This window comes from Zerene cesonia, chromosome Z (assembly GCF_012273895.1).
Source record: "Zerene cesonia ecotype Mississippi chromosome Z, Zerene_cesonia_1.1, whole genome shotgun sequence".
Classification (NCBI taxonomy): Eukaryota; Metazoa; Arthropoda; class Insecta; order Lepidoptera; family Pieridae; genus Zerene; species Zerene cesonia.
The window spans coordinates 1,159,908-1,304,086 of NC_052122.1; the positions used below are offsets into that span (position 1 = coordinate 1,159,908).

General features: G+C 32.6%; 4 protein-coding genes across 8 annotated transcripts; 3 read left to right on the forward strand and 1 right to left on the reverse strand.

Annotated features, from left to right (window-relative positions):
- Nucleotides 1–7,235: 7,235 nt before the first annotated feature.
- LOC119835447 (activated Cdc42 kinase-like) lies at nucleotides 7,236–28,848 on the reverse strand. Its single transcript, XM_038360266.1, has 26 exons — nucleotides 28,582–28,848; nucleotides 28,413–28,491; nucleotides 27,952–28,129; nucleotides 27,694–27,867; nucleotides 25,231–25,380; nucleotides 24,360–24,508; nucleotides 24,056–24,196; nucleotides 23,756–23,915; nucleotides 22,767–22,898; nucleotides 22,368–22,465; nucleotides 22,015–22,111; nucleotides 21,519–21,749; nucleotides 20,718–20,886; nucleotides 20,107–20,198; nucleotides 19,715–19,813; nucleotides 18,970–19,032; nucleotides 18,477–18,560; nucleotides 17,179–17,216; nucleotides 16,962–17,102; nucleotides 16,557–16,684; nucleotides 16,036–16,082; nucleotides 15,275–15,459; nucleotides 14,460–14,508; nucleotides 13,464–14,370; nucleotides 12,751–12,863; nucleotides 7,236–11,654 (listed from the first exon to the last, which is right to left on the reverse strand). Exons 1-26 carry the CDS (start codon nucleotides 28,583–28,585, stop codon nucleotides 11,448–11,450), a joined length of 3,915 nt encoding a protein of 1,304 aa, XP_038216194.1. The 5' UTR covers nucleotides 28,586–28,848; the 3' UTR covers nucleotides 7,236–11,447.
- An 806-nt stretch (nucleotides 28,849–29,654) lies between these two features.
- Nucleotides 29,655–98,623, forward strand: LOC119835856 (neurocalcin homolog). 3 transcript variants are annotated; one of them, XM_038360895.1, is made up of 5 exons: nucleotides 29,655–29,818; nucleotides 90,146–90,301; nucleotides 90,555–90,673; nucleotides 90,863–91,051; nucleotides 91,775–98,623. In XM_038360895.1, exons 2-5 carry the CDS (start codon nucleotides 90,232–90,234, stop codon nucleotides 91,967–91,969), a joined length of 573 nt encoding a protein of 190 aa, XP_038216823.1. In that variant the 5' UTR covers nucleotides 29,655–29,818; nucleotides 90,146–90,231; the 3' UTR covers nucleotides 91,970–98,623. The 3 variants fall into 3 exon arrangements, with proteins under 3 accessions (XP_038216823.1, XP_038216822.1, XP_038216824.1); XM_038360894.1 differs by having other exon boundaries at nucleotides 29,655–29,814; XM_038360896.1 differs by lacking the exon at nucleotides 29,655–29,818 and adding an exon at nucleotides 89,562–90,029.
- On the forward strand, nucleotides 29,933–89,427 carry LOC119835857 (neuronal calcium sensor 2). 3 transcript variants are annotated; one of them, XM_038360898.1, is made up of 5 exons: nucleotides 29,933–30,247; nucleotides 84,165–84,283; nucleotides 84,450–84,593; nucleotides 84,798–84,926; nucleotides 85,622–89,427. In XM_038360898.1, the coding sequence occupies exons 2-5, from the start codon at nucleotides 84,173–84,175 to the stop codon at nucleotides 85,796–85,798; spliced, it is 561 nt and encodes a 186-aa protein (XP_038216826.1). In that variant the 5' UTR covers nucleotides 29,933–30,247; nucleotides 84,165–84,172; the 3' UTR covers nucleotides 85,799–89,427. The 3 variants fall into 3 exon arrangements, with proteins under 3 accessions (XP_038216826.1, XP_038216825.1, XP_038216827.1); XM_038360897.1 differs by lacking the exon at nucleotides 29,933–30,247 and adding an exon at nucleotides 58,712–59,269; XM_038360899.1 differs by lacking the exons at nucleotides 29,933–30,247; nucleotides 84,165–84,283; nucleotides 84,450–84,593 and adding an exon at nucleotides 58,721–59,269.
- Nucleotides 98,624–114,000: 15,377 nt separating the features above from the next.
- LOC119835814 lies at nucleotides 114,001–120,484 on the forward strand. The gene has a single exon (XM_038360826.1). The coding sequence runs from the start codon at nucleotides 114,533–114,535 to the stop codon at nucleotides 117,689–117,691; it is 3,159 nt and encodes a 1,052-aa protein (XP_038216754.1). The 5' UTR covers nucleotides 114,001–114,532; the 3' UTR covers nucleotides 117,692–120,484.
- The last annotated feature ends 23,695 nt before the right edge of the window (nucleotides 120,485–144,179 follow it).

The window sequence follows — 144,179 nt, forward strand, 5'->3', positions numbered from 1 at the left end:
CTAGAAAATCTTTCCCGTGTTTTGAGTAAACTTATTAAAAGACAATTATTTGCAATGAGACTTTCCGTATAATCTGTTAACAGTAAATAGTTTACTATCATTTGCGTGTTGCGTTTGAACATCAAGTAATTTTATTTATTTTTAAGGGTTTTATACCTATACTTACTGAAATTCATTTAAGTATTAAAATTATAAAACGGAAACTAAATTATTATCACAAATATTTAACCTACTTAGGTACCTTCACAGCTAATAACGACATTTATCCGACGACAGAAATCAATAAAGCCTACAATATGTTGCTCAACCCGGCTCCGCCCGGGTACAACTTTTTTTTTTAAATATTTACAAACTTCATAACAAAATTCCCTAATCCAAACGGAGACAAAACAAAAAATCATTCAATCAGCGGTTCTTGAGTTATTCCCCAAACCGACTATGTTTATGTACATAAATATATATAACACGTATGCACTTAACCGCATCAGCATATCAACTTGAACGATCTATCGATTTTTGGCGGGAATATTGAGATGTCTTCACAAACCACAGAACTCAAGTATTTTACTAGAATATTGCCAATACATAAGTGTATTATAATTATCCATTAATCTTTTATATTTATTTCGTACAAAATGTAATCTATATTACAGTATAACTCAATACGATTGGATAACGAATGCGTGACGCGTTCAGAAGTGCACACGAGGATTGATAAGAGCGTGATAACCCGTACCGTAAAATTGTCGCAAGCACGTAATGAAAGAAAATCGCAAAGAAACTAAAACATAATAATGTTCGCGCTGCGTCACTTACCTCCCGAAACGCCCAGTGCCTTGGCCATAGGCTCTTGGTGCTTTGTCACGAATGGTTAGCGTGGTGGGTATATTTATTACTGTTGTGGTAGCTAGTACGCTGGCGCAGGGATCCACGTCGACGCAGAGCCGTGCCGCATTGTATTCTATACGAGTATACGTATGGGCGTTGGAACTTCTTACCCCGCTGCCCCTCTACCAAAAATTCATAACCTACATCCAAAATGACACAAGTCCGCTTTGGGTACACCAAGTCAAACTAGACTGCTTTATCGCTCTAGTTTTCGAAATGGAATCTTATCTTCACAGTAGAACCGCCTAAGCGGCATCCTAAGCGCTTGCGATAAGGCACTGGCGTTATTGACGTAAATGTTGAACGCGAAACGGGCTCACTGTCCTATATAAGTAACCCAATTTCATGTTGAAATACGGAGCACGCTGAAGCTATGGACGGATGGTTGTAAAACCTAGCTTTCAACTACAAACAATTACAATTGCTATAAAATCTCTGTCATTACTTCAACGTAGTCTCAATGAGTGAAGGCGGCACGACAATTTATGTGCATTAAAGGATAAAACATATTTTGTACATCGAACAATTTTAAAGGAAAATTATTTCATATTTCATTTTATTGTTATAAGGTATATAGTTGCGACCTAGTCGTGCAGTTATGCACGTTAAATACATACAAACGTTCCTCTAGAGTGATTCTATCTATAAAAAACCCGCATCAAAATTCTTTGCGTATGTCTTTTTTAAGATTCTAATCATAAGGACACAGGGAACAGCGGGAAGCGACTTTGTTTCCTAAGTATGTATTGACTAATAATAGGTAAATTCTTAAACGTGTTTTTGTTATAGGTATTTGCTTTAAATTATCTTTATTGTTATAAAATGTGAAGATTCATATTTTCGGCTATTGATTGCATTTGTTTGTCAAATATTACATTTATTTAAGACATAAAGTACATTGCATATTATTTCTATTATAATACTAGCTGACCGGTGAACTTCGCAACGCATGGACATTTTTTTGAAACAGTTATCCGTATTTTTTCACATTTTAGCCCTTCCCTGGACTATTGTGAATGCATCAAAAACAACATTATCAAAATCGGCCAAGCCACTCTCGATTATTAGCGAGACTAACAAACAGCAATTTTATCCGATACCAGAGAAGAAAATTGAATTACTTTTCATATTGTGTGAGGTGTGACATTACAAAATACTTAAAGTAATGATTGAAATCTAGTTATAAAAGAAACAATGGAATACTACTATTATATTGTAACACTAATACCTGTCTAATTCCTTCTTTTCATGTTTGATAGATGTCTAATAAGTAATTGCAGCGTATATTTTCACTTGTACCACTTAACAGGCCCTCGACGCAACTTAACTAAAAATGAAATTTTATTACACATCATATCTAATCTAAATTATATAATAACGAGTGATAAAAATGTCTTTTATAAATATGGTATGTATATTGTATATTCTAAATAAATTTAAAAAATTGTGGTAGTTAGGTCACAAAATGTAACATACCTACATGATAAAATAGCTTTCACTAAGTACTCGCTATGTAGAATATCATGTATTCTGTTCTTAATCCGTCCCAGTTCATAGGCTACTGGCCACCGATATTCAAATCACCGATTTAAGTGCTCCGACCACGCTCCGATAAACAACGACCGCATCCGAAATTAATTGTGTTTGTCACTTGAAATATTTTGCATAATTATGAATAAGCGCTTTCATCCGAGTGCTAAATTTAAATCTTATAGTACCCTCACTTTATGTATGATAAAACTGCGAGCGTTACCTACAGATAATATTCGCATAGCAACCGACACTAAACTTCGTATCCCCTACTTATTTAGCCTATATTATATTATTGAAATGTATTTTCCGTTACTTGTTATATTTCTCATTGTATAAACCTGCCATAAGTAGTTTAAAAGAAAAATGTTTTATATTAGATACAATAATTTTACATAGTAATAATCCATTTTGGAAAAGATTGATACACCTAATAGAAAAGAATGATATACCAAGTACATATATACTACTTGCACACGTACATACCTTGCCTTTTATATTGAACTTTCCGCCTGCAGCTTCGCTCGCATACAAAAATTTACACTTCATGGATTTTCGAAGAAGACATACCTAGTCTGAAATTTTTATAATTTAATATGTATATATTATCTCCACAATTACAACAATACTTGAGGTATCGTCGGATAGGTCTTTTTAAATTAAATAAAATATTCTAGGCCGGGTGTTGAACATCAATAATATCTACTTTGGATATAAAAAAAAATATGTACCTACCGAAACGGTGTGGTTACTGTCATCAAAACATACGTTAATATTTACCACACGATTATATTTAAAATGAATTCAAAGGTAGTATTATTACAACACAATCATTCGCCTTGACGAAAAATTATTACGAGGACCGTAGATTTTCCAATTAAGGGCATATCAGAGAAAAGCTAACGGAAACGTTCAAGAAATCAAAAATCTCACATCCAACTGAGCGCACATATGAAATCGGGTCAAACCATTTAGTTTTCAGTCGCAAATTTTTTAAATAATTTTTTTTCTTATTTCTTTATTTTTCAAAGTAATATTTTAACATTCCCAAACAACGTTGAAATAAATTTGACCAAATTATCTTATCATTATTGCGCTCACAGCATTTTAGGGGATATAGACCCACTTGAAAATCGTTTGTAATAAAATCTGTATTGAATGTGTGAATACACAATACTCTGGAACTGAAGGTATTACAAAGATAATGCTTTTTAAATCTGTTAGATGGGTAGCACTTTGATTCCATAACATTTAAAGTATTTATCCGAATAGAAATGTAAAACAAAAGATTTATAAAGTGTCACTAACAAATGCATCGTATAATTCAGAGTTTGCGTGCTAGCTCCAGATAATTGAAATCCCGTTAGCGTAGGTGGAGGAGCCGCTGAACTGAAGATACGGGCTCACATAATCCTTTGTCACTCGTACAGTTAAGCTCATCTGAGGTCATGCTGACACTCGCCCGCAATCACCTTTATACGGAATGCCGAATGGCAGAAGCCATATTTAGCTACGTATACACATAATATGTAAAATATATAAAATTCTCGTGTCACAGTTTTCGTTGCCATACTCCTCCGAAACGGCTTGACCGATTTTGATGAAATTTTTTGTGCTTATCCGGTATCTATGAGAATCGGCCAACATCTATTTTTCATCCCCCTAAATGATCAGAGTAAGGCAGAACAGCGTTTGCCGGGTGCAGCTAGTATGTAATAATATTATCCTAGTATTTTAGAATTAAATCGCACTGTTTACCGTCACTTTATTCAGTTTTAATTCTGTCACCTATCTTTCCACTTATATAAGTTCATTTAGTAAATTTTTTAAACTTCAGTAATATATTATAATGTAGATGCTATTCATGATATTTTTATTTCCTACTCACTAAAAAAATAAAAAAGAATTGTTATGTCTACATGGATATGTCCATTTTAATACGTTCCCCAAAAAACAGAGGTAATTAGTTCGTAAGCAATTATTTTATGGTTGTAGTTGGACATAGATAACTTTGTGGATTTTCAACCGATTCTCCTAGTGTTTGATGTGCAATAGTTGAAGTTACGTGGTGATATTATATTATGGACAAGGTGATCAGTCTTCTATGTCCTGCCAGACCGAGAAATACTTTTTTTTGTGTCCCCACCGGATATCGAGCCCAAGAAACATCGGTGCTATAATAACGTGTTAACCACTATTTCAAGAAGGTGTTCTAGAGAGAAGTAGGGAGAACAAATAGCTTTATAGGATAATAATGTTTTAAAGTGCGGGGTATAGTATCGTTGGATAGCTATGAAAAGCGGTAGACACGCCGGTAGTTATATATGAACGAGCGGTAGTTTACAACCTTAAAAAACCTAACTTTAAAACCTTGGAACCTCGTAGTTTCTCTTCGTAAGCCAATATTTAAAAGTTAGATAATATCGTCACCTTTATCTAACCTTAATACTCACTCTGTGTGTGAGATGGAAAGTTTCTATGTTAAAGTAGCATTTTTACCTCGCACAAAGTTTGGCGCTTTCTCTTGTGCCCAATTCGATGAAGCAGTTTGATAAGGCGTTTACTCTCACTTAGATAATTGTTCAAAATATATACCTACAAATAAATGATTCGATGAAGAATACTTAGCGTTGTCTTCTATTTTTGGATGTTTGCAAAAGCGTAGCTAAATACCTACGTACTACCTACCTACATTTATTGATTTCTAAATGAGTGAAACTAATAGTCTCATAAAATTGATTAGACTAATTTCTGAACGGCAGGATTTATAGGTCAGACGGGGGCAATAACGAACGTTTACTTACAATTTTTATAATTTACATCGCTTTAATGCTCTTGACACAGTTCACATAATAATAATATACCTAAGCAGGTAGGTTTTCGTTTTAAATTAGGAGTCACACTTACTTTATGGTCATAAAATATTATAGAAAAAGGAAAATAAAGATGGAATAATAAGCTATGTTCTACAACGTGGTGAATAATATAATGTCTAACTATCAAAAAGTACTTATTGAGCTTTGCCATATATCCACATCTTTTCATGTCTTGTACCTAAACACATTTCTCATGCTTTGGAAGTTTAAAAACTCTCACTTTTCTCTTTAGTGTTTCTAACAAACCAATTCGAGTCATTTTGCAATAGAATACCGCTGTTAATCGGTGATTCAAAGTTATTACTTACACGGCAATAACCAGTACCTATTGCGGTGTAAGGACTTAATAGACGTAATCACGACAATTATTACCTACAATCTTCTTACACAATAATGATTGGACAAAAAGTATAAGTAATTATTGTAGTTCATTTCCTGTTGTAAATATGCGAAACTGAATGAGTTGCAGTTAGATATCGGGCAAACACAAAGACGGCTCGGAGCTTACATAAAGCAGTAAATAAATAGGTCATGGGGCCTCGCGTTCCCGTCGGGGGTGGGGTGGGAGGTCGTGAAACTAGGTGGCCTACAAGCACAACCGCTGCACAACTCCTCGCCACTGTAATGAAATATTATTCGGCAATTCTGATCAGCTCTACGTCGCTTTTCTTTCCTTTCGCTCAAATTTCAAACAGTCAAGTAGCTAGTTTAATGTAGGTATATATACTGATGAAAAATGTGTGTTCGACGACACGCCGTCGTTTTTTTGTATCTATTTATTATATGAAAATTTCAAACGATCTCATTTTCTTAAAACGTCTCATTAGCTTACAATAAAGGTAACTATTGCTTACGTGCATAAAATAGCTAGGTATCTATTCTGTGTCCAGCTAAATCGTTTATTTGATTGATATTTCATCAATTTTAAGGAGAATGATTGAAATCACAATGTTCAAAAGGATTTGAACTTTGTGATTGCTACATTATGCTAACCAATTTCGTGCTCTTTCTACTCGATTGTAATTCTTTATGTTCATGGATTTAACGTTTAAAGAATTCTCTATTGTGAAAGCTTGAGCTCACATTGTACATTTAGCTTTTTTTGTAAGCTTATTTCTAGACCCTTCATCGCGTTTTTACTAATGATTCTGCCATCTGAAAACGTAGCTTCCTCTTATTCGATAGGTGTCCAGAATTACTGGATACATTCATGATCAATTGAATCAAGTTAACTCGCAAACCTGTCTAACTGGAAAGTCGGCTTCTTTCTTTTTAAATTACTTTATGTATTGTGCTTATGGAATTGTATTGCACATAATGGCTACGATAATGTCTGTTTTGTCAGTGATGTAGAATTATTTTCAAACAATCTAGGTTTACGTATCCAATTATTCTTATAATGTAACCGTTACCTTTATAAAGATAATAGGAAGGAAGTTTCTATTAACAATTACCTATAGCATCATTAGTTATATACTAATTAATATTACCTAATAGGATCTATTTATGCGAAAGTGTTCTTGTTTAATTGACTTTCTTTCACGTCACAATTTTGTGATATGATTGTTATGTCTGGAGATATTTTATAGGTTAGAGAGTGACAGAGGGTAATTATTACGATGAAAAATTTCTTAAAATAATAAAAATTTCCTTTAAAGATCAAGCGAAGCCGCCTGCGAAATGCTAGTAGGTTATATAAATTTCGCATTCACTGCCAGAAGTTTATAAATCTGTGCTTAAAGTATTATTTTTAGTAAGTATAATACAATCCAGCATGTTCTTGTTCATCTCAGAAACAACGGTCTTTGTGTATCTATGTACAGTACGTCTGTACTGTGTAACTTTATAGCTTCAAATATATTAGCTGGGAATTCTGATACAAATACAAATTTAAATCATAATATTTATTTCGAAAAGTATAGGTACAATAAGTGTTATATATATATTTATATAATAGTATGTTTATTTAAATAATAAAAATAATTATTCCATCAGTGTTTACAATACTGACAAAAAAAGACAGAAACGTTAACAATGGTTTTGGTACTAAGAGCTGCAATAGCACAGTTTCCCAACTAGTAATAGGTCAAAACTAACATTCAGAAAACTCAGATATTATGACCTAGATCAAGAAATAACAATGATATTAATTACGTATACATATACAGTATAATAATTATTAATTTATAGAATACATAGAATATTTCTTGGGCTCCATTTATACATATCGGAAGTGTTAAAACGAAACGTTGTTAGGAACTAAATAAAACATAATATAGCTGCAATACATCAGGTATTACAGGGGTTACAGGGCTTTACTACAATAATAATATTAGACACATACAATATTCTATCTTCTATAATAGATATAGAATATAATTAATAGGTTACCATATATAATCTATTAACTTTATTACAACAAATATAACTATATAAGCAAGGAATGCGTTTTGAGGCGGTTTTGTCACTGCGATACTTTCGTGGACTCTTATAAGCACTTGGCCCATTGTACCACCTCTTAAAAATGTTCCTCATGCAACGTGGGGTTGAAAAATAGCAACGATGATAAAATTAGCAAAGAATTCACAAGTTCCGAATATCAGGAATGGACGGGAAGCGATTTTGCATTGACCTAAATATATATTACGTGCGTCAGTCTAGGTCTTCTTTGTCTGTGAATGAGTTGTAAAATAGGTCACACACTTTCACCGTCGAAATGCGGCTCATTTCAACCTGGTTGGAAATATTTTATTGTATTGTTTTTTATATAGATCTTTGGTCGGCGACAGATTACGTCACGAGGAAGTAGGTAGGTAGATACGTATATCGCGAGCAAAAATTTTCTATTTCTGAAATACCCTGAATTATTGAAATCAATATAAACTATTGCATTATGCAAATATAAAAAAAAAAATTGAGCAAAACTAGACAACTTCCTAAGTCTAGACGCAATACATCGACTAAAATTTTACTCTATATACCTACTTAATGCATAATATGATAAAAGCCACACATAAGATTATTCTTAGACATTGAACTTCTAGAAAGTTATACACAATTAATACATCAAACACTATTTATTGATTTGTAAAGCGTCCCATTCATATTAAAACCTGAATACAGTAGTTATTATATGATAGTTAGCTACTCTTTTTTTAAATACATTTTTTTTTAGTTTTTTTATAAAAAACACCAATTGTTAACAGCTACCACGTAATCTATATTCCGTTTGTCATTTATGTTATTAACATTGGAAATGCCTAGTTATGTAAAGATGTAGTACTTAGTATCTAGTATAATAATGTTGCAATAGTAGGTAGATGTTGCAAATATGTAGGTAGGTTATATGGGTCACTTTATTTACCCTACATTAAGTTATGCCATTCAAGGGCTAAGTCATTAAAACGAAATTAGTTCCGTTAACGTGGAGATAACAGCTTCCTTATATACCTACGTACAGTGGAAGCGCATCCTCATAATTCAAGGCGAGTTGGAATGAATTACGGCGTAATCACGCCAACTCTGTCACAACAGGAAAAGTAGGTTCGTAATTTCTTCAAAACATGAAATAGTTTATCGAATTAGCACTATGTCTATGTATTCCGCCATCTATTACCTACGTATTTTACGTAATAGTCGCGACTCCCCTTAACATGTATTTGCCTTTGTTATGTTTTGCATTGTAGTTTGGTTTGAAGTCTATTATCATTATAATTTAAATTTATATCATATACGACTATATTTCAAAGCGTATAATAAGAAGTAAATAGTTTTCTTAGACATAATAAACATGTACCTACATATGAATATTACACGTGTGTTGTAATGAGACACATCACGATACACAAATTTATAACTACTTTTATGAGAAAGTGTAGTCGATTTATTGTTTGTTCGTCTATTACGTACGTATATAAGACAAAAATTTGAGAAACATTCTTGATTTTTTTTATGATCGTATATGCATATAAATCTGTTTTATTTTTTGTAATTACACCCACTTAAGGTTAAATAAATGCATGTCATATGTATAGCTATGGCATATTTCTATATCTATATATAATTGACTAAGAAAATTGTTCTTTATTTTATAATAAGTACTTATTAGTATATATTCAAATAGTAATGTCTAATGTCGAAGATAAAATCCAGGATATTAGATCAACATAGTCTTATAAATATTCGTCGTCTAGGACGTCGATTTAAACGGGGTTCTGTCGAATGTAGGTCGAGAGGCGCGTCCTACGTGCCAAACGCACACAAGCAATTAGACCTACTATCCTACACAAGCTACACACACACGGACATCGGCCCCGTCCGACATCTAGGCCGAAAAAGTCGCGCATGCGCTGACGACTGCTTCTATTTATTATTAAAAACCCATTTTGATACATCGTTAACTATAAAATATGTCCGCATGATTTTGCACTTACTTTTATATCATATTAATATGACTATGACCAGATATATAAAATTCATTATTCACTCGAATTGATGTTGTAAACGACTACTAAACACATGTAGATTTCTTAAATGTCTATAAGATAAATAGATACAATTCACTTATTTATAAATGGTACCAGTATTAGTCGAGTATAAAATACTACGTTGAAGAAATAACCTTTTTGTTATAATATTCATAATCATGAAAAACTATGTTCACAATTGGTCTCACAAAATTACTTATTTCCTTAATCATACATGTACTAATGAAAAAATATGGACAAAGACATACCTACACTATTGTGAGTACGTATCTGCCATGAAAGAGAGCTCGCTGTTGTACATTATAGAGGTAGTTGTATGTAAGTTTTACCAACATTCTATTGAATGACCATCGTAACTTGAACTTTGGAAGTCCTTCTTGCGTTGCGGCAAATGGAGATGCCAGTAAGGTTACGTAAGGTTCTGGGGTCAACTTATAGTAGATAGTTTGAACGGGAAATATTGTCAAAAGTTAATATGTATGTGTGCAAAGCCTAAGCTTGTGTATGTAGAAGTAGGCAAGAGGCTCATTATGGGTGCTAATTAAGATTGTCTTTACCTTTTCCTCAAAAGTGAAAGGAAAAGTGATTAACTAAGTTGAATTTTCAGTAGAATTATGTGAAAATAGCTATATCATAGCATCTGTAACTTATACCAATTAATTGTTTGTAGTGAGATTATTGTTACACATTCAGTAAACTTAATTCCATATTTTTATGATAAGGGTACAACAGTTTTTAACCTAACATTGATTTAATTTAGTAATAATAATTAGTACCTACTAAGAAAAATACAGTATTTAAAATTGATTTAGAACATGGCTACTAATTCAGAAAATACGATATTTTCTTATGCTAGTAAACATTGTATACATGTTTTATAAAATATACTATTTAATATGAAATGTTTTCATAAAATACTGGAAACTCGCTCCATTTCAAATATATTCTTATAGACACATACTTATACGTATTTGTAATACTTATATTACAATATAAAATATTTATTGGTTGACACAAATGCGTCTCACCTAGGTTTTACAAGATCAGTATCTTACTAATGTAAATTTAATAGTAAAAGTTTAATATTCTGCCAAAAACACCTGCTTGTCAAAATTCCTACGAGTTTCTATTTTTTATACTTTTTGAATAAACAGGTTGCAAATAACGACAATCCCAATGGAAGCTATTTGTAGTGAATAATTTTGCGTTAATTTAGGCATTTCTAACACATATCTTGTTGAGTAAAATTTACTGTAAGAATACGAGGCCAATCCAAATATTCTGTATACACAAACAATATTAATATATAATAAATATTCTACTATCTATAACATTTAATAAAATTTCTTTATAAAATATAATTAGAGCATAACCATCATCGTCATAATCATCGTTTCATAAAAGTTTTATATATTGTCAAAAAGTTTTTACTATTTAATAATAACACGTATGAAGATTAACATCAACATAATACCCCTATACATTTGGGTCACCTTAATTACACATATATATAAATATACATATAAATAAGTTACATAAACATAATACTATACTTATACTATTAATTAATAACTCCTTTAGTATTATATAATTGAAGAAGTACAATAGAAAACGAATTAATCGTATACATGCAATCACATATAAGTTACAAATAAAACACTTATGTTCATACATCATCGTCCGTTTTATTAAAAACAATGGCTGATGATGCCTTTGCAACATCACCATCGACTATTTCCAGTTCCCGCAGACACTCATCGAGAGTGATATTCGTTGCGCCCGCCACCGAAGTCTTTATCTTCAATAATTTAATAGCGATATGTACATTCCAGTCTGTAAACTCTAACGCTTCCAAACACTCTTCCGGAGATGCCTGAAACAAAACCATATACATTTTCATATATCCTAATGGAATTATAAATTGTTAAAAAAAAATAAGGCCTGTCCATTGATGTTATAGATAAACATCGAGCATGTAAAATAGTGGACATCTTTAAAGACCTATTGTTTAAAGAAAATCCCGTCAAAATACCGCAATCGTCCTTTTAGCGTTATGAATACCCGGATCAATAGTTAAGTGGAATACCACAAAGCCACCACACATCGGAGCCATGATATGGCATTATAATATTTTCACTTAAATCAATAAAAATAAAACAAGAAAACTACTTTTTTTTTTGAAAAAAGAATAATAAATTCTTGCCAGGACTTGGTTTGTAAGGGCTTCTTATGGTAAGTCAGTACAAAAAATTATCGAATTGCCGAATTACACAACAATAGAAATAAAGTCTAGTATCCCACAAATCAAAAACATATGTATTTTATGATCCTTTCGATTTCATCTTTATTTCAAAGTAATTAATTTCACTGGTAATCGGTTGTATTATCTCATTGTAAATAGCTTTAAATTTTTATTATCATGTTATTAACCAATTTATTAGTAACTTTTAAAATTTCGGTAATTTAAAAAATATTATAAAAAGAGATAATATAATTACGTCAGTCTAGAGCGAAAGTAATACGGTGAACGGACGGTGATGGACGGACCGATTGAGATACTAGACAAAAGGGAAAAATTGTACATAGGACACACCTATATGTGATTCGGTTTTTTTTTTAATATTTATCCCACATCATCGAATAGAGCAATATGCAAGAGCAATGTGCAATTATTTTTGAGAACCTAATTATTTTTTCGCAAATATCCGCGATATGACACGGGTACGTCGATATTTCACCACGTGCTGATTTCATTCATTTGTGACAAAACAGCGTTTTGAAAGCAAGTTGCCGATATTACAAATCCATTGGTTATATGCTGTTATATGCTCGATGTAGATTAGACATAGTAATACTTATCACGCCATTAGAAGCTTTGATAATATTTTTGATTTATTGCGAGTAAAGAAAGTCTCACGTTTACAGACATTCGTAATGAATTTAATATTATTAACATTCCGTGTACATACCTGCTGTTTAAGAACTTTATTCATAATCCTGACCTCGTCGGACTCGACACCGCGTTGTTTTGAGGAAGGCTTTCTATCTGCGAATTGAAGTAAATCCTCCACTGAGACGTGATCTAGAAAATAAACCTATTTTTTAACGTAGCTTATTATTTTTAATAAGCTTGGCAAAAGCTTAAAAAAACGTATATCTGTTTTTCCCCCACTATTTTTTGTATCATTTAATACTTGTGATACATTAAAATTTATAATAGACACTCGAAGCTGCAGTCAATTTGAAATATTGGAAAGCCCACGTGCATTCTAATGTCTTTACCCATAAAGCACTAAGTAAATAGTGTTAGTTAAGGTTAATTTATAAAGCAGATACTTTATAAATGCGTAAGATAAAATTTATAATTTACGATGCGTATTTGTGAAAAAAGTATTTTTGAATAAAATTAAACACTACTTATACAGGGGTGGTATATACCACAAATAACAACTACATAACAATTAACAACAGTAACATAGAAAAGATTTACCTTTAAAGTATCAATAAAAATAAGCCAGTGTATTTTCACTGACTATAAATGTTTATATTTCATTCAATTGCTTGATGGTTGTATACTGAACAATAATATCGTAGTCTAAGTGGACGAGTCTTAAATGAATCTTTTCTATGCACACCGGTCTACAATGTTAGTGTATTAGAAATGTAAACTCACCTTACTTACCACTCTTGTAGTCATCATCGCGAGCCTCACCTTTAAGGTAGACCTCTTCGAATATCTGGTCCTCCCCTTCCTCAAGGCTAGCGTCCAAGTTGCTTATGTAGCAATTGAATGGGTTCGTAGACAGGTCAGGGAGGTCTATTTCCTCTGGATAAGTGGCAACGAATGGATTCGTAGGATCCGGGCCCGAAGCGTTTTCTTCTTCTGTCCCTGTTTGCACTTGGGCCGATGCTTGCGCCTTTTCTTCCGGTTTTGTCTGTGTCTTTGTCTTTGTCTTTGTCTGAGTCTGAGTCTGAGTCTGAGTCTGAGTCTGAGTCTGAGCCTGAGTCTGAGTCTGAGTGTGAGTGTGAGTCTGAGTCTGAGTCTGTGTCTTTGTCTGTGTTTTTGCCTGTGCCTTTGTCTGTGCCTTTGCCTGTGCCTTTGTCTGTGCCTTTGTCTGTGCCTTTGTCTGCGTGTTTGTCTTTGTTTGCGCCTGCACCCGTGCCTGCGCCTTTGGCGGTGCCGCTGCATGTGCCTGTGGCTTAGGCGGTGGCGGTGGCGGTGGCAGGGCCTCTGCCTGTGCCAGTGCATCTGCTTCTGCCTGTGCCTCTTCCTGTGTCTCTGCCTGTGCCTGTGCCTGTGTCTGTGCCTGTGCCTGTGCCTGTGTCTGTGCCTGTGCCTGTGCCTGTGCCTGTGCCTGTGCCTGTGCCTGTGCCTGTGCCTGTGCCTGTGCCTGTGCCTCGATTTCTTCGTTGTGCATCAGAGCTCTAGTGTTTTGATATATCGAGCACGCTTGGACGTTAGCTGGGGTATTCACAATGGGACCCGGCGGTTCACGCCCAGGTAGTCGCAGAGGGTATTTCCGGACGTGGCGTGGCTTGTCAACCAGTTTCGGTTTTGTTGTACGCGGAGGTATAGGCACCTCGTTCCCCTGTGAATTGACAAATATTCGAGTTTCAAACCGTTTAATCACATTATCTTATGTAATATAATGAAATGTTCAACGTTGTTCATACTCACATCGTTGTCGTTTGATGATGTTGATGCCGATGGTCCCGCCGAAGCATTCCTATAATTATTAAGGGATCAATAAATGGATAAGTTATTAATTGATATAAAAAACCATGAGTGAAATAATGAATTTGTCAGTAATGTAAGGTAAGCCCTCTTGTAATATATTTAATATAAATAGAATTAATAAACAAGTAATTCAATGTCAAAGAGACAGCATATTACAAACTAGAACAGGAAATAAAGAGAAATGTAATATATGTTACATACATACATACATATTATGGAGTTTAATTTTGTTTTGTTTATTTAAGATGACATTTTTAGTCTAGAATATGGATATTGTAGCGAGGCTTTGACATACAATATTATACGTTTGTTAATATTGTATGTCTATATATTTTCTTTAGAATGAACTGTTAGAATTTATTTTTCTTTTTGTCGGGCATTGAATATAAAACAAATCGCGTTCCTATGAACCGATTTTTTAGAAATTACTTAACGGTTTGTAATTTAAACTTTCAGATCATTGATTTTAAAATATGTATAAATTCGAAGCAAGTAAAACTATAATACCATTAACTAAAATAAGCGACTGTCAGCCAGTAAATGATTCAGAATAATATTTGTAATACAAGTATAATGTCAGTAATTTTCATATTCGATAAGATGGGATTTTATAAGAAACGTAAATTTTCCACTTTAAAATTTAAAGGATTATTACAAGTGTAGTAGTAAGTAGTTGTTAGTAGCTTATGCGCGGCTGATTTCATCGTCATCCCTGCATTGTCTCTTTCAGTGTTCAGATTGAATAGATAACATACCCTCCGGAGGCCGACTTCTGTAACGAATTGAAGCGCGATCGAGTTTTCTGATTCTTAGAAGATTCCTTCGGTATTGTGGATGGTTTGGCCAACACATCGTGCGACCTAGTTATCACCGACAGTGCAGGAGTTGGCTCCTCGATCAAACTGGCGTATACCATTTTGGATTCCTCTGTTAATGACTCCTGAAAATATTAAAATACAAATTGTAGCGCGGGAGTATCCGATTTTAATACATTATTGGCTAATTTTCGCGCTTCGAGATGATGCGCTTAAGTGATGTTTTCCTTTTGTACTCAAATTCTCTCATATCCGTAGATATATATATTAACTCAATCTATTTACTATGAAAGTGGTATATATATATATATATATATATATATAGTCTCATATAGTAAATACATTGGGTGTGATGTTTGTGATTTAATAAAAGCATCAATTGTTATTATATATATTATTTTTGGAACCTTCAATTAATTGGGAGTCGGGCACCCTTAGGCACTCCCACAGAAGATCAGTAACAAATAGTATGTATAGATATATATATATATATATATATATATATATATATATATATATATATATATATAGAGTGAATGTTAATGTGTTTTGTAGGTTTAATGGGGAGTCGGAGGCCAGTCACTTTTCCTCACCCTACTCAGTCTTTTTTCTATCATCCTTTCTATTTCAGTTGGCAATACATTTGCAGAGACGTAAAATACTACAAACGTTAATGGGGACATGAAAGTTATGAATCTTACCTGGATATCAGGTACGCTGTTTGCTTCTTCGCTGAAATTCCGTTTAGCTGCAAGAATAAAATTGTACTGGTTATATATTGCAAAAAGCATTATTCTTACGAATTTTATAAATTTCTCATTTAGTGTATTTGTTTCACGTCTCAACGCATCGTTATTTTATGATTTTTGTTTTAGGAGAGTTAGTAAGGAGTTGGGATTAGTTAGGAGGTAGCGACGACGTAACCGCCTCTAAGGAGAATACTCAATGAGATGTTAGACTGGTACGTCTTATTTTAGACCACAGGTGTATGACTTTTTTTGTTTTTGAATCTCCAATCTCCTGTCATTAGAAAAATATACGTCTAGATTCAAATAGCATGTCCACTGCCTGTCCAATTAGATTCTAAAAAAAGCTGCAATTTGTAGTATTCTAATTGATTGAATAAAAAGAAAGGAATAAGACAGGCGATATTTTTGCCTCCTTTTTTTAATAATTGAAAATTCAGTATTTATATTATAATGAACCCAAATTTAAATATTACCGTTAGAATCCCTGTCAGTTTCATTGTTGTTGCTATGATGAAGTGACACCAGCGGAAATTTGAAATGGAATTTTGACTTCTCACTGGGAGACGCTGGATTTTTATTTTCTCCCAAATTATTCATTGATCTGTAAATAACAAAAAATTTGAGACGCTTTTAATACAGTAAAAAATTACTCTTTCCAACCACATCAAACAACCTTCAAATAACCAAAAAACCACACAAGAGGCACCAAGTTTAAAATAAAAAAAAAAATCAACAAAATCGGGTCATCCAGTCATAAGTTTCTGAGTTAACAAAGCCAAAAAAAAAGCAGTCGAATTGATAATCACCACCTTTTTATAAACCGTTTCATATAGAGAGATTTTTTCTTTCTATCAAGGATGTAATGTTAATCAACTTACTTGGCTGTCAATTCGTTCGCCAAAGCGCACGCTGTCTCAAGAGTTTTCTCATCTTGCGCCGACATCAGCTTCATAGTACCGGTGTTGGATGTCTTCTTTTTATCCGACTTACTCAGTGTATGAGTCCTGCCCAAAGCATTTCTAAATTAAATGGTTAATATCACACTAATCTTAATTGTCATGCATATTAATATTTAAAAAATAATTTTAGACACACCTGATAGCTGCTTCAACGTCTGCCTGGTGGAACCGTACCTGAAAATAAATCATGAATTTAATATTATCAAATAAATGCTAAGAAACGAGCAATGAAACATCTAATAACGCTACCAAACATTACAGGAAGCTGATATTTTTTTACACACAATAGTGCCAGGAATGGGACAACATTTGAGTGAGCTATTTTAGCAAAGTAACTTTTCACATAGGTCTAAGATATACGTATGTTACAATTACTCGTATAACTAATAAAAAACTTGTCCATTGTTGGTTTCCGAATCCATCCGCCAGAGTTATACAATATTTCGACACAACGTTGTCTAGGTTCAGATCGATAAAATTTTGATGCATCTTATAACCGGCGATAGGTTCACACGGAAAACTTGGAGACATTCTGCGCTCATCTTTTGTACATACGTACTCGGTGCTAGAGGTACATTGCAAGGGTGACAATTAGGTACAATTATTACGCAATTTCTATAAAGTCTAGATTAATAATGTAATATTTACTTAACCTTGTTATTTCATTATATATTCTATGCGATTTAATCCATACAATAACATATTTTATTAAATGTACTTTTTATAAGTAAGTATCCAATTTTAAACAAAGTATAATTATTTATACTAAGAATTAGTATAGTGATGGTTAGACATATTTTATATGATATTACAATTTTAGATGATTTAATGACATGAATTTAATAAAGTGACTATGAATTTTAATGCCAGACGAAAATGGTAATGTGAAAAACTTCTATATAATTTCAAATTGGGGCGATGGAACTCATGATATAACATGAATAATGATGAAAATGGAGTATTTCCATCTCGTATATCTTAAAATATGTTAATCAAATAATAAAGGGTACGAACTAAAATGAAATAAATAACGCTTCAATATCTCAGTGTGTTTATTACTATAAGTACAAATATCATAAACTACAAGCTATTTAACCCATAACCTTATACTACACTCAATGATTATATTTCTAGAGGTTTATTTTGAACAATCTTAATTTGTGCGTTCTAATAAGAATCTCAAAAGGTGATCTACATAACACTTATCAACCTTACTTACATCCCATTCGGTATTAGCTGCTTTGAAAATGAATAAACACACTTTATAAAGATAATGTTTTTTTTTTTTATTAGAAACTCAATTATATATAGTATGATCGATAGGTTAAAGACTTGGATCCATAGATGGACGATTCTTCATCGTAGCTCTGAAAGCAATAGAAATATTTCTTTCTGCTATTGTGTATGTGATATGATGTGATGATTTGTACTTACTTCGTCCTTTCGCCTGTCGTCCAAGTTTCGAAACATCGATTCCATTTCATCGAGAAGGCTTTGACTGAAGTCGGTGTAGGTTTTCTGGAAAATGAGGACATTAATATTTCGTTTTATATATCGCACATTGCATCCAGTCAGCATAATCTACAAAAATTGCCATAGCTTGTACTGTATTCTTGAACGATAAACTGAATAGTTTTAAAATCGGTGGTAGACAACGTTGTTAATTGGATTTTAATCATTTTAGAATCCTAACTAAACCCTTTTCAAATGTTTGAATCCTTCGCTATGGTGATTTTTGTTATATCGCTTAATCTAATAATTTTTAACTATTTCTAAATATAAAATGACTAATAAGAAAGAGAGGAATCTCCCAACATAAGCATTAAGCTTAGCTAAGATTGTCCCAATTTTTTTTGTCAGAGTAAATATTATTATGCTCCAAACCCGGTTTAGTTGTCATTATATTGAATAAAAAATGGATACCCACTGGTATACCGGGGCTATCAGGCACTGGTACTTCAGCTCTAGCATTATCTGTTGCTGTACTTTCCTGTTAATATACAAATAACCATAAGACTTAACTAAAAATTGTTCAAAGATACCACAATTTAACTAACTTAAGCCCGCGGCTTCAGCCGAATAAAAACCTGAGCTGATCAAGGCCTATATGAAAGTTGGTACAAATATACATCCAACACACCCATCCTCCCCTATGAAGCTGTGTACCCAGTGCATTTATAACCTCAGGAATATAACATACACGTTGTTAAAAAACAAAATAAAAGACGTCAATAGGATCAGGTTTCTATGTGTGTATTTGGCCATTCGAAAACGATTGCGATTCTCTTATTTTATTCTTTGAAAGGGTATACTTTTGAGAGATTACATATGAAAAGGTCAGTGAGACGGTACTGTAATGTATTTTAAAAACAAAATAACCAGATAACGTTATTTAAAAGTTCTATTGATATTAGGAGGGTACGAGAAAATATACTATACCTTTATTATATATTTTTTTTAGCATTTCAAATTAACAAATTTACATATTTAGCTACAAAAAAAAATACGATAACCTTGTCGTCATGATACAAGTTATTGTTAGTTACCCAATCCTTTATTTATTAATTAAGAATTGTTAAAAACGTATAAAATAAATAAATAGAGGATCGTTTTCGTTTCTATTAAAAAAAAACACGGGAATAATAAACTTGATAGATAGAAATAATCCTTACAGTGTCTGTATCCGAGATCTCATGGTATTCATGGGTTTCTGAATTCTTAGCACTGGCATCATCAGCTTTATGGGAACGCCCGAGAGTAGCAGATTTTACCTTTGAACATAAAAAAAATACCCTTTTAATATTTATAGTTCTATGAGTTAACTGTGTGATACTTTTGTATTAAAAATATTTAAAATAAGCATTTAAATGTCTCCCAGTTATGGGACCAAGGTTTAGGTATCTATTCGCTAATTAATTTGACAAATTTGAATTTCTAATTAAATATTACTACAAATTTATTCTGATCACTTGAACATACTATGTTTTAGTTTTTATTGAAATCTGTTATCATATACGACAAAAATATACTTATTTTTAAACTTCGGGTTGATCTATAGTTTTACCTTGCTTAAGAGGCTCTGGCTCTTGCTGGTAGAAGGTTCCAGCATGGACTTCAAATGCCCCTTCTTGGATGGTTTTGTCTTCGTATCATTACCTTGAATAAGAAATTTACAGTTTATAGATTTCCCGTTTTTCAAGATGTTCAGAACCTTATATAAACTTATACAAATAACCCGCGAATATGCACACTTGTCACTGTATGCATTCCGAATGATAATGAAATCGTGCTTTCTCCATGTCCTTTCCCAGTACGTATATATATTATAATATAATAAAGCTGAAGAATTTGCTTGATTGTTTGAACGCACTAATCTCAGGAAGTACTGGTCAGATTTGAAAAATTATTTCAGTGTTAAATAGCCCATTTATTGAGGAGGCTATATGTGTACCATGCGCGATGCCGGAGCGGACCGCTAGTAATGTTATAAAGCTGAAGAGTTTGTTTGGTTGAACTCGCTAATCTGAAGAACTATTCGCCCGATTTGAAAAATTCTTTCAACATTAGATAGCCCATTTATTGAGGAAGGCTATAGGCTACATATGTACCACGGGCGAAGCCGGGACGGACCGCTAGTGTATTATAATATGTTATGTATCATGTTTATTTACTTACTTGCAATATCAAGTTTATCATCTTCGTTTTTGCTGTCATTGTTAGAGCTCAAAAGAGGATAGGCTGAGCACGTAGCGCCGATCAGGTGAGATGGCGAGTTAGGATTGATCAAAGGAACCTGCTCCAAATCCTCAGAAGGCCTGTATGGTGTTACTACATTGCGTGGCGGCTGTTGAAACACATACATTGACCGATTAAAAACTAGCACATAAAATATCTAGGAAGCTCTCGTGTGATTATAAAAAAACTGCTTTTATTGCTCTAATGCTAATAATAGAAAAAATAAAAACAAACCATATCTAGTGTATGTTCTATTAATTAATTATGATAACTAAACGTAACTAAACAAGACAAAAAAGGCATAAATCTTTTGCGTTTGTACTGCGAAATCAAACCGATAAAATTATACATCTAATAATAATTTTAAAATAAAAGATGAATTACAAATTATATGCACAAATACGCTTTGACAACCACTCATGATAGGTGCATTACCTGGGTGAAAATGGAACCATTTAATGTTATTATTTCTACGAACATAATATATTCATGCTGAAAATAATGAATGAACGAAATGAAACAGAACTGAATCAGATGAGACGTGACATAATCCTAGACTAAGACTACTTTACCAGCATTAACTAGCTATTGCGTAAAGCTGTGATAGACTAAACGCATTTAGATTCTATTTCTCTCTTACAACGTTAAATGCGTAAATAACGAAATAGCAAAACGTACTATACAACAGCGGAAAAGAAAAACCAAATCGCAATCGCGTCTCATCCGAGCCAGCGAACTTACGCAACCGGCCGGATCCAGGAAGGAGATGTCACCAAAGTAGGCCCCATCAAGACCCACGTGGCCCGTGTGCTTCACGTCCCCCTGCGGGCCCGATATCATGCTCCTCTGTATCGTGCGTTTGCCGGTGAACGTGTGCCTCTTAGCGTCCGAGCGCAATAATGATGAACGAAACGAGCGGTTCGCGCGCGACGCTTGCGGTGAGAGCGAACCGGACGGGAATGATTGTGACTTCTGGGCAACAAAAGCGAACTCCCGTTTACGACCAGCCGGTTATAATTGTGTCCGAATAGAATTCGAATTATGAAATTTAAAACAATAACGCAAATGGGAATTTCGTTGAATGTCCGTTAATGGTCATAGTCTGGTCGTCAACAAGAGTGCGATGACAGAGTGAAATATTAGTCAATAGAATGTTTGGTACAGGGGAAGTAGCACATTAATGAGCGAAACTTGGATGGACATGCTTGGTGTTCAATATTATATAATTCAGTTTTACCTCATCATTTACGCAGGGTACTGTATTGTTCGGCTCAAACAATCCACAAGCGCCGCCTGGTAACGTTCCGTACCACATGGCCGATTTAGTGAAAGCTCTGAATTAACAAAAACATTTTCAAAATAAATCAATGAAGTTAAACAAAACGATCGCCAAACGACATATGTGAGAAAACTTCTCTGCAATTCCAAATTGCTAGATTAAGTTAACACAACGCAGGTTATATATAGATAGTTTAGGGAATAAACTTTAAATGTTATCTTTTCAAACAACCAAATCTTGCTTGAAATACAAGGACCAGAAAAAAATCATACATCAATTTAATATTTATTACACACATTAGTAATACTCACTCTTTGGCCAGCACAGCTATTTTTTGGCCAGTTTTGTATTCCAGGAAATTAGAACGGCGCCCATCCTCTGGTTTCACATAGTTGCAAGTAGCCATTACCTACAAAGCGATACATTGGTATATTGAGCCACCCTCATAAATGAAAATAAATAAGTAGATGTAACTCTAATTACAATTGATTTTATTAATTCTCATATCTGTAAATAGTTCCACAAGTCTTTAGCTAAAAAGTTGTTCGACTTTCAAATCACCATCACTTGAGACTAAAGTAGTCTAAAGTAGTAAAAAAAAAATAAATGCTAGGCGAAATTCCGTGAAAATCATAAACTCGTAAAAAAATCATATCATATAAAATACGTTTAACCATCTAGTAAAGCATCTGCTTTAAACTGGAACTTACCACTTCAGGTGTTATTTGTTTTAATCGTGGCTTCAGTTCTTTAAATTTTGGTCGTTCATTGGGTTCATGAGACCAGCAGTCCAACATCAAGGAATAGTACGCATCAGGGCAACATTCTGGACGTTCCAACCTCTGAAAACCGATTAATTTTAAATCTTGGATCGCTAAACTAGTTTCATTCAATAAGATGTTTGTGTCAATAAGCTTAGAAGACAGTGTGTTAAAATCACTCTTTATCAACCCGCTATCTACTATCTTAAACGGCATTCGCTACTCGATGCAGCTTAGGTCATACTAGCGATCCGTCCCGGCTTCGCTCGTGGTACATATATAGCCTATAGCTATCCTCAATAAATGGGCTGTCTAACACGAAATTAATGCGGGCAAACAAACAAACAAACAAACTCTTCAGCTTTATAAAATTAGTATAGGTTGAAGTTAATTTTATGATAGTTAAGATTTCTCACAAGATTTTAAAGAACAACATTTCCGCTTCTTTGATAAGACGAAAACAAATTAGGTATAAGTAGACTCCCACTATATAATTTTATGTTCTTATCCGATCACGATAATAACAAAATCACAGAATACCACAATACCGATAATCAAATAAAGTAATAATTTAAATTGCAGTTCATATAATGTACCACGCCATTCTAAGGGTTGCTATAAAATATACATATAGCATTTGTATGCAATGAAAGTATTGATCAATGTAACAAGGTGAGGCGTGGGTGGCTAAAGGTCGCTTGACATTTGCAGTTCATAACAATCATAGTCCTGTTCCATGAATAGTAGATGTTGTTTTTAAAATATTTATACATAGTACACAATAATACTTTAGCCACTGAAATAATAAAGGTTAGAGCTTTTCTCGTTGGTCTGGTCCCTCAAAAACGAAATTTAAACAAGACGTTTTTATACCTTGGGCGGCGTCGCGTATATACATAATTTTACGCACTGTTAGCTTAAACAAAAAGAAAAAATACCTGGAAGTTTGGTGCATCAATAGCTTCAAGAATCTGTTGTCCAGAAAAGGCCGCCCACGGTTGAAACCCATAAGTGAACATCTCCCACAAACAGACACCGTAAGCCCATACATCACTCGATGAAGTAAAACGCAGATACAAAATGCATTCCGGAGCACACCTTTTGTTAAAATTACATTTAGACATACACTCCTTTGCAATGAAAAGCACATTTGTATGGTATAGTCGCGAAAAAGTGGCACATTGTCAGTTAATTGCAAAATATTATAAATTTTAAAGACAAAAGTACGATTTACTTACCATGCAACGGGTAGCTTAAGATTGACATTATAATTGGTTTGGTAGTAATCCTTCCCCACTCCCAAAGCCCGCGATAATCCAAAATCAGAGATCTTAACTCTATCCTTGTTAAACACTAAAATATTTCTTGCAGCAAGATCCCTATAAAATTGTACATGCTGTATTGTAATGCAGATGGAAGGCCTCAAGAATAAAAACTGAATTTTTGATTATTATTGAATAACATTTTATTAAAAGAAGTGCAATTTAACCTAAATAATTGCAGAATATTAGTGTAACTAGTGTTATCAGAAAGACCCCTCACCTATGAATCAGTCTTTTATTTTCTAGATAAGTCATTCCATCACAGATCTGTTCTGCAAACTCACAAAGATTTGGCACTGGAAAATTTGCGCGGAATGTAACCTCTCGGAGGCATTCCAATAGAGACCTTAGTGGTGCCAACTCTGTGACCTAAAATATATGTAATTCGTGACACACAAAATTTCATATTTTTTAGCGGGCAAGCGAAAAGGGGACCAAGTCTGCTATTTTAGCAAAACGTTGCAGCATTGTTAAGTTAGCAGACTTGGGGCCATAGTTGATCGCATGATGGGAACTTGAAAGAGACCACCATCACCTTTGAACATTTGCAGAGCGACTGAAAATGTATGAGCCCAAGTATAATGGGTAAGGCATTAAAAGAGAAAAAGAGAAATTGAGTAATAGACCGGAAAGGGTGCGACAAAGGATCCGGGTCTACGATTCCCCTATTCGTTATACAAAACACAGTAGCATTCGCATGCTAATATAAGCATCCAATCTTTGGCGGTGTGGTATTTTCCCTTGTACAAGCTGATGATTTGAGTAACCAAATAGTATTGAAGCGTGCTCGACTCCCATATTTAAACCTCAACAATTCAATTAATTTCAACATTTGCACAATAAGCATCGCTCAATCTTTAAAATATCATGACAGTAAGACTACATTTTGCTTGCAGAGCAATGACCATATGTTTGGATGAATACCCAATTACGCATTGTCTAAAGATATATAAGTTTATTAACCGATCCAAAAAAAATAACAAAAACTTTACTTTCATTATATTCTACTATAAAATCAAAGCTGCATTGCGTTTTCACATACACAAAATAAAAAATATGAATCATAATATTATATTAGAATATTTACTTACCAACATCAAGGATTCTAGATGCAATACAACACCATAAAGCCTTACAATATTAGGATGGTCAATACTATGCATCACCGCGGCTTCTTTCAAAAATTCTGTAGAGTTTGAAGTCATACGCTCATTTCCGAGACATTTAATAGCAACTTGGATCTGTAAATATTTTGAAAATCGCAACAATTTGGTTTTGGTGTTTAGCAGTGGTATAAAGTATTTATGCGTTTATAACAGGGGTGTAGTGTGTTCGCAACAAGGAGTAAAAAGTATTAGATATCAGACCGAGCTATCAGAATCTGGAGACACGAAGTAACGCCGTTAATGATAATAATAATTAATTAAAGACTCTTTTTAGTTGAACAAGACCCCTTTTCATTTAAATCGCCACGAATTGAGTTCTTCCATATTTATGGGAAGGCAGGTAAATTCTTTACACAACTTTGGATCTTATCAAAATGTTGCATAGCAGTGCTTCGTGTCGTATAGTGTTTCAAATATAATAATCCTTTCGAGTATAAAGATATTTGATGGCATACAGACACAAACCAATGTAGTTGGAACATGAACAAATTATTTTTTGAATATTATAATTAATAATTAATGTGTTATTTCATAATAACACAAAATTATTATAAAGCTGCTCAAATAATCAAAAACTAGATTTTCCCAAAAAATATATTTAGTTTGTAATTCCCACAATTCTTCTAACTTGTATTCTTCTTCATCATTTTATACATTTTTAAGGTAGGAGATATTCAAGCATCTCTTAAGCCTTTAATCATCTTCTTATTGTGAATATTTACTGTATGTTCAATATGACTTGTTCTGATACCAATGGAAGATTTATCTGAGTAATGATTAATAGCCGAGTAAACAAATATTCAACTATTATTACAACAATACAATCCAGTTTTGAAATGAATTTGATTCTCTTCACCACTATTCCCATTCCATTTATTTATCATGATCATCATCAATCCACATCTCTACTAGACAAGTGTGCCAGATTAGACTTATTTTTTCGATTTATATGTATTTTATCACCACCCGCAATGTTCTAAGGTTTAATAAAATAGCTTATAGAAATTGTTGTCTTAAATATTCAACAACCGGCGAAATGTGCTAACCCACATAGAAAATTATGCACTAAACTTCCTTAAGTCCACTGGCTGCCTTCACTATTTGTTTCCACTGCACTTTGCTGCACACTGCACTGATGCAGCGGAAAATGGTACTGTACCTGCAGTGAAAACAAATGATCCCCTTTCAATGATTCCCATAACACATAGGCTTTGTTCTAGCGAGACTGGCAGGAATGGTCTTTGATTTCATCCTTTTTAATATTTATTGAATGGCCCATGTCTTGTGGTGTATGTTTATTAATCCAATACTATCCATAAGAAAATATTGGTCATGAGACATTCATATTGTGGCATTGTGTATACCACTCTCATTCAATGTTTTTCCTTAACCTGTAGTGAAAATTTTAATTAAGCTAGTTATTAGGGATGACCCCTGTATTTCTCTCCTTGGATACACTAAGTAACATATTGACCAGACAAGATAATTTATTAGATACCTAAGCAATGTTTGATGGTAAATATAATGCTTCTATTTTATTGGTTTCACTATACCATATAATATTTGTGTCACAATTCTCTCGGGGCTCTTAGGTTTTTACAATTTTGTTGTTGAAGTGTTTATTTTCATTAAGTTTGATGTAGAAAGATTTTATTTCTATATGTTTTTTGTATTATGATTGTTAGGGAATATATGTTACAATCCAACACATCCAACATTCCTCCCTAACATCATTGTCTGGGTGAGATTGTTTTTGCACACTAAGACCATCTTTTAGTACATATGCCTAAATGTTATTTTGTATCATCATCATCATCATCCCATATATGTTCCCCATGCTGGGACAGAGGCTTCCTATGAGGGTTCAGGCCATAATCAACCACACTGGCCAAGTGCAGGTTGGCAGAGGTCATGCTGGTTTCCTCACGATGTTTTTCTTTACCGTTTTAAGCAGTGGTGATGCTATCCACTTGCGCACATAAATTGAAAATCAATTTATTTCCTCCACGCTCAGCTGGTCTGGAACTCCAACTTATCGATGATGAAGTTCGAGCTTCTCATCACTGAGCCCCCACTGCTTTATCCTTCCTTACTATTATAATATTTTAGTTGAATCCATGCTCACCAGTGCTAAGCTATATGAATCAATGAAGAGAAAATGGATATGATTGGTGGATATGAAATGTAACCACAAAAACATAGCATAACACATCTCTGATGGAAAATGTTAGTATGTTTCCATTGGCTTTCAGTCTGGCATTAATGAGAATATATATATGTAACTATATTTTGTAGCTGAGAATGCTTATGTTTTCCAATATTACATTGTATAAAGAGGCATAAGTTATTAATGATTTCCCTGTTATGTTAAAGTATGCACAAACTTACACGTTGATTACCCGTAGCCCATGTTCCTTGTTGTACAACACCAAATTGTCCCATACCTAATTCCTTATTTGTTGAAATGTCATCTATAGAAATAATATGTTTCGGAGATGTTTTAATGTTACTCTCAGAAAATTGTGGAAAATCGATTGAATTAAAAGTAACACCAACACTTGCCTACAAAAGAAAAATTATGTGAATATAACCATAATATAACCTTATGGTGGACAAATGATTTTTTTTAAACCATGGACCACTTACAGAATCATTTTTCTTTGTACTAAGAAGTCTTCTGATCTTTGCTATGTAGTTGCTTGGAAAATATTTGCTATAAACCTTTTTATACCTCCTTTGTTCAGGTTTTGATAACCCAATTTGAGCCAAATCTTCTATTGCAACAAATTTTAACTGGGACAGCTTACTAACTTTTAATATATCTCTGTAAAAATTTGGTGACACAAATAAAACACTTTAATAAACAAGAATTGGATACATTCTGGAACATTTTCAAGAATGTGTAATTCGAAACTTTAAGTATCAAATGCATTGGATGCTCATACTGTAACTTACACCACATAAAAATATACTTATTATATTATAATTCGCATTGCTGTCATATCAATGTGAAATATGGCTGCGTCATATAAACAAATTCATAATAAAAAATGGAAATATAACATAAAAAAAGAATCTTCGCATCAGAAAACTATTGTTATCTTTACCTGAATAATTCATAATATTGTTCCAGATCAGATTCCTGTAAAAAATCTCTAAACGCTTCGTATTCCTCCATGATAGTGTCTGGAAAAATCAATAACTCAAACTGCGAACTCCCCAACAGAATTTACAAAACAATATAAAAACAAAATAATAACAACGGAAACTACATACCCATGTTTAGCACGTAAAATCTTCAGTTCCTATTAAGATTTATCATTTTAATGATACAGGTACAGAGCGTGACTTATAAAACACACCGGAACACACGCTAGGGCAAACAAGAACTAAACGTTGTCCAGTTTTTTTTATTTACAGAAATCTGAAAATTGAAAACTAGACAGAAACCACCGCTTGGGGAGACACCGGACAATACGTGTATTGATTTGTAGTTTGTAGGGATGCACTTTTATTGACGTAATATCAAGGTGTGTTATGCTGAAGGAGTCGAAGGATGCGCATTAATGCTTTTTCTAAAACCTAGATATCTGAAAACAAACTTGCATGTACCATCAAAACATTAATATTTACACTGTTTCGTGTATTTTAATAATGGATAAAGAATTTTTCAAACATGTTTACTAAAAATAATTTTTTTAAGCGACATAAAAATTAATCGATACATTACCTCAAATCGATTTACCGCAGACCTTTCTCGATAGTTTTGCTCGCTATCAAAGTCAAAGTAACATATTATGTCAACCGTCAATGTCATGTCTTTAATTCAAAAATATTTAGGATGGAGCCTTATTATGTTGAAATAGTAGTGCTGCAGGGTCATTTGTAGAAACATGATTATTCTTAATAGAAACCAGATTCACTGCATAAAATTTCGCCTAAGATCCAAAGGTATAATTTATTTAAAAATTATTGTATATACTATATTCTTTGGGTCGACAAATGTGAGATGAAAAATTTATTAAAATAAACAGAAACAAAATGAATTAAAGACTTAGAAGAGCCGCAGAGCTTAAATTAAAAATAATAAGTATATTTAAATTTTTATAATTTTCTTTGCAGCAGTGATGTACTAGAATCGATTCTTTGTTTGACTTTTTTAGCATTACGAATTCACTCGATTCATATTAAAGAGTTATTTTACCATAATGCTATTAACAAATAATATAGTAATAATACTTTAATCACGTCAAATTCTGGTGATGTTTTATTAGCAAATTGAGTATCGTAAATATGGGAAGGAATACCAGTCAATTTTTAAAATTTTTATATACAGTAACCCTCTGAGGTTTGCAAATATGGCGTAGATTTCTACAAAATGCAGTTGGAGACAATTTGTTTTAATTGTCAATTCTGATTCTACAAACTGAAATGCTTTTTCAATAAAACTCGTTGTTAAAATTATAGTGATATACAGAACTATTAATGTGAATTGTGAATTGTCGCTATGTAGGTACAAATCTTATATTCTTTTTCAAAGCATTTGATTATGTTTTCCTCGTTATGTTTAATTTTAGTAAACATTAAAATTAATATATAGAATTCTTAAAAAAAACGTTTTGTCAAGACTTCTAATTTTGTAAGAGCAGATTTTATCAAAGATATTTTATTTTTATTCACTGTAGGAATAATTGGTTGTAGAAGCCAACATCATTGTATATTTATTTCAAATTATAATAGTAATAAAATATGAAGTTAACTTAATATGTAGTTATGTATTACGGCTTTTACGCAGTCTTAATTTTTGTGTCAAATAAGTTTGTATAGAGTTGTAATCTGTATTTAAGCTAAGGACTTAAGACTTTACTTGTGTCAACTGGGAATGTTCAATGTTGTTTCTGTGCTCTCTACATCTCAAGACAACATCATGCTTTGTGCTCTGGTAAGTAATTTATTTTATTTTCTATGAATTCAAAATGTATCATTATCAAGGTAAGAATGTGATGTTTGTATGAGTGTTTTTAAACTTAACTTGAATAAATCATTTCAACTGGTAGATTATGCTGATATTAATTAGTCTACAGTCTACATCCATTAACCAATTATTGTAAAAACTGTGTTGTTGTCTTGAAATATTCAGTTTTTTGGAGCCTATATAATATAAAATTACAAACATAACAGGAAGATTTAGTTAAAGTTATTGCAAGCAATATAATTTTTTTTACCAAGACTTTCAAATATAAATGACTTCATAATGTAAATGTTATGATACTCTAAAATTACTGTATGTATGGAAAAAGTATGTGAATATAAAGGCACAATCAATTCTATGCCGCTAATTTTTGTGTTTATAACCTCACACTATTGGCAATAGGCATTTACTTTAAGCTATAATTTCTACATTGAAATTACGCGATTAAAAAATTACCACTAACACATTACAAGAAGTACTTAACAAATATATTAAAGATGTCTCATATACAACAAACACTTATGTTTTTGTAGATTAAATTCTTCACCTTTCTTTAAAACGCTGAAGCTATTTTCTAATTCCTTAAAAAATGAGATGTTTCTCTGTCCTCCTAGCTCTATCCATATACAAAAATTGTATAAAAAAATCATTCTGACTTAAGTTAGAGAAAAAAACACACTTTTGCATTATAATATAAATAAGGATAATATTGATCGTATAGAACCAGTTGTGCGAAGTCCAACTCATATTGGCCTGCTTTTTGCTTAGTGGATGTTTGGTTATATTAGTATAGTATAGTATTTTTTCAACTGAGTCACTTTAAGAATATGATCTGCAATATGAAAATAAATGTATTTGCGGCTTATTCAAAATAACTTAGAGACCTACTTGAAACTTCATAGACTTGGGCATAATATAAAGAGAACCATTTTACAGTATTACAGCTCCTTTTGATCTCATAGTAAAAACGGCACGACGACACATCTAGACTATATTGCAGTTGTTACAACTCAATAAAAGTGAATAAATAAAATATACTTATGATGAAAACGGAGATCCGTGTATTTACACGAGAAGACTTTTTTGCAATCTCTTGTATATCCATATGTCTAACAATAAAACATTCGCACGACAGCCCCTGTTAATAACGTGTCATATGCAGCTCGGACTGACTCCGCGTCTTTCTTTTACCTACCGCGCGATGGACCTGTCTAAATGCCTTCATTGAACGATTGTATGGTTTATGCTTAGTGCATGTTACACTGATATTTATGTAAATGGAGATTTCTATATTTATGAGAGACATTTCTTTACTTATGTAAAACCAACAAAGTAACTATGGAAGCCTATACTTTCTTATATCTTCTTTGAGTATTAGGAATGCCATAAGATTAATTTAAAGCAGGAAGGCAAAGAAAAACATGCAATTCCATCAGTAATAATTAATTAATCTTTGTCCTGTTATTATTATCGCGTTAGATGCAATATTTTATTAATCCTTGAATAATAGACATTTTTTGTGATAATGGTCAGTTTTTTTATTGCAGAAAACACATGAACCAAGGGAAAAATGTCTTAAAGTCAAAAAAACTACAAACACATTCCTGTAGTCCTTTCCTTTCTGTTCAGTTTCTTTTCCTTGACACATGTACGCGTCATTAGTCAAGATCTGCGGAACTTGCGACGACATGCTTTCCGTTTCCGATGGAATCCTGTGCAGTTGGTAGTTAACGGTTATTTTTGAACTGAACAGATCAGTTGTGCATGTCGTTACAATAATGTTCTTACAAGATACTTGCACTATTATGCTAAAATGTCCATGAATAATTTCTAGTTCAGCGATGTACGACATCGATGAACTAGAAATTAATCTAAACATGTAAGGTACATGTTTAGATTAATGTGTGTAGAAAGCTCAACTATACATCTAACGATATTTATATATTTATTAATCCTTGAGAACTACCGACCAGCACTGGTTTTACCCGTGGTACATGCCTACAGCATTCAGGAATCACACACATATCCAACGGACAAAGAATTTTTGAAATGGGTCCCTTTATGCCTCAGATTATGCGTTCAAACAAACTACTCAGCATCATGTTATACGTATAAAAAAAATATTTAGAAGCCTTTAGAATTGATGGAAGCTTGATATAATAAGAAATGAAAATGTCATCAACTGAATAAAAGCGTGTATTCATTAAATTTTGCACGTTAAAAACACTTCTTAATTAATAGTCAGATGAATTTAAAAGTTGAATACTTTCTATTTTTCGACGTTCATATTACATAATTTCAATAGTTCAATAGTTTGCATCGATTGTACACTCAGGTAGGACTCAAATTCCTGAACTATTTGTTATTCTCTCGTGTTGAAACTCAACCCACATGAATATATATCCACATTAATATTATACCCACAGGAATTTGTTATTTTAGGAGGGAATAAAGTGATAGGTGATCTAAAATACTAGCACTTTAGATCACGGTGATAAAAATGGTACCAACATATGAACAAATAGACGTATATAAACGTATATAATCGTAGTTTGCATTGCGAAGATTAATGTAAAATAAAAAAAAAAAAGTATTTTCTAGATATATAGCATAGAGCACGTCTTCAAAGTATATAACACAACTTCCCTTGGTAAAGCATTGAAAAATGGATTGGTCCTCGAGCCAGCTACATATTTTCATGACATTGTTTCCGACAGATAATTTGTCCCAAGTGGGAAGAAATAATTAAACAATTTTATTTTTCATATATTTCTATGACTAGCCGACGTAGTATCCACAATCCTACAAACAGCTTACCCCTATAATGAATTTATTTAAGCCATTATACAAGTTATAAGCCGAGAAGAATGATTGACGAATTTGGGTCTGCCTTGCGGACTAAGTATAATGATTCTCTTTAGCTCCATTTACGAAGCTACATTCAATGTACTTGATATAAAGATATTATTCTGAAGATTAATTACGAATGTGGTCTTGGGACAACTACAATGCTTTGTAATTCTAAATCTTTGCGCTATTTAGTTCCATTTTCAAGTAAAAGCTGTGAAAGCTCAGCGTTTGCAAAACAAACAAAAAGGAATTATTATGTTACTTCATATTGTATAGCAGAAAAGCGAAGTATCTTAATTGATCACGGAAATATTAACATAATGTTTTAAAGATATGAATTATTTTACATTATCTCATATAACTTCACTCTCATCAGAACATTTTCGAATTGAAAAATAGAAAAATATCTACTTGTTTAGACTATCCTGCGAGTAGTCACATTAGTTAAGTTCTGAAAACGCACAGGTTCTCGCATATGTATCAATAAACAAAAACACGATACGGAGTCTTTATCAGGATTGCCCCTAGTAATGGATGCAATTTCATGCGGAGAGCAAGATATGATCCGAAATCGGGTATAAATTTTTACTTTACACAAATATTAATTGATATTACGCCTTACTCCAAAAACGACTCCCATATAATGTGAATAATCACTATTACTTAAAATGAATAACAATACGCAATCATTATTAAGATTACGCGGAATAACAGCGATCCATCGAAAGCGTCGGTACACCCAAGATGGAAGTTTGTAATTAAAAGCCGGCAAAATATATACGGCGGTTCCCATTGACAGATGTCAAATTCATTCCAGCGTATTTTGACAATGGCATTTTTGTTTCTACTGATAAAAGTGTGTCGGACTGATATTATGCCGCCGTGCTTGGTAGTCTCTGTGTAGTGCTGTAACAAACGAACGATCATCAAGAAACGTAAATTGCCCGCTCGTCTATCTTGGTAAACTACTTAAGAATTAACAAAATAACGATAGCAATAAGCGGCTATATTTCTGTGCCCTTTCGACTACATTTGGATCGCCGACTATTTATCACCAATGTGTCAAAAAGTTGGACCGGGTGGGTGTTTCCTTTCAAATGATCCCGCGCAGTACGTCCCATTATTATTTACAATAAATATGTCATTCTCTTTACCTATTAATTATCTTTATCTTACTATATCTTGCTAGCATGAATTTATTCTATAGGCTAAAATATTCATGATCATTGGTCGGCTCGTACAGCAAAGCAGCGTGTAATGATAACGTTTAATCGAATAGGATCTATTTGGCAAACCCGTCATTTACCGAACAATATTCACTCTTATTGCTTTGTTTCCCATTAAAATCAATATGGATTGTATGCCAAGGGAGCGAAATCTTAGGGATAGGGTGAAATTGGAGGGGTCGAGCAGAAATAAAAAATCATTCTGGCCATTTGACCATGCCAGTGAACCCATTCTATTCGTATAGCTTATTTAGAATTTTATTGTCACTGCCTAGATTTTGCCGATGCTTTATATAGGTGCTTGGTCCAGAGTCTTCTGTTTTTAACCCGCTTTTAATTAGCTGTTAACCAAGTTGTATGTAACCGACTCATTTGGACTCGATTTTTATCCACTTTAAGCAGAAAGAATTATTTCAAATTTGTCGATAAGTACACTTACCAAGGACCGGTGACAATACAAAAATTTCAGTTTATCTTACTACCCTGTATCTCGTGTAGGATTTACGTGTTCTCTATATAGAGATATCTATATCTTATATAAGAGCAAGTGAGACGATTCAGTTGATTTCACAATTTAAGCGTGTTTTTTCGCTATTTAAAACTATGTACATCTATTATTTTTTGAATTCTGCTCTTCGTTGACCAGGTATATCAATGGTATTTATCAATAAATCAGGGAATATCATTGAATCGGACTCGCATTGTATTAATTTCAAAAGCATCTGAGCTGTCAATGCGACGTTTCATTATACTCAACCAGCAAGATACACATCAATTGAAGCGGTTTCCTTTGAACCTATTTGGAAACGTAATATCTTGTCAAAGTAGTCTTGAGGCAGCTTCGGTTAATCTTGTGAACTAAGATGAAGAAGAACTAAATATTGCCTATGAAAATCTGTTTTGCAACATCTAAAGACCAGTTGTTCAAGTTGAGCGTGATAATATATGTCGCACGGCAATTCAAGTCTCCGGCGAGAGCCACGACGTAGCTATTGATGCTCTTAAGACATTAAGTTATTTTTGGTAGTCGTCACTTGCGATCATTCAAATGCTCGTGTGAGTAGCGCATGCATACTGCAGTAGGCTTATGCCCACAAATGGGCTTCTGACATTTATTTTATTTTCACCTCATTTTCAGTCTTTATCTATGAGAACTTAATTTCACATCAAGTTAGTACATAAAGGAAAACTTACTTTAACTATCATCTTCTGCTTCTGCTTCTGATTCTGCTTTTCTTTACGATAACTAGTTATAATACCCCTAGAATACCCCTAGTCTCCTTTTTCCATTTTTTCAAATAATAAAATAATACATTGGACATTAAAATACGGCTTGTTTTCTCAAGATTTTACATGTCTTTTGGAAAATGACAGTTGGCGTTTCAATGCGCGTTCAAAACATGTTTTCTAATTTTCGATCACCATTTACAGAGTGAAAAATGTTAAATAAAGTATTTTGAAACCTGTATATATGTACACTAAAAATATTTTTTTAATAAAAGGAATTGTTGTTTTCCCTATTTTTAAGTCATTAGTAAATAAAACCATGATAATATCCAAGAAAAGTAGAAATAGAAGTAAGTGGCGTGTTCAACGTCTCAGAACACTTCCCAAACTTACCAGGAGTTGGTGTTATTACAATTAAATAGTTATACAAGTCCTATATACTGTTTATTAGTAAAGTATTGTATAAGTAGCTACTCACACGTTATCTATTAAATAAGTATTTAGACGTTAATTACAATTGTTGAAAATATTATTAGTAAGACCATTAATAAAAAACGCAATACTTTTTAAGTCGGAAGTTTCGTAAACGAAAGAAGCTTTACAAATACACTTATACTTTCCTTTTGAAAATAATTTCCAAACTTTTATTATTTCCCAAAAAAAAATCTTTTTTTTCTTAAACAAATTTGTTCCTTTAATGACCAAGAATTTTTGTAATACTTTTGACCTTTGTAATACATGTACAGTTTGCTTTAAAACTACTTTATTATTGTAACTCTTTATTATTGTAACGTGTATACCTACTTTTCGCCTGCTTCGCATTAATCGTTCTTAATTATATATGTCTACTCACACGATTGTATGTGTATGAAAATGGCTAAAAACCGCTGAAACTGAATATGTATCTAGTATTTATCTTGCTTGAAGTACAGTTATTGATGGTTAAAAAAAAAAAATTAAATTTAAAGCAAACAATTTTACAGTTTAGCGAGTATGTTTGTATTGATAATAACATTTACGTGACAATTTTTAATTAATAATTTTTCAAAAATCCATATTATGCAGGAGTTGGTGATGTGTAAGTCCGTCATATTATTATTTTCGTTTTCATGTTATATATTAACTAACGAATTATTTAAAAATAAGTGTCGAAGATTTTATCTAAAATTTATTTTAACTATGAAATAACTTTTCTCTTCAAGAACAAATGAAGCGTCAAAGTTGATTGATAAACCTCTTGTTGTTAGGGCTATTGAAAATTGAATAAAGTTGTTAAATATAATCAGGGCAGGTAGAACTTTCGATTGATTTATATATTTTTTTTTATGTCACAGTCGGCAATGGAGCTGGTGGGACGCCTGATGGTAAGCGATACCACCGCCCATGAACATTTGTAGAGGCGTAAAGTCGACACAGACCTTACGCCTCTTCAAATGGATTGCCGACTTTAAATTGGGAAGGGATTAAGAAAGGATTGGCGAGAGGAATAAAGGAAAGGACTGGGAATGGGAAGGAAAAGGATATGGGCCTCCGGCTCCCCCACTCACCGAACGAAACACAGCAGAATGCTATTTCACGCCGGTCTACTGTGGGGGTGTGGTACTTCCCCGGTGCGAGCTGGCCCAATTCGTGCCGAAGCGTGCTCGACTACCACATATAGTTACTTATTATTTTAGATTCGGAGTCATTCAAATAATTTTGTTGTTAAAGCGCTAACATAAACGCATCTCTTAAAATTTCAGCTGTCTTAGTATCACGGTATTTGAGAAATATAGCCTGGTGTGACAGACGAACGCACATTTGTAGATGTAATTTTGCAGAGAGTTAGTTTCTAGTTAGTAGATGTCTGATAAGAACGGATAAATGATGAAAACGAATATTTTGTTAAGTAATTTGTAATTGTCTGTATTGTTACATTACATTTTAAGATGAGTACAAATAACATATTAAAGTAAATTCTTTGCGCATCCGATTATTATTTTTAATTTTTCACTGCTTACTTAAGTAATGCTTACCTTAAAAAACATTTTATGGGGCGTTTCATGCCACGTGGTGCATAATTTTTGCGTAAAATTGTAAACGATGTAGGTGGTTCCGCGACTCAGAAGTTTGTTTTGGAAATGTATTCCTCTCTTAGTAGTAAATTTGCTATTTTTATGTGCTAATAAACGCTTCCGAAACACTTGTCTAGACAACATCTCGGGCAGAAGACGCTTCCGCCTGTATTTTTATAAGCAGTATATTTATTTTTCACCCATTGCATTGAATAGGTATAATTTATTATTTTTTAAACATGAAGTCGAAGTCGGTACCAAAATTAATTAAAAACTCTAAATACTGTACTTCGACTTTATAAACTGTTTTTCCTTTAGAAGGTAGGCACGTTGTGACCTATTTTTGTACTAAGTTTCAGTCTCGAATATCTTCAAATACTGACGCATTAGCGTGCAATCTAACTATCGACTTAGGCTATAAATCCAGTCACAATTAAAATGCAACAAAATATTTATTTTCACGCCAATAGCAGTTAAACATTTTTGTGATATTAAATAACAGAGGGTTAAAAGAACCGAATTGTTGTGATGGCATTATATAAAGTAGATACCTATGCAGCCAAATGTAATTTTTTAAACTACGTTTGCTTTGTAGGTATATGACAAATGAGTACTTCGCTATAATACAAATACACCTCCTCTGTTTGTGACAGAAAAAGTTCTGTCCGCGCAGTATTTGTACGAAAAAAGGCGATCAAAGCACTGAGGGAAATAATTCTAAGAAATGCTGTCCGACAGTAAAATATATATATATATATATATGTATATATAAATTTAGCACTTATAATCAAGTCCCATATTTTAGAAGATAATTTAAGAATAGCAGGTTATAAGAGGCACTAGTCATTATTTGCGTATAAAACTTAATAAACGTAAAAATGTGTGATAAAACCAATGCAAAATTGTTTAGCGGAATATACGGGAACGTCAAAAAAAAGCGGTTAAATAAGCAGAATGACCGAGTTAATAATCAAAAAAGCTTCCCGTTCCCGTTTCAATTACCCGGCTGCAGTGTTAATTTGATGAGGTGGTATTACAGAGGAGTGTCTATACCAATATTTTTGTGATAAATGGTGCCAAAATATGTCCACATCAGCCGTATTAGAATACGATTCTACAAGAGCCCAAAATCTATTTCTAATTTATGTTTACGGTGATTGATATAGAAAACGGATTTATTTAATAGTTTGGTTGCAAAAAGTAATATAAAAACAACAAATTAACACGCCCACGTCAAAAATTACGTGGATTATTCGTTTGTTGGTTTTAAAATTAACGAATTATTTTGAAAGTGATACAGTACAGTATTACGTTTTATTTTACACAGTACGTACTTCCCGCCTGATCTTTATTAAAAGACGTTGCTTTTGATTCACAATAGCCCCACATTCAGTACATTTTTATTACGTCAATAATAACAGTTTCAAGAACGTTTAGATAATAACTCATAATGTAAAAGTGCGTGGCTGTAAAATGTTTATGTTATTAGTATATGATGTTTTTTATGATCATTAAGTTTTACTTAATACAGCACCTATAAAATACCTTATGTTTTAATTGTCAAATGAATTTTACTGGTAATATATTTTCAAAATTTTGACATATATAAAATATGAATAATGCTATTTGGGTTCTTTATATGTTAATGTTTTAAGTATAATTTTGCTCTAATGTAAAAAAAAAATCGAGAATAGTTGAATTACGTTGAAAATTGTAAATAGATAGTTTAGAAATAGGAGCATTGTCTGGCACGGTGACGAATACATGGAAATTATTTTAAGGCTCAAGCGAGCTCTAAAAATAAATTGAAATGTGATGTCATGAAACCCGTGGTACGTACTCCACACGCGCCCGTGTATGACATCAGTTTTGTCCGCCAGTCATACGCTCCGACTCTAAATCATCATGAGTGTTGTTCTCACCTCTGATCATGATTCAAATGATTTTTACATTCTTCAAATGTGTAAAATATAGCATGATAATATTATGTGAATTGTAAAAAAAAATATAATATTTCCTTGATATATTGACTCCATATCCTCTATGTCCCTACATACTCTCTCTATAGTGGTAGATTTTTTGTATAGTTATGATTTTAAGTAAAATCAGAGACAGTGGCATAGGTTCTAGAATATATATATATATTGTACACTCAAGGTGTATCATCAGCAATATGAACTTTATAGTTATATATAGGTATATCTTTATCATTGAAAATCCTCACTGTTCTATTGATTTGTCCAAACAGAAAGTTCTGTGTGTATTGCGTGGGTAATAACAGTAATCCATATTTAGAATCTTTAATTACTTGCTATTTTATTACACACGTCTATGTCATTACGTTGCACCGACGTCAGTAATTGCGACACGTATAAAGTATACTATTATGGTGAATATATACCTGAACGTTCACTTATAATGAGCGTTCTGTTTGAAATAATTTTTAATAGGAAATTCATTTTGTTTTTGTTTTTCGTCGCATGGCCGATATCGACCATAACTGTTCGCTATTCGTACTCGTGGTCTATTATTGTACTCTTATTACAAATTCATGTTCAATACATTACCTTGAAATAATTTCAATTGCAATCGATGCAGCTTATGAGGTTTTAAGCCGATATTCATTTGTAATCAGAGTTATATTTTAAGTAATATTTTGTACCTAGCGGATTTAGTCCGATAGTTTGGTTCATAAAATAGTTTTACCTAAAAGAATGTGGGCTCTTTTAAATTGTGATCTAATGATCATGAGGATATGTGCACAAAGTGGCAACGCCAAAATTTGAATTTCCACATTGCCACTTCTTTGCCGCTCGCGCCGCCATATTGGTAAAATTGTGTCGTAAAGCTGTTTTTTGACGATATCTCTTTTCAAGTAATTTTACGAGGAGTACTTATATAACTATAAATCTGCATAAAATTTCAATTAATTTATGTTTTGTGTTTTATATAATATCTAAATTAATATTATAAAAAGGAAACATACTATATGTATGTTTGTTGTGTTTTCACACAAAAATCTGTTTTCAAAGATTCTTTCAAGAATACAAAGTTGTATCTTCAGTCTTCACTGAGTGAGTGACATAGAAGCCCGGGCAGAGTGTATGTTTGTTTTTTATGTAGTGTTTCATAATAATCTATACGGTTCTGATTTTTACCTCCATAAATATCGAACGGAAATGAGTTATCGTCAATACTACCATCGCAGCGCTTTTGTCCTATAAGGCGGCGCACTAAGTGGTAAAATGAAAAATTTAATAGAACACCTCTCAAATCTATAAAATCACCCATTTTCATAACTTTCTAAACTTTTCAGATTAAAGTATATAACAGATTGTACTTATAAATTAAAATTGTGGTTTATGACCTACGACTTAACAATTTATATTTTGAAAAAAAAAAAACAAAGCAAAATATTTACATAATATACCTATTTTCCATGTTACATGTTATTTTCGTGGCCGGTATTATCATGGCTCATAACGTGAACGTTTCTCAAGTAAATCCCATCGATGATGTTGGATGTGACCTGGCCTGCAGCCAGTCAGTAAAGATAACATGTGACTCCGTTATGAATTAATTATACTTCATTATTTCGGTTTTACCTGGGCTGACCTAGGATAAAAATTAGTCATGCTACTCACTAGAGACAGCTATAAAATGGTACAAAAATTATCAAAAATGTTTAATAAGAACCAGAGATCCTTCAAAATTTAATTAAATTACTTTATAATATTTCATTATATATCACCCGCGGGGTTCCTGTTCCTGTGAGGATGTTGTTCAGGATAATTGTTATATTTTTCTTGCTTGCGAATTCTTATATCCGTAATAAATTCTAAACGAGAAGCTCGATATTTACGTAGAGAGACAGTGGGGAATGATTTATAATTTATCCATTATGAGATGGCATCAATAACTTAAACATTTAATTAATACATTCATTGTGGCTTTCCTTTTATATGAAGGTGTATGCCATCGCGGACTTCTAATATATGAGCTATTATTTAATAACACGAAAATGTTTGTCACATTTTTTTATGCCATAGCGGGCAGCAGATCTGGTGGTTCGCCTGACTGTATCCGATCATTACCATGAACATTCGCAAAGGTGTATTACCTTTGCTACCTTTCTGCGATTGCGCTGCCTGCTTTTAAGGAGTAAGGGATAAGGAAAGGATTGATGACTGGAAAGAAGGAATGGACAGAGAAGGCGCAGGTAATGCAAACGGGCCTCCGGCTCCCCCACTTATGTAAGAAACACAATAGCATACTATTATTTCATGCTGGTTTTTTGTGGGGGTGTAGTACTTTCCCGATGCGAGCTGGCCCAAGTCATGCCGCAGCATGCTCGACTCCCACAGTAACAGTTGTTCTAATTTATGTAGAGATATTAATTATTTATATCAACAAGCTTATGTTCAGATAATAAATATTGATCTAATTTCTCAAATTGTTGTAACAACCAAAGAAATAAGAATGTTTCTTCTTCATAACACTGCTTTAGATGTGGACTAAAAACGGACGCGTAGGATAAGTGCCAACTGTAAAGTTCATATCATAAATTTGGCAAGTATCGACCGTGTATGCCATGCTTGAATCGACCCTAAAACGATTAGGAAGAGTCAGGTGCATGGTGGCGAGTGATCTAATCTCATTAATTTGTTTGTCAAATGGAACGTAAAGTCCATGGTATAGTTTTCTTTCTCCTCTTTAGTAATCCGCTTTACTTTATATAATTTGTGACGTGATTCCATTAGGGTGATTTCATTAAGAGCCTGTCGTATGTTATTCGTGACTGAGCATAAATACGTCGCATTTCGATTCGGATTGCATGTATACGGATGTTAAAACTACGTCAAACTACGTCAAATGCCAGCCGCATTCTTGATAATGTTATAATTTTTTTTTTGTCATAACTCACCGTCGGCTAAGGAGTGCTGCCACTTCCTAAAAACATTTACTGAGGCCTTATGCTTCTGTTGTAGGTTGACCGTCTTAAAAATATACAGTACAAAGCAAAGGATTGATGCAAACAAGAAAGGAAATGACTGGTAGGGGTTAGGAAAATGATAAATTTAGAAAGATTTTGTATGTATATTATACACCTATTGACAAAAGATGATATATAATTTTTGTGAGTACAATTATAATTCTTTTTAAACTCAATTCATCCCACTTCAATATATTCAGGCATTAAGTAATTGATATAAAAACAGAATCGTAGATATTCCTGGAATTCAAGTTTGTTATGAAAATGGGACATTTATGTACCGGATTATTTATAAGCGGCTTAGAAGACTGATATCCTGTTGGATGTGATGTGATGTTTCACATCGAATCGATTTTTCATGATCCAATTGCACAAATATCCAATATATTGCACAAATATATTTTAACGTATTAAAATGAATGCATTACGGTTAAAATAATTTCATATTTAATATTGAAAATTAACGTGGAAAAATCTTGCACTAATGGACTTAAGCTTTCGTAAAAATTAGCTGCCGAAATAGAATAAATAAAACCGAATCTATTTCACTGTAACATACATAAATTTTTAAATGCGTTACGCAAATGTATAAATCGAAATTTAAATATGAAAAAAGAAAAAGATTCATTTAGCTCTACGTACCTTGATGTCTATGCTTGTATAAATTCACAAAAGTACCTACTTAACCCAATTTTTGTAAACGCTACTTGTACTTACGTTCAAATTGAACTGCGAAACAGGTAGTGTATATGCGCTGGCAATATTATTTTGGTCATACTCGTGTAGTAACGATCGTTAATGGTTGTTTCCTAGTAACGATTTGAGGTGCTACGTGCAAAACTATCCTGCGGATAGAACGGTTAAGTCTCTACAAAATTAATTTATTCAAGTAGAAGGATGACGGTCTCCTATTGCGAATTATTATATAATAAGCGAGTTTTTAAATTTTGTTATTATATTTTTTATAAGTATTCATGGATGTAAAGTTTAAACTCTTTCCTATATAATCAGTATTCAAAACTATGAAAATATTATGACTAGCGACATCTGTATTTCATTCTCAAAAACATTACTAAAGTGTGTACGTCAAACATTAAGTCAGGAAACAAAAAAATTTTAAGGAATTTCTTAATCTGGTTTTATAACATTTCTACGCATTCTGTTTTGCAAATGTTTATTTGAGACATAAACATTATTACATTTTTGTATTTTAGTTATAGTGTACAACTCATGAAATTCCTCCTCGCTTTCGATAGAGGGCACTAAAATTAAAATGAATAAAACACTCGAAAGCGCCATCTGTCTTAGTATGCAGAACCTAACGTGAGGTACAGTTTTAACATAATCGTTGAAGATGTCGCCTATAGTCGCAGTAGGACATAAAATTTTGCCTTTTGTCTATGTCCTTATTTTACTATGAGGTTTGCTAGGAATGCTGGTTGATCTTTTAGGAATAATATAACGTTCTTAAGGAACAAAAAGGAAATGTATTGAACATACTTATTCACTGTAGGTGTAATAAATATTAGGTGCTATTATTGTTTTTTTTTGCGTTTAAAAACAACTTAGTATAATGAGGTGCTTAGGGTTTTGGTTAAATTAACCCATATTCGCAATGACCTTAATGGCATTTACTTACTAGCCGCTCGATACGGCTCCGACCGGATAAACCCCGTTACTTTTCTAAGATTTCATAAAATTTTTTAGAGCTTTCATCCATCAAAATAAAAAATGTATATGTATATATTATGGTATAACTAACTCTTTTTATATATATAATCTTTCGTTTAAATGTAGAATAGATTAGATTTCGTCAAGCCTTTTCCTTTTTTTAGTAAATTCTGATTCTTATAAGCTTTGTTTTTAAACCATTAATTTTCAAAAAAAAGAAAGAAAAAATTGTCGTTATTACTTTTGAATTGAAATTGTGTGAACGCAATGGACAAACCTTTGTGTTTGACCGAAATTCGGGTGTTGGCAGCTTGAAAAATCCATGCGTTAGGTACTATAATGGACGTGTCGGCCGATTCTGTAAGTTTTGAATCCTTTGTGTACTGTACTTTTATGCAATTGACAGCTCTGATGGTTGGTGCCGTACGAAATCTGAAAATGGTGTTTTCGGCAGGTTTTTTTCACTTTCTGTAGCAGAATACTACACATTAGCTGAAGTTGGAACTTTGGGACATGCCATTTATATACGAAGGTATATGGCCTCCGGGCCATTGGTGGCAGAGTTTATGGGATTAAAAAAAATAAGTACCTAAATGTTGGATACACCTACATTACAATAAGAAATGAATACATACAACGTTTCATCCATGTATCCACGCGGCCTTCCATTATATTTATTGTTCTCTTTCACTGTAGGTCTTGCATTTATGCTTACATATTAAATTCTGAGTCTAGATATTTCATAGCGATGAACAATGTTGTTACATTTTTCAGTTGATGTGTTTCTTGAATGTATTTATTTTCATATATTTAAAGGTAAATAACTATTATTTTCAGACAAGAACCTTTATTAAGAGGAGAATATTATTATATGAAATATAATATGGTGTAGGTAACTCGAAAGGTAATTACGTCTACTTGCTCATTATAATTTATATAAAAATCATGAAGTATTTTAACTAACATCGTGTTTGAACTGTTATGGTTTCAAAAAATTGAACGTTTTAATAAATATGCCTTTTTAAATACTCAGTTCCTTCAATAAAGCTGTAAATAAAAAGTTAGCATTCAAAAGCAATTGATGCGATAGTCCGTTTCATTTAAGCTGATTGAAATGTCTTTTATAAAAGAATAAAATAATTTCATTAAAATTTTTAAATACGTGTCGTGTAACAATTTTTGGCGTCAACATATTTATACCATTTGTTGGCAAAATGGAACAACTTGAATATGGTCGACGTGCTAATTGCTGTTTAGCATGCTACATACTCGTTCAACTAATATATGTTTAGATGGGTCTTTGGATGCTCGGTACTATTTGATTTATTTTTCCCTTAAATGTCATCTTACCCTTTTTTTTAATTCACTGATAGTACTTACTTGTTTTGACACAAAGATTAATTTTATAAAGAGGAAATTCTTTTATGTTGGTATGTGTGTAACGTTTTCACGTAAAAACTATTGGACCGATTTGACTGTTTATTTTTGTCATTGAGTGGCAGGGCCTATATATGTAGGTTCCACAAGCAAATACATTATATTTATTTGGCACGCTTTAGAGCCTAAACTGCATCTCGTTTCTTTTATGTACACCACACATAAACATACGCACACACCATATAAAACTAACTAAAGATAAAATAAAATAGATACCAAGGATTTTTGTTTTTAAGATAAATAGTTTGTCATATATCTATTCTAGTTTAATTGATATATCTATTCAGTATGTAAAAGTACCTATAATTATAATAAATAAGTAAAAATTAAGTTGTTTTCCTAAATGCTTTGCTGCAAGAGTTAGGTTGGTAGGCTGCAAATAATTAAGTTAAAAGTATATATAAACTAGGTGACTTGTTATTTCAATACAATGTTTAAAAGTAGTATTCCATTTCTGATTTGCTTAATTAGCTGGCAGCAGTCGCAGCTCCGTCCGTTTATCCCATTAAATATTTAAACAAAGTCGGTAATCTTTCCGTGATAAAAATACCAGTATTTTATTTTGATATTTCTACTTTTACAGACAGACGCCTGAAGAGTAAATTTCAATCGTTTTATGAAATATATTTGACATTTAAAGTTGCAGTTATTGAACTTTATGCAAATAGAATATGGATGCTACACTTTGCATGTAATATTTGCAAAACGATTCTGCTTCCGCATTGATATGACGGCTCGCTAGTAGTTATAGATTTATTTTAGTGGAAATTGATTGAATTTTAGCTTGAAAATCGTTATGAAACATACTTATTTTCGAAACGTAGGTTGTAATGTAATGAAATTTTTAGTTTTCGTTTTATAAAGATGTATTTCTGATAATTTATCCTGAAAGTTTTTTTGTTTACGAGAGTGGACTGTATGTTAATCTCTTAGATCTCATTATAAATAAGTATTTGCGTGATCTCCATTCTTTGTGAATGGGATAATGTGAGATGAAACGCTATAAGCCTAATGCCTTCAGCTTGTTTTGAATTTACTGATATTTGATTTATTACATTGTAATTCAAGTAACTGTTTATGAAATCATATCATGTTATATGTATGTTATTATATGTCTCGTGAAAGGAATTTGCATCTTTTGTTCTGTATATAATACTTAGGTTATTACTGTTTTATCATTCAAAATTATAACTGATAAGTGTCAATCTGGAGCTATTTTTTGTATAAATATTTTAATCGAACAACCAATTTAAATGGGACCACACAGGAGCGACCATTGTACAAATAAAATTGTCTCTTTATTTTACTTCTTCATCTTCAGTAATAAGTAACTGGCACAACAGCGTTTGCCGGGTCAGCTAGTTATAAATATTATTTCAATTGGGCAAGCGACCCTTTTAAAGTTAGTGACACATCAGAGTTGGACCAACTAAGTTTATTAAATACTAACTTGATCCCGCAGCCTCACTAGCAGCCAAAACAAATTTCATGCAGATCCGATCAGCTGATTTTGCTTGAGAATAAAAAACATACACCCATACATACTTAACTTTCACGTTCTCCCTCGTCAACCCTTATAATAAAAAAAGAAACGAAATAGCGAAACACACACATAAATCCAACTACAAGTACCCATACTTCTTAAAACTAGTATAAGTAGGTAGTAAATGGAGATAGTTAGAGTGCGACAAAACTTTGGTCTAAAATATTTCATCCTTAAAAGTTATTCGTTAAGTGAGTGAAGATTTTTATGCTTAGTTTGACAGTGCTGATATAATATTGTGTTGAAAGTAGAGAGCGTTTATTTATTAAACTCAAAATCATTTGATGCATATTTAATTTTTAACATGTTGTATACTAATGTTTGGTACTATATCTATATGTTAATTTATAGATATCTACATATGTTAATTCTTTGACCATTACGTGTTTCCGTTGTTACATTTTTTCCACTTGAGAGTTTTGTTTGAGTTTCTTAGGAGACGTGTGTTATGAAGCCGTATATGAACGATAACTGGTTATTGACTGCTACAAGATACGGCCGCAGACTTACGCACATTGAAAATATTTAGACAAGAAAATAAGTTAACACGGTTGCGAATTATACCGCGGTGAAAATGACGTCAAATTCATTATTTTTTGTTAAGAAAATTAATAGTTAGAAATATCAAATCCATCCGTTTTGTTGTTTAGAAATTATGAACATGAAAACCTAAAATTCTTTTTTTTTTTTAATTTGTTTATATAAAAGAGGAAATTAACACACCACCGTTTTTTACTTATAAACGACGCCCTAACATTTCGTAGGTGCAGGTCAGATATAATAAATAATTTTTGCTTTTATATCTACTATTGTATGATTCAAAGTAAATTAAAAAAAAGCTTTGTTTCCCATTACATATTACACCATCACCAATAGGTACTGGTTTAACTGATGTTCCAAAAACGGGCAAGGTTCATAATTTGCGAGATTTAAATTACGTTAAGATGAAAAGTGATTCTGTAAGAAGTCTAATTAAATAAATAAATGTTTTCGTGGGATAAAAAATAAAACGCTGGATGCTTGTTGGATAACTTTAAAGTTAACTTTAGATTCCGTGTCTGAATTTGAGCAAAAATTGATCATTTTAATGGAATCCACGGAAATATTAATATTAGACATATTACTAGGAAGTCTATTTTAAAATTGCATTGCTATTACATTCACACAAAGAGATTCACTATAAAGGGAATTATAAGAGCTCATCCAATATTGCAAAGAGGCTCCTTGTATTTCTTAAATATTTCTGAGAAATGAAATTAATAAACATGCAACTGGAGGCTCGCAACTTCGTTTATTTACCTGCATTACGTCTCTGGTGTGTTCGCGTATCTTATTGATCTGAGCTTTTCACAAGAAAATATAAACATTTCCAGCAAATACATCACCAAGACTTCTTCCTTTGTGTTCTCTGGATCTTATAAGTCGATCTCATCTCAAAGCTATATGTCTAAGTTTAGTATTATAAAAATGAAATGACGTTTTATTGAAATTTTATAGAGATTGGATTTAGTTAGAGGCAATAATGTGAATTTTGTAGTTTAATTTTGTTTAATTAAACGAGCGATAGATATAGCGAATGCCCGGTCAGTCCGCTTAAGATAAAACATCATTTACACTGCACAAATATCTCGCATCGTTCCAACTCAGGCATTTAGAATATGGATGATATTGTCTAAAGGTCGTCGCCGTGACAAAGGACGACCACTTTAAAAGTTTGTTCTTGTCTAAGGTTTACTGCGCTACGTGAAGTACGTACCATAAAAATGGATTTAAAATGTACTTCCAACTTCTAAGGACTTTGACTATGTTTTTCATTATTGCATGTTTTTGTACTGGTGCTAATATAATCGATGTATTAATAGTGTAATTATGTAGCTTTATGGGCAAGAAATAAAACATATTGAATAATAATTAATTCATGTTAAAGTAAAAGCTCTGAGGATTTGAGATAGTGGGTATGCGAGTGTGTGAACAATTTCATTGGCTAATGCGCTTTATGGACGTACCATATCTACTCACACATCAATGCTTTCAAAATCTTTTGAAAGCATAATTCTCTATTTGTTCATGTGTTCTAACCCGGTTTCATTTTCAGTATGAATTTTATGTCCTCAAAAGTTTATTAAAGCTTAATTATATGAGATGCAAAACACTAGGAACGCGTACCACCAATTAAATACATTTACGCGTGCAAAAGCTACAGTACCTAAAACTTCCCTTTTGATCATATTTATATTATTCATCATTACCAAAGTTCTACTTTTTACGAGTCATTTGTGTTTGTGAATTTTTTTTCGCATATTTTGCGTAGCTCAATATGTACTTGCAAACTGCTTTATTTATCGTTTCATTCAAAAAGCAATTCCCTATAAAAACCGCATTCGCCAGACGATTGGCTTTCGACGATTGAATTTGATTATGTATTATTCTTGTATTTGATAACCAAACGAGGTATAATACTAAAATATGTAGTAATAGCAATTATTTGTTGTACATAATATAAAGAAGAAGAAAATAAGTACATCATAAGAGATGCAGAAGGTGGTCCTATCGCTTTCCTTTACTAGACTTTAGACCTTTACTAGACATCTATACAACCAAGCATAAGCTGCGAAGTATTAGAGGCTGTTGTACAAAAAGATTCTTAAGACTTGTATTTATTAAAATAAATTACTGGCTCACATCTTTCAGTTAATATGTAATATAGTATATATTACGAAATTGAGACGTAAAAAACGTTTGGCTAATTGATATATTTTGTTACAGAAGTATGGACCGACTTTAGTTGTTCGTATTTTTTAATTCACATTTTATGATTGAAGCGCTGTTAATAAAGAACTATTCACGCGTTTAATGTGTAATTAAAAAGACAAAAGGTGAAAATTTATCAAACTGGTTGAGCGCAAATAATTAACAAACACCATACTATAATTAAAATACATTTATGCCTCATATTCGCGTGACAGTATATAATTTCCGTTCTACTTCACACACTCGACAAATAACATGTTGGCGTTAGTTGAGATAGAATAAACATAATTGGTTATAAAATAAAAAATATGGTAGGTAACCCTTCCCGTTTTTTCTAATAATAATTAATTAATGTATAATTATTTTCTAAAGACGTGTCTGTAACTTGTAGTTCTTTCTTCTGAAATCGATACGTATTTCAGTGTCGTCGTAAACATGAAAGTCATTTTAAAATAGAAAACAATGACGAAGGCCAGTGGTTATTTATTAACTACACAATAGAGCTCTCGCTTCTCAAATCATAATAAGGGATTGATATCTTAAGAAATGGAAAATTCTACGAAGGTGCAGTGTCGATGGCGGAAAGTTACATAAAGTGCGACTGATTATTAGCTTGATGTTTATGGTTATAAAAATTTTCACCGTCGTCGAATTGTGAAAATTTTTTGAAGGAAAGTAACTTTATTACATATATTATTATCTACTCCACGTTAATTGTAAAAGGATCTCAGGAACAAGAAGCAACTAATTGTTACTGTATTAGGTAACGCAAGGTAATAGGGCTTAAAAAGCTATATTGTATTGTCGCTATGTTCAAAGACAATGAAACGAAAGCTTTTGTTTCAAATGTCTGATGAAGACTTCTCAGTTTTCGATTTATATTGCATTAAACTTGTTACTGATTTTAAGATCTCATACAAGTGCTTTCCATTAACTTAGTATATTAATCATAAGAGCATAATTATGTGGTACCGAGTGCAAAATTGTTAAGCAAAAGGTATTTAAATATATCGATATATACAAGATATCGACATATTACACAAGTTGGATAAAATATAAGTCTAATGTCCATAATATATAACTATAAGTTTATATAGTCTATCATAGTAATTGTAAACAGGGGTTATTGGGAAACAATACTCAGTAGACTTTTATTTGTGTTAAAAAGGTTTACTTTTTCTAATGATAATATTTTTTATATAAAATATCTCTTATATCTTTTTAAAGTTTTGCAATTACAGAAAAAAAATGAAATTATTTTTCCAATTACCCCTGTTCAGAATTACCCTGATTGACCCTCATAAGTCCCATTAGGACGAAAGCCTCAAATTAAAAATATTAAAATGGCATTCACCTACTTTTTTAAAGATAATTTTAATCGTTTAAATCATAATTCAATTTATTTAAATTATGTATTTTGTGAATACAAAAGAAAGACTAAAATGTACTGAACTAGCTTTTGCCCGCCGCTTTGCGAGCGTTAATTCGGAGTAATTTAATAGATGTTAACATACATATAAGCCTTACTCTTTAATCCCTCTATCTATTAAAAACCCCATCAAAATCTGTTGCGTAGTTTTAAAGATTTAAGCATATATTGGGAAAGAAAGCGACTTTGTTTTTTATATTATGTAGTGAAGAGAATGATACAAGGTTTTAATTAAAGGGTTTTAAGTAGTTTCAGGATCCTTTTTTATGCTAAGGTGGGCTACTAACCTGGTGGTTCGCCTGATGGCAAGCGGTCCCCACCGCTCATGAACATTTGCAGAGGTTGGGCGGCTTTTAATAAGGGATGAAGGATAAGGAAATGGCTGACGAAGGGAATAAAGGAATAGGTTAGGATGGCTGAAGAAATGGGTCCGCCTCCTCCACTCACTAAACGAAACACAGTAGCATGCTTTCATTTTACGCCCATCTTCTTTGGGGGTGTGAAATAGCGTTTATGATTATTATTTATCAATTTACTTCCTTATCTATGTAGGCAAACAGTTTATATAATCGCTACTTTCTATTCGTTCAGATCTCTCATTATCATCTGCATAGATCGTAATTTATAAGTAAAGAGCAGTTTCATCCGTTAGCTGAATAAAAAAAATCGTTTGTCATATTATTTCAAGAAGAAACACCAACTTTGATTTGCTCGCTATTTACCGTTAATTTAGAACTGAAGTGTGAAGCCGTGTAAAATCTATTTCCCATCTGAGTTTAGGTTTCCTAAGTTTATAAACTAAACGATAACTTGACCGTTCCGTAGCTCGTGTACCTACAACTAGATAAGCTCTTGTTCGTCGTGATAGTTTATGTTGTAATTGCAAACTCTAAGAATTTTCTCCATGGATTATTCAAAATGATTAAAACTTATATTTCCATCATTTTAGTTTTTAGCACATGATAGGTATATCTATAATGTTCAATACTTATTGAAGTTGTATTTATTTAAAGATATACAACAATGTAACGGTATCCTATCCCCGATTCCATTATTTTCACACATCAATATATCATAGAACTAAATACGATGTAGGCATAAAGCTACATAACAAAAGGTTCGTTTTGGTCATAAATTATAAAGTAAATGATTGAATCTTGAACGCCTGTGTAAATAAGAACTTATACGTCAAGAACCGGATATATCTAACGTAAAACAAAGTCGCTTTCCGCCGTCTATGTGTTTGTACGCTTAGGACTTCAAAATTATGCAATACATTTTTATGGGTTTTTTTTTTATAGATGGAGTGATTCACGAAGAAGGTTTTTATGATAAAAATTATATCGTGTTTTAAAAGAAATAAGAGCGTATAAGAATATATCTGCATTACACTACAGAGAGTTAAAAGTGAGGCGGCGGTAAGATGTTGAGGCCGTCAGACGGGCACCGTGCTTCAGACCAAATCGATATTTCGTGAATCTAACCCTGATACTGTATTCAAAGCATCGCTTCAAGTTCGCTATTGTTTGTAGGATCTCATAGTAACGCAAATTGTGAAGGCATTGATTAACCCGAAATAGTTTAAACCTGCATAATTTCTTACATTCAGCGTTGTTTTGACAACACTTGTATTACTTTAAAATCGTTACGTGTGTGACGGTAGTATGTATGTAATTATACGACGACCGACATTCATAAATTATTATCTACTAAAATAGCACCTGCTACGGCAGTTGTGATTAATAGGGAATTCCATTTAAAAGGGAAATCATTACATGTTATAATCTCTATTCTGGAGCATGTACTTGCAGATTGCACAATTTAAACTTAAAACTCCATTATAGGGGTATACCTATGTATATGTATGTATCACATTCAGTCTTTGTATTATAAATTCCATACATTTCACCTTTTCCTTTGTTGTTTGTTCGATGATAGACGTTTGTTAAGCTTTCAGTATTTTAGAGATGAGAATTTGTTAGGTCCATTCAAATTAGACGTCGAATGGCGTGGTTTCAATTACTTGTTAAATACTAACTTGATCCCGCAGCCTCATATATAGTAAAGCGAAAGAAAAATAGTAAAGCGATCTATGAAAATCTATTGTTATTTAATCAATCAATACATCAAATGTAATGTATATAAAATATATTGATCATAAACGAGAAACCGCACACTTATGTAACACATAGATTCGCGTAATGAGTTTGCTTTAAAACGCAAAGTGTTCTACGTCATAGCCATGATAATATTACATTGTTTTACCGTGCCTTAGCGCTTAAGAGCCTAAATTTTCATAATTTTCAAATCATTTAATTTTTTTTTAATGATTCGTGCCCATGTGCATTTATATCAGGAGGTTTAAATCGCATTCATATATTTTAAAAATTTATTATGTACTGCACGTTGCGTCTAAGATCTCCCCACCCCGGATATTCGTTACAGCATTGGGGGATAAACTTATACCCAAGTATATTATGAAGTGTTTATTTATTGTTTACGATTGATACAGCTAAAATATCTGCTAAAAAAACTACTGCAACTCCATTTCATATAATGCACCAAATCACTTCAACGACATCTTTCAAACCAGCTAATGAGATGGGTTTCGCATTACTACTATCAGTATTCTTTAATTTAATATAATAAGTTCTTAAAGTTCTAAATCAAAAGTTCATTCAAGTAGGTAAACTTCTTGTTGAGGAAAATTTGTATCTTGTTTTTATCAAATTACAACGAAATGAGTATTTATCGGTCACAACCTTGCTGGGTTTTAATTGTTTTTAAGCTTTTCATCTAAAGGAGGATGATTATCTATACTTTCTTTATCATATTGTATTGAATAATAATATTGCGAACTTTAAATATGTTGACGAACAAAAGTCTCTCTCGCAGTATATGAAAAGGAAGGGTTCAGATTTAATAACGAATTTGAAATAATGCTTTTCACCTATACTGCATGAGCCAGCAATGTTGCCCGAAAAGGTGCATAGTTGAACTATGTGAGTGATACGAGAACATTGAACATGGCTGCGAACACTAGGTAGCTTTAAACGTTTGCAATCTAAATGTTTCAACTTGCAGCAATCGCGTTACTTGATTCACCAATGTGGAACTAGTTATATGTATTACATACGCGCAACTAACTATAAACTGTTGCAAATACTAAGTTTAAGCCGTTGGAAATTGATGATTGGATTTAGTATCTAGATATGTAGTAGGTATATCAAGACTTATACATCGACGTATTGTTGCACTCTGTTTACAGAGTCAAGTGAATGCTGTGTTGGAATTTAATCGTATTACACAAACAATGCAGTGAACTATCGAAACTATTTAAAATATAAAGAATAAAAAACTGTATTTAAAAAACACATTTAATTTATTAACGGAAAGTCATCTAATAATTTTAAAACTGCAATAGAGCACGAACCTAAAAAAAAAATCTGCATGTTTGTCTGTTTGTTTGTACACGCTAATCTCTGGAACCATGTGGGGGGTTGGAATGAAAGCTTTTTTATTGTATAGGTAGTCTGGGCAACAAAGTATAGGCTTTGATTTATTTCGGGAACTGGAACTAGATAAAAATTGTGCCATAACAAAAAATTGTTACATGTGATGAGCATTTTCTGATTAGAGTATAAATTTGAAAATTATGAACACCTGATATGGATCTCCAAGAGCTCAAATACACTATAACGTGTATAGGAATGAGGTTTTAGCAAACATTGTTCAGTCTGATGGACATAGAAATCGAAGTTTTGGAACTCCCGATGTGGAACTCCAACAGCACAACACAGCAAGTTGTTCAGTCTGAGGGGCACTTTCTGTCGATTTATAATAATCTAGATTTGAACATTTGATGTTGAAATCAACGGTATCTGCGGAAATTTGGAAAAGTTGAGAATTAAATCTATTATAAATCTATTTTTTATTGAATGCCTCCAGTTTGTTCACGTTCAAAGTTCACGCCAACGAAGTCGCGGGCCACGAACGAAGTTTATAAGTAAATCATGATATAACGGTCTGTCTATCTGTCTGTTTTTTCTTCAAGCCTTAACCACATCATACATAAAGGTAATATGTAAACATTATAATTTATTGCAAAATCGCATCGAAGCGAATTGTGAAAAGATGTTTAATTTCGGATCGAAGCTATCTCCGTTTGAATCTATATTCAAAACTGCAAAAAGATAACGATGTCGCATTGACTACGGTAATGTTCATTTTTTTGCTATTTCAATTGCACTATTTGCTCGTTAGATAAAGTTTCCTTTTCAAAATTTTAACAACTCTCCGTCCGCTTTTCCTAGCAAAGTTTCTTTTATTGCAACATTGTATTACGTGCAGAAAGGCTTTGTGTTTAAGAATTCACTGGAAATCATAAAGGTGCGGTTGTAGACTTTCCCCATTTTTCAATATATAATTGTGATAATCTGTAATGTTCTCCTTTTATTACGGTTGTAAAATGAAGACTGGTTTGAGGTATTATAGGAAATGTTATTTAAAAATGCACAACTTGTCGTTTACTTTTATAAGGGAGTTTGCTATTTACGACCTTTTGCCGTCGTGTTTCTACATTAAGTACTCCCTGGACGGTCAAAACTGCTTGACAAGCAATTACTCTACGTGCTTGACAAGCACACTTGATGTTACATAAAGCTGCATTCGGATTTTTGTTACTGAAGAGTGACCACACTGTCTTCCATTTATTACTTATGCATTCAAATAGAATGATTAACACGTCTGGATTATTTTTTTGTATTAAATCAAAATCTTGATAAAGTCCGGTCAGTTTAGACATTCAAGGATTCAAAAATTCCCATTAAGCCGAAAATTGGTAAAATATTACAAAACAATTCCTGATTCAGGTGCTTGGAAATATATTGCCATAGGTCAAGAATAAAAAAAGGAATGCAATGTTGTTTGCCGTTATGGTAAGTTTTTTATGTACTTACCTAGTACCGGGCAACTGAGCTGATGGTTTGCCTGATGGTAAGCGAACACCACCGCCCATGAACATACGAAAAGCTTGATAAGATAAAAGGGGAATCTTTTCCCGTGTTCCGTTCAGTTATATTTTGAACTAAATACCTTTACCAATTTTCAGGTGAAGGGGAATTTTAGTAACTTCACCCTTATTTTTCGGTCTAAATTGACCGATCTACTAGGGATTTTAACACCTCATCGAAAAAGAATTTATAAAGATCAGTTAAAATTCAACAACAAACTTTTATTTGCGCCGAATTTGGGTTCTTGTAAATTGTAGTCCGACCACGTATCGGGTTGATTGACTCGGTTCACGCATGGAGGGAATCTCCTTAGAGAAGAAAAGGCGTGGAAGTTCTTTTAATGTGGTTGCTAATTTAATGTGCTGTACATTTAAAAAACCAAATTGATCTAACTCACACACATAATCACACACAGGTTATTTGCATAAAAGGTATGATGTAGGTATTTTAATTATAGGCATGGTTTAGTTATATTTGAAGGATCTGTCTAATTACTAAATGAATCTGCTAGCTAGTCTAGGTGGGACTAAACACTTTTTGGAAATTTCGTCTTTAATAATATGTTAGAATTGCAACTTGACAAAATAAATAACCTAAATTGTTATTAATTAAATTTAATAGCTACTATGGAGTCATCATTTTTCACAATTCATTTACAAAACTATTCAGAAAGCCTACAATGTAAAATTCTTATTTAGAATTTATAAATTTGTTAACTCATTGATATCATAATATTCAGATACGAAATTTATTGATTCCGAAGCCGCGTGCTAAAATGACTGCGTGTTCGGTCGTTATAAATGTCAAAAATAGTTTTATATCGTCGAAGCTTACATTTTTATTTCCGAGCAATGCACATCATTACATGTAGAAAGAGTACATATTATAAAATGCGAGATGGTCACTGCTGTGTCTAATAACGTATATAACCAAATATTAATCTTATTTGACATCATTCACTAATGTAGAGTTTTGAATTATATGTATAATATCTAAATACATTGCAGTACAATTGTTCTTTACAATAATAACTAAAAAAAGACATGTTTAGTTCGACGGAGACTTTAAATGCATTAAATCCTAACATTTCGTGTATGTAATCGTATAGTCAGGTAATTTAAAACATCTACAATTGTTTGCTTTACTCATTTTGGGCGTCATCCACACAAACGTAGGTAGGCTAGATAAATCAATACTTTACGTTTGCTCTCGTTCCGATGTCAATTGATTTATGTTTATTGCAATGTGAAAATCTTTTAATGCAAAGTGAAAACTAATAGTTACATACACACCTAATACAAACACGTTTCTCTACATGTGTCATGTAAGTTTTAGAAGAAAATATTAACTGTTAAAAAATTAAAATCAAACCAGGAGTTGTCGGTCCGACTAGCTAGTACCTCATAGAAACATTTTGAAATACAACAAAGTCTTGTTAGTTACACCACTTATATATCAAGAATGAGTAACTGAACGGATTGTAATGATTATTATTTTTTTGTAATGATTTTTATGTTTGAATTTTCTCCGCTGGCATTAGGATAACATATTTTTTTTTTAATTTGACTGAGTTACAACTAATGCTCGTCTACCTGGGTAGAACCGGGGCAAACAGTCAAACAGTTAGCATAAATATAATAAAGGATTTTTTTCTATCTGTTACGCGGTATATAGGTACACATAAACCTTGTATATGAGTCGAAGTAGTAACACTGAAAGCTTATTTTAGTGGTGGAAAATAAAACAGCTTTATCGTTTCAATAAAACCCTGACTAAAATAAATTCCACTATAAAATTAACTCTCATTTGCTTTCGAACGAATATGCTTACTCTATTCAAAGGAAATTTAATATTTCTATTAATTAGAGTTGAAATGTATTTTACTTCATATTTCAATCGTAAATTACATCAGCTGTAGCGCCAATTTGCCGCAAAGGTAAAAAATGAAACAAGTTCGTGTAATAAGTTTACTACGTCGTCATAAGGGTGAATATCGATTGCCGTTGTTTTGACGGTTTCGTTGACTCACTTTATTGTCAAGTTTTTATTTAGCTTGAATTAGGTTTTAGCCTCTGTTGGCAGTTGCATGTAATGCCTACAATCGATATATTTAAAGAGGTTGGCTCGTGTAGTGAAGTGTTGTGGAGGTCGCGACGGTGCGTGTCGATGATCGATGGTGTTGCGTGCGTCTTGGTCGGTGGTAAGGCCGCGCGTACGGTGCGGCTTCTTAGCGATCCACAGTCATCCGCGGTAACGCGGCGTGCCTTCGCTTTGTTCCTCACGGTCCGCCATAGTCGCCTCCACCTCCGCCGCTTTCCGCCGCGCCTACTCTCCATTGCGCATGCTCCCAAAGATTCATGCGACTCCCCCTACGTCATGATTTAAAATGATATGCAGAGCGGAGGAGCGTCATTTCGGCCGTTGCTTCGTCACTGGCAAGTAATTTGTTGATGTGTCCCTGGCGTTAGGTCTTCACCGGTTCTTGCCGTGTCCCAAGCCACTTGTCGATCGGTCCAACGGTCGAGTTCGGTACATTTTGAAGAGAGCGCGCCTTAGTCCCGGTATCGATCTGAATATTACGTGTGGTCGTTCGTGCACGACGTTCTCTCGGGATATTCGCCTAACGGTCGCCGTCGGCGCCGGCCTTGCTGTGCTGTTTACGCGCCGTGTAACTTATTTTATTCGATCATGCTCGCGCTTGCCAATTAGAGACGTGACATAAGGTACTTTGTGTGCACCTAACATTTACTGAGGGGTCCTCTCGCATATTTAATTGATTCGAGCGAAGAAGAAATCTAGGTAAGTATTTTTAAAAATTAATTTGATGTTGCCGTGCATTAATTTACATAGCTTATTAAGCGAATGTTTAAAATATTTTTAATTTAGATTTTATATAAAAAAATAACTTCTGAGATATAATAAAAGGTTTACACTTACGCACTCCAGTACGTAAAATATTTCTATTGAGAGTTAGTGAGCCATCTGGTATATGATTCTAAAGTTAGATTGTAAAACCGTAAACCGCAACAATCACTTACCTTTGTATCGGAAAGTATATATTTTATACTGGCATTAGAATACGTAACAGATTAGTCTATAATAAATTGTATTACAAATATTTCAGCGGTTAAAAAATTCCGTAGTCACGTGACTAAGTATTTCATATTGTTTTTACTGCGCATGTCTTAAAGATTTATTGTTCTGTCGGTGCCTAGGCTGCCGAAATTTATTTATTATTTGTAAAGAAATAAATTAAGGTTCTTGTTTTTAAATACTGTATCTATACATACCTATATTTTCCTATGAGAAAAACTTGTTTGGGCTTAACGGATTTCTATGATTTTTGGTTCGTTGGATAAGGATAATAACTAGTCGTCATTCAATAGTATAACAACGACCCGGACGGCGCCAAGCGAACAACTAGTATAGTAAGTACTCATATAAATAATATATAATTCAAGAGGCGTCTTTCGGCCGTCGAAAATTTACTTGCTCAAAACATTTTTGGTAGATGAGATATAATTAAATTTAAAGTACGTTTTAAATACATGGAGCAATATAGTTGAATACAAGCTTCTCCAAGATCTTGTATCGATCTATATAATATTGATTAATTATTTAAGAGCAATCACAAATAGGAGAACGGGCTGAACGATGAAAGTGTACCCTAAACCGTGACCAGTAGTGTATTTATATATATATATATATATATATATATATATATATATATATATATATATATATATATATATATATATATATATATATATATATATATATATATATATATATATATATATATATATATATGAATTATAATAAATATTGTAGAAGTGAAAGCAAAAGAATGTAATAAATAAAAAATAAAGCAAATTGTGTACGCTGATTATAGGATTATACGACTTAATGCGAATCATACAAGTGAGAGAACGAGCGACGTCTAGTTATTAAAAGCATTTCTGCTCTGCTTTGTGTAATTACAGGTGACAACAATTTTTATAAGGTGCAACATAATTAACGTTTGTACTTACAAAAGAAAGTCGTGTTTTGTAACTAGCTTTGAACATTTTAATGATTATTTTTTGACATGGTTTCCGTCTCCCTCTGGGTCTAAAAAAATTTTCTAAAAAAAAAATACAAGTAATAAAAACGGTTACCCAGGGTCAGTTAATTTCTAGTATAAAACCAATTTAAATTTGATCGCTCATGAATGGTGAAACCATATACATGAATTTAAAACTTAACGCGGTGCTAATTTAATCCTCGTAATATGCGATAACTAGCGTAATACGGTTACGCGCAGCAAGACTAGTTTCAACTTAGTTAGCACATTTCAATTCCATGCATTCAAAGAAAACTTTCAATGGACAGTTTGCGTCCTTATTCAAATACTTTCGAGTCGTTTTGAAAAAAGTTTCCTGGAGGGTATTATAAATGCGCTTTCATTTAAAGTTTTTATTTGATTTAACAATCAAGTTACTTCGTTTTTTTCCGCTAGCCGGTATTGAATTTTACGACCCATAAAATAATAATGAGAAGCTCCAAAATTAGTACATATACAAGTGCATTTTATGAAACACTGTGCCCCGCAGTTTCACCCGCGTGAGTCCATGTCCCATAGGAATATGGGGATAAAAAGTTGCCTATATGTTATTCCAGTTGTCCAGCTGTCTACGTACCATATTTCATTGCAATCAGTTCAGTAGTTTTTGCGTGAAAGAGTAACAAACACACACACACACATCCATACAAACTTTCGCATTTATAAAATTAGTAGGATGTTAATTGTATGACAAACATATCGAATACAAGCCGAGCCGAATGTTCCCGCTTCGCCTGAGTTGACCTGGGGAAAAAACACATTACTCCCGAATAATATTGTTCTCTTTTTGTTAAATCATTTTCAAAATCAGTGCATTAGATCCAGATTACCCTATAAAATCTAAAAAAACACAAACGAAGAGAAGAAATTTAGTATAAAGAAATTTAGTATTTGATTTTAATCACACAATACCGTTTTTATCAAATGGAGAATTCTGAGAACAATGACTTATTATGAGATAACTTTGAAAGCTTATTATTGTACTGTTATGAAGTCGCTGGGTAGGTTCGTAAGCTTTATAGAATTCGATATTGCAAATGCCAATAGTTATATAGATTTCTATATATTATCATAGATAGTATTTTAGAGAATATACCTACGTATAACTATATAATACTAGCGGTCTGCCCCGGCTTCACTTTTTTCACGTTTAAAATAATGTGTCGATCCGTTCTCGACTCTTCTCTACACTTTTCTACTCTCTTCGTATGAAGTAGTGATTTAATTACCTGATTTATATCTTATCAATCACTTTAATACAAATCTATTGAGCCACACCGAATCAATAGTGATCTTTTCAAATATTTATTTGAAATGGACGAGGTATTTATTCCTACGGTTCTAATCTTATAAAGAATAGCATTACGGAAAGTGCTATGGTTTATGGAAAAAACAAAAAAATGCGTATTCTGAAACACACTGCATATTGTGGTGTCGCCGGATAATTCGTTGGACGACGTCATATTTAAAACTACATTAATACGTCTTTACAGTATAAACAAAAATTCTTATTAAAATCTTCAATGCTTTTTTAAAGTATAATCGAAAACAAAATGGCGATATAATCAGATTTCCATTCCAATAAGCAATGCTTGCATCCGAGATAAAAATTTGTGGAAATGAAAACTCGAGATACCTATAAGAATAGGTATCAAATACATTAAACATATTTAGATTGGACTTTAATGATATTTACTTTTGATTCCATTTCGATTCTTTATTTGGAATTTGCATTGAGAATTAATGGGGTAGATTTTTACTTCTGGATTTATTGAAATGTTATAAAAATGTGGATTCGTGGATTCCATCAGAGAGAACGGATAGGTGTTGACTCAGAAAATAATTTATTTACGTGTCTTTTCAAGTGACTCAATATATAATATGTTCAATTCCAAAATAAGTGAAACTTTTTTGAAGTGGAAACTTCTTTTGGAGGGATGTTAAGTTTTTTTGGATGGGGGCAAATATTATTTTACTTCTATTCGCAGTTTTTATGAACGCTTACTTTTTTCTCTCTTTAAGTCGTCTGAACCAACTAGGTGAGACACAAACCGTCCCGACATTTATCTTTATTGGATTGTCCGATAAAACCACAAGTTTTTTAACGTCACGTCGCTGTTCACTACTTAAACAAGAAATTGTTTGTCGTCCTTTACACTGCAAAGTGAGGGTGGAAGGAAACTAATTAATAAATTACCTACTACCTTCTAGTTCCGTTACAGAAAAAGGAAGCTATCGTGATATATTCCTAGGAAGAACAGAACGTTCAACTACCATTCACTTTACTATTATTTTGTGGTATCTTCTGCTTTTCCTGTAACAACGTTTATTTTATCTATCATTTTATCAGATACTGTATTGGTAGGTACTAGGTGCCATCGTATCATCTATCTATGCGCAGGAATAGTGCATTGTACATTATTTTTCTAAATAGTTGTGATCAAGCATTGTAAATGTACACTGATGAGATTGGAGTTATAAATTATGTTTGCCGTCGAAATGATATGTAACAAATAATTGCTGTACGTAATTGTGTATTAAAAATATTTCTAACAAGTCGTTACCGTAATATTGCGATCAACCCGTAAATGTAGATGAGTACTTGTTGTCAGCGTTCTCACAAATTAATTTGATTGACATTTATTTGATTTTTATACCCACTGCTTTTGTTTTTCGATCAGGGTAGACAACAAATGCTTATTTAATAAGATTTCATTTCGGTATTAGGTCATTCGAGGGATAAAATCAGATTTATTTTACAGAGTGATAGTGACCGGGTACCTATGAATAGGTAGGTAAATATGGCATAATGTATTTGTTGTATATTAATTTAACAATTCAAAATAATGTCTCTGATAGGTACTTCGCATTTTTATCATTTTATCGCGATGCGTTGCAATTAAAGCTATATTAACTACGGTTTATTGAAATAACAAGCAATCAAGATACGAATGATGAAAGGTTACTGAAAGAATGAATGAATTTAAATGTGGAATGTAGTTTCATCTGTATATATTATAAAACTGAGAAAACAATTTGTACTGAACTGAAAATGGATTTCCCAATAACAATTTTTTATCGTGAATATAAATTAAACGAGTTGCTATTGAGATGAACGGAATCATTTTATCAATATGACTGTTCTTCATAATTTCTTAAAATCATTTTATGGCCTGAAATTATCTTCAGAGATTGTTTTCTTCCAGAATGTCATTAAATTTCCTCTTCAGCCACAAATCTCTTTCCTTAGCAAATTAACGTTCAAAGGCAAATTGGTGTCGTCGATTTTGTATGGTCTAATTAATTATTGTTTGCGTTTTAATGCTTTTGTCCTGGTTCCGATGGTTTCGTCAATAGAGACATACCTACGGGCTTGAATTCTCATACCTTTACGTTTTCTACGCGCCACTATTTTAATTCGACACATTTGGGTACTTGTATGTATTTAATTTTTTATAAATTCACAGTTGCTAAAATGTTCGACGATGTGTATACAAATTTCAATAAATTTTAACGAAGGCATATAAAATATAAATTTCTAAATTTCTAATGGCTGATATAAATTTCCGCACATAAAATCTCTATGTAATAAAAATTTAAAGCCGTGCCGTTGAGAAATGTCCTTTGAACGCGCCCTAAGCCGTATTTACTTTTTCTAGTATGAATGGGACTTTTATAATACTTTGTAAGTCAAGTATGTTTAGAAAGAGATTCCCGTGCAGAATATTGTCCTATTTGTTGGTATAATAGCGAAGAAACTGCGGAACTCCTACTTCATCTTTTCTTTTATTATTGAGAGTGATAAATTTTATAGTAAACATAAATGTAATACACACAAATATATAACATATATTACACGTATTATATCAAAGTGAATCGATTAATAAAATGTTGAATTTGGACATGCCGACTGGATAATATTGTGTAATCGGCGTCTGTCGATGACATTATCGTGGAGGAACAATTTAGTCTTTAAAGGAATTCGTTCAAATGCATCTAAAGCAGCTCACCTGATCGCGATACCTTATTGCGATAAGATAGTCTGTTGAATTAAACATGTTATAGGGACTCATGTCAATATTGTTTAGTATCAGGTTGGCTCGGTTTTAACACTCGGCTTTTTAATGTATCTAGAAAGTTCTGACTGTGTGGTTGTGATGAAGAAAATTGCATTATACGGCGTACAAAATAAGACTCACAATATTCTGTGAAAACGCAATATCAAAATTTAACTATACTATTTAAAATAAGCATTTTCTTAGAATCATACTTCATACATAATGCAATAGGTACCTAGGTATATTGATTATTTCGTTTTAAATGTTACGTGAACTTTCATAAATGAAAATGTTTTCAATTATATTTATGGCAGTGCTATTATAGCGGTGACTTGTTTTGTTGTCGTTTTGAATGTACAATGTACACTTCTACGATGATTATATTTTAGTTGTTAGCAAGCGCTGCTGTTGACATTTGGAAGTGTGTTATTATACATGTAAAGCCCTAAACAATACACTCCGTCAGGCAGGGTTTAATTACTGACCCACTACTTTAAAATTTAACTACTGTTTTTAATTGAAATGTTTTACGTATTTTTAATCGTAAAATGATGATATTTATAGGTATAACAAATGTTGCGCCCCAGTTTCGCCGATAGTATATAGTCTATAGCACTCGTCGATCACGTTCATATAGAACGGTGAAAGAATTTTAAATATTTTACGAGTACTATAGTTCCTCAGATAAGCGCAAGCAGACTAACAAATGCATATATTTATATATATATATGCCGTTATTGAGAGTGTTTCTAGAATTATAAAAATAAGATTTATAGAAGAAATGGTGTGATCATATCACAAAATTTATTTCCACTATTATCATCTATAAGCAATATCTTCTAATGCCTCCAGCACCTCTATATATGTTTTTCTTCTCTATGTATCTTGTACATTGGGTACAAAAAATAACTTTTTCAATATATTATAACACAGAAATGCGGTCGGCTAATTTCATTCCAAGGCGGCTTCTAAGTGAAATTGACGTCAAATGTTGTTATTCCGCCAAAGGCATTTAAGTAAATTTAATAAGACTTTGACTAACAATTCATTTCTTATTCGGAATTTTCTTTCTGTTGGTTTTGAATTTATTGCAGTAGAGTTTTTATTACCAAGAACATTTTTAGCGTTCTTTAGTCTCTTATTTCAGTTGAAGGAAATACGCTGAAAACAATGCTGAATCTGTAGAGGTAAAGAGCTTTACTAATTCCCTCGCCTTTTATGATCTAGAAGTAAGTCTTGCGACCTGCTTCTTTCAGTCCTTTGAAAAATACATTTACCGTAATGAGAATTGAGACCATTTACTCACCTAAATTAAACCCTAATCTACATCTACCTACAATATTAGATTTAACACTAAAACTATAAGTGTAATTTCAAAAAGCTTTCTATCCGTTACCTGTATATGTCCTGTTGGTGATCCTTAAAGCAATAAATAAATAAACACAAGTTTTCATTTAGGTATTAATTCAGAAATTTGATCGATGATGTTATCATGCAAAAAGATAGCTTTATTTTCCAAATGCAAGTTATTATACAGACAATTATAACCCGGCATTCAAGATGGCGACTTAAGGTCGTAAAACAATAGACTAATGACGTAATTACATAGGTACTTAAATTGGTAACACGACATCGGTTAATTGACCCCCAGTTATCGACAAGATTGACTTGCGATTATCGCAGTACGTTTACTTTATATGATTAGTTACTTGCACACACTCGTGAATGCATTGGTTGAACGAGCAAATATTGATGCAGCGTTTGTTTGAAATTGTTTGTTTTTTATCAATATAAATGTTAGGGAGCATGCGAATCTATTATCGTTTCTAGTAATGTATAAACTTATAGTATAATAATACTTTTCTACAGCAGAGGCCACCGACTTCCCTCGAATGGTAAACCTTCGTTTTTGAAACGTCGTTCGGGTAAATATTAAACAATAAGAATAATAAACTAAGCAAACGAAGGCAAAGTAAGCGCCGTGAGGGGTAGTAGCAAGTTAGCGACATATTCGCTTCGCGTCATCAATATTCTTATGGCCCTATGTCATAAGATTATATATAGTTAATAAAATTTATTCATATACTGAGGCAATTTTTATTTGTATGAAATGCATAACGAAACAATGTATTTAATTGAATAAGGCATAAGGCATTTTAAACAGTTTTGTACATAACCCATATTATAATAGTAACTTAATGTAAACAAAAAAACGGTCATCATTGATGTTTGTTATCTTGGGAAATAGATCGATTGTACTATCGCTATTTTTTTTGTTAGATCTATAAAAAGGGAAACAATCCCGTAGATTGTTTTGTCAAAACTCAAAACGATTTGGCGGCGTTTCCAGTGGAAGCTTCCGATCGGCTTAATTTTTTCCGACATGTTGAACTCATATCGTCGGATTGTATCCAGATCCGCATGCCGCATGCCATTGACATAAAATCTTATTTTATTTTACACTAAAACCCTGCTCAGGGATTAGTAACTGTTGTTGTTGAAAAGTGTAATGAAATCAGTTTAGTACTATTTTAGTTTCTTCGGGACAGTATAGATAGATGTTGCGGGCGACTTTGTTTAATAATGTTAACGAATGTCACTAGTAAATGTATATTTATGAATGTGAAGTATTAAGGCTATAAACTATTTCTGCCATAAAGTTGGCAAGTTCTGGTTATGACGTGGGAGTCTCTCTTTTCGCTTGGCAAAGTTTTATTCTCAACACAGATAGTATGACAAGTGTGATAGCGGAAAATGGGTGGGAGGTGAAGATAGTTTTAACCATAAAATTCCAAGTGAAACAATTGCAGTCTTTCAAGGTACATACTCCATCTCTACTAAAGTTAATGCGAAAGTTACTTCTAAGCAAATGAATCGATTTTAATAAAATTAAGTACAGAGATAGTTTGTGATCCGAGAAAGGTCACAGAACAGTTTTCTACTCGAAAATTTCACGGAAGCGGGAAATATGCGGGATATAGTCCGGGACCGTTTATCTTAATCCCTTGACTGCTATTTTTACTGTGCGTTTTTTTTTGTTGCTCGAGCCAAGCCACGGATGGAGAGCTAGTAGTATATTACAAACCTATTTCTTTGTAAAAAGCTATTACCTATTGCGTCAGTCTACTTACAACCTATCTCTATTATGAAATTGCAACGACATTATAGAATTAAAATTTAAGATTTCAGTTTCCTGCTCATTAATATCTAAGTAATACAAAATAGTCTTGTCTGTGTGGCGTTGCTTTTTTTATTATTGCTAATGTCCGCGAGAAACGAGAAAAACTACCAATTACGGCGCTCATTTAGAAGAGAACTTGAAAGCAGCGTTCTTGTTAGGTATACTGATAGGTACCTGCCGTTTAATAATTATTTAAAATCAGTCGCAATATAGATTAGTTTTTTACTGATCGTAAATATATTAATTGGCATTGCTCGTTGCAGTAATACAAGGTACTGGGCAAATATTTTAGTTTTGATATCTAAAAAGGAATGCTCATATTTTTAAGGACAGAAGAACTTAGAACAAGTTGGACATTGTTGTTTTCTAAAAAAAATATATCAATAAAATGAACATGCATTGGAGCGGATACACGGATTTGCAATTGTTCCAAGTTTTTTAATTACCAACTTTATAATACTCGCGTTAAATGAAATAAAGGTAATATGCATTATATAGTTACGAAATATTGCTCATGTATTCATCGTGACATTCTGTAACAAAGTGTATGCTTATTAATTAACATGCTAGCATGAGACATTTAAACTACGTCGTTGATGCCAAATATTTATTAGCATGGATTGAAACTTTGCCTCGACGTGTAAATTTGTCAACAAAGTACAGAATTTATCAATGACTAGATATTTTTTTCTGAAAACTCTTTGTGAGATCGACGAAAACAATCTCTGGACCCTTTCCTAAGTGCCATTAGGAGGAAGTTGTTAGTAAGGTTCTAGCTGTTGCCATTGTGTATAACTTTTTATTCTTATTGTCTGAAACCTTTCGTAAATTTTATGTCCCACGTATGATAATACAATACTTTTAATGTGTATAGAAATGAAAATGATTAAAAGTGATCGTTAATTTTTTTTTCTTTGTAGGATTCATATTTAAATGAGAAAATTTCGAAAGTATAGAAAAACGTTTGTATTCCGCCTAATGTTCAAAATTTTTCTATTCTTGAAAAAAAATCTTACGATTGTTAATGTTAATTGACGTCTCTAGTAAATCTGTTCCTCAAGTACAATAACAGTTCAAGTAGAAAATGCTCAACTCCGGCTCGAAATTGACATAATAGTTAGCGAGACTGTGGAATCAATTTGTGATGATTGAAATAGGATCGAGACTTCGTTGTTCCATATTTCCAAATGTTTTTTCGAGAAATTTCTCGATAATAAGCACTGAACATTATATACAATCAAACCTACCGATACAAAGTTATTTTATAAATATGGAAATCGCCCGTGTAGTCAAAGAAAAAGATGGACAGGTATCAAGGTTTCCTCTTCACGCCTAGATAATTATTCGCATTTATGATTCTTGCTTTACGCCCGCGAAGAAAAACCCGCACGATTCCCATTCTTTTGGGATTTCTGGGAAAAAATCTCTCCTATAGACTTTCTTAGGTTGCCATCTATCCATGTGCCAAATTTTATCCAAATCGTTTTATCCAAAGGTTTTAAAGTATAGGCTTGAAGCAGAGACAGAGAGAAGTACAGAGTTTCGCATTGGAAATGAATTTATTGGTCAGAATCTTATAATATTATTTAGTATGGATTTGTAGGTACTATAAAAAAAAAAAAGATATTGTAGAATGCAACACGGATTATTACTTCAATTCTATTAGAAACGATTGTAAATAGAGTGGATGAGGATGTCTCGTGCACGTTATATAGGTGGTGTGTATCGTAGGAGTATTATATCGACGACGGAAGTGTGCACTAGTTGTTCAAGAGGAAACCTTAGATATCAGCCCGAGCAGTTTCGAATTGTGATTGAACTTCTTTGTTTGCTCTGCAATGTGCTCGAACATCGCCTCTAGCCATGAACATGTTTTATATCTTATTTGCGGCCAGAGTTCAACGGTGGCTTTCACAATACGACTCAATGTATTGTGGTAAAACTTATTATGTAGGGGATTACTAAGCCTCAGTAGATGGAATATGTGAAATGTGTGCCGTATTTTATGTACATTTAATTAAGTGTCTTTACCTAGAGAAAATTATACTTTGAAGAACGAGGTAAAGTATTTCATAAAGGTTTAAAGGTATACCTAGAAGGTATGTCCTTGGGTGTAAATAGATAAACTGTAAAAATCTACTATCTCGTCCCTCGCAAAATAATCGAACGTCTCTCACTACTCGTTTTCATTTCCTTTGAATATTGGTAGGAGGGTTTATTTTGTATTTTCGCTTTGTTACATTGATATTGAGTGTGTTTCAAGTCTAGATACTGCCTCAGGACTGCTACTAAATTTAAATTTGTTTGGTTGTTGCTTTAACGAGATACGACTATACATAGGTAAACGAAGTTGCGGGCAGTTGAAGCAACTGTTTTGAGGTTTAGAGATCCTGCAAAAACAAATATAATTTTATTGCGTACAAATTGAATAAATTGTTAGCGTTCTTAGGTTCTAACGTTCTTCTTAAAAAAATATACGGGCCCATCTGTTCATTGTGGATGAGCATTTAGTGAGGAATTTCGATAGCCCTTAATTTTCTATTTTAATATGCAAACGAACATGAAATTGAAGAAATCGGAAAATATGTTAATGGTATAATTTATTTATTTATACAGAAATTTTCAAATAATTAAGCCAAGTGAAGATGGAACAGCTCCACAACACGATCGTTCCGAGCAAAACGAATTAACGTGTACTATGTAGAATTCATAAAATGATCTTATGCGTTGTTCAATTATCAAAGCACGCGGCACGTGTAGTTGAAATTTTAGCGAGACTACTAAGTGATTCTCTTAGTCTATTCTATAAAGACTATGTATACGGGAAGGTAAATGTAATGCATCAGCGGCGTTTCGGTGTCACGCTATTAGTTTGTGCAATTACGTGCGGCTCGACGTTTACCATGTTACTGGTTTCGTGTTTGTATAACGCCTATAGTAGATACACGTGGCCGACGGATTTATGCAGATTTGTATTTTGCTAATGATGTTTTTTTTTTCGTTTGTTAAGTAACGTAGATTGATCTATTACCATCATCTTAGCCGTGTATGAAGGTATAGCTATTCTAAATTAGACGACCAATGCAAGAAGTATGTGTAGTCTTTAAAAATCAAGTGTCATTTTAAAAAATGTCGAAGCAATAGATTTATGTTATGTTTAAGATAACATAATTTCTATCTATCTATATACATCTTGTGAAATATAAATTCATATTCAACAATGAAATGCTGCTTTACGAGAAGTCTTTATAAATTATCCTGCTTTCATAATTTTATTTATTCACACGAGTATTACAGGAATACTTTGTTACATCTGCCATTATGTCGTCTTGACCTTAACGAACTAGAGACAAAAGTTTTCCTTCGTTCACAAAAGGCCATGCTTACAATTTTATAAACGCCCGCAGCCCCGCTTTGGGTCGTCCGTTGAGTTACTACACTATATACCTATCTATTCATGCTATAGTTCTTGCTTTTGTGCGGTAACGTGATCATCGTTTCTAACCCCAATTTAGGAGGCTCCGTAACATTGTATTACTGACTTAGTATTTAGGTGATGACACAAATAGCTTCTTTGTTTAAACCTTGTTGTTTCTTTTTGCAACACATGAAGCATATTGCTTAAGCGCATATTACAAGTTTATGTGAAGGTTTATACATCTAGTATGTGCCGATAACGTAACGACATTAATTCTTAGCGACGCTCATGGCCGCGGTTCGAGGAAAGAATCAGGCAGCGAACGAAACACGGGCGACAAGTTATCAGCTCTAACGGCCTTTATTTATCCGTTTTACTGGAGGTGACACTTAATCGGTCAAGGTTTAACACGTGTTTAATATTCGAGCTCAATTTGCTCGTGATTAGCTTGCAAATTGATGGTTAACAGGAACGCCTCAGAGAAAGGCCACCGATTTCCCGCAGAGATGTTTTATCCAATATACTGTTTCTACCTTATGTAACATTGTTTCACCTGCGTAGGTACGCAGGCTATTTGATAAATGTGCAACATTTTAGGCTTCGATTCCAAAACACTGCAGCATCCATCGCTAAACATATTTTTTTACAGAAACATCTTTTGAGTTTCTACTTGTTTATTTATAATTATATGGATATTTCAACGATTATGAAGCGATTTATATTATAAGCGTTAATTTGCTAAAGTTTTATAAGGAGTTGTTACTTCAGTTTCTATAATTTGATGTAAATTTATTTAATGGACGCTAAGTTGCCGTGACCTGTAAGCTTAACGCTCGGTTTTAGCTTTAATCATTATTTTTAGTGTACGAATCAGCTTAATAACCATTCTGGTAACACTAATGAACTGTAAGCCTTGAATTCAACAAAACACCAAAACGAGTAACGTCCACTATTTTTGCTTTGCCATTACTGTTCCAGCAGTAAAAGGCTTCGATAAGGTTTAGATTTCGCATTCGGAATCGAATGATTGCTATTTTTATTAGATCGAAAACAGACAAGTACTTATGAGGCTCTAGTTTAACGTTCGAGTACTCTTCGCATCGACGTGAGAGTATTGGCGTAGCCCGTATCACGCCACTGCATAGCTGAAGAAATTTCATTTCAAAATACATATTCCTCATATGTAACGTGGCTTAAGAAACGTAAGCAAAATATTTCTCGATCCGTATGATCCGTTAACCTGTGTTGTACTGCGTTTTATGATAAGAACGTACGTCATTACAGTAAGTTACATATCGCAATACTCAAATACAGTTGAAAACGCGTCGTGTCTCATAAAATTCGCTACTGCTGTTTAAAATTGACAAAATTTAAAAAAATATTAAATTTTTCGTTTAATCGTAACTAGACGAAAAATAACAGATCCCATATTTTTGCTTTATCAATTCATTCAATGATTCAACGTTCCAAGGTTTTTATTCACCTTTTTGTGTTTAATCATCTTATTCTAATATGTCACTCATACTGTCAGGAACACATTATAATTATCTGTCCTTATATATAAACAGTTATCATTCAAGTCTTTCCATCTCATCAATATATTATTTAAAGTAATAGTAATTCGCTACCAATCTCTTAGTATTCGCAATTTTGGAATAAAGCGCTTCATTTAAATTATTCCTTGTAGATTCCTTTCGTTTCCACTGTGAGACAATACTAATAATAATATGATAAATGCGCAAAGCATGTTGTATAAAGCGTTTTATCAAATATTTCTATAACAATCTATTATAATATAATGTCTGATATTTTGTACTTTAAACTCGATGTTATCTAGGTATAAGATGTGGACCATTGACGTGGAAATGCATTTGTAGGTTGCAGACGAGCAGGATCAATCTAACCGCTCATTACATGGTAATAATTTACTATTGTATTACCCGTATAAGTTAGGTTTACTTGGATAGTTCTACGGGAGTTGAAAACTACTGTAATTGAGATTTTTATTTTATTTTTTACTTTGCCACTTTCATTTTTATTTTATTGAAAAAAAGACATAATTTTGTAGTTCTTTGACAATATCCCTTTTCCGAGTATGTAACGAGGAAATTAGTCTATGGACATATTAAACTTGGATGGATATAATATAAAGAGAAAATTTCCAGCAATGCTTTTTTGTTTTTAATATATTCATAGTAGCGCAGTAGGGTAAATTATACCTAAATATGTATCACTTCAATTTTCGCAGTTTTCGTACATCTAATTGTCTACTTAAAATAGATATATTTTCGTATGTTATGTTGAGTAAGAGCTACTATAAAATGAAATGAATGAAATATAATTCTTAAAAATAACGTAAGTAGACTAACATTATAAACGAAATTTGTAGGTATGTATTAATGGATATTTATTACTCTTTCATGTAAATATTGCTGTATGGATTTTAATGAAACTACAATAATTTAGCTTATATATCAGAATAAGACTGATTAAGATGAACTTTATAATTACTTCCTATTGCTAGGCGTTAGTCGCGGGTGAAACAGTGTTTTTGAAGATAATATTTTGTTTACAAATACAATGTTAAACTTACTTTATTACAATTATCATTTAGTATATTTTTCTTCTTATGACAAGACCGAGCCAACCCGTGATATATAGATATTTATTCGTACTTATAATATAGATAATATAGATAAATAACAACAAGATATGTTAATTAATACAAAAAATCGTTGGAATTGCCAAATTATTATTTCTGAATAAAAATGTTAGACGCGTTTTGTGTTTCGAAATCAATAAATAATAAATCTCTTACTGCTGCAAAAACTCTTTTATGAGTCATTGGCGGCCTGTGTTCTCACATAATGTTGAGTGGCGATTTTATCTAAGAGGCACGCTTGCCAAGAATAAGCATATCTATTCCCATTTACCTTGAAGATACAAAGGTTTTAGTTTGACATATGAACTAAGAAAGATTTGTTACGGTATCTGGAGGAAATTAGTCGTAAATGTTATATAATCATTCCTAATATCCACACTAATGTTGTAAAGAGGAAACTCTCGTATTTTTGTATGTTTGTAACGTTTTCATGTAAAACCTACTCGATCGATTTCAAAAATTACTTCACCATTAGAAAGCGGCAATTTCACTGAGTGGCATAGGCTATATATGTATCACGGGAGAAGCCGGGGCGAGTAGCTCGTTTTAAATATGGTTACGTATTAACGAAGAACAATCCAATTTGACATTAACGTAGGTAGAAACGAAGCTGCTGAATAAGCACATCAACTATAAGCACTAAAGCGCCCTCCCGCAACAACAATGACCGAAAAGCGATTAGGTCGTTTGTATAGCCAGCAGTCGAAGGAAGTGCATTACGTAGAAATATAATTGAGTTTTAAGTGGAGTAGCATTGATACCCAAAGCACGAATTTTAGATATTTAAACTAAATACTTATTGTACTTGATAATGAAAGCGTTTCTGGGCGAAACTGTAAGTAAGGATACATCAGCGCTCCTTTTCAAATTGTTATCATTGCAGGCTATGTAATGAAATTTCGTTAATGTTATTCTGCTTATTAATAATGAATAGTCAGCATTAATGCCTGGATAATTCGAACCGAACCTTGCTAGGTAATATATGAAATTTCTTTAAATTAAATATAGCGCAGTATATGGATTTATCGGCCTGAAATAACCTGCATACAGAATTCCTAGATATTCGATTAAGTCGATTCCGAGATTTAGATTATATATGGGTATAATAAATGCTCGCTTAAAATTAGCTCAGAGTTTTTTTTTCATATTCCTCATACTAGCTGCGCCCTGCCGTTTCGAATCCCGTAGGAATATCGGGATAAAAAGTTCCCTATGTGTTACCCCAGTTGTCCAGTCCACGTAGATAACGTACAAAACATTGCAAACGGTTCAGTAGTTTTTGCGTGAAAGAGTAACAATCATACACACATCCTTACAAACTTTCGCATTTTAGAATCTTCTAATAGGATTTTCTAATTTCGTCTAACACGCTCGGTTGCAAAATTCACCGTACTCTGACGTGCTCTCTATTATTAAGAATATTGAAGATGTTCGCGATATTTGTATTCAAAAATAACGCAACGGTGTGCTACCTAGATATCGACCCCGATAAACCTTACCGAGGTATATTGAAGTGACTGAAATCGACACTAAAATCTCCGTCGGCTCGAGCTTCGTATTCAAGGTAATAGTTTATCCAGAGCTCATGAATAATGAATGCATGAATACATGAATTTTATAAGATACTTTACTTCAATCAGAGAATGTTGTGCGTCAATATTAATTTAAATTGAACGTTGTTGGGAGTAAACAATTTATTGCGCAATTGTGCGTACTATGCACAATGAAAATAATAACACAATAATAAAATTGAGAAAATAACATAGGTTTTCAGTAGGACTATGGAATTCCAGAAGATGAACAATAGCGACTTTACGTTAACGCAAATCAAAGCTGCACTGAAAAATAAAAAAAATAATATCACTGTTTCAATTTGCAGCTTCTGTTACAACTCTTAATTAGTGTGGCATAAAACCTTCCCAACCGAAATGTTTAAAGTTATAATATTTTTCATGTGATGTTATGTTCACGACCTCGTTATGAGATAATACTGTGTTTTTCGATCTAATGTTATTTTTATTATTAATTGTTGCCTATAATTACGCACTAATTCTATGAACGTAATTTAAAAAATATTTGCATGTATGTTACCCGTGTATGTCATGTTGGTGATCCTTAATGCAATGAATAATATGGAGGTAGGTATTATATTCTTTTCTATCCGACTTCGCCACATTGTTTACGCGGAGATTTAAATTCAAATTAAATTTTATAAAAATAATTATAGCTATGTATTGCCATGCCATTGCCAGGCCTAATAGCTGTATATATAACAAAAAGTTTCATCGAAATCCGCCCAGTTGTATAATCGTGAAAAAAGTTTTGTTTTTTTATGTTACTCGTAGTATGGCTATATTTATTAATATTTATAAAATGTACAGAATTTAGATTTTAGAGTTGAAAAAACTGTATTCAATTTATAATGCCTCTACGCATGTCAAAATTCATTTAAATAATTTAATTCTACACAATACAGATGAAGCACAAAGGAATGAATGAAATGTAAGTTTGTAGGAAAGTTACACAAATTAGCATTCACCCCGTGTCACCACGAAGTATTTGGACAATTAACTTTTTTTAAGTGAATGTAATTAATACCATTCGGATACAATTCAGTTTTAATATTCGTATTAAAGTATTTCTAGTCCATGGACCCTAGGATATAATTAGATCTAATGTTCCACACTTTCGCCTGATATTCTGTTGCCACTTGATAGAAGGACAAACCAGCAAACATACTTTAGCACTTATAATATAAGAAAGAAATATCATAAAATTGCACATAGATTCTGGAATGTTAATATTAAAATTCTGTATATAATAAACTTTTTTCATTACAGACGTGGTGAATATTGTTAACAACAAGTAATTCTATATGAAATAGCGATGCAAACCATAATTGGAGAACATATTAAATAACTTATTTACAGTTAAAAGTGAATCCTAATTTTTCTTCGCTTACGAAATAATTTTAATGAACCCATTGTTTGTTGTACACGGAATAGTTGTTGGAATATTTGCTCAAATTTCCTTGACGTCCCACTAAGTTTCTGTTTTAAATATCGGGAGAAATATTGTATAATCGAATTTTTATCTCCATTTTATGTTGCTACACAACTTTCAATTATTTTATAAGAATCCTAATTGCTTTCAGTTCGACGTAAAATTTTTAATGGAAACCTCTACTTTTGTAAAGTTATATTTCAATAGTAAAGACTAATAGATATATCTTTTATATTCTTTTCATCTATTCTGTTATTATACTTACTTTAACGTTGAATTATATGTATTATGTATGTGAGTATTAGGAGTTTGGGATTAACTTGATCGCGTCAGATTAAATATATGGAGGCTACTGTACATATACCTTTAATGCAGACATAACAGCGTCAGCACATTAAGAAATAGTCAACCTCACTATTATATTAAAATGATAAGCCTTCTTCTGCATCCTTTTCCATATTTTCTAACTCATTTGTCTATTGAGTTCACTTATCTATTGATAAGTACTACCAGCCCGTACAAAACCTTAATATAGGAACGTGTGCTCAGGAAGATTCGTTAGATAATTAATGTACAATTGATTTTATAAACAATTATACTCAGATAGAGTTTGCTTTTAGATAAGCTTTATCTTATATATTTGGGCGTAAAAATTGTGTTTTCGACACCTGACACAAACAAAAAAGTAACCCAATTATATTAAAGTAGCAGTAGCAAAAAAACAATGCGCCAGAATATAATCGTCAGATGTTATTAGTCACTCTAATTGGGACATCATGATGAACTTACAGTATGCTAATCTGATTCGCTCGAGTATTTAATGATGACGAAATTTCACGTTTTCAAATTTCCCTTGCGTCATTTCTTAATCGTAGAAAAGAGAGTATCGGCAGGGTTCACTTAACACCTTGTATAATTTTATCTAACATGCTTGGGTTTTTTTTTTCAATATTCACTCCTTCATCATTGCCCACCTAGCCACGAATATCGTTAGATTAATGTGTATATTATTTCGTTGGTATTTGTACGCGCTTGAATCAATGTTCAGTAATAATTTTTAAAATATGTATACACTTCCCCGATAGGTCGTCATTATCTATTTCTGTCATTTTATCTACCAATTCCTTCTTTAGCATCATGGCCTTCCCTTATATTAATATTTCGTTATGTTAAGAACATTGATTAAGATGCCTATTTGTTAGGAAAAGGGAAACGGGCCTCTGGTTCCCCTACTTAATGTACGAAACAGGCTAACATACACGTGCCACCATTAGACGCCCATTTTCTGTGAGCCCCGGTACCTTCCCCATCGCGAGCTGGCCTAATTTGTGCCGAAGCATGCCCAATTATAGATTTATTAAACCGGATTATAATGTTGTTTGTTTAGACTGGGATGAGGATAATAAAGGATGAAAATTAAAAAGAAAAAAACAAGAAAAAGATATATATTTTTGTTTTTGTTAGTTTCTGCCCAGGCGGAGCAGGAGAATTTTATTTCAGTTTAAACGTGGGAAGTGTAATACAATAATTCGTTTGTGATATATTTAAACACAAAAAGATTATCTGATATAAATTAAATTCAATTGTCTTCGTTAGTAGCGTTTAGTTAGTATTTTAGAATAGCCCAGGCTATAAAAGGTAAGAAAAATAAGGAAAATGTGTCTCAAAAAACATTCTATGGCGTTGCGAAGTTTGCCGGGTCAGCTAGTAAGTAATATACTAACGTTCGAGAGATCTCTTCTGTTCTATATTTGCACTTAATTCGCATTTGCACTTAATCAAGGTACACATTTGAACATACTTCATACTTTACTATTTTATGAATGTTAAGAACAAGAACAATTTGGTCTATATTTCATTAAATTCTCAGAAGCTTTCATATATATTTTTCAATTCAATCACCTTGGAATAACGTGCCGACGTGAAACTTGTTTTTGGGAAGTGTAAAGACAATAAGAAGATTCTTGGTCTTTCAGATGTTCCGATCGGTGTTCAGATGTTTAATTTGCGCTAGGTAAATTATAAATTATAGGTAAATTATAGTGAGCTCGAAGTAGTTAAAAGGAAAATATCAATTAACCGAGAGGATATCATGTTTTCTTTTCAGATAGATATTCCTACTTGTTGAAACCGAGTTTCAGATCTGACTGATTTTGTATGATCTCAACTGATTCACTTCATTAAGACTACGTCGCTCATTGGCATGGCTTCAGTATCGAATGATTTTCTGTAATTACTTTGTGCCCGTCTTTCGTGTATATGTTTATTTTTCATAATTGAATCAATTAGGTCCTATAATTGAGTTTAAACAGCCGCTATTCAGTTGGTAATTGCTTGAGTCCAGTCCATTCACTAAATTGCAATGATTGCCTGTGACTGCCAGGTGCGACGTGACCTGCAATTCTACGGTGTCGACCTCAATTGTAAGGCGGCCTTCATGTTCTACGTGGATCTGATATCAATTTATTGCGAACTTGATATGTTCACCGTAAATTTAAACATCTGTTTGGTTGATCGATCATAGGTACGTCAAACAACTACGAAAGTTATAGACTGTAGGAGTTATGACAAAAATATTAGCTTATTATTTATCATTAAGATAGATTTGAAAGTAATTTTTATCTTATAAGATTGTTATGGTATAGCTTTTCAATTTCTAAGAAATCTTTAAATAGAACTAAGCAAAAATTATTAAAATCCGTTATAATTATCATAATACCAGATGTCTAGTTTAATAATATCACCTCATACAGTCAATGTTATGAAGTTTTTCTAATTCATTGGGAACTTATTGTAATATTGTATTTATTGATATCCTCTTTTATTTCATGGGATATCTAATCTAAATCTAGGCACGCATATTGAATTTAAATTCCTACTACTATTCCTTATTATGCTTATAAATAATCAGCTCTAAGTGCAGTTTGTCGTATAATTTTCTTTTATTCAGTAAATTATTCTATTAAGAGGCGTGTTATTGGAAACTAATTTTAATACGGCAACCCGCAGCGTCGATGATGTGCACAAAGTTTAATAAGGCTATAATATGGTTAGCCAGTTAGAATATGCGATAGCGATCAGGATTTTGGTGTGGCTCTCCTGTTTAATAATGTTAGTTATGCACAATTTAGTTAGAGGAAAGCTAGTTAAAACAAAGTTCTAGGAATACATCCTAGATTTCATATGTTTTTGTCAAACTACATCTTTTATCCTAACAGCAAATATAGCGTAATAATAATAACATATAAGAATGCGTATTATCATGGCTAACAAATAATCAGAGGATGTCTTACCGTTCCTCTGTGCTATTTCAGTCGATCGCAACCCAACTGTTTAATGTACATAAATCACTTAAGCTATTTATTGCGTATCGTCAGAAAAGGCGTCTCAAAATAACTGTTCACGTATCGTTTCTATGACGTAGACCGATCGTCGATAGCCGCATTTGTGTCGGCCATAGGTGTCGACGTGTTGGAAATTCGTGAGGGCGACGTGATTGGCTGTAATTCGATTTGCCTGTAGCCGTCGGCTGCATTCAGGTCAAAGTGTTCTGCGCTGTCACCCTTTATGATACTTTTCCGTTGAATGCCTTTGTGCAACTATCCTTTTTGTATAAAAGCCGGCAATGACTATATCAGTGAACTAAAATTGAAGTCATAGCATTATACCACACTGTTAACATTTGAGAGTTTATGTTTTCAATATTAACTCTTTGTTAAAGAGATTATTAAAGTTTGTGTTAAAGAAATATATTATTTATACATACGTTTCCTTGGTTTTGTAAACAGCAGTTTTATAGAGTAGTTATGTTCATAAGTATCAAAGCGTGACTTCTCGAATGGAAAATTAATTAAACAGACCCTCATTTAAGCACAAGCATGGAACGTAATCTGCCGCCGTACACTTTGCCGATATTTATTAACAAGAATAACATGAATATCATCAATTCGAATTCAACATTGAACTAGTTAATTGAAGTAAATAAAATTCAAGATAAGATGGATATGTTTTGTATATTTGAGTTCACTGAAATCATAGTCCCATTAAACGTTATTTGTCTTTCTTTTCTTTAGGCTACGATGTCCTTTCCATATACTGTATAGAGATACTCGTATATACTTGTAATAGTGTTATCGTGACTGTGCATATTCATAAAGAACCGCCGATGGTCGGGTGTAAATTTATCGAATTTCCTTTTCTACACCATCAGCAGCGTAGCTTTATTAAATTAAATTAATGTTAACTATATTAATAATAGCAAGCGCTTACTCCATCACACATGTGCTGCCCGTTGTTTTGTTTTATATTGACAATGAAATTACACTACGAGCTGTGTGTTTGTTGCGTAGCTTTATTAAGGAAGGTATAATGTTCATTTGTATGTTATCTTCATGTAGATAAATATAGAGATAAAAGTGTGCCATTCGTGATACCTACAGGCTCAAAACGACATCAGATATGTATTTGTTATAAGTAAACACTGTATTAATAACAATACATTGAAAATTAAATCAGCGACCGCATGTCTCTATGGATGTATGGACAACAATCCGCTGCTATTTGAATGTCCTGAATAAAATGTCTATTTAATAAATTGTCTCGGTGTCGCTTAAAAGAAAATGAGATTCAGTTTTGGCGTTGACGGAATAACGCAAATGGGATTTTATGTTGTCAACATCGTAGTCGCGTTAAATTCTGTTCGCACACGGGTTTGTCAGATGATCCTATGTTTCTAGTTTCTGTTTTACGTTAAAAAAGTATTCAGACGTAATTTATCTAATGCTTTATTATAGAATTCCCAATAGCAATTTTTATCTTTATTCTTTCAAACAGATGATGTTATTGATTGTATTTCAATGGAATTCGGTACATTGGTCTACATGACTGAAGTCATGGAGATGCAAGCAAGCAAAGAATTAGTTTCGTTCTTGGATTGACATAATACATAATAAATAAGTGACGGAAATAAATTGAAATTATGATGATTTTATGTAGAAGTTTTACGTAAGATTTAATTTACGACTGTACGCTACATACGAAGGCTTGGAAGAATAAGAGACCAATTGGCCTGACATATGCGCGCCAGGACAGAATTTTACCGTCACTTTTCGTCCTGTTTATGTCACCATTTACGTGCATTGCATACTATCGACTTAACTTCCACAGTTTTTTTTTTATTATTTGTAAAGTCGAAACAAGATTATAAAACGGTAAATAATAAATTGCTACAATGTAATTTCAACAATTCAATGATATTTATAACCCGAGAATACTGTATTAATCTTACGTAACAGGTACCCAGAATAGAGTTAAAAAAGTCGAATATAAAATGGATGCGGTGATAAACCTATTATGTTCTATTTTTGCACGTCACTCAATTTTGTATCTGGTGCCGAAAATATACACGTATAGTCGGTTTTCGGTACACGAATATTTAATCAATGAACATGCACAGGATGTCCATTACGCAAGTGCGACGTTTAAAATCCGGGGAACAATCAAACCTTTGGATTAATAAATGTGATTCCGTTAAAGCGCCATGTTGTAGCTTAATGTACTCTTTGTTCTTGATTTGTTACAGGAAGATAACCGGGAACTTTATAAGTTACCTAAATAAATGGTTGCGAACGTTTTAGCTTAATGAAATCTCGTAAAGATAAGGGTATTTTTATTTAAAGACCTCTTAGTTCATTCTCATCCTAAGCAGAGGTAATTACATTATTTTCAATGCTATCCATTTAATTAGGCATAACACTTTCGAAAGTTTGTCATAGTTTATATTAGGTACATAAGATGATTAAATTAATTTATTTTATTTTCAACTCATTCAACGTGCATCTTTCGTAGTATGTTTAAATTACAACAAGTAATTTACGATCTAATCACATTTTCACTTTTTTTTTTCAACTTTTTTGAAGCAATACTACAATGTTCTAAAATAGGTAGAGTGTACATATATTCTAATATATAAAACAAGTTTATCGTTTGTTTTTTATTATCGCTGATTAATTATATATAAGGCGAGTTCATGATAAATTAACGTTCATTAACGGAATAATCAATACCAGTAACTTGAAAATATGAAACAAATAATAAAAGTTGAATAAAGCTTCAGGTGTTATCGTGTCACGTACTGGGAACATGGGTGCTGATGCCAAGCACCGCGAGCCCTCACTTTATCGCCATTCCGTCCGTGACATTTCCACGCCCCTACTCGGCCGAGTCAAATGTGCCATCAATACTCCATTTCCAATTGTGAAGAGAAAGTCGTAAATCAGCACTACTTTACAAGCAGATGCCATATTTCGACGCCTATGTTATATATCATATTCTCCAACTTCGTGGCAGCATAACTATCGGATGCGATATAATTTACTTTGTTTTATTCTCAGTTGGGGTACCTGCCACTTTGACCTTAGCTCGGAATATAAATCATGAATAATAAATAGGTTAATACCGGGCTATATCCAAGCTAATACTAGGTTATAAAAAGAAATAGGCCAACATTCTATCGAACACAATGCTTACTGGAAATCGATTCTTTGGATTGTTCTTTAAAATTCCTTTCACAAACGTGTCTCCTATTCATTTCTATACTATGACTAGGTTAGTATAGTGCTTGATATAAACGCAACGACTATACCCTTACGTATAAGTAAATAGTTACGTCAAATTATAACATGCGTATTGCCTTGCGGTTATCGTTAGTATTTACTAGTGTGATAAGTTTATTTGCCGCAAGCAAACGTGACTCGTATATAATATCGTATTTCTGGGTTAGAAGTTTTGTTTCTAATGAAATTAGGTGTATTGAATAGGATTGCGGTGTATTGTACGCGGTTGCGAAGGAAAAGATGATTAATTCAATGGCAAAAAGGCTTTGGAAGCATGTGTTTGTACGGAATTCTTAATTTCTCTGTTTAATGCCTGCGATTTTATCTTTTATGTATAAATTAAATTACAATTCGTATCTTTCAATGTATCTACATTTGCTCGTTTAAGATAAGAGGTAATTAAACGATTCTATGTATTATTCACAAGGCTGTAAATGGTAAACAAAAAATAGTACTTATTATTTATACATATTAATAAACAGCTGCAGTGATAATTAGTTTATAATTTGAGTAATACTATGTACAATAGTGTGAGTAAAAAGTGTGACAAATTGTAAAGAAGCTCAGCGTTATGATTAATTTTGCATGAGCTATGACAAGAACTTTTTGATTTCATTGAAAAAACTAGTTTAAGATAAGATTTGTCGTTGTTTCAGAAAACAAAATGGGCTGCTTTGTTAGCAAGGACAAACTCACTAAAGAAGACATGGATTTCCTTAAGACCCACACGTCGTACGACGAAACCACCATCAAAGAGTGGTACAAAGGTTTCAAGGTAAAACCCGTCGGCATTATATTGTTTCGTTGGCCTACTTAATCTGTGGCAGATAATAATTGCAGATAAATTTAAATTTCAAAAACCAAAAAAAAAAAAATCAACTGTAGCGTCTAGTTCAACAATATTGAATGATTGTAATTTCTTTGTGTTTTCCATTTTACAGCAAGACTGTCCTAACGGGCGATTGACGCCGGCAAAATTCGTCGACATGTACAAGATGTTCTTCCCTTCGGGGAATGCGGTGGAATTCTGCGACCACGTATTCCGCACATTCGATATGGACAAAAATGGATACATTGACTTCAAGGTAACTCAACAAAAGGTGTAAAATGTAATCGCTTATTTGCGAATATTCTTTTATTAGCAATTGCGAATGACGCTGTTTATGTATTTGCGAATGAATATGTTTATGACCGTGTTTGAGCTTACGAGAAGCCAACAAGGCTTCCCCCATATGCATTGTTGGGAAGTAAGCTTGTGTCGGTACACGTCGGTGTTTGCATTGTTGTAGGAATTCCTGCAGGCGATTCATGTTACCTCCAGCGGAACCCCAGAAGAAAAGCTTAAGTGGGCTTTCCGCATGTACGATGTGGACGGAAATGGGGTGATCGATATTCAGGAGATGACTAAAATAGTTCAGGTATGCATAATGTATTTCCACCGGGTGTACAATTATTTTCTATCCTTTATCTGACTAAGATAGAGTGGTGCAATAAAGTTATTATAACAGTATCGACAGGGTGCTTCGCATAGTTATTATAATGTAAATATTATATTCTCATTAGAATTTCTCTCCCTACTAAATTTGTTTATTAGATTTGTCTTAGCTTGTATTAGGATAATAACTATTTAAGATAATAGAAACTTGCAAAATAAATCATTGTTTTGTAAGTTCTGTAATAGAAAAATCAATAATAGTGAACCCTTGAGCGACCCGGCGGACCGGGGCTCGCTGCTGGTTGAAAATATAACGTTTCGATTTCTACGAAAATTCATCATTAATGTGAAGTACCTATAAGACTTGGGAAAATTTTATTTTATGAAATAAATATCTATTAGTAGAATTTAGCAAATGGATGATGTATTTTTCATTTCATTTATAACGAGAAGAACTTTTCTTAACGTTATTTCCGGATTCAATAAACAGAGGCGTGTCTTAGAATCTTCCGAGCCAATTACTCGTTCAATATCGAGTAGAATAAAATATCAGCGATGGAATATTAAAAGATAAAATGTTTTCTCTTTTTTATGATCATTTATAAATGTATATAGAAATAGTTTATCCACATAAATGGTTTTAATGAAGAATCAAGCAATGATGTTTACATATTCCAGGCAATCTATGACATGTTGGGCGCTTGTTCAAGTAACAGGCCAGCTGACTCCGCGGAGGAGCGCGCTAAGAACATTTTTGCGAAGATGGACGAGAACAACGATGGGCAGCTCACACAAGAGGAGTTTCTGAAGGGATGCCTCCAGGATGAGGAGCTTTCCAAGATGCTCGCGCCTTAAGCGCGTCAAGTTTCAGTCGTCAGCTCACTTTCACCTATATGTTGTGTACACGATAACCCGACGGCGTCGATCCTAGCCCCTTAGCTTCTCAACGCCATTTTAAAACCCATTCGGCTATTATGAATTGGCTTCGCAACGTTCCTACTTTTACAGATGAGCGCCGGCAACACTTGATTGGCGACCTCAATCTCGTCTCATTACATGTATGAAAGTTTTAATAAGGCCGGGCCTACGCCGGTGCGCGTTTCGATGCTTCGACAGATCCGCGTTTATGAGTCGGGGCGGCAATCAATACGACTTACTTTATATGCAATTTATTATTATTAGTGCCAATAGGCTATTACACGTCCAAACCGAATGTCTTTCTTTCATGCTTCCGATTTTTTGATAATTTTGTAGGTATAGAAGTACTTAATATAAATTATTGATTAAACAATTTCCTTAAATAACATTTGTCGCTGTCGGATTGTCTATTCTATTGTAAGTGTTGTATCCGAACCATCCACGATTAGGCAGTTATTCCCTCAAAATTTTTTGTCTGATATACAAGTACGTACGATTATAATGTACTGCACAAAATATATGTCAATCTTAGTTTAATTACTAATATAGATATTATTAGCTTAGTGTAAGCAGAATCGATGAGATTGCGACGAACCAAGTGTCTTATAAATCAATCTTGAAAAGGCACCTGAATACCGTGGATGCAATTATAGGCAGATCGTGTATAATACAGTACAGTCTGTGGAGTACCTCACTGGGACATTTGGTATTGTTTATAGAGCGTGATTGATGATGGATTATGCATCCATTACTTGATCGCGATGCACATAACAGTAAGATTTGTTTATCCATAGACTCGACATGACATAATTATCACATCAGAAATTGTTTGATTTGTTCAAACATTTAATAATAAGACTGCGCAAATTAATATTTTAATGGGAAATATCATATCATTTACGATTTTACTTATTTTCGGGTTATTTGATTTTGGGTTTAGAATATAAAAACACTTGATGGTAATTGAAAAATGCCCTCACCAATTCCGTTGGTTTTTATTAAAATTTTAACTGAAACGCTTCACATTTGCGGACGTTTTTGTCGGTCGCGTATTTTGCTATTTTGTTTTCCAATAATATTTTCGGCTTAGTGAGGTACTTCACAATAACGTTTGGTCAACCAGCGATCTACCTAATACTATTATGGCCCGCATTCGATCTCATACAAAGATCTGATCTATTCTGTATTAATGTAAGAATAACTAGTAATTTGCATTACATGCGTTATACATTCAATCGATATTGGTGTTGTACTTCTTAGATCGACGTAACTTGTATAAGGTATACTCTATATTCTCATGTAGGCATTTCTATTTATCAATTTCGAAGCTGAATAACTAAGCTTTTATGTCCTAAGAAGCTACTTCTTTTCCTTTCCTCTTCCTACTGTGCCTTCTAATCCATTTGTAAATAGTTTGTTCCATTCATTTCGTCGTCCTAGTTTTAAGTTTTCGTTCTGTATAAATTTAGTTTCGTATTCCATAAACCATTCATTTATTAAAAGATTAACAGAACCAATAATTTAGTGTGCCCTAGTCCTTACTTGTATAGTTTAGAATATATTTTTATTAATAAATCTTGATTTCGTCGATGGACCTAAACATTAAAAGAAGTGGTCGAAACATTTATATTTATTTGGAGTTGTTTTCCGTGCACTATGGATTATATATCAGGAATATTGAAATAAAGGAATAACTATAGATAAATTAAAAATTCACAAAATCAATATGATATCACTGTTCAACACGTTTACAACACATTTATACATAAGCAGAGATGCTTAATTATTACTTTGATATTAACGTTTGAGTGCAATATTGATCGCACAATGAATTTTGGTAATTAAGAATTATTTATTACAGATATTTATCATACTATAGTGTACTGAAAGCTAAATTCAACGATTTTCTAAATACATTCCACATTTGATACCATCAGTTAACTTAGAATAAGCTAAATCACATTTAGAAACATTCTTTTCATGACAATTTCAATTGGATTTTATTTTATTGCATGCATTTATTCAGTTCATGTTCTATTATTCAAATCTTAAACCATTCTGTTATAATTACCTTTAACGTAGCACATTTTAAAATAAATCGTTAATTATAATGAACAAGACTAATGTCAGTATTAAATAAAATTAACCAGTAAAACATGAATGAACGTATTTTTGTTATTGTTCAATAAAAGGCTCTTTGGTTTTCTTATTCCCCTTTTATTGTAAGAACGCTTGGCTGGAAAGACAACGAGTGATACAAATCAACCGAAGAAGGGATCAATATAATCAATTCGAATTCTTGTATATAGTTAGACAGGGTGTCGTTAAACATATCAACAAAAGGAATTTTCTCAATAAACCCAACCTGAAACCTTGCGTATGTTTGACAGGAATAGATAAGTTACGTACAACAAGCCCGCGACACAGCATTGAAAAAATTTAATTTAAATGAAAATTACAGGTGTAGCTAAGAAAAAGTCCTCTGTTTTTTTGTTATGAGTAAGCTAATTTGGATAAAAAAATATTAAGTATGAAAATAAAAGCACAAGTTTAACGTAATTTGAAAATAATTTAATATTAGCTCAATAGATATACGTGCTAAATTAATAGAAATATCGTTGTCACTAAAAATCGCACAAAATTAAATATAAACATTTAAGGGACGTATTCGAATGTGGTATCAACATTCATTTATCACTTTTGCTTTCAATGTCACTGTAGTTGTGTATGTAATATACATATTAACTACGAACTAAAATAGCAAAAATTAAATTGATTCAAATAAATAAAAAAAATGTATCAATTTCTTAAACCATTTCATCTATTTTTTTTTTAAACCGTGGAATAAACTATTATTTACTATTATTTCTATATCATAGTGCCATCAATTTAATCCGTTTATAACCAAAGATATGTTCTCATAATTGTTTTTGTCATAGTTCCAAGTTACGATATTTTTGCATTTTTATTTGAGCTCCCTTAAGCTGAAGTCAAATATTTTATATCACTTTTCTATATACTGTTATAAGAAAATAATTATTTTCTGACAGTCTCTGTCTATCTGTGTTTAAGCACAACTAACGTACATTCCTCCTTTTCTATATTTTTATAATATTCATGTACGAATATATTTAAATGCACATTATTAATATCTAACCATTTTGATTTGTATGTATTAGTTTATAAGAAATTATAAATTTCTATTGTAACAGAAGTTTCAAGCACAATTCTTTTATACACATGTAATATTAATAATTTATGTAGTACTTGTCATAGAATAGGTTTACTGTAAGGTACTTCAAAAGTCGCATTCTATTATGTTCAGAAAAATTATTAACAAGCAAATCCACAATATTGCATCATCGATTGAGACAACAATCTCATGTTTGTAACGTCGCATTTGAAAAATGTTAAGAATATGTTTTCATCACTTAATTATCTGTAATTTATTTATAAAATAACATATTTCACTACATCGTTTATCTGTCAACATTGTAGAGAATCATATTAATTTATCATTGTCACTTAATGATTGTGTATATTATCATGAAAGTTATTTACCCATATAATTATTTTTATTTTTAGAATAAACAAACCTGTGAGTGAGTTGTCAATTTGTAACTATTTATTAAATTATTTATTAGGTGACAATGTTTCGATAAATATAGCTAAATGATGAAGCGATATAGCATCTTGGAATAAATGGCAATATTGCTAAAAAGAAACAGCCAAAAGCCTCGTCATCTAGCTAGAATAGAAAATTTATTCAAATATGTATGTAGTAAGATGTCTTGACAAAACTATAGGCACATACTTCTAATGAATCTCTAAGTCTGAAACCTGTTTGTTTAATGAATCACTCGCGGTGTTGTAGTATTTTTCTTACCAGCGTCATTAGTGTAATAGGCACTTCTAATAGATGGAAATTACCATCGCTCCTCATCAATTCTCTGTGTATTTTTAAGAATACATATTTTTAATGATTCACGTTTTGCCTATTCATGTATAATATACAAATTAAAAAATAGTTTCTGGTTTTGATCACATTCAACTTCCATCCTACGTATTTTTCAGTTTATTTTATTAACATTTTGTTCATCATTTAGAACGTGGAATGTATACTCGTAATGATTACACGAAAATACATTTTTACGTGTTATACAGCAAGGTTTGTAATTACAACATTGTTTCAATTTGAAGAAATAAAGAGTCCAAATCTCGTTTGTGTGTTGTGAGTTTCTTTTTCGATATAAAAATAATAATGTGATACCATTTTTATTTTAGGGGACAATATTTCGCTAACTGATAAACTGAAAGTTGATGAAAACTTTTAATACTATCTCTGCTGCGTAGAAACATTACAATTCAACATGGGGAAACAAAACAGCAAACTGAAACCCGAGGTCCTTGAAGATCTGAAACAGAACACAGAATTTTCAGGTAACACATAATATGAAAATTGTTATTCTTCGGAACCATTATTGTTGGAAAAATTGTCGCCGCGATTGAATAAAATATTTACAATTTTCTGTTTCTATTAGATAATATTTTATACGATTTTTAAAAGAATTCAAAAACATTAATTTCTTATATTTTTTCTTTCATATAACTGTATAACTTCATATTAGACATTAAGATTACATTGCATGCATTAACAGTATGTAGTAATTTTAAACCGTTCAAACAATTTTAGATGCCGAGATACAGGAGTGGTACAAAGGATTCTTAAAGGATTGTCCCAGTGGCCATTTGTCTGTAGAAGAATTTAAGAAAATATATGGAAACTTTTTCCCATACGGGGATGCCAGTAAGGTAAAAAGATCCAATTGCTAGTGTGTATGCAACCTACGTTTCTTATTGGTTTGTGCGACTTAAAGAGGGAAAATAAGGGAATTTATCCTATAAAACTTTTAAATTTGATACTGGCTTTATAATATAATAGTATAATGTCTTTGTTTGTTATGATAAGATGATGAATGATGACGAGCACTTTCGTTTCAGTTTGCTGAACACGTTTTTCGAACGTTTGATGCGAATGGCGACGGGACTATAGATTTTCGGGAGTTCTTATGCGCTTTGAGTGTGACATCGCGGGGCAAATTGGAGCAGAAGCTTAAATGGGCATTCTCTATGTATGACCTGGATGGAAATGGTTATATCTCCCGACAGGAAATGCTTGAAATTGTTACAGTGCGTATTGTAATTTGTTTCTTGTTCTTGGTTTTACATTATATATTTCCCCTCCCTCCGATTCTATTGTCCTCTTTTAACATAAATTAATTTATCTGAAGATTAAGCGATGCTTTATATAAAACAGTCCCCCTGAGATTTAGTGCGGAAGAATGGGAAATGTCTCACGTAATTTATCGGCGTAGCTAGAATATTTTTTTTATAAAAAAGTACTAAAAGAGATAAGATCTGTCAATCACCTTAAAAAAACATTTCTAATTTAAACAGGTTGTCCCGCCGACGGTGTACTATGCTCAATGCACTTACAGTTTTGCAAACACTGTTTATGGAAAAAAAATAGTAAAACAACAAAAGGACGTACAAAATTTCTTGTCTACATCTACACTAATATTATAAAGAAATAGAACTTGTATTTTTGTTTGTTTGTTTGTTTTTTTTTGTAATGAATAAACTCCAAAACTACTGGACCGATTTTAAAAATTCTTTCACCATTAGAAAGCTGCAACTTCGCTGAGTGACATAGGCTATATATGTACCACGGGTGAAGCCGAGGCGAACTGCTAGTTCGAAATATGAAGAATCGGGCAAACAAAATAAATTATTTTTTATTTATTTGCGATGTTGATTTGCAAAAAGGATTTCTAATGAATTGATCATATTTTAAAAAGATCAAATACATTATTTTTAGAGTCTGGTATAAGAAATGTATTACTCTAATTTCAGGCTATCTATAAAATGGTGGGCTCCGTGATGAAAATGCCCGAAGACGAATCCACGCCCGAAAAACGAACGGACAAAATATTCCGACAAATGGATAGAAATAAGGACGGAAAATTATCACTCGAAGAGTTCATAGAAGGCGCCAAGAGTGACCCATCTATTGTCCGACTTCTTCAGTGCGACCCGCAGTCACAGTGATACCTCAAATATTAATATTTTCGACCGAGCGTACCAATTACCTCGATCTCCATGCTATGCAAATCTATTGTACATGATCACTTATCTGCTTGTAAGAGCTAGTGCGCGGCGTATAGCATTACTGCATATAAAATCTCCTCCGGTCGTTGTCCTGCTGCTTGGCTGTTTACAGATTCTTCCTTTTTTGTGTTCGTGGCTAAAGCCTGATTTATCCATATCTTACTTTAGGTAATGAAATATTGTAACTTTACGTGTTACGCTATACTATATATTTTTTTGCGATTCGGACATGACGCAAGAGCTTTTTTGGGATAGCAAATATCCCATGCTAGATGGAAACTTTAACAATATCTATTGAAATTAGTTCCAACGGTGCTAGATTCAAATGGAATGGTTATAAAGTTGTGCCGAATACAAATTTTCTTTACTAGTGTTTTCGCTAAAGAAAATATTGTAATCGAGCTCACTTCCAGACATGGGATAATAATACAAAAGTTCGGCGATTGAATTGACGCAATAGGCTATGGCTATGGGCTTTTGTGTTGTCTTTGAATCGCAAAGTATAACTCGATACTTGTATATCATTAGTAATTTTTATTATTAAGTGTAATGTAATTAGGTAAAGACAACCAGACAACAGGACAATTGAAATGTGACTATGTTTACTGTGTATTTCCCAATTATTATTTTAGTTAGGATAGTGATACCATTTTGTCCATATTTAGCGGTCTAAAATTTTGTTACAAGCCTGCATTATCGAACGCAGCTTATCTTTCGATCTGTTCACTCGTTATATTATCTTCGATATTTCATAACAATTACTTATTAGTATAATGAAATTTCATAGTATATTCGATGAAGTCTGTATATTATGATGGGATATCCGGGCAAGAAACGGGACGGTCAAAATAGGCCAAGACTTGTTTCTTTGATATTTCTCTTTGAATGCTTTTTTACAAAACAATGTAGGATTTATTTCATATATAATAGATGCCGAAGTTATCTTACTTGTGCTATTTAGTTGTACCAAATCAAAGATCTGTAATTAATGGTTCTTACGTATCTATAATTTAGTTTAGGACCCTGCATAAGACGAAAATTACTCTATAGTTGTTGTTATATTCATATGAAAATTCGGAATAATTTAAACAAGACAATAAAGTTCAAAAGCCGATTTGACGATCTGTACCTTTTATATTACTTTATTATTACAAAACATAAGTGTATTGAGTTATGGATAGTTTTTATGGCAGATAATCATTAAGCGGTCACCGCGTTTATTGGCAATGTAGTACCTTATAACCACTTATGACAATATATCAATGCTGTGTTATCAAAGTTTAAGTTAAACATGGAGGTGAATGTATTCCGAGAAAGCGAGCCCGCAAAATAGACATATAGTTAGTAATGGTCTTATGATAAATCGAGTAATTTTCTATATACATTATAAAATTAGAATCGTTTTGTGTTCGATGAATGACATATATATTGCATTCATAGTTACATTGTACCAAATCACAAGTATTTACCCTGCGTGAAACCAGCTGGCAAAGTCAGACTAGTGTCTTAGTGTTGGCGTAGAGATGGGCGTGTTCATTATATAAATAAGCATACAATTTCACGACGTCCATAAATATAATTTACAAAATTCCTTTCTGTAGCTTCCTTAAGGTACATGCCAACTGATTTCACTGCAAATTACATCACGTGGATCTGATAAATGAATAAATACGCTTCTATCTTGCTAGTCTTTATGGTCTATATAATTAATTATATAGTCTTCAAAAGAGTGCCTGGTATTTGATCAATACCATTGTAACTAAATTGACCATTTACACAAATTTTATGCATCAGAATTACAATAATTATACATTATTTAGGATATAATCAGATCCTTCTACACGACCTGAATTTACATAGTGACATGCAAAAATTAGTACGTTTTAATGTTATAAGTACTGTTGAATATTCATTTATGTAACCGAGCGTTCAATCACATAGCTGATATTATAAGGCTTAGTTATAATGTGTTTAAATCTAATCACGAGTCAGCCTGAGTATTATTCGATTATTTGTAATTTGATTTGTAAGAATATTGCGTACGATAAGTTTTATAAATATATTTTAAGAATGGCAAATTGAGTCGTCGATCGTGGGAATAGTGCGTAGGTTGTTTTGTAGGGCCTTGTCGAGGTTATCGCGAAAGATATGCAATTGATTGATAATAAGCTTAGTACAAATTGTATTGACAAACTTTTGTAGATTGTATAATATTAAATGTATAAAGATAGTATCGTTTAACTGAAATGTATTTTTGAACGATTATTAGTTAGATAAGTATAGATTTGATTCATAACGACATCGTATGTTTATTTGCAGTAGACATCGCGATGTATGCCTTAAAACAGATATAAAACGTTAGCTGCCGTAGATATATACTTAATTATATAGAGAACTAGTTACGTATAGTTATTTTACATAGCTTAGAAATCGGCATATCATAAAGAAGATTTCCTAAAAACGAAACTTGAGCAATATCGAAATCAGTTTTGGTATCCATTTTCTTTGGAGGGAGGTCTTGATCTTTTGAACTCTAAATTGAATTTGAAAAGAAAACGCAATAATGTTAATGTTAATAAAAATACGAATACTTTTAAAATATGACGTGCTCACATTTTGTATTATTAATGTTTGTTATTAATCAAACGTTTATTGAAGAAAGACAATTAATAAGCATAAGTCTTGCTTATAAGTGTGGTTTATAAATTAATTTCCCTGAATATTGAAAGATTGGTTTGCTGTGTCTAATTAATGACACTAACACAACGATTAAAAATTCAATTTGAAATGTTGAATAATATTTTACTTTGTTTATGGTTTTCTTTTTTTTTTTCAAAACAATTATAATGTATGATTATAAATTATTTATTATTGGTTTTGCTCTAGATCTGCTTTATCGTAATATAGATTGTATAATTTATTAGATACATTGTTTTACCTGGAACGCTTTGTGACATGCTCTGACTAGGCCTAACAGTATATATGCGCACTGTTGGTGATTGTCGACTCGTTAAATCATTAAACACAATTATTATCCCATTTTAAAATTATTTATATGATTTCATTTGCACATTTCGTTTATTTGTTTATTGTTTATTTTTACAAAAAGTACTTAACCACTTACTTATCTTTTGTGTGTATGCTGTTTTCTTTCTTTTTACACTGACGAAAAAAAAAATTAATATATTATTTAATTCAATGAACTTCTGACGATTAATTAATTTGCTATCACACTTTATTTAGCTACTTATAGTAACCATTTAATAAGCTCAGCTTTTCTTTGCTTTTATTATGTTGTAATTATTTAATCATTTATTGTACTGTAATGCACAATTTGATTTACCGCACAACTAATGTAATTATTATGTTTTTTTTTAATAATGATGTAGCGGCGAGTTATATTATTTATGTATTGTGTGGAGGTCATTCTTTATAAAAGTGAATTATGTTTTGATTATTTGTATAATACTGAAGTATATAGTGCTAACCTTACCGAAATAATCATGTTAATAGATCGCTAAAAAATGTATTGAAGTAAAACATACAATAAATTAAACTATTATGACGTTGGTAAATCGTGACTCACATTTTCTTCCAGAAAATAATAATTGTTAAGGTTTCATCTATATTGGATAATATACATTTATAGTAAAGTCATGGTAGTAAGTCAATTTAATTCAATGTCAAAAAATATAAAAAAAATAATGGCCATAATTTTTCTCTTCATTCACAAATATTCATCGATTGTATTTACGCGTATGTCTGATACAGTGGATACATTGATTATTAGCTATAAGTTTGAAAGGCTATATAATATCGCGTCTTTGTAGTCATTGTGTATTCCATTTCACTTTTTCTATTGCGTTATCTTCTTAACTAGTCTTTATCAAAAATGTTATACGGCTGAAAATGATCGTAAAGTATAGGGTTAAATTGGTAACATTTGTCTAATTATTATGATTTCAAGCCACCGCACTTACACTGCCATTGCGTACGTTTCGTTGGACCTGATTTTATACTTTATTCTAATTAAAAAAAGTGATAACTAAATTTATTATGTATATTATGCTTTATCCGTGTTATTTATAATATAGCTGAAACTATGCAATAAATATCAGTACATTGTTATGATAAGCAATAATGTAAGTAAATCCTTCCTAAGTTAGGTATTGAAAAATAATATGCCGTTACCTTATTTTGTACTTAAATTTACAAGCAAATATTTACAATACGTATGTTTAACTAAAAATATTTTGAAAAGGAATATTACGAAGTATTTCGAGTAATGCAAAATGGACCGTGTTAAGAGAAGAGTTTATGATTATATTAAATGTTAAAATAATAAAATAAACTATAACACATAAATTGGTATAGAAAAATGTGTTTGTATTAAACGTTGTTCAATGGCCCTCTAGAGGGCGTATTTCTAAATTTGTCTATTGGCGTTTGGTCACTTCTTTGTTCATATTGTATTTTCTTTACAACGGGCTAACAAAAAGAGTGGCCAATACCTAACACGAATCTAAAACTATAATCAACCCTATACTTCACATCACTTTTTGAAAACGATTAAAAAATACACATTTAAAAGCTTGTGCTTTATAAAGCTTTGCATGTTGTTTGTATTATAATAACTTATTTCACCCACGGATTCGAATTAGTTAAATGATATCTAAATCATTTAATGTTGTAATGTAAAAGAGATCAATATTTTAATAGATAATTTTAATCGCGTATCAATTGTTAGATGTTCGTGATAAATTTTATGAATATTATAGTTATCAGAATGTTCTAAATACTTTCCAATTTAATGGTTTTAAAGTACCTATCACTTCTTTACTTCTTGAACACACTTCTAATATTCTAACTTTTCCTCACGAAAACAACTTCTAAATTATAATTACCTACTTAGTAGGAAAATAATATCCTTACATTTTAATAATGTTATTACACATTAAAAGCTTATACGTACAAAGGTGCGAGGCGAGATTGAGTTAATTTAATAACAATACTGTCTGTGTGAGACTTTCTATTGACTGAAGTTTGCATTTTGCGCACAAAGCATTGTTTCATAAACGGTTTGACAACAGCGCATTTCATTCTGAACAATAGATTTGTTGTATACCGAATGTGGTAACCTCACTGCAACTTTAACATGATTCTCGCCCACCAAAAATATTTGGAATTTAACAAAAACATTATGTAAGTATTTGCAGCATGGTAATAATTCATTGTTTTTAAATCCATGATTTATACAAAGAATTATAACGATAATATCTCACACGTGAATACATAATGTCGCCTTACGTTGTAATTTGAAACGGATATTTCGTACGTAGACATGTTCACAAAAATATAAAAGGCCAGTATATTATGTCGGTTGTTAAAAAATTTCACAGTATTTCGATTCAATAAGAAAATTTGATTTTTACTGTCTTCCAGTATATTAAGCTGTAGACATTTTAATGAGTACTTTAATTGGCCTTTATTCGTATTGTAGTTAAATGAACATTTTAAAATTAATTTTCTAGTGTCTTATTATCCCGTAGGTACCTATGTATAGGTGCTGCCGTTGAAGAAATATCCAATAGAGGACGCTTCACAAATATTCTAAAGTTGATATATTCATATTATACTATTATACCATAAATATAAAGCGGTTATATCTTACAAGTTACAAACTATGATAGCTTCAATTTATCTCTTAACACCTAGTTATGTATGATTTTGCTCCACTATTATAAGCTTAAAACATTTTCTCATTGCTAAGTTGTTCTTCACTCTTTTATAAATATTACACATATTAAATATATGGTGCGACAATTACCCGCGAGATTATTACAATATTAGTTATATTGTCTCTTAGGTTTATGTATGAATTACCCGATTATTATTATTTATTGAATTTTGGTACGTATTTACGTTTAACTCAGGGTGCTATTGCCTCTCAAATGCGTGCGAAGAAAGCCGTTTTATCAAACGTGAGTCGTTTGATAATTCATGGAGATTTGGAAAATACAATCGACAATTGACTAGCCTCTCAATTGTGGTTATTGTGTCATGTAAATTGTCGGTTGATTTTTGTATGAGAGGGCAGATGGGAGTGCACTTAATTTATCTTGAAATCGTGTTTCTTTTTAATGGACCAAAATCATAACAACATTATGTACTTATAAGCAATAAATGTGTACCTTCTACTATTTCTAAATACTTAATACTTATTCGTGTTTGTAGAAAGACTATTTTGTGTATTAGGTACATATCAATTCTGATTAAATACTTAGATGTTTCAGACTATTAAATATATCTACATACGTTGTGAGTCAATGTTTAAATTCACTTTACGAAGTTCGGAAACTTATTAATAGCACCCTGCAATTTGAACTTAACGATAATATGTGTTGTAAATGTCGTAAAAATTTAATCCTTTGCGGATTTTATATTTCAGATGTCACTTTTGAAATTCTATATATAAATTTACTGTTCCGTGTAGTCAATTCGTGATTCCTAATTATTTCTTCAAAATGACCTTGATCTGATACTGTTTAGATGTAAAGTTATTGTATCTATTTATTAAATCTTTCTTCTCTCAAATGTGTTTTTATTTCTATACCTTTTGAATATAACCTACATTCCAGATGCGGTTTACTACGTCATTGGCTTGAACGTGGTACCTTAACAAACTAACCTGAAATGTTTTTGAATTTTACAGTATTATATTACAACTACAAATTTTAGTAGGTCTTTTGATAAAAACGAGATTTTTATTACTTTTCTTATCAAAAGAAATCTGACTGATTTTGCTTTTAGTTTAATTGTAAGTATTATGATTTATATGTATCTTACTTTGCGTCTATTTAAAAATGTGTGAATATTAAATTAACAACATATGTCACATTGCATATTACACATAGCTGCCTAGGTATCTACTCACACACAGCTCATAAAATTAAATGACACCTATACATTGAAAATAGCCTTATTTTAGGTACCTACTTACAATGAATTTTATTGACATAACTATAAAAAACGAATATTATATTGATATATATGTTTATAAAAGATTTAAGGATACCTACTTAGCTTAGCTTAGCTTTAGATCAATTTATGGATTTCGGTGCAGCCGAGAGGGATAAATTTAACTAGCACCAAATAAAATAAATGTCCTCAACTGTTATTTCCCTAGCAGGGTATCTCTCACTTGCGTGTAAACATTCATACAATGAATGAATGTAATAGCTTTTGTTTGGAGAAAACATTTGCGAATGCCGTTCTGTTATGGGTTTACGTATTCATGCAAATGTGAGTGACCAGAATTAGAAGAGGGCGGTAGGAGGGTTTGTTTAAATTTATTTACGTTCCTAAGTATTTATTTTAGTAATTTTCTTGTTTTAATTAGTATACTTCACGAACTGCTGGACACGGTGACGGCTGTTTTGCGCTAAATTCATGACTTTGTGTATATATTGTATTAAAACTACTTCCTAATATTTAGATAATATTTTATAATATTAATTATATATTTATCTAAAATTATTAATAGCAACGCGTATTAAAATAGAATAAAATAACACAAACCTATAGAAGAATCTAAATATCTGTTTAAAAATATGTTCATTATATACCACTGTTAGTTAGGCAGGTACTGTAAACTAGCTGTTCGCCTGTGTTCTACCAAAGCAATATAATATCATCTATTCTTTACCATAAGACACGCAATGAAGATGTCGTCACGGTAAGTCGAAGGACGTGGATACGAATTCCACTTCATGGTCGATTTTTATATTTCAGATTCAGACAGACTGATAAAAAAAGAAATTACATATTACATTTCTGGTATCGATCGAACACCACCACTGGTAATATTCGAGTGACCGATCGTCTAAGATATTGTTATTGTAAGATTTTAAATTTTTTAATAGTTAGTTACTAAGTATCCTATTCCCGATTAAGAGAAATCTCACAAACAATAAATCATTAAAATCCAAGTGGTGTAATTCGGTTCGTTCTGCCCCATTCAGAGTAGATCCGGGATAAAATAAAAATAAAAAGTAGCTTATGACCCACATAACATGGCTTTCGATTGATAAAATAATTATTTAAAATCGGTTCAGTAGATCCAGAGATTATGCCCTAAATGAATTAATCAATGACATTTTTACTGCAGAAATGACATAAAATATATAGTCTGTGTAGTGCCTGCTTATAAAAAAACATTCCTAAGGACATTGCCACTACCTTTCGAGACAAGTATATAGAAGGATCCATATCTCAAAAAACTGCGCATGATACCTAATCAGGTATGGTTCTATAAGCGCATATCTTCGAGGTCGAATAGCGTGTCAGCCACACCACGAATTTCACTATGTGGTCTTTCTGTGGTTGTGACAATGGGTCGTGAGTACTTACTTTTGAGCCATGTGTCAAACTTTGTCAAGTTGGTTGTGAGCTATTTTTTCTCACTGAGCGTTATTTTTCTTTGAGCTATTAAACAATATGCATTTTATATATTATGTTACGTTTGTTAGAATATTTACAAAATTTGTTATTTCAGAACGATTAAATTTATTGAGAATAAATAAAAACTCGTCTTCATGTACCTATTCAGAACGAGTATTTATTTGTTCTCAATAAATTTATAAATTGAATACTATTTTTCAGTTTCACTCATAGTGCGTTATTCGTAGATATTAAATCATCGAAACTAATAGGCAACTACGTTCGCTAAATTGATTTTAGCCTCACTCTGCTAGTTGTTTGAGCAGAGGTACCGCTCTAAATTGTATTTAAATAAGTCTATATATACATATGAGTTTATGGAGGTTGGCAGAATTAGTTCTCTGCGTATGGTGTGTACTATGAGGTGGTTCCGGGCGTAGGGAGGTGGGGTGTGCCACCTTCCTGGGTGGTGTTTAGGACGCGCCTAAGGGGCCACGTCCAGATAAAGTAAAATATCCTGGTGTGGGGGAGGCTAGTACTGTCAAGCCTGTATATATAGCTTTAAACTATATATTGGGTCTTGTACGCTTTCAAGGTACTTATTTACATATATGAGTATACATTTATCTATTATGCGGACATAGGAAATGGAACAGGTTGAGGGCGCTTGGAAATTTGCTTACATATTGGACATCTCGTTATAGCTAGATTATTGATTTTATTTTGGGACGAAGGTAATTGAACATCATATGAATATTGTAACTTTGAAAGGTTGAGATAAAGTTTTCATATAATAATCACATAACGCTTATTGATTAAGAATGAGCTATTAAAGTTTTCATAGTGATGTTTGAATTAGGTTGTAGGTACATGTATATTATTATAATAAAATTAAGGAGGGAATTCAAAAACAACAAGTCCGTTCCGGTTGTTTTAAATACTTTAACTAAAGCAATAAAAGAATTTCATTAAAAATGTAAACGTGCCAGCAGAAAGGAAAATCTTCTATTGTTTAAGCTTGCTGAATGCTGATAATTACGTATGACTCTTAGACTGTTAGAAGGGAATCTTTCAAAAGGTTACGATGCTTCGAACTTATTGTAATTTGGTGGGTCTCTGTACTAATTATCTTATCCTTTCTATCTATGTCGTTAAGTTATTTCGTTAGGAATAATATGAGTAATTCCCGATGTCATTAAGTTCGCGTGACAGATATAAAGTGGACTTACTGGAATGTGTAAAGTAAGTTTCAATGATATTGAGGAAAACGGACTACTCTGTACGTCAGCCCGATATAAGAAAGTACAAGACGGTATAAAACGCTAATAATATAGCAAGCTAAAGTTAACGAATATTATGTACCTACATAGATGTTGATACATAATTTTGAAGCGTTAATTTATGTACGTGATTAAGTATTATAGAGAGCGTTGCATTCCCACAAAACCATTTAATTTTATCTTTTTTAACCTGTTTATTTGTAAGTCCAACATAAATGTGCAAGTACTACGAGAGCCGCTCGAGCGCTATGAAGGGGAGAGAATTTAATTAAGTTTTATCGAGAAAGTCATACGACCGGAGTGTGTGGATCAGCCTTATCAAAGGGGTGACGCAGTGCGGCTAAATTTCTTTGAGTTTTACCTGAAAACAAAAATCCCAGTGATGGGAACATCAACAAATCATAATGAAAATTTGTATATTTGAACTCTGTTTTTACAATATAAATATAACTGACCCTGATAGTAGCATTACTTAATAGAAAATTTACACCCGTAGATACCGTTAATGCTTTAGCGTAGTATCTCGGAATTCAAACTCTGTAAAGACTTAGAGACCATACTAAGGCATAGACTATAGTCATGTCTATAATATGTCAATGTAGAAAATCAATCGGTGAAATAGATGTGAAATGGATGTGCCCATTATTGAAACAAGGGACTTCACTTTAAGTAAAATCGTCTTTAATTTGTGTCTTCAAGATGTAAAGCTTCACACTAAATTTCACAAGACGTTTGACCCACTGATATTTATTCGTAAGTACGTAGATATCGAACCTCCACATTTGAAGGCGACATTATTAAATTAAACTAAAGACCGTAGGTATCCGCAACATTTTATCCGAATCTTTGAGTCTCAACGTTCAGATGTAATTTCAGAATTTTTCCTTTGCCTCGAGAAAAATAAATATACTTAAACCCGACCCTCTGCCGGAAAGAGGAAAAAATATTAAAAATTAAGTAAATATTTGTTTAACAGTTATGTAAACATCTCTAATTACGATTTCAAATTATTTTTTTCTTGCAGTGTGCGAAGCGGCGCTAATGAACATCTATTACAGGTATTTTTGGAAGCGTGTTATCATTTGCCGAGGGTTTTGAGTACCTACATTTAATAAACGGAACCTTCACCCTCATTGGCGCAAAGTACTGCACTACGCTTTTCCTTGGTTAATAGTGTAGAAATATATATAAATCAACTAATTTAATACAACAAAAAATCTTGATTTAAAGGAGATTGTAAACAATAGCAATAGGATCGAATTTCGGGTGACGTTACGAATATTGCTAGGATATCAATCGGAGACCTGTTGCTCGTGACATTCGGTTTAGGCTTGTCACTAACTTGCAGCTCTCAAGAGTACTGGATCTTACGCTGCAAAAGCAAGCCCATGGTTTCAATTGTACGTGGCGCACGTGAGTCCACGCTGTCCGCTGCCCCCCGAGGTTACCCGTTCGGAACGATTCGCCCTCTGGCCACCCCCTGCCACCCTCCACCCTCTTTAAAAGCCAGTGGCGAGCTTCAAGAGAAAGTGCCGCGTGTGTACACTCACATGCGTAGAACCATCTTTGGCGCGAGTCGGCGCGAGCCTGCCGGGGAAAGCGGATTGTGTGGAGACGACACCCGCCTCCCCGTATGCGTAAGTGCGTACACACAAAGCCTTCCTACATACATTTGCATAGTGACATTGTACGGTAATAATATATGTGACCACTCGGCTCGCCGCTCCCTTGGCTGACATCTTTCAATAGATCGCCTGGGCTCCTAGATTGCGCCCCGAGTCTTCTTACCAAATACACGTTCCAGTTTTATAGCTTACAAATTCGATTACCTCTTATTTTTATTATAGGTATTTGCACCCAACACGTTCTAGATTGTAACTCACAAACTTTTCTTATATAATATTTTATTATCTATTAATTAAAAAAATATGTTTTGATGTTTATCAATCTTCAGGTTGTGTAAGCTTCTGAAGCTTGCAATAACATGATTGGCAGTTGTAAATTGACCGACCTGCACATAATTACGGCATATTATTCTCAAACACTTTACCTACAGATTTACGTGGATGAATACCAAATCTCAATTTACATGTAATCAGTATACTACGTATAGGTAAGAGGATTTCTTGAAGTTTGATCGATATGAGGGGGTAAGCAAGGGTGGCTCGGACGCGCGCTTACAGCGATGCTGTGCGTGTGTGCGTATGTCTCGGACATGTACGTTACGCAGATTTCTCTAACGATTTTCCCGGAGTGTGAAATGTAAAATAAGGGGTTAGATGAGGCTGAGCTCGCCCGTCCCGCACCAACCCTCCGTAAATTGATGACCAGCCACTCGCATGGAAATCGGTTTAAATTTAACATAATACATCGTATTAAGTAGACAATCTATGCCTTAATGCTCTATATATTGTAAGCATAAAATGAATTTTATTAAAGTATTAGAAACATAGTTCATATAACAAAATTTTAAAATGCCTTTACGACTATGTACTTGCATAAAATTTAGATTCATAATATCACAGATTAGTTTTATTACATGATAAAACAATAGTTCGCATTTTACTAACGCAACATATTTTGAGGTGAAATAACAGTGGTTGCGTTGGATAGAAACCGGTTGCGCCACCCCCGCTAACTGTAAATCGTTTTTTATCTGCTGCATTCCTATGCACCCCATCCCTTATAGGTGATGAGATCTGACTATACGCAACGCATTCTTTAATCGAGAGCTGCCACGATTGTGTATATAAAATATTTTTAACTTACAGTATAATAAATTCATCCATGTAAATAGAACGCTAGAAATTATTTACAATTTGTACTGAGTTAATATAATCCTACTTTACGTGACATAATAATAAAAAGAAAACGATGCCTTGAGATGTTATGAATTAGGCGGGTCAGTTATATAAGAAGGGTTTTATTAGTTGTAAAGTTTTAGAAGATGTTCGTAGCTATATAGAAACCAATACAACACATTTTACACAAATATAGTAATATCGTGGGGTATAAATATGTAGAAAATATTAGGAAATCTGTATTTTTTTCTATTTTCATTTATCTACTAGATACCTATATATTTTACACAGCTTTAAAAATAATCTAAATCATGTAAAAATGTTTCAGTCCATTATCATGGATTGTTCCAAAAACACGTTTCGAGGAAAGTTTTAAATTGCACGTGACTGCGGCGTCCGCAGAGACGCTGCATTGTTTTCGGGATCTCTATGCTCGACTCAGTTTTTTTTTCAATAGACACCTATTATATAACACAGAATAGAAATGTTCTTTGAGTGAGTGTAATTTTCTAAGAAACGTTTCGTTTATACTGCGTGACTTAGCCTATTAATGCATCTGTGTGAGTGATAATGCGATGTTGCTAGATGCATTTGTATTTTTTTTTTGTGCACCGGGTGAATTTGACAACGTCGCGCAATTTGGTTGCTTCGCTTGGGTTTTAAATTTGTTTTAGTTTAGATCTCTCTTTTTAAGTAGCTACACGATTTTAATCACATTCGCATAGCATTGTTATGAATAAAAAACTTATTTATTCACTAAGTAATAATTTTATTATTATGAACAATGAATATGTTAAAATTTTCTTTTGTGTTATCTGTTATATAACAAGGCATAAGCATTTGTTATATATACAAATATGCAAAACACATGTTTGTTGGAGTTACGTAGCTGATTATTATCTTATAGATTAGTTTTATTTATTACGATCTAGTATGAATAGCTGGTGACAAAAATGACATAGGTGACGTTACACGGAATTAAACGATGTATTTAAAATTTTTCGAATCTTTGTTGGTGAAAGCAGGATAATTATTTATTCTATAAAATTACTAGATATAAGTTTAGACTGCTTGTCCGTAAAAATAATTTATTTAATATAAAGAAAATTTATGACTATTAGCTATCATTTTTAAACTGTTTAACATGAAGTAAAGTTTTCCTTTTACTGTTTTTATGTCATTCAACTTTTACAAACGGATAGCTGACTATAAAGGGTATGTGATATAAAAAGGATCGAAGACGGAAATAAGGGAAAGGTCTTAATTAAAGAACCAAAGTAAGGAAAAGGATACAGGCACTGGATCCACCACTTACCATACGAAACACACATTCAATCACATTCTAGTATTGCATATTGATATTCTGTGGAAGTGTGGTCCCTTCCTAGAGCTGGACTGCCATTCGTGCCGAAGCCTGCTCGACTCCCACACTGAAAAGTGTTCATCTAGGCTCAAATTTGAAAAAAAAATGCTATTAAATTAGCTGTACATAAATGACCTTATTAATTTCTACTGTAAGCCAGGCTTAAATCAAATGTGTCAATCGAAAAAAAGAACAACCAATAATCTAATTTAGGTATAACAATCTAACCACTTCGTATTTCATCAATAAAACATGGAATATAAATGACGATTAGTAATCGCTAAATAATAACACGTCTGGCCAATTCAACTACGGACTTGAAACGGGAGCGTTCGCAGAATTGACTTCCATCAATGTGACCTCAGCACTAAAGTCAAATCGGTGACTGAATCTAATTACTACTCGCCTATAATAGCTATTTGTTATGAAACTGACACCATACAGTATGACTGGTTATGCTTTTAATAAAATATATTTTGCGCTAGGAGAAGTCGGTATGTATTCGGCCAGAATTGGGACCAGGCAGTATATTATTGGGTACAAGTCTAGGTGAGAGGAAAAGGTTTTACATTAAAATTACTAGGAAATAAAGATATGGTGTAGACTTGAGTGAGTATCTAGGTCAGAAAAATTGAATAATATGGTAAATACATCCTAAATATTATCTTTTCGACTAAACATGTATATGTAAAAAGTTATTTCCTTAAAGCCGAATACATAATGCACACTGAGTAACTTCCGCTGCGTTGTGTGGTTTTTTTGAGGAATGTTACTAAAAATATGTTTTAATGCAATTTATCTTTGTTTTTAGCAATCATTTGCTAATTATGTATAATATGAAGTAATTTGAATTAAAATACATATATTTTAACTACGATTTCACATAGAACTCTATTTATTTTTGCTATACGCGGTTACGCAGCAAATTTGATTCTACCTACACATAGTATTATCTCTTTTGAAACAAATATATAACAGCTTTAGATTAAAAGAACAATCTAGGTATGAAAAAAAGAGCAATTATAATAACATTTAGTCGCTCTTCACGTATATGTCACAATATACTACATACGGGGCTCGTCCCGGCTGCGCCTAGGTTGTCCCGGGCTAAAAACAAAACCGAATATAGCTTATGACTTGTAAAAGCCACGTAAAGTTGCTTTCATATAATAATAAAAAATACAGAGATTACCCCAACAAAACGTTAAATACAATTATATATTGTGGGAGTCGAGCACGCTTCGGCACGAATTGGGCCAGCTCGCACCGGGGAAGTACCAAACCCCCACAGAAAACCGGCGTGAAATAGTGGCATGCCACTGTGTTTCGTACGGTGAGTGGGGGAGCCGGAGGCCCGTTTCCTTTTCCTCACCCGTCCTAGTCGATTCCTTCTTTCCAGTCGTTAATCCTTTCCTTTTCCCTTACCCCATAAAAGCGGGCAGCGCATTTACAGAGGTGATACCTTTGCGAATGTTTATGGGCGGTGGTGATCGCTTACCATCTGGCGAACCACCAGCTCAGCTGCCTGCTATGACATAAAAAAAATATATATACAAAATTGTCAAACTTTACTTGTGTATAACATTAATATAGATAAGACTTTTTTAATATAGATGACACTTTTCAATGTTTAATTGCCAAAGAGGACGAAGCAACCCTCAACGTTCAATCTGACCATCATAATCCCTTAAAGACTTTTTGCTTATACATATATTGATACAAATAAAAAGCCAGCAAATAACTATTTATATAAAAGTATCTTTTAATATTGAACCGCAGTATAAAAAAAATCTTAGAGGTACATTTTAATGATTATAAATGAGGGGATTGCTTTTACAGGGTAATTGATATCTTTAATCTTTACTAGAACTTCAAATTTTAGGAGCGCCTTCGTTTTGCCATATATAACATACCCACCCACTTAATAATAATAGCATTACCGCTAATAAAAAACAAATATCTAAAGAAAATGGTATCTGGATATTAAACGTTAAGAACTATTATTCAAAAAATGTTTCAAGTTACTTTGTCAATATACATTGCAATAGAGAATATCTTTCTTTTCTGCCATAAAATATTGAATATACCTATTTATAACAATATCTAGAACTAAGCAAATATCTCATCACAGGAAGCGAATGATATTTATGAAAGTCCGTTATTTATTGTTTTAGCCATCTAACACTTAAAGCGAAGCTGATAGGCTATATCACCTCACTAGAGCATTCTATTGTAGTAAAATACCCAGTATTCGGCAATAAAAAAATGTTATCGAACAATCATGAATACTTAGATGTATCGAGTCTAATATTTTATGAAGCAAAAACAAGATGGAGGTTTTTATATGTTATATGGAGGATTGTTATATGTCAATTCACCAGCATTTCTTGTTTTTTTTTATTTTATTATAATATAATTCTAGTAACAAAAATAGATAAAATGACAAAAAATGGGTATAGCAAGAAATGCAACCTGTAGGTTCAAAATTTCAGCCACGAGTGAACGCAAGGTGCGTATAAAGAAATGTTACAGGTATAAAACTTTTTACAAAAAAGGTCACCAACGTTCCCTCCACCTAAAAGTTACAAATATTAACAATGTTTAATTTAAATAAAGTCGTTGTCGTTGCTAATTAATGTTTTATATAACTTTTAGCACCGATTGCGACTATTTCATAACAATAAATTAAATAAACGTTTGAAGTCCGACCCCATTTTGAATATAGGAATCAAAACGAAAGCGTTCCATCCGTTTGAGAGCTACGATGTCACATATAGACATACACAACTAACACTCAGACAGACAGGCAGTCATACTTTAACTAATACGTAGCGAAGGGCTAGTTAACTATTAAAAGTAAGAAATTATCTATACCTTGAATAACTAATTAAATCAACCCCACACGCCATTTTTCCTCCCTTATTTATCATATAAAATATAAATCTATTCATAATTCATTATGCATTTACAGCACGTGATGATATCGAAGACATTTTCGAACCAACTTAATCAATTAAAATGGATGGTACTGGTAAGAAGTCATATACTTTCCAACGATACCTCACGGTAAGTAGGTCACCGTTTATTTTTTAAATCCCCAGTTTAATGTTTGGGGAGTCATCAGTTAGTACCCACCATAGATTCCAAAATAGGTAATACAATAATTCTCTTACAAACACAAAAAGAATTGTGTCAATCGGTTTAAAAGCCGCGTTGTTATCGGGGTACTATTACAAAATTGTGATTTCGATGTCGCTTATGTTTGTTGAGAGCATCTCACCGAACATAGCGTCCAAATGTTCCATACATTACAAATGATTGTTTCTTTATTAATTCGTAAGTATATGTATAATGCACGAGTAAATTCTCTAGTGTATTCCACTAAGGTACGAATAAGCTATAAGATAATGGTATTGATAATATTATGTTATTTTTTATCTAATATGTAAAGAAGAATTGAGAAAATTTGAAGAAGGTATGCAACATAAACGTTCTGCTAAATTTATGAGATAAAATATCCAATGTAATGTTATATTACATATTTTATATTGAGAAAAGTGATACTGAGTTCTAATTAAGATCCAATCAAAAAATTTTTTGATTACAATATTTACTTATTTTATCATCATGTTGTTATTGGTATAAGAAGGATATTATGAAAGATAACCTTAGAAATTGATGGCAAATAAAAAGAATTATTTTTTTTTTATTAATTTATAATATGCTTTTATTGCCTTCACCTGTGCGTTTGCATGTAACCGACTCTTAGTTAGACTTGATTTTGACCCACTTTAAAAGGACTGATTTAAATCAAATTTTGCACATGTAGCAAAGATCGGTGATATTACAATAATTTCATGAGATTATCTTGTTATCCTGATTAGCCAGCATCAAATAATTTTCTTACAATAGACAGTGTATGTAATTTTATTAGAATTTTAAGCGCTTTTTACATTTTTAACTATGTTTATTATCTATGTAGAAACTGAGTCACCACTGTTCAATCTATTACATTTTTCAGGTTAACATCTCGGAAGGTATCGGTCGCAAAATCTGCCCCGAGTCTGTGCTTGGGGACAATTTTGATGCATTTGATAATACGTACAATTTACAGAAGAAGTAAAGAAGTTTAGACATATCACTAAGACTATGTCGTTAATAATTATATATAAGTAGTTTAAGAATCAAGATTTTAAGATAAGAATTGTAAGCTGATATAATAGCTCATCAACACTTGTAAACTCTTATCGCTACTAATTACTTACTCAGAACGTTAACGCCAGTGCAACGTGTTGAATTCTATGTAATCCGATAAGCGTCACAGTATAGAAAAATGCCTTTGTTTGAAAGTATAGTGCACAGAGAAACAATAACGCCATAGTAATAAAAGAGCTTAGTAATATTGTTTGAGCTTAAAATATTTTCAATTTTATTTTTCGACAATTTTTATTATTTTATGAGCATTGTACTGTGATTTTACGGCTAAATACATAGGTTACTATATTATTATCTCTCATAAGCGGTTCTGAGTCGTAAAACAAAAGTAGCTTACATACTGCAAATGTTTTATTGTATTTTTAAATAATCTATTTTATCTATTTTAGATAATCTATTATAAAAATAAAGTATATCGTATAATTAGATAATATGTCTTTGATTTATCGACTTTTATTTCTGCAAAATGCAATGTATTTTATGTATGTAGCATACAAATACGTTTATTATAATATATTTCTAAAAGTGCGTCTGGCTATATGTGAATCAAAATTAAAATCTTTATTGTGCACTAAACCAACTGAAATAAGTAAAAAAAATCTTTAAAAATGCAGTATGTAAGTTTGCAGCATATCTATTGATATGAGTGAGAAATGAAGTTTTATATTTGCCCTTAAGGTAATAAGAGAAGACGCTAATACTCATGTCTTAATTTAAGTTTTTTATTCCCTAAAATATAAGGAAAACAAGAATGTAGAAATATTTGAATTATTGTATTTATCATAATTGGTCGGTTCCTTTCATCAAACACGTTAAAAATATAGGACAAATCCATTAGTTGATTTAATTAAGTAGTACTAGCAAACCCGGCGAACTCCGTTTCGCCACCAGATGGCTGTATGTGAAAAATGATTTTCCCGCTTTTCTGTTGAAATTTTCCCTGATTTTTTTTGCTATAAACCTCACGGAGCCCGAGACCTTTCCAACGAATGCAAGACCGTGGAAATCGTTTCGTGCGTTCTGGAGTTATAGCGTCAGGAAGGAAAACCCGACTTATTTTTATATAGTAGATAATTTACTGTGAGAAAAATAACAAAATATGCGAAGAGAGGCGCCATACCAAAATATGGTCAGTTCGTCATAACCGTAGGATTTAAGATTCAAATATTTAAGATTTTTACATGTAATAATACGTTTTAGTAGATTATATATTTTAAAATAAAATGTATTTAAGCTAGAATAGTGATGACCTATATAATTATGAATAATTAGTAATTTAAAGTCAGCTTACCCCGCAGGATCAAAATAAATTTTAGGGTGAAAACATTCATACCCTATTTTACCCCTGAGAGGCAGAATTTGTCAATATTCTTTTTAGCACACGTCTACATTCTAGTGGCTATTTCCATGTAAAAATTCCATCCCGATCGGTTCAGTAGCTTGGGCTGTGCGTTGATAGCCCAGACACTCAGAGCTCAGGCTCACGATTTATTGTAAATACCAAATTTTAGAAGTCTCCGGTTTTACTAAAACGGTAGGTAAATAGTATTTAAACATAAACATCATTATGTAAGGGTTTTTATTACACCACAGATAACATAATACTATACTAGATTATACTTATTTATTACACTAGCTGTGCCTCGCGGTTTCACAAGCGTAAGTCCGTATCCCGTAGGCATATCGAGATAAAAAGTTGCTTATATGTTATTCCAGTTGTCCAGCTGTCTACGTACCAAATTTCATTGCAATCGGTTCAGCAGTTTTTGCGTGAAAGAGCAACAAACACACACACATCCTTACAAACTTTCGCATTTATAATATTAAATAATTAATAGGATTACAAAACTACATATATGAATATTTGCCTGTAATAACAACAAATGTCTTCACAACCACGTGAACTTCAAGACTTAGTTTATTAAGATAAAATAAAGAGTGAAAAGATATTAACCTTTCAAATGAGTGATAAGTGATAATAAGTACATAATTATTGTTATAACTTTTTATGAATAAGTTTTAATGGAACTAAAATAACGTTTAATTTCTTTAAAGTATCAACTTTGAATCAGAGACTCATATCCAGTTCGTGTTTTATTTTTAGCAAAGTACTGATCACAGCTCGATTTTTACTTTTTATTTGTTTGCTCAGCTCTATTTAAATTCTTATGTTTCTGTAATTGCATTTTCATATTGTGCAAAATGTAGATATTTTATTGGTAAGATGCCATTCTTTTAATAATATCGTTAAAAATAGATACATTTTATAAGTAAAAGTTTACTTATAAAATTGGTACTTTAATTGGCATATTACTTAAAAACATGTCAGTTTTGTTTCTCCTAAGCTTGCTATTGTAGGATTCAATAATAATAGATAACTTAATAATCTTGTGGAGTACGCACTCATAACATAATATTATAATAGTTTGATAAGAGTAGTCAAATAATAATATTTATTTTCAAATAATTCTTTTATATAATCAGCAGTTTTTTTACATTAACTTTTAAATATTACCATTAAAATTTACAATCATGTAACAAATATAAAATAAAATGCAATTTACAAAAAATGTGTGTGTTGTAAAAAGTTTTGATAAAATTGATTTTGTTCTAACATTTTTAATTATTTCAAATCCTTATTAATTATTTCAAATCATGTTCATAATATATTTCCAATCTAAATATTAAAGTATAACCCCAGCACAGAGCTGCGTAATAATCTCCGGTATACATAAGTATAATATAGATAGGAAGAAAGTCCGAGTGTAAAACGGTAGGGGAGACGAGTGATCGGCATCGTCCGAGAAAATCGATGACGGCACTCCCCATAGTTTGCATGACCGTCCACCGGCCACAGACTACACATCTCAGCTTTAAGCTTAAAAAACTGGTTTTAAATTATTCCTATTTCATCTCCTAACATGTTTAGAGCAGTCATTATCTTGCAATCATCATCTAATTTCGCTATAGCTTTTAAACATATATTTTTCTGATTATTCGTCAAGTTGTAATTGCAAATATGTAATTGTACATCATTTGAAATTGTATTACTTGTAATGTATGTAATTTTATTAAGCAAGTTTTTGACACTTAACTTTTACACTTCTTTTGAACTATTTAACCGCTGTGTGTGTGTATTTAACGTATGTTATTAAATACATGATTTTCTTATACGTAATCAATTACATGGTTGCTGTTTAGAAAATAATTGATCTTAAAATTTTCGTTACTTAATATAACCTCATATTGCATTTGGTCAATGACACTGCATTCGCTGTAGACGTTTACATTAAAATAACCAACATCGGTATCGTAAGTATACCTATAAAATAGTAGGATACGTTCTTTAAATTCATAAACCTGTTTTGCATCAACCTTCAAATCAACAATATATTCAAACATTATTTATATAAACTTTTTCAAATTATTATTTAATTACTACATTATAATTACTTTGAAGAATAAGTAACATTAATTTTGTGAACTACTAAAACTACTTCCTTGGAGTCTTCGAAGAATAAAAAACGAGATTTAAAATTTAGAAAATTTAGTCGCAGGTTCGGGCAGCCCGCATTATAAGGGTGGGTGCTATTGCTGTCCCACTCGGACGCAGCTTCACCGGACATTTCGACCGGGCATTTCAATTTTGAGAAAGAGTAGGACCGGTCCGTTCCCCGCACCCCCGCCCTCCCCCACGCAGCTCTCTCGCTTCCGCCAAGGACGAACAAAAGGACGAAGAAGCGATAACTTCATCACGGCGCGCGGCGTGTCGTTCTCGCTCGCACTCACGTCTCGGTGGGGGACGACGTTGCGAATTGTTATTGAAGTCATGCCCCCGAAGGCGACTTCGGGAAGGCTGTCAGTTGCTTGTAAACGTTCATAGCGTCCGTACCCGGCGGCTGACCCGTCGTGTTCGCGCTTTATTACAAACTACATAACACGTCGCGATTTTGTTAAGAAAAGTGCCAAGATATCCAATTAACATTTACTGTGATTATTATTTAACGATAAAAGTTTACAATTTAGTTTTAGTAAATAACTACGATGAACATTGAGTTTGGAACTTTAAAAACTATATTTTTTGTGTAAAGCATCGATTTAAAATTTGTGCATTCGGACAGTTGAGCGGAGTTTTGTGTTGTTTACGAATACAGCGGCAGTGTTTACAGCGCGCACGTGGCCCGACGCCCGCCCGCGCGCGATGCCGCGAAAAACTTTCTTTGAAAACATTACTGTGGCATAAGCTGGACCGCGAGGGAGACGCCGCGATTACGACCATGACTTTAACCTGTAGCGCTTGATTTGTGTAGCAACGGCTACATGTGCGTGGAAGAACAGAGTGCCGTTTTTTATTTTAATTTTTTCTTTGGAGGAGGCGGTGCTCTCCTTTGGATTAATGATTTAAATGGCTAACAGCAACACCGTGTCGTCGACTTTACCGTCGAGGGATTATCATTGTAAGGTGTGCGATCTTTATTTGGACACTGTTGATTCTTTAGAAGTGCATTTACAATATCACAAAGAAAATTTATATGTGAAGTGGGGTACGCAAAATTCACAAAATGATACTGAAAATAACAACGGCACAAAAATAAAAAACGAAACTACTGTGTCAGCCCCTGCAGACTCCAGTGACAACATGATTACAAAACCTAGTCCGGAATTTCAACAACGTGCTACACCGGAGACTTCTACGCAGTTTCCTCATCCAGCAACACCACAAAGCTACCACAGTGCGCCATCGCCATATCAGAATCCAGACCAAACCACCTTCTCTCCCGGAGCACAATATGGTAATAATTATTCACATTCAAACTTCTCTCAGAATCAGCATTCAGAACAAATTAACTGGGATCAATCTCAATATAATCAAGACTACCACAAGTCAAATCGTTTCCACCCTTATAATTTACAAGATCGAGTATCACAAGTATCTTCCTCGAGCCCTTTATATGGACAGCCATTAAATCAGCCTACACCCTCACCATCTCCAAACCAGTGTGACAAATGTGGCTTTGTATGCGACTCTGCTGTACAATTGAATGAGCATTGTAACTCGGCTCATGCAGGATCAAGCTCGACACCTACGGCAGCAGCAATGCCGTTCCAACAATTTGCTGGTAAACAATTTAACAGTTCTGGTTACCAAAATGAAAATATTAAAGTAAAGGAGGAACATGAAGAGTCCTCAGACATATTAGATTTGGACTCACAAAAGGTGGTATACCAAGGTAACGAGGGCGAGACACAAAACAATCAATATGAAGAAACACAACCACAAGGAAGAGAAGTAAACACACGAACAGTCCCGATGATGCCATGGGAGACTCAAAAATTATACAATAATCCACAAATAAATGGAGATGTATCTCTATTTAAAGAACAGAAAATGTTCCAAGAACAAAAACCGTACCCTTCAGACGTAAAAATGTTTCATCCTGAACAAAAATTTGCATACGCACAAGATAAGTTCCTTCCAGTACATCACGATCAAAAACAATTTATGCATGTCGATCAAAAAATATATTCCGGAGTACAAATGCCATCGCTGTCAGAATACGCAGGGCCCGTGGCTTCATCCAATTCTGATATGAAACCGCCATACCGGCCATATGATTCGCCCAACGCACCGCAAATAACGAGTACGCAACCTGCTAATCCTACATCATCTGCATTACCGTCGATTGGTGGGAAAGGAGCAAATTGGAAATCAAATGAAGCGAGAAGACCAAAAACATACAACTGTACAGCTTGTAATAAATGGTTTACGAGTTCGGGGCATCTTAAAAGACATTACAATACCACTTTACACAAAAATGCTGTACGATCATCAGGTCAGCCAGATCCAGCAACAATGCCAATTTCAAGTCATCATCATCCCACGCGGGAGTCTCTTCAGGCTCGTGCTCAACAGCAAAGCGCAGACTCAAACACGCAGAGTCCTGTGCCCTCAGACGACAGCCGGGGCGTTGATGATGGAGCACTACAATCACCCTACGCGTCGCAAAGTTTTGATCGCTCACATCGGGTCGCCGCGATGCAGTCCAAGCCGCCATATACGCATCTTCAACAGGGTAACTTAGATAATAATTTCAGTAATAATCCTTTAGTTAACCATCCTCTACAACATCAAGTAGGTTCTCATCCTATTAATATAGGTAGTCAACCTCCAGGGATAGGTAATCCGAATGACAGCCAGGGGTCTAAAGGTGCATCAATATCTTCTAGTGCGAATCCCCCAAACGGGGAAGCAGGTCCCTCTGTTTCACAAAATCACCATATGAGGGGCCTGCTATCAGTGTCAACCAGCAATATTTCAACTCCAGCTCTAACCCAGAGTACTCCAGCGCTTACGGCGCACACACTGCCGCCGTTCAGTCATTTGGGTGTCAACCCATACAGTCCGAGGTCTACGGATCCTTTGGGGCCTTCGGTACCGGACCCCACGCACACCCCATTATATTTGGGTCAGAATTTTCAGCAGACTATAGCACCGAGTTACCCAAACGGGATGGCCCCCCACGTTATGGATATGGCTATCAACAATCTGCCTATAGCCAATCCGGCTACTTTTGGTGAATCAACACCCGAAGAAGTCGAAGTTATGGAACAAGAAACGTCTATTCAGCCTGCCAGTGGACGCTTGCCTAGCTTTTCGCAGCTCCAAACGCAGAGCTTTAGCGTTTATGTTTCTAACTATGTCACATCACCTAACGTGGGGGGTCAAGTTATTACCGACGAGTCTACCGCCGGTTACATAATAGTTGATCCAGTCCATTCTTCTCCTCAATACAACAGTATTGATATAAATGGACAAGATATTGATTATGAATATAGTTATTTCCCCAAACCTATGAAAGACAGCATTACTAATTATAATACGGATAACATAAAAGTTTATCCGTATGGTTACGCTGTAGGGGGTAAAACTATTAAAAGGGAGGATGACGTATTACGAAGTGACTCTAGTGAGCTTCAAATTCTAAAAATTGAAGACATTATGGATTATGCAAACAAAGAAAATTATGGTGCACAAATGAAGTCGCCTGCTAGTCCAGAGAGTGCTAAAGCTGAAAATGAAAGCCACGGCTCTCCTTCTATATCATCAACGGTGCCAAGTACGCCGTTGACTGAAAGAAATCAACTGAAAAAGAGTGCACCTACCACCGTTCATAAATGTTTTGAATGTGATAAATTGTTTAACAAAGCGTGCTATCTCACGCAGCACAATAAAACTTTTCACTCAGGAGCTAAGCCTTTTAAGTGTGATCGATGCGGCAAGCGCTTCTCTGACGACGTTTCATACGAGGGCCACTATTTAAAGCATGCTCACAATAAGCCATTCAAATGCCACGAATGCCCGAAATCGTTTAATCACAAAACTGATTTGCGTCGTCACATGTGCTTGCACTCAGGCTGCAAGCCATTTGCATGCGACCACTGCGGCAAAGGCTTTATACGAAAAGATCACATGATAAAACATTTCGATACACATATTAAAAAGAATTTGCGTTCATCATCCTCCTCATCCTCAGTTTCCTCGACGTCATCTCCGTCTTCGTGAACAAGCTTTTGAAACCGACGATATAAATATAAGTTATGCGTATCGTATACACATATCATAACTAGATGGCAATACTAAATAAAACATTATTTGATTATATTCATATATGTATGTAGTTTAAGACGTTGAAGCTCGATGTTTTGTTATATATATCTGTTATGTCCTTATAGAGAAGCCAGGAGCCGATTTCGACGCACGCGTTCATTCCGTCAGTTTTATTTTTTGTTGTTCATTCAATCTAACCTTGTCTTCGGTGCAAGGTGACTTTACATGTCTGGTTGTCTGGGCGCTAAACAAAACATATAATTACATGACGTTGGAGTAATATTCCGCAATATTTTAGACCGATCCATATCACTTTACATATGATAATTTATATAGTAATAAAATAATAATTAGTTATATATGAACCACTTTTATCAATATGTTAGGTCATTCCAGTGACTATCGTTTTAATGTTAATTACATATCCTTTTACTCTAAATGTTTTATTTTAGTTACAATTATATGTTTGCCTTTGATTGTTGATGTTGATAGAATTATGCGTGGAATGTAAGAGTTCATAGAGTATTTTTTTCAGTGTAAATACAAATATTATTAAAGAAACATTAATAATATCATAATTGTACCATTATCATCCTAGTTGCGGGGCTGGATAAATGGACGTTTGACAAGATAAAATATTTGGATAGTTTTGAAAGATTATTTGCAAATAAAAATTATTATATACCTATTCTTTAAAAGTAATTCGACAATGAATTGATTAATATTGTGTATTGACATCATATCACCTAATATTATGTAGGTTTATTAGGTGGGCGAAACGCACGTCTTTAGTGAATTTATTGAGAGTGAGTAGTTATTGCTACTAATGAGTGGATTTCTATTACGAATGTACCTATTAATTCAATATGATGTACAGTGGCCAAATATGTGCATAACATCACTCCTTAGCCAACTTCTACTAATATTAATTTTTATTTGTGGTAATAATTATTGTTTGTTGTATTTTCCGGTGCTTCCTATTATTTTATCTGTTGAAATTTGTTTTAATGTTAGGCTAGATAGCTACTTTGAAAATTCTGATTCGTTTGGGAATTGAAAAGTAATTATGCCACTATTTAGTTACCAATATGTTATGTGAACGAATTTAGTTTATACATTCCTGTGTCGTTAGTGTAGGAAAGTAGTCTTCCTGAACGTTGCCAAATTAATTCCGCCAACTGTCTGTTGCGAAGCGATTTAACTTTTAATGATTTTAGCCTAATGATAATGAAATTCTCTAGCAATAATTTAATATAATAATGTAAATGTTTTCTTTTTGTATAATAATAAATAAAATATTTCGATTATTGAGTACGTGTTTAGAGCGGTATGGGAGACATAAACATTTTGTATATAATATACGAAAGGATAATACAATAATAGACAGTATGTATTAAGCATTCCAAGGCCCCTTGGCACAGGCGTTACAAAATATTCATCTTGTTATTTATTCACATTTAATTCAAATGGTTGTGATCTGGAGTGTTCCCGGGTTTTTGGCAGTACAATGTAAACATAAACAAATAAAATAACAAATACTATATTTATTACAAATAAATATTTCACAGGGCTGCTTCTTCAAACTATTATATTATCTATAGATACATAATTAACCGGTAGAATATTTTGTCACGCTTTCTCGTAGATGGAAACCCTATGATTGTCTATTCAACATACTGATTATTCGTTAACTATGGAGTCATTGTGCAATATGAACATTGTATTGACTTAATTTTGATAATGTTTGTATTTGAATGTTGATTATATTTCAGAAATATTTTTATACAAATAGAATTACACATGTCTACCTCATCAGCGACTATATTTAATCATATCAAAAAGATAAAAAAGTATATACACGTCTATTTCAATGAAGTTTATAATAATATTAAATATTTTTAATATAAAAATACTGCCAGTTTGACTTGATCGTTGATGATTCTATCTGTAATTAGTTTAGTTCGTCAGTCAATTTTAATGGAAAATGTATACACAATATCACACTTTTTATATCGGTTGAATGTTATGAAATAATTATAAAATGGACTGTTGAACTATGAGTACAAAATAAATCTAACAAACGAGTTGGCTGACGGACCATTTGGTTAAATTAATGACATAATTATACAGTGTTTACAATTAAATAAACATGGATGCAAAAATAAACTTAAGATCTATACTATTAGGAACTATTTGTGTATCATATTTTCATTATAGCAATAACGTAATAATAAAACATTAATGAGTATGAAACTTAACTACCTCAAGTAACGAGTAATAGGGTTAGAATGTGTTGTGAGGGCGCGAACCTCGGGCTCGAGGCTGTCGGCTAACTAACCGAATACCTCGTCTTGCCTTCCACATTTTATTTAAAGATAATTATATATCATTTATTTACACAGACAGGCCTGGAGTTGCGCGGTCCGACGCCCGTCTTCTAATATATTTTAGCGGACATTTGTCTCCTCACACTGTTTAAAGCACACACTAGTAGTATTTAGATATTAACTAATGTAAATACAAAATCTACGATAAATTTTGTTATTTATCATATTCAATTATATTCATCGATAGACTTATTTTTAATAAGTTTTACGTAATACAAGTTAATATTAATTATAAGATTTGAAACACTGTAAGCAGTGGCTTTGTTTGTGTTTGATATTATGTTAATTTAATTATTGTCAGTTACCATACGATTTCTGTTACATTCAGTTGAGTAAAATCGGAACAGTTCAAATATGATAAGACGTTGTTTTTTTTTAACAAGATTGTTCCCTTTTCAGTGATACTTTATGGCAGACAACATTGGATTGCATAAGTTGATTTTTATTATTTGTTTATTATAAGCTTAGTGCGAAATCACACCGTTGCTAACTTCACTCACGTGATTTTCTTGTTTTAACAGGATGCTTTCTGTCATCTAAACTAAACCTTGGAAATCACATGGGTTAAGATAGACTTAGAATAAGGTTTCTCATAGATTACTTATACATAGGTTTAGGTGACAGGTCTGTACATCGCTCTAGCGAACGATTTTTCCATATATGCTTTGCGTTGATATGTTTGTGGGGAAAATTAACAAAGGGTGCGTGATACATTTGTAAGATTAGAAGCGTACAAATCTCTAACATTACAAATGTACCTTGATTAGTTCTCTCATATAACAAAGGGAGTATTAGTCTAGTAGCGCTCACTTTGTTAAAAACGAAAGAAAATATATGTGCTGTTTAATTATATTTTATTATTCCTTGCAATATGTGTTTTTATGCATTTTTACACAAACATGTCAATTGATATGTGAACTGCTCAGCGATTTTTATTATGATATGTTTTATGTTACCAGAGACTGAAATGCCAGATTTATAATTCCTATATGATTCCTTATAGTTTATACCATTTAGAAAGTCTTGGCATTTATGTCCTTGCTGATGTTTTCGTGACAACAAATGGTATCCGGTGTCGGAACTGTCATTTAATATAAATTTAATGTGAAAAAAATGTTGTTTTTTTTACCCCCAGCCTGCCTTTGCGAATATATTAATTGTATTGCATTTCTATGTATGGTGTATTTATTTAATCTGATGTACCTAATATTTGTTTATTAAAGTCAATAAACAGATATAGGTGGGTCTTGATGATCTTTTAACAAACATGTGATTATATAAACTCAATGTTTTATTTATTTTATTATTTAAATAATGAGTATTTAATAAAACATGGTATCGTTTAGAAATTAAAAACTTTTTAACGGATTTTAAACGCGATTTATTCATTATATTATTAACCCGACGTTTCGAATACTTTACAGCGAGCGTGGTCCCGGGGAGACTGACCAGTCGTAAAAAGTTATTAATTTCTAAATGTATAATACTCGCGTAAAATCAAACACAAGAAAATACCATGGTATCGTTTCTACATCTTTATGAGCATGGCAGCATGTTTAAAAAATGTCAATGATGATGTCATAAGCAATTTTTTAAATACTGGACACGCGGACTAGCACGCTGTACACGAATAAAACATATGAATAAAAAATAAATTGCATTAATTTGTATAGGTACATATAAAAGAAATATGTGTATGCTACATGACTTATAACTCAAGCACGGCTGAACAGATTATAATGAACTTTGGTTTGATAAATCCATTGTCACCACTTAGTTTAAGATAATAAATTAAAAATTGCAAGGTGGGGCGAGTTGATAACATACATAAAACGTCCTTTAACGTACAATTTTGGGTTTTATTTATACTAACTGCACGCCCAGGTAGTCTTTTATTGTACATAATTGAAATAAAATAACTTTCAAGTTGGATAAAACTGCACACGTTGTGCAAATTTTAATAAAATTGGTTTGAGTAGATCAGGAGTCCATCGCAGACAAATAATCTGACACGTTATTTACATATACTAAGCTTAAATTATTTAGTTTTCAAGAATAACGTTTTATATGGTACAAATCATATACTGACCGTAGGGTCTTGTACGAAACATATGATTTTTCTATTATTTTCTTATTATTTATTTATTTTAGATACACATATTACAGTTTACAGTTAAAAGTAAACAATCGATTCGTTATTAAAAATATACGTTTACTATCAGAATCGAGTTATTAGTGTAGTATGTCTCAATCTACCACAAGTAAACCTTTCACTGAAAATTTAAAGAATAAAAAACACATTTTTACAATGGAAATTTTTTCACACACGACAGCAGAGTCCAGAGTTCAGTATCCGGCTTATAAATAATGTAAGTATAAGATGTAAGTATAAAGAAAGAAAATATAATGAAATATAAGAATGATCACTCAAGCACTCAAAAAATAACTGATAATACTAAAAGCCGTTTTCCGTAACAGCGCATTTTTTCTATTAATTAAATAAAAATATTATACATAGTTGTAACTAAACGCTTTTGTTATACCTAAGGAAAACGCGTTGTAACGAAAAATGGTTTTTAACGGTAACGTATAGAAGGTATAAAAAAACTAATATAACCATTAAAATATTTTCCAAACCTAAGAAATCGAATCCACGTTCATGATCTATTGCCTACTATTCAAATTAATGTTTATTTTGAAAATACCATGAGGTGGATCTAAATGTGAAAGTACATCAGTCTGCCTGAATCTCCTTCACCTCTAAATCAGTGAACCGATTTCATGAACTTTGGTGCAGGCATAATTTTAGACCTGATTAAGGTAAGATATATTCTTATATATAAAAATAAATAGCTGTTCGTTAGTCTCGCTAAAACTCGAGAGTGGCTGGATCGATTTTGATAATTTTGGTTTTGATGCATTTATAATAGTCCAGGGAAGGTTTAGAAGGTAAAAAATACGGATAAATGTTTTCAAAAAAGGTCAATGGCGTTGGGAAGTTCGCCGGATCAGCTATTTATTGATAGTTTTTATCCCGGAAATCACTCAACCGGACCTATGGAAAACTGAGGCTTGTTTGTTTTATCTTTGACTACGTGAGCAAAGTCGAGGGTGAAAAGCTAGTATGTTATATTACAAGAAACCTTATCTATACAAGGTTTCTTGTATTACTATTAATACTCAGCGAGTATTTGTAGACAAGACATATAAAAGACATCAACGCGGTGCTACTTGATAGATAATAAATATTTAAGTTATCGTATTTCGAACCATTTTCACCAAATACACCAAAATAACTTGATTAACGAATACAATATGTAAATATTTGTATTTTCATAATGTAGAACATAAATCGTTAAACATCTGTGATTGTAAATGTTTGAGAATCTTACCGAAAAAAACCATTTGGGTATGCCAATTCCTTACTTGATTATTTACTCTTCTGTGTAAAATCTAGTATGGAGATAGATTAGTCTGGACCTATGTACTTAGGCTACTATTTACCCAACTACTATTGAACATCTCATTAAGCGTGATATTATTTTAATGGCTTTGGTATTAAAAGAAATGCACGTTACTTTTGGTGTAAGATGTATTTATATGACTGTTTATGGTATTTGAAACGGAGGTGAGGTAGCCACGGGTGTATGAAGAGGCGCCAGCGGAAGATCTCGCATTCTTCGCAGCATCACTCCGGGCACAAGTATTTTGATAGACAAATATGTCTATAAAATAGAATATTTCCCATATATTTTTTTGTTAATTGGAAAATATACATATTTTTTTTAAGTTATATTTATTTCACACAGATAGCTGAATTATATTTTTATATAACAAATTATTATTGAACTCATATTGATCGACAGAATTACATGACATATACACGAAACGGTATAATAAATAACTATTTTCTATTAATAAGGTTACCCTTAGGGGAGGTAGCAATTCAAATTTAACAAACCGACCAAATGACAAGAATTCCTTTAAAAAAATTAAGACAACTGGTTGAAAACTTTAAACTAAAAGAATAATCCAGAGTTATCGAGCAACAAAACTAGAAAATAAGATACAGTCGAATAGAGAATCTCCTTCGTTTTCAATCATCCCGATTAAAAGAAGTAACAACGAGTATGTATATATGTGTAGATTGTTAAATTCAAATCGTACAATATACAAGCAAACAACAAAAAATGTAACTATTTGCATGGATAGTCGGTGTAGCAACTCGCGCGTGGCATGAGTTGATTCAGATTCAGTCATGACCTTCGAACGAAAGTAAAACCGGTGTGGGTCAACGCGACGCGCCTGCGCGGCTACATTCACTTTCATACAATAACTAAATATATCCTGTATGCAGGACTGCAGGAAAGACAAGCGAAAGGGTTAGAAGCTAACCTGGCTTACTATTTATTAACACGCTTTTATTAGCTTCACTTGTATGTTTGCATGTAACCGACTGCTTTAGAGTCGATTTTGTACCACTGCAAACGGACAGATTTCATTCAAATTTTGCACACTTATCAAGGATCTGTGACAATACAATAATTCAATTATCTTATTAATCTGGTTCAATGAAATCATTAGGATCGCTAGGATTACATAATTTCCTTCCGTATACTCTGTATAAGAGCAAGTGAGACAATTGAATTGATTCTTTCATATTATAAGCGTGTTTTTTAGTTTTGTAACTATATATTTTTACTCGAGTTATCACTGCACAGCTTCAGTAGATTAAAAAATACTCTCTTTAAATGTCTTTCTAAAAAAGGATATTGATGGCAAAGAAAATAACAGACACAATAAATAAAAACGGAATTTCGTGGTTTACACCAGAAAAATATGAGGAAAACAAATTTCATTTCAATAAATTGGTATTAATTTATTAAAGCGTTATATCATTATCAAATAAATTTAATGATTTTTGGAATCTTTTATAATCCTATTAAATTACTAAGTACTCAGCTGGCTTATGAATAGAAAGTAAAAAAGTGTTTGATATAAAGGCAGGATAATCAAGGACAGAAATTATATTATAGAATAAGTTCTTATTTTTGAGGAGCTGCTGCCCGTACCTTCGCCCGTGGTCATTTAGATTTTCATTCTACAAACTTTCATCTCCTATTTCATTAGGAATTTACCTTCCATTCTTAGTGGATGCATATATCATAGTGGCTTTCTAGATGCCGAATTTGAATTTCAGTCCGATCGGTTGAGTAGTTTGGGCTGTACGTTAATAGATCAATCACTTTTCTTTGTATTTTATATAAAGAAAACAAAACTTTTAATAACAGTTGCGCTAGTTAGCAAGGTGTTGTTGGTTTTTTTTTTAACTCTTCATAATACTTATTCATCATTTGCAATTAAGTCAACTACGATAATTTTGGAAACACTGATTTATAGATTATACTCATTATGAGTAATACATTTGGAATTTAATTAATTTCCGTTCCCACGTGGACTTGGATAACTATAGGTACCTATATAATTCGCGTGTTGTGTGGGCGACGGAGGCTTTGATGCGGTTACGTTTCTGTGAAACTTCCAATTCGTTCTGATAATAGTTGCACTCATTATAAATGGAGTGAGATTCAAACACGTTTGGAAGATATAGCAGATATTTATTTGAAATATTATGCCATTACTCATACATCTTATAAAATAAGCTTTGAAACACATGTTTGATTCATAATGACAGTATGTTTATAATATTATGTACAATTATTTGTATAAACCATGTTCGGCATTTCATACAAAACACTGTTTTTCTGCCCGCGGCTTCGCCCACTTAATCAAGTGAAAATATATATAGTTCCTTTTCTCATGGTATTTCCGAGATAAAAATTATGTATATTAAAAATTATGTAAAAATTATGTAGTTTAGGCATGAAAGACAGACAGAGTTAATTTCGATTTTTTTATATCAGTAGGGGTTACGTTAAATGTTCTTTCTTTATTCAAAAATTAAATTAATTATGGCTGTAAAATTTTAACATGTTACAACTAAAACATGAGCAGTATTAAATAATATTCCTTATTAAATCGTAATGTACTTTTTAGAGCATTAAATTTTTAAACATAATTGTGAATAACGTGGTCGGTGGCCGTATTAAATGGTCATTGGTATTTTATCAAGGTTAGACAATATTAGGTCATTGGTTTTGATATTCTTTGAATTATAATTTAAAAGCGATGCAGATACAAGATGCAGTGAAAAACAAATGTAAACTATTTAAATATGAACTTTATAAATTATTTACATGACTGTACTGTAACTAATTTATAAATTGTAGACTCCTGTATCTTTGTCCTCCGGTACGTAAGGACTCATTAAGTATTTAATAAAAGTACAGAAAGAAAAATAATATAAAGGATTGTTATGAGTTTTAACAGCGTTAAGGAGCTATTGATTTTTTTCTTTATTTAATACTAGATTTCCACCCATAATTAATCTCGATGGTGGGTACTTTTCATCACAGGATGAGAGTGGTTTTCTCTTCAACGTTACTCTGTCCGTCCCTTGAAGTAACTTATTTTTTGTTAGTTCTCTTATGTTTTTAGACTTATTAAAGACACCGAGAGCAGAGAGCAATTGTCACTTTAAATTAAAATTCACTACAAGTTAAAAGATAATATACGTATAAATAATATACTATGTTGATATTCTTCTTTTATAGTATTTTATAAAATGGGCTATCTCTAGTGTTTTTAGTGTAGTGTAGTGTGCAATACGTAGTCTATAAACACTACCGTCTTTGGTAAATTAGAAAAATTGCCTTTGTATGACATTAAGTGCACGAATATAACATATAGGTAACACGTTCCATTATTTTCCAACAACAACTTACAGTGGGACATAAACAAAATAATTGAAAATAAATATATGAATATATTTAATACGATTTTAATTTAAAGACTAGTTTCTGCATCTCAAGTGCATTGCAAAGGTAACGACCCATCGTACTTGAGACGACGGAGGTCAGTGTCGCTGACGCCATTCCTTTGCAATTATAACTTATAGACCAGTAGATGGCCAGCTTTGTAAACAACTTCACGTTAGAACACGACTTTTATCGCTCGCTTTGTATTACTGCAATATTGAATTTTTGACACAACAATTTTAATCTCCACAATGCTGAGTTTGCAACGTTTGTCATTTCCTAACATTCTTAAGAGCTGGCAATTTGTCGGATCTTTTGTGTGAAAAGTACATATGTATACATGTGTATACAAGTACATGTGTATTGATTAATATTTGAATTTGAGCGGATCGGATAATCGGTGTGTAAAATTCAGTTGGCGAATGGAGGTTCTCACATTACAATTTCGTTCAATTACAAATTATATATTTGCATTATTATTTTAAAAAAAGTTTTCATTTAAAATATACATAAACTTTAGTATTATTATAACTGATATAGTATTGTTTCGATTCGTTTTATATATCTCCTAGACTAATCGTGCAGAGATTCACAGTCACGCGTACATACATGTCCGTCGCATTGCTCCAGTATTCGCCCTAATGACGTAGGTACACCACTGGATTTTCATGAATCTTTCATTATTATTGTGGCAATACGCGCTTCAATTATTTTAAATGTTAAACTGAAAATCAATGTGAAAGCGACGAGGATCTGCTTTAAAAGTTAAATTATATCTATGCAATACAACGATCGCATTTACATGAATTTTTCTTTTTTCTTGACCTTGAAGAATCTCATTGTTCACGTGTTCTTACGTACGTTTATTTTAGTTTATTTTTTATGTTTTAACATTATTGGATCAAAGAACGAGGGTCTGATTCAGTCTGAACGAATGAATTATTTCCAGTCATTTTTAAATACATGAAACTATAAAGTTTTTAAAATGTTCCATCCCTCGTCACGTAATAACTAACATAAGTGTTTTCCCCTTAATATTTATTTAAATATATTATAAATATAAAAATCTCATATGATCTGGAAATGGTTCATCAATGGAACTTTTATTTCCATAAAAAACAAACCAAGTTCCTATCTCCTCCTCTCTTGAAGTTCATGACTGTACACATCAGTATTGTTATACGGGCGTCAGATGTGCACTTACATAAACTATAACGGAAGTGTGGGATGCTAATGTGTTCAATATCGATTGCAAAGTTTATTGATTCTTTTGCAAAATTCACCGCTATTTTATTTAACTTTGCGCCGAACGTTGACTGCAGTTTGCTGTTTTTTGTGTATACAATATATAAGTGTGTATACACTTTTTGTGCAAATACGTCAATGGAGACTAATTTACTTTTAAATTATCTAGATATATATCATAAAAATGTAAATTTAGTATAATGAGATAAATTTAATTAATATTAAGTACGCCGTGTAAAGTTTTGGAAGCCAAAATAAAAGTAAGTGTAAAATTCGTAAATCGATATCACGTAAATATGCAATTACTAAATATTAATTATTATACCATATTTTATATTCTTTAAAATTCTTCCTGTTGATGACGAGATAACACAAAGTGGCCAAGCGATACGAATATATAAAATGATTTTCATTCGGAAGAAAAAACAAAAAAAAATCGCGCCTGATGGTGATTGGCCTCACCAAGTCAAGGAGGTTGCAAGGGGAAACGTTCCTTGACCCACATAGAGTCACAACCATCTCACGCAATTTGTATTTTTGTATAAGGTGACAATTCTTGCTTTTCTATTTTTCCCTCTTTATCGTTGATTTTATTTATTGCGAGATATATTGCAGGTTTTAACTATAAAACACTTGTATATATCTTGTTTTGTATGCCTTAAGTGTGAGGTTCGGGTTATTGTGATCATGTTATGGTTTAAATGTCTCGATCGGGTGCGCGTGTTTTTTTTTTATTGATTAAATTTCTAATTGAATGCTATAATGTCCGGTTATTTTCCCCTCTAGTAAAAAAAGGCTTGGTAAGCGATCACCACCACCAGAGAACATTTGCAGAGGTAGTGCCTCTTATAAGGAGATATGAATAAGGAAGTGATTGATTACGGGAATGGGAGAATGGAATAGGAAGGGTGAGGAAAAGGATTTATTGCTCAGGCTCTCCACTCATCGTGCGAACCACAGTAGCATTCATATACTCTACTTCTAAATTCTAAAAGGTTGGACCGGTTATACATTCGAGTACTTTTTTGAACGCGCGATTGATATGTCTCAGAGTATACCTACAATAAAATATTATATAATTTTTTGTACTTGTATTAATTCAATTCCAATTAATTAGCCTAAGATATGTTAATTTATGCGTTTTCTGAATAAAGCATATTCTAAAAAATTTGGTCAGTGATCGTTTCAGCCAATAATAAAACATATAGCTGAATTTCTAACGAATACCGAGACCCAGTAATTAAAATGAAGTGAATAACTTGTTCATTTATTATATAAATTAATTCAGAAATATAGGGCGCTCTTATTTTCCTATGAATGATTTTTATTTTTGTCAAATTTAGAAGGACATGTTTACGACAGTTAATTAATTATTTATTCCTACTCGTATTCAAGGGTGGTATTTCCGAATCATCATCATCAGCCCATATATGTTCCCACTGCTGGGACACAGGCCTCCTATGAGGGTTCAGGCCATAATCCACCACGCTGGCCAAGTGCGGGTTGGCAGATGTCACATGTCGTCGAACTTTTAATTCTTGGACATGCCGGTTTCCTCACGATGTTTTCCTTCACCGTTTAAGCAGTGGTGATGTTATCCACATGCGCAGATAAATTGAAAAATCAATTTATTTCCTGCACGCTCGCCCGGTCTCGAACCCCGACTTATCGATTTTGAAGTCCGGTTCTCACCACTGAGCCACCACTGCTATTTCCGAATACCATTCAGATTTGTGGTCAATATAATTCACATTACCTTGAGACTGGTGGCATTCGATTTTCGTTCAAAAAGAAATAATTTATCGGCGCTATCTATCGTTGAAAATATTTTTTTTATACTATATCTTGATAAAATCTTTTGTTTTTATATTTATGTTTAAATAAGATTGTCGATGGTTGTCGCTGTTAATACTCGCAGGTACGAGCCCCAAGGATGTGTATAATACGATATGGCGTCATAGTAAAATCCATACACATCGTAAAACAAAGTCATTGGCCCACTTATAGAACTGTAATACTGTCGTTTTCTATAATATCCCGGCTCGTCGGAAGCTGCCGATGATGACGTCACCGTAGAAGCGACTCAACCGGTTTTTATTTAAGTTCCAATTTAACGTTTGATTCTTATACATAACTCGAGCGGCGTGTTCTAAGGTCGTCTGATATTCAAGGACATGGATGTTAATTACTAACTCTGCAGTTCCCAGTAACATTGCTCCAGTCTGACATTGAACAATAGGATATAAATAATTTGTTTCGTCTTATTTTGGTATAGCTGAATGCTTAAGATTAAATTTATTTGTTTCACTGATTTTGCTTTTTAGTGAATTCTATTAAAGCTGTATATCGGGGAATTAATTTAATATTTATGTTATTTACCACGCGCCTCCTACAATAATCCTTTGATAGCTTGCATATAAGGGAACTAAATAACACACACAGCTTTATTAACTTTTTTAAATAAAATGTCATAATTTGTATAGCCTAAAAGACAAATATTAATTCGGAGTAAAGCTCTTTCTAGTTAATGAAATAGTAATGGAACTGTTGTAATGCTGAAAACAGCTTTTTTCTAATTTTAATTTTTGTTTAATATTTCGCTTAACGAAATAATATTTAGAATATATGATATTATTATATACTCACTATAAAATATGTAATTTTTAACATATTTATTGACAGGTTAATATTTCAATGTGGAGTAACCGCAATAGAATGCAGAGAGACTCCTTTTGATGTTTTATAGAAATAAAAATTAATCGGCAATTGTGTTTCTGAGCGTAAATTCCGTTTTTTAGGTTTTTGTTAAGACACAAGAAGTCGCAGAATCTTATGGAGTGAAACAATGTACCGCGGGTGAAGCCGAGGCGGAGATCAAAATAATAAAGTAACATGCAATAAACGCTTATGTGACGTACACATTTCTAATATACATTTTTTCTATATTTATTACAAAATTTCAATTGCAGTTTAATTAGTTTCTTTGTTCGATGAGCCTGAAGGTAAGTTATTCTTATTAAAACGGTAAGGCACTCCATCGTTTCCGATGCTTATACTATAAGCTGTTTGTGGAGCAAGTTCCTCGGGAATATAGTGTCCATGTTGTAGGTAATATTTGGGACATTTGTTAAATTTATATATGAAAAAAAAATAAAAAAGAAAAGTTTTATTAATAAGTAAATTAGTAACTCTCACTGTCAGAGGCATAGACGACCGTGTCTTCAAACTTTCTCGGCTGAGAGGTTGAGATCTGGACTTAAACCTAAAACATGACACCTATATACGCGTTGAGTTCTTCAATCATTTACAAATCGAAACATTATGGTGTTATAGAAAAGTCCTAAGCTATTGCGTTTTTCTTAAATTACTTATAGCTATATTGAATATTGAACATTTAAATTTTTTTAGACATAGCAGTGCCGCGCGGTTTACGTCCGTACGAGCCCACTGTCATGGTCAAGTATTTCTATAGCTTATGTATTGTAACATCACTGCACATCATCACGACCGGACCACTAAACGGACTTTGATGAAAGTCCGTTCAACGAATCCATCCATCATGGATTCAAAACATGAAACGATTAGCAGGAAGGATTAAGTATATTTATTTATTCCCAAATAATTTAAAACGTGGTATACGCGCACGGTGTTCTTTTTTTATTGCGAATAATCGTGATTACTCATAGGTCATTGAAGTCCACAAGGAATGCTTTGTCGATAACTTTGGAAGCATATAAATTAACGTTAAAAGAAGCGACAAAACTGCGGTGCGAGAAATCTGTTTTCTGATATATAACTGATTAATCATTGTGTTACACGCTTTGCGTATAAAAAGCTAGCGATCAAACAAATGAAGCTATTGAAAGTTTTGCAGTTCTAGATACAGCGAGTGAGACTAATATGACTTGATGTATTTAAATGAACCAATAAGATATACATATTAAATGGTTAGAATATAAAATTTCATTTGGGTTATAGGATAATATAGTCAAACAACGGACCCTAGCAGATAATAGCGTAAACTATTATATTAGCTTCATCGAGCCGAGAGGAGATCATGTCACTGTGATAGAAATAGTAGGTTTATGCTTTTTATTATATACAATGATTAAATATGATATAATGATGTGGAACTGTATTGATCATTTAAATTAATTATCGAAATCAGTCTAGAAGGTCCTGCGATTAGCGCGTTCAAACAAACAAACTTTCAGCTTCATATTAATAGTATAGGTATTGTATGTATGCTTAGATCTTTAAAAGTACACAACGGATTTTGATAGGGTTTTTCATTTTTGTCAATATAATATATAATAAGCGGGATATTTATATGTACAGTAACATCTATTAAACTGATACTGATAGATGGCGTGGGGTGCCCCTTAGGCACATGAAACCGAAAGAGTAGAAGAAATTCGATTACTGTGGCGGGATCACGGGTGGCCGAGAGGCTAGGCGTTGCTACGGTTAGGCAAGAAACGCAGGTTCGAATCCTGCCTCGTGATCAATTTTTTTCTATTCTTTCAAAAATTTCTCATTTATAAAGCATTTCAATGCTATAAAACTAAAAATCAAATCTATTAAACTACTAAGAATTTAAAGGAATTTGATGAAATTTGGTATACAGACAGGGTATGAGCTGACTTGGGTGATAGGATACTTTAATCCCGATTAAAGAGATGCACTCTTGGGACAAATAGGACACTCGATGGCCGGGCGGAGCCGGGACGGGCGTCTTGTAAAACATAAGTGTATTCTAGAACCAAAAGCTCCACCTGACGTTTGCCAACCAACACTTGGCCAACATCTATTATGGTATTCTTAATGAGTCCCAGGAGTATTTAAATTCAGTCTGTTAAAGTATGTTATATTAAAACAAAATGTTGTCATTTGTTTGTAAACCACTCCGGTTGCATACAGTGATTGAAATTATAATCTGGATTAGCTTTATATTCGGACCACACAGGTGGTTGTCTCTTGCTAAAATCACCTTCAAATAACATTATTTAGTCATATCTCTACCGCTATATGACTTTGCTAAATGTCTAAGGTTATATTCCTAAACAACTTTTAAAGTACTCCTTCACATCTATAATCTTTCCTTAGCGAATTAAAACTAATTGACCTATTATTAAATAACACAATTTAAATATGCATTAGAATCTATGCAGTCATTTTTCTCGCTATATCGTATATTGAATTAATCATTCATTATGTAAGCTATACGTTGAATTTACATTAAGGCATAATTGGCCAAAAGGCATCCAGAGCCACATGAACAATAATTGTAAAATAATAATTTGTAATTAGTATTTAATTAGGCTCTTTTACATGTGTATAATTCCAAAGAAAGTTTAATAGGGTTGTATCTAATTGAAACTAATAAATACATCATATCCTATATAAATCAACAAAAATTATCCATTTTATATTTCGTCATATTCAGAGGGTCTGATCCCACATGTATACGCTTAACTTTAATTTGAATACCGTTCGGGTAGGTATCGAAAAGTTGACCTTCTATAGCTTGTGCGAAGCGTTGATAGAAAAAGATAATTTACATTATCTTAAAAAATTAGTTACCCAATATTATTTGTAAATTTATTTATAAAGTAACTGAACAATGAATAATATTTTTTTTAAATTTATTGTATATAATCATATGGCTTATACTAAATATTGTTTTTTACGAAGCATTTGATTTTCAAACTTAGCTATTACCTAAGTAGACCGTGTGTAAGAGAAACGGTTTCGATTGAATTTCAATATAAGTTGTCTTGATTCCACCATTCACGCCATTCGCCGCGTAACTCACTGAAACATTCAATACCACTGTTCGCACTTGATCTAACATTCGTCAGTATCTTAACGAGAATACACGAATCTGGAGGCGATTGTGCAAATGCACCATCAAAATAAATTTTGCCTATTCTATAAGTAGAACGGAATAATATTAAATCCTAAAACCAGAATAGTGATCTTTTGAAATTGCATCAGCATTATTATCTGTCGGAAGTAATGTCCAAAAGCAAGTATGATTAATTGTATAGTAATTTCTGTACGGCATTTACCTCTTCACACTCAGGTTTATTTAACATAGACTGGGCAATGTTAGGAGTTGCGTTTTTTTAAGTACCGCCTTACAAAAATATCTGATTCGAAATAAACATAAAACTATAGAAGATTTTATTCGAGGATTCAATTTTTTAGATCAGGATATCAATGATACTAAAAATCCCTTTTTCTCTCTCAGAGCCCTGTTCAGGAGGTTTAGGCTAAATAAAGTAACAGGTAGTACATTAAGAAACAGATACTCTGTCTGTTTCCTAATGAACTTTCACATTTATAATATTCGTAGACTAAATTGTCACAGTAGTTTGCCGGTGACAGACCGACAAATTGATGGATAAACAGATCCGTCGATCTATCGGTCTTCACATCTTAACCACTAAACCGGGTAGAAAAACTATACGGGTACGGTACTAAATCCCGGACCTTTCTATCTTTTCATATACTGTTATTATTTTCTTATGCTGATCATAAAAGTGGAAACAAATGGCCAAATTCGTATACTAAGTAAACCCGGGTAAATTTCTTTCTGCATTACCCGCATCATATATACTGTATAATTAATTATAGTTGGTATATCGGAAATGTTGTGGTAGGTCAACACAAGTCCAAATAGTCGGTACAGAATAGTTACGTCCACGTAAGCTCTGTTGGTACGAACAAAACTTTAAATAAATTTTCGGTATACGTCTTAATTGAGCATAAAATATAAAGACACTCTTTAGCAATGAGGGGCGGCATGGTGAACTAGCTACACAACTAAGACGTAATTTGTGTAGCCAGTAGTGTGTTTGTTTAAGGTAGAAACTATAATAAGCTTATTAAAAGTAAAGTTTTAGCATAATAAGTCATTAAGGTATCTATATCCTACGCCCCTATGATTGAAAGAGCATATTTGCTAAATTTTCTACGTACCTAGTACCTACACCGTGTTTTTTAGCGAATTCCATGTGTTGGATAATCGTAGATCGGTGTGGACGAACCGTCAAACGAGATATAAAGCAATGTGGCAATGGTGCAGAAATAAGTTGCTTGATGCTTCTCATCCGTGTTTATCGAAATCGATGGGGTGAAAAATGTCTTAGCAACGGAGCCGGTGGCTAACTCGATTAAGCTTTTATTAAAATCTGACCTCGATTCCATATTTATGTGCACGCAGCTAAAGTCAGTGACATTTAAATTTAACAAAATTCAAAACCAATAAACATTTTCACGTGTAATTTTATGAAAAGAATAAAAATTAGGCAATTTTCAAATTCTTCTAGAAACAGGCTCGAGCTCTGTCAAAAGAATATATATATATTATATATAAATAGCCACGTTATCTTCTTTGTTTAATTCCTTCGTAAAATACGTGAAAACTGAATGCAGTCCGCTTTAATTAGAAACCGTTGTAAAATTTTAAAGAAAATGAACTTTACTGCTTTGTAATAAGGTTCGCGTTACATTATTAATGCTGAGCAAGTATACCTTAATCATAAATAAATGATTTGCATGAACTTTGCCTAGCACGGGGTAAATTAGCTGAAATTGCATATTGTGCACTTAGCTGTAGTCTAGATATAAACGAAGGGGTAGTTGGTGCCAACCACTGTTAAGCCTAGGTGCACACAATAACGTGCAAAAGTTATAATCCATATATTTTTTATACGAATGCAAAACTTTGTATCTCTTTTTACGTTTGCGAGGATGGAACAGTATGAAACGCACACACACACACACTTATTGCTTTTACAGAATGGAAATTTTTAGTAATGATGAGTTGAAAACAGATTAAATTAATTAAAAATGCGTAATACACACATTTGATAATGCTCCTCAAATGATGAACCATGACAAATGATGGCTTTTTACTTTTAAACGTCATTAATTACTTATAAAAAAGATTACTTAATTCCAGGGTACTTATATGACTCGGTATAGTGTAGGTACCTATATTGAACATAAATATACTAATTAACGTAAGGCAAGGAGTCTGGATACTCCAGAGATTGTATATTAGGTGTTTAAAATCATCAGCAGATATGAAAAACATTTTAAGCTATTTGAAGTTTGTAGTTGAGTAGCAAGAATATTCATTTCAGGAATTTTTTAAAGGTAGTAAGTAATGTATGTAACATTTCCTCTTAATGAAAAAAAAATTAATATTAAAATATATTAGTTTAAACAACGTAAATGTTAATTTTACAGACAGTGATAAGGAAAGATAAGTAGCGCACGGTGTACTCGTAACAAAAAATGTACTAACATTTATATAAAAAATTTATTAGTTTGAAATTATTTGTTCTCAGCTTTATAATTACAGCTCGTGATTCTTGTACTCGTATCGCGAAAACTGTTGGCTTTTCACTGCACGGTATAATAATTGCTAGCTCTGTAACTTTCAAAGACTTGTTTTTATATACCAGTAACAGTAAAATCATTAAAATGCATTTGCAGTTTTTAACTGTATGACTCATTATGTTCGATATGAGATTTTTATATTAACACGCATATACGTGTTAAATGAAAACTGGACTATGCAATCAATACATATTTATGATATAGGTATTGTAAGTAATATATATTTTACTTTGTACAAATCAAATCGTGATGATATCACACAAAAAACTGTTCTAAAATAATTTATCATTTAATTGTCGCTGAACATTTTTGACAGCCAACCTAATCGACAGGTAATAAAGGCAAATAAAACAAATCGCCCACTTATAATATAAACGAGTGCCAATACTGTCATTTGCATTCGGTCATGCAAAAAAGAAATAAGGTGAGTAGTTATACAACTTGTAATTAAAAATAAAAATTAGTCCATAAAGATTCTGTCACATCAATTCGGTTTAAATCTTGCAAGACCACCCTAAACAACAATGGTAATATTAGAAAAAACACTTAGTTGCTGAAAGAGAGAGGGACGATCGACAATGAGTAAGACAAAAAGAGACAGAATATTGTTGCTAAGCATTATGGGTGGTCGAATGTGTCGTTTTTTTGCATTTTACGGCTGTAATAATTCTACAATTGCAAGAACGATATTTTAATGAATTATCTTGAAATATAATATGTAATTAATTAATTTAAAAATAGGTACCTTGAAATTTTATTTAAAAATAACGATGAGTTTGATGATTCAAAAGTTGTTAGATATTTAGATATGTATTTATATGTATGTTATTTATTCTTGTTGAAAGGGCACATGCTAACATTTGGCAATATGTTAGAGCTAGCTGCGGTCAAACAAAGCTCGGTCAGATCAGGCATCAAGGTCAGTATATTTAATATTACCTAAGGTCAGTTACAATTTCAGGAACTCCCACCGAGTTGTCAGTTTAGCAATACGGTATAATGTTGAAGGTATAATTATTTTTTACTAATTTTATTTATCGACTCATTCGTACGGCTGGAACTTTAATATGAATTAAATTCTTGACCTTTTGTTAATAATGTTTGTAATATCTCCTTTTATTTTATTACGCAATAAATCGTTTGTATGATACACGAAAAAAAGCCGCATGTCGTAAAATAGTCACGGTAATATTGAATACAATGCAAACACAAAATCCGCATTTCGTATCACCTCCGATTGGAATACTTTTATGACTTACAACTTCTTTGGAGCCGTTCGGTTATCGATAGACTGTTCACGTCACACAGCGGTCGATTGGTTTTGATCGCGTGATAAGGTAAGATGTAAGATAAATAATGCAAATATTCAGTCGGTGGTGTCCGTAGCATCGCGTGTTGGCGTTATTGAAATATCGATTACGGAGAGGTCAGCGATGATAGGTGTTAGGATTTCAAAGATCACTGATACTCGACTGAGTTGTTTCCCAATTAATACTAGTATCGCGCCTGTAGGTACTTTATTGGATGGTATATAAACCGTTCATTGCTGCATTGTTCGAGTTGGTGAATATGAAAACTTTAGCTAGCATTGTTTTGTATGCCTCACAGATTGATATTAGTTCTGCTATCATAATATACGTATAATTCTTATTCCTTTTAAATTTAAATTTCAATCGCGTTGTTCGTCATTAAATGCAGAAATTACTCGCACCACATCTTTACACATTGCTTATCAATAAAATCCATACATGCTAGGTCTAATGAAATATAGTATAATTTCGTTTGACACCAATTATAATTGGAATATCAATGTAAATACATAAATTTTTAATATAGATGTATGTACAAATAAGCAAATTTATGTTATGGTTTATAAATTTTCTGTATCCTCAAGTTGAAGTTTATCATAAAACCTCACAAGTAAAAGCGGCTAATGCTTATAGAGAAGTCCAATGCGTGGAATATCATCAAGGTGTGTTCACAATATATAGATCCAGAAGTATTATTTTAATACTAATAACATAAATTCTTCCATATATTTTATACCAAGAATAAAATAAACAAGTTATGGTAACATTCTTAACTATCTACGGATTTTTTTTAAATTCAATTTATTTCATTAATTACAATATCCGTAAATATATTATTACAATTTAGAATTTATAGCAGTTACAATTTATGTTTATGAAAAAAACATAAACAGGCAACTTTAACAATCTTTTTTTCGGAAGTTCTGTAGCTGGTGTTTCATAAGTGCTTCAAACACATTGATTACTCGGTGGGAGGAAGGCCCAATAAATATGAAAACTAATGTACGTATTCTAGAAACAAATAAATGAAATTTAAATGTAAAGAAGATTTAGCTATTCTAGTTAATGATAGATTTGCAAAGCAATAATGTCATTACGCACATGCTGCACCCAGCGGATTCAGCCGCGAACAAAACCACAGGCAATAACGTTCCTTTCCTCTTTTACAGGCCTTTAGGGATTTTTTTTATATGAAGGTTATCTTTGACACTACGTCTTCAACGAATATTAGATTCGAAACTCAAATTTCATTCCAAAATTTAACCAAATTGGTTTTCAGTTCCTAAAGACTTTGTCGCATGTTTTTAGTATGGATTTAGTTTTTCAAATTATATACTTCACGTACGTTTAGGTTGCTGTTATTCATAAGCTAAATTGTTTTAATAATAGACATCGCGGCTTACAAAGAATTTGGATTACGAATGTTGCTTTTAAGAAAGCTATAATGGAGAAAACATACAATTTTATGTGTAAAGACAATAGTTAAACATAGCAACCGAACCTCAAAATGATAGTACGAAAATAGCATAGCGTCGTGTGGCTCTCCATCCATCTATGTTTCAATATCTGAAGAAAACTGTAATAGCATTTATCTGAAGGCGAGTTAAAGTGGAGCATTGTAACCGCGGCTCAAGAATCAAATGAATGTTATGATACGATGTTGTCTGTAGTCGCACGGCAGCCGTGGCGCCGCGCACCTCCTCTTTGGTTGAATACGGGTAATTTATTGCTCCTGTTTACTCACAGCTTACACGTTGCTTTGCATTGCTTTTATTGTCACTCGTAACGAATAAATGTCGAGTTTATTGGGCGTTAGGAGCTCAATCGTCTGTATATACGTCATACGACGGTAGGCCATAGTCGATGGCAAGGGTAATGTGTAATTCCTATTACACATTCGTTTTGACCCTTAACATCAATATAATTAAAGTAATGAATAGCCAGCCTAAATAGTAAGTCGCATTTAGAATAAAAAAATTTACAGACGATAATTTCAAAAAATGTATATAGCTAGTAATGGTAGTCACCCAACACATTACGGTCATTAATTGCAAATAATTGTAACTATTCACTTTGAAATTTAATCCCTCCTCTCGTTTAAGTCCAATGGAATCCACAATAAACATCGAGCACCGAGTTTGATTTCAAAATTAATTGACACGTAGGTATTATAATATAAAACATACTATAAAAATTTTTCAAAAAAGTTCATAAACAATCTTTGCGCACTACACTATTTGTAACCTTTTGTGGGTAATCCTTCGTGGATTACCCACAAAAGGTTATTATTCACATTATAATTAAGTACTCATTTTATTCCAAAATAACAAAAGAAAAACATTATTTTGTTGCAAAAATCTTAAATGTAGCTGCGCCTAGTTTGCCTAAGCGAAGCGCTATCAAATATTAATAAAATTACAAAAAGTATGTCGAAAGTTACAGCGGTACCAATTTCCATTAGAGGTTCAATTTGCAACTAGATAATATATTTTACATAGAAATCGATTTTAAATACGACCAAGGAAACATGCGTATCCAGCGGCACCTTTGTGTTGAACAAAGAGAACCGACAAAAGGGCCGAAATATGACTGGCAGCACTAATACTGCAAACTACAAGTTTATGACAACAATTAGCTCTATTGAAAAGCGTGCTATTGTTTCTAATCAGTGAAATCTATATTTACTCGTTATATTCAGACAAATATGTTGAAATGTTTTGTCCATGTGATAAAAGAGACTTTATTATAATACATGGATTCGAAATGCAGTTCTTTTTTATGCGTTACTTCTTCCTATAGAAAAATATATTTTCATACAAATAACCTAAATCAAAACTGTATTTTTTTATTAAAGTAAGTATGGTTATAGATTCATGATGCACAGCTCGCCCCATTCCGATAGCAATGTGTATCCATTAAGGCTGGAAAGAAACAACGTGCAGAGCGTTTGTTTAATTCAGTGCTCTTAACTGATTAACTTGTTCATCTCAGATTTAACATTATAAATCTATCTATCTATATGAATGTTATGAAGAGGTAAAGCTTGTGAATTAACAGAATTAATTAACAAACAACAATCCGACGTTTCTTTACAGCGAGTGTGGTCACGGGGAGACAGGACAGTATTTCGTTTCTAAATGTATAATATACGCGAAAAATCAAACACAAGAAAATACTACACTAATATATAATAAGAGGAAACTTTAACATTTTGTATGTTTGTTATGTTTTCACGCGAAAACCACACGAACGATTTCTAAATTTCTTTCACTATTAGAAAGGTACAAATTCATTGAGGAGGCCATATATGTTCTACGGGCGAAGACAGGCCGATAGTTTTAATAAAACTTGCGCGCTTTAATAGGTATCATCTTCAATAGGTTTATCAATAGTAAAGATAATTGAAGTAGTCGATAAAAAAGATACTTATGATTATTAACCATATTTTCTATAGGATGGCAAATTCATATTAAATATTAGTACATATTAATAAAAAACAAACGTAAATTAACGTAAAAAAGGTTTAATTGTAAAATGTAAATTAATAAATGCAAATGAATGTGTTTTTAGTTATTTTTCTGTAAATCTTTAAAATTATTATAAATATAAAATAATTAGTTCTCATCTTTATATCAATTTCCTTATACATAAGATACGAATAATAACGTGCAATTTTCTTATTTAAATGTCCCAAAAATAACTATGTATATGTATATAATTTCTGTTATAAATAACACACAAGTCGTGATAACGTAGCCGACCTATAATATTATTAGCACAGTACATTTATCATATAATAGCACAATATCTATTGACATACGCTACGCGATGTTAAAATATATTATTCTAGGGAGCAATTTTAGAATAGAACAGATATATTTTTGAGTGAGATAGAATTATTCTTTCCCACAATGATTATGTTCACCTGAAAGCTAATAGTGATGTCCTTTTTTAATTGACCTGCGTTATCCGAAATTGGAGCATTTTAATTGTATTTGTAAGTTATGCTTAGAGTGCGTCGGAAATAAATTGTAATTTTATGGAGTTTGCATAGTTTTCGCCATTATGCCTGGCGTGATTGTGGTTCAACGATACTTTCAAAGTTTCTCATTCCTTTAAAGTTGTAAACATTTGACTGCTAGTATTGTCGTGAACAGAAAAGTTATTTAGGGCTGAGATTTAAAAATGGGTTGCATGTATTCAACCTTAATACTATCAATTTATTTTATAAACTTAGGAATATTATGTATGTTCAAATTAAATATAAGTTAGATTATTGTTAAAAGCGTCACTAGACAATACGATTTTAATGTATATAACCGAAATATGCTTTTTTATACTATTTTGTTGTATCACACGTATATAATCATATTAAATTTGAAATTATCGACATCTTTCCCACATCACTAGTGATAATGCACCTTGACAGCACTAAGGGAAATGGTTTTTTTTAAATAACATCAGACTTAACAATATATCATCCCTTTCTTTATCCACTGCTACATATTCGCGCACACGGCTTTGTCCGACTCTTGATAGATTTTAGGGCAAAGGGGTCTTGAATACAGCCGGTGCACGATTTCTATAGAAATAGCATTGCAACTTCCATAAGAGAGATCGACGTGAACTGCACCATGGGAACTATTGATAAATAATAATATGTGATGCGTTGAAGAGGAGAGTAATTATAACGGGGTTGTATTAAAATTCCATTGTCTCTGTGTAAAAGGAAGCAAATAAATCAGTCACTGTTTAAATTGCCTCTAACATAATATAATTTTCGGCATGGGCGTGTTCTGAGCGATTTCATTCCTTTTAACCAGCGGGGGGGTCCGGCTTTTGTGATGGTAATGAGAAGCCGGCCGGCCGAAGATTAGGATGCGGTAGTGTAATCAATACACGCTCTCAGTGACCCTCTTTTGTCGCGTTTGACCAACTGACAGGTTGTATTGTCGTGGTTACCTTGTTTGACTAGCTGGTTAGGTGCAAGTGAACCTTTCGACAGGTTTGCGATTTTCGGTACAAAAGGCGATGGTGAACCAGATTACATACGATTGCGAGTCATGGAAGTTTTGCGTTTTTTTATCTTCAATTATGTATGAGATTTTAGAGTAAGTTTCATTTGATTAATCCAGCTCCTTCTAATAAAAATTTACCTTACATTTTTTTATCGGCCGGGGTCTATAAAAATGAGAGGGTGTTTTAATTATCAGTTAAAGTTAACTAAGAAAAACATTAGAATAAAAACAAAAACAACGCTTTATTACAGAACTCTCTGAAATAAGTTTAACATCCTATCTAATTCGACAATTGTTCCACGAGTAAGCTTCCTTTGTTTCATTATTATATTCATCGAAATAGAAAGAGTTGTAAGAAAATTCTAAGAAGAGATTTTTACAGCTGACGGAGGCTTTGTTTTAAATAGGATCGATCTTACTTCGTATTCTTAAGTACTTTTAAAGCCATCTCAGGGAATAATAAAGGTATAATATAAATGTTATGTCATATTATAGGTACTTATTATGGATAATTATTGTTAATTACTAGCTGGACAAAAGGAAAGTATTGTATTAAATTTAAGTTTTCATTCAACCCTATTTTTAGAAAAAAAACGAATGCGCTGTTACTACGGATATATCTTAAAATAAATCCGTATAATAAACACAGAAAACAAACACGTGTTATCGCTGCGATAATAACTGATGCGCAATAAAACATCACGTTCCAAGCTACAATATTCCACAAAACTCACAATATTCGATGTGCAACATGCATTTGGCGCCTAGTGACTAGTGAGATACGTAGTGTTTTTTCAAATATTATTAAAAGTTAAATTCCTTTACACCCACACAATAAAATACCTTATTCTCTAGAGAAAACGTCTTAGATTTGTGCATTGTGGTGTTAACACAGGATAAATCTAAGTTAATCGTTTACAGGTGAATTGATATACAATTTTCAATCTTTTGGACTGATGCTATGGATCAAATTGCAATGGCAACTGACGATGTCCTGATTCCAGGATAATAATAATGCATTTTTTGTTATCCAAGATGTCCGTGTGCGGTGCAACAAGATGTTTGTCTGTGTGCTCATCTAGTCGTAGCAGCTGTGCCTATTATTCCAGCATTGTGTGCGTGGCTTATACTATGACTTAACACATTTTGGTACTTAAGGATTAAGAGAATTAATAAATCATATTAAATTTTAA

Bases quoted from the DNA above. Each gene is read 5' to 3' on its own strand.
- LOC119835447 (XM_038360266.1), bottom strand. The intron at 28,130-28,412 runs GTAAAGATAACA...AAATTTTTACAG, and splicing joins CAATATTATGAATTATTCAG to AGATATATTAAAAGTTAGTA. The intron at 25,381-27,693 runs GTAAGTTTGTGC...AAATATTTACAG, and splicing joins GGGCTACGGGTAATCAACGT to ATCCAAGTTGCTATTAAATG.
- LOC119835857 (XM_038360898.1), top strand. From the start codon at position 84,173: ATGGGCTGCTTTGTTAGCAAGGACAAACTCACTAAAGAAGACATGGAT. The intron at 84,284-84,449 runs GTAAAACCCGTC...TCCATTTTACAG, and splicing joins AGTGGTACAAAGGTTTCAAG to CAAGACTGTCCTAACGGGCG. The intron at 84,594-84,797 runs GTAACTCAACAA...GCATTGTTGTAG, and splicing joins ATGGATACATTGACTTCAAG to GAATTCCTGCAGGCGATTCA.
- LOC119835856 (XM_038360895.1), top strand. From the start codon at position 90,232: ATGGGGAAACAAAACAGCAAACTGAAACCCGAGGTCCTTGAAGATCTG. The intron at 90,302-90,554 runs GTAACACATAAT...AAACAATTTTAG, and splicing joins ACAGAACACAGAATTTTCAG to ATGCCGAGATACAGGAGTGG. The intron at 91,052-91,774 runs GTGCGTATTGTA...CTCTAATTTCAG, and splicing joins AAATGCTTGAAATTGTTACA to GCTATCTATAAAATGGTGGG.
- LOC119835814 (XM_038360826.1), top strand. From the start codon at position 114,533: ATGGCTAACAGCAACACCGTGTCGTCGACTTTACCGTCGAGGGATTAT.